Here is a 144,179-nt window from a genome sequence, read left to right as displayed (position 1 = left end):
AATGTATTCCCATTTCCCACAGCTTAGTCTGGGCTCCCAGCTTATATTGCTGCAGGGGAAGGACAGGGACTGTGCAGTGCTGGCAGCCCAGTACCTCAAAGCCTGATAGAATGCCAGAGATGCACAAAAGCAGAAACCAGAACTACAGCAAAAGCACCAGCAATAATACGTATATGCAAATTCTGTAGAAAAATACACAGCAAATAACTTCCCAAAACAAAAATTTACCGTAAAGTACCTTTTATAATTCTTGGAAATACACTTTAAAACTGACAATTTGTCAGTCCTAATATAAATGTTATGCCAGTAAAACTAAACTAAAATGTGTACTGATATGAATGTCATATAAAACATTTTCAAAAATATTCTTTACACTTTATAAATTAAGTAACAAATGCATCATAACTAAGCATGTAAAATCACATGTAGGGTTCTGTGGTGAAAATGGTAGTTGTCATTTTATGAAATGCACTTTTAGTGACATTCTGCATTTTAATATGAAAGATACCATCTTTGTTTTACACTTCAATGCTTCAAATTTCAAGAAGATTGTTTTGCTTGCTGTAGCTTTTATAGGCCACTGCATTTCTGTAATCAGGAAGAAATTTTAATTGAGAAAATAAATTTAAAATAAATATAATAGTAGAAATAACTAATAAAACATATTATTATAGCTTATTTGTTATGTTTAGGCAAAAATGGTACAGGCAAAAAAAAAATCAATTTATAAAACAGGTGCTCGACTACTAACCAGTGAGAGGACTTTTTCAATATATAAAATTTCAAATACCAAATTAACATTTTTCAGATACTCCCAACATGTTTGACACACCAAGAAAAAGTACTGAATGCTAAAATACTGACAGACAGTATTTGTATTTTTATTTTAATGCATGTTTTGTTTGTCTCGTTTCACAAATGCAGGCAAACTAAATGTACACATTGTTTATAATTTAGCCAAGGAAATAGCAAGTTAAATTTCAACAACAAGAAATCAAAAATAAATGACATATGAGTCAATCTCTGCACTGAAAAAAATGTTTAATGATTCACACTTAATATTTTTAATCTGAACCAATATAATTCTTTTTAGCTTATTGATCCCACATTTTTTAAGTTGAGGCAAATCATTTAGAGTGATTGGGTGCAATTCACTTGTTTTTTTACTGAAGTAAATCTATTTTTTAAGTTGTTCTTCTTTTTTGGCAGTTGGAAAGCTATCAAACTGGAAAGTTCGACCGAAACAATATACAAACGGCCCCTCAAACACAGCACATGAACAACCTAAAATATTAAGTTAAATGAAATAGGATTTTTACGTTTATTCCCTCCACCATCACTTAATTTGGTACAAACAAATTTTTTTACTTTGATTGAGATCTGAAACCAAATATTTCAAGCTGCAACACTAAATGACTAATCTTAAGTTGCTTGAAAGAGAAAATTTACGTTGAATGAACAACATCAATGTTATATTTTTTTCAGTGTGAAAATATAGCAAATATAAATGATATGCAGTAATGCCACCCTGTTTTGCTACCTACTTATATTCTTATATTCTAATTAAATAAGATATATGCAACATGAAGGTAATTCTTCTTTTTAAACTATTCATTTTCTGAAAATAGCTTTTCCATTACAGGGTTTTGTGAAGCTGGAGTTCCTCTCATCCATGAATGGGACACGACTCAGTTTTAAAACATAACAACAACAACAACAACAACATTTATTTATATAGCACATTTTCATACAAACAGTAGCTCAAAGTGCTTTACATATTAAAGAATAGAAAAATGAAAGACATAATTATAAAAAATAAATCAACATTAACATCGAATAAGAGTAAGGTTCAATGGCCAGGGGGGACAGAAAAAACAAAAAAAACTCCAGATGGCTGGAGAAAAAATAAAATCTGTAGGGATTCCAGACCATGATACCGCCCAGTCCCCTCTGGGCATTCTACCTAACATAAATGAAACAGTCCTCTTTGGATTTAGGATTCTCACGGAAGGGCTTAATGATGATGATGGTCACGTAGACTTCTTCCTTTTAATCCGTCCATTATTGTTGGAACATCATGAAGCTTTGAGTAGGTGGAGGTGGCGCAGGCCACCACCACAAAGAAACCGGAAAAAGAAACAGAAAAGAGAGTAGGGGTCAGTATCGATTTTAGAGCCACCATGAATAGTTGTTATGATGAATTGAACATACAGAGTATCAGGATTAAGTTAAATTATGATTAAAATGAAAACATATACCTTCACTTGCATCAGGCACGTTTATATACCCTAAATAACCTAACATACACATCTCTAGGATAGTAAAGGAAACCAGAGCAGCTTTAAATTCCACCATAAACACAAGATCCATTTGGAATCCGTCTGCTGGGACCTGAGACAACAACAGTAGGTGCTTTTTGCATTATGTATGAGCACACCTAAAAAGAACTTCATATTATTTGGATTCCATTTAAAAAGTCAATAGCTCTCCTTCAGCTTTGCAACTCTGTCTTTTGTCTTTGCAAAACTACTCAGCTCTGCCAGGCTTCATGATGATTGTAAGTGAACATCCATCCATCCATTCATTATCCAACCCGCTATATCCTAACTACAGGGTCATGGGGTCCCCTGGAGCCAATCCCAGCCAACACAGGGCGTAAGGCAGAAAACAAACCCCGGGCAGGGCGCCAGCCCACTGCAGTGTAAGTGAACATCCATCCATCCATTATCCAACCCGCTATCAGCCTTTTTCAATCAAAGTTATAAATTCTCAGTTTGACTGAGATCTGGGATTTATTCTTGAAAGAAGGGTCAGCGTGCAATTCAGGTAAAAGTAATTCAGACTTCAAGGAAATCTGGCTAATTCTGCCCCAGAAAACCTGGATTAGCCAAACCAGCAGTTCTGGAACAGATTATGTCAGAATTATGTGATCCATGTGGCTATAAAATGAAAATAAATCACTAATCCTGCTTTTCATAATGGGATCAAGGTTTCCCTGTTCCAGAAATGAAAGATTTAATGAAATCCTGCCCAGTTACTTGGGCAACCAATGCTGTGCAACTGACCTGCAAATGGCAGGTTTAACATGAAGGAATAACACTTTGAGAACAAAGCCGTACAAACTGTTTAATGTCCAAAAAATCCCATTTAAAAGCATTGGTAATTTTTTTAAATGACCCATCTTAAAACAGAACAACATTTCTGTGCAAATTAATTTATTGAATAATTTACTGTTTCACATTTACATTAAGATTTTAAGGATATGTTCCTTTTTTACATGTCTGATACTCACTCTTGGCAGAAAAAAAGGTCCCCAGTACAGGTTATTAAAATACCAAAAGAATTGTGTGTATGGTTGCATTTTACTACCGCATTAGTTAGCAGCTTGCATGAAACTCTGCTAAAGAAACTAATTTCTCCTTTTGATTAAAGTTGTACCAGGTCATTAATACGATCTCTGTAACTGTAAAAATAAATAATGCATAAAGAATAAACTTATAGTTGGTATTTACATGACACTAAAACAACTTTACGGCTGAATATATGCAAATTATAATGATTCAGTATTTCCCTGAAATACTGAATAGTAATTAAATTAAATAGTAAAAATAGTGAAATAGTATTTGAAATGAAAGTGAAATAGTATTTTCCCTTAACAAAACAAGTGCTAAGCCAAAAATATAACCTACAGAGATATTCACTCAGCAAATCACAAAACTGCTTGAGAGCTTGTCAACAAAAACTTTTTTGTGAGACATGTTTTGTTGTGTTTCCATTAATAACTGATTGTTTTTGCAACCAGTGAGGACGTCTCCTAAATCATGATGCATATAGATGTCTTTACATTTATCTGAGATGTTGAAGAGTATTGTTGTGCTAAAAAATATGAAAAGTTTAATATAAAGTTTAGTAAGATGCTGAATTCAAATTAATTGAGAATCAGTTTCTACTCTTCTTTGTAAACCTATACCTAGTCACCCTAACAGACAGATAGGAAGATCAGCCTGCTGCTGGAATATGTGCCACTAATAAAATCATTTAAAATTCTCTCTGGTCACACAGCCTCCAGGCAAGATGCAAGCCAGTACAAACGTAACAGAACACCAAGCTAGCCTTGTGCATGCCAAGGTAAGTCGATACGTTATTATTTAAAGGGGGGGAAAAAAACTCCAATCAGAAATTAATATTTTGCATGTGCCTTTTACAAGCTGCTACGCATATGCACCACAACGCCGCTAGTAATTCAATTGAAAACTCAGGCTTAATAAACCACGATGCATCTATATCCCTGATGCATACAAGTTCTTTTCTTCTTTTCTGACTGCATGCACTTTTTTTTGAGAACTTCTTCTTCTTTTGGCTGCTCCCATTAGGGGTTGCCACAGTGGATCATCATTTTCCATATCATCCTGTCTTATGCATCTTCCTCTGTTATACCCACCATCTGCATGACCTTTCTCACCACCTCCATAAACCTTCTTTAAGGCCTTCCTCTTTTCCTCTTGCTTGGCAGCTCTGTTGATAATAAATCATAATAGTAAAATGATAATATATACTGTATAGTATTTCTGTCTACTGTATAAAATTATATATACAATTATGCATAGCTAATTTATTTTTAACAATTTTCTCAGAGGTTCATCTGTGCTCTTTCAGACCAATCCCAAAACAACATGAACAAAGTGTAACTACCCATGTCCACTCACAATTTTTACATTTAGTCCTGTGCCACAAAACCTTGTACTGATTCCTACCATGAGATGTCCACAGGTGTGCAGACCTGTAATATAGTGTTATACTGTATGTGTGTAATGTGTGCATATTGCAGTTGTGCACAAGACTCCTTATTGATCCTGGTGCCATTGGTACTCTGATTTCTCACAACCACTGTATCATTTTCTAATTAACTTAGTCCAATATCCCAAATAAACAATTTAAAAAGCAATTTAAATGTGATAACATAGAATTTTTATTTTACCGAAAAGGACACCAAAATGCTGGTTACAGAGTAAAGAATAATACAAAATCATTTGGATGTATGTCTTCATACACAGGTTTAACACATTTGCTGTTTTTTCTTGCTTAAAGTTGGCAGTGTCAACAACTTGGTTTCCTGGGAAACATAATTTGGTTTGTCCAGCGAGCATTAAAACAAGGCTTAAGATAGTTCAGCTACTTTTCTTCTAAATTCAGTGAAAGTCTACTCTAAATGTCTGACATTTGTACACCCTTTTTTGATTGTCCTTTGCACATCTGTTTGCTGTATTTTATCAATATGTTTTGAATATCTTACACTCAGAAATATCATTGTTTGGATATACAAAACTAAAAAAAAAAACTAACAGCACTATGATTGAATTTTTTTTTTTTATTAATTTTATTACAATCCATACATACCAATCAAGCTTTTACAAAAAAAAAAGAATTATGTTAAGAACAGATCGATCCCCACCCCTGTGAATTTTTAATAAATAAAAAGACGTTTTCTAATGTGCTCACAGCAATGAAATTTTATTGGATTTTTATTGTACTGTACATTGCAGACTATTCAATATCCCTCATATTTCAATGCTGACCACCAGTCCTTAACCAAATTAGATTCAAAAGGTCAGGTCCCGAAAATCACCTCTAGAGCACATCTTCACTCACTAGCTTCTTCATTCACTGAACATTATGTGAAATCAGTGTCTTGATTTACAATACTGTAAGTGAATAATTACCAACTGATAAGAAATAGAATGTAGCCATAGTTAGAAACCTGGTGTACACTAAAGCCGCTTTTCCACTGCATAGTACGGCACGACACGGTTCAGTACAGCTCACTTTTGCGGGGCTTTCCACTGGGAACAGTACCTGGTACCTGGTCCTTTTTTTAGTACCACCTCAGCCGAGGTTCCAAGCGTGCCGAACCGTTACCAAAATGTGACGTGTAAACTCTGCTGGTCACTGATTGGCCGGAGAAAATCGTCATTACTGCGTCACTGGCTATTCTTTTCTTTAAAGGTACAGACACGCGGAAGTTTCGAAAGTTCTCCAGCCACTGAGTGTTTGTAAAACCGGGAACAATCACATCCCACCACCCTGAAGCACGGTTAAATGTCCAAACAGATGGTCTGTTGCGGCGACTTTTTGCAAAATGTGGAAGATCTGTAATATACAGAATCAGCATTTTAATGTTACACTGGCAGTTAAGTTCATTTTATGCTTTGCAACAGTGATAAAAGTTAGCTAGTGATGTGCTTTTTTTAGATGCTTAACCTTGCGCGTCGTCGAGCTAAAGTGTTGTCGTTGTCTGCGTGTTGTTGTAAAAGTTCCACGGTGTCACGGCAGTAGAGGCGGCGCAACTATAACGACACGTGAATAATCCCGCCCACTCTAAAGCGGTAATAAACTGCAGTCGAAACGCAAACCGAGCCGAACTGAGCCGAACCAAGGTGAGCTGTACTGAACCGTGCTGTGCCGTACTATGCAGTGGAAAAGCGCCTAAAGGCAGGAGTCAGAGTCATACTTTATAAAGTTTCTAGAGTCACAATTTGGAACTTTTTTTGATCATTACACATCTCTGCTTTTTAAATGTGATGGGGAAAATTTCCAAAACTACTAAAAACATTTTGGGGTGAAACAGAGCACCCTTGGCTAAATCCTTCATTCACACTGAAGCTTCTAATTTTACCATAAGAAAATCTAATAGAACAGGTGTCATTTTTATAGATTTTTAATCACCATTGTGAAACCATATTCAAAGGAAAACAATTCTTATATATCGTCATGGTCTACAGTACTATGGAAAAGTCAAGGAAAATGATAAAGCACTGCTCCTAACAAAACTGAACAATCTTGAAATATCTAAAAGTAGTTTTATAATTTCTCTTGACTGGGCCTCAAAAAAAAACAAAACAAAATCAGTTAATTGTGTTAGGAAGGAATTAGACATATGTGTGTTGTTTCCTTCAGTCTTGTCTATTAACCTTACCAATTTTAATTTTTTTTTTTCAAAAATACTCTCATTCTGCTCTGTGGTGGGCTAGCGCCCTGCCTGGGGTTTGTTCCTGCCTTGCGCCCTGTGTTGGCTGGGATTGGCTACAGCAGACCCCCGTGACCCTGTGTTAGGATTTAGTGGGTTGAAGAATCACTGACTGACTGACTACTTTTATTCTGTGGCCATGGATGTAGAGTTAAGTGTCCAGCCATTGCGAAGAAATTCAGGTGTTCACGTGCAAAGGATGTAAAATAATCTTGTCAGTGAACTTTTGGCTTTGAATCTCACTTTGACAGTTTGTATTTTGGCTTAAATGAAAGGCTGCTTGAACTTCACAAATAACAGAGCTTGTTTCATGATCATTCACTTGGCAATTCCTTCATGGAAAACTTTTCCTAACCATTGCTAATCTACAGAAGCTTATTCATTCCACATCTTTAAAAAATGATTATTGCAAAACAAGGCAATGTGTGAGTTATTTTGCAAACACATTGCTAGCTGCTGTTGGTAATAACATTGTGCACATGCATGCTCTAACTGTACGTTGACATCTAGTCAGGACAAGCTTGTAGGTAGAAGTTTAATCCTGTATGCATTGAGGGGTAAATATAATTTGCCCAGTTTAAGATCACAGGGTGTTAGTATTTATCTCAGCAGCACTGGGTATAAAGCAAGAAGCAAACATGGTGGATGGTATGCTGGGGCCTCATGTATAACGTCGTGCATAGAATTCGCACTATAACGTGGCGTAAGCACAAAAGCCAAAATGTGGTTACGCACAGAAAAATCCAGATGCAGGAATCTGTGCGTACTCCAACTTCCACGTTCTTCTGCTATATAAATCCCGGTCAGTGTGAAAAGTAACGCTCGTGCACGCGCTTTATGTAAACCATTAACTCCTCCCAGAATTACACCTCTTTGAATATGCAAATCAAAATAAATCGCCCTTAAGCTCAGCCTTCTGTGAAAAGACAATGGGAAAGCACAGGGGAAAATATAAGAATTTCAACGAATACCAAATGGAGGCAAAGGAAAAACATAATATTTGTTTAATTAAACCGTGATATAATCAACAAAAGGAAGTTGATCGAGTGACATAGCGTGTTGGAGAAACTTGAAAGCTCACGTTCACAAAGTCGCACAGTGCCGGAAATAAAAAAGAAGTCACGTATCAAAGTTGCCGTAAAAAGGCGAGTTGTAGCCCACTGTCTGAGTGTCATGTGAAAGCTTATTACGGTACAGAGAAAAAAAAGGCACACCTCTTTAATCATGTAGTTTATTTTGTCATTAAAGTAGAACATCATAAACTTCATCTTAAAATTGTTTAATTAACCAGTTTCTCAAGTCACATCGTAATTAAAGTAGGATGTTAAATACTGTTTTATATTATTATATATATTATTATATATTATTTTGTATGTGATCTTCTATGTGCTCTATGTGTATGAATCACTACTTGCTTCTTAAACCAGTTCTCTTCCTCTGACTGGACACAGAATCCATTACATTCGTGATATTACAGCTCTCTGAATAACTAAAATACTGAGATGTATACGTGATATCATTTTCATGATGATAGGAGTTAAAGCACGTTATTAAAAATGGGTTTCATGGTGCAGTGATTGTGTGCGACCTTCGATGAAATAATTTATTGCAGCAGTACTCAGGGGCGGCTCTAGGCTTGTGGCAGCCCTGGGCAGAGGAAGAATCGGTGGCTCCTTCGCCCGTCAATGTCAATATGGTATCTTATGCACGCCAAATGGCCACGTCCGTTGCGGACACTGCATAGCCGCCTCGTGCTCATGACACAAGTGTTTAACTTTTTCCAAAATTTGTTGCTGCGTTTTTAGCTGTGTTATTTTCTCTTTCTGTGTTATATTCAATATATATTGGTGTAGCCGCCCCTGCAGTCCTTGCTTTTCTTTCTCCAAGTAACCGATTACCACACAATCAGCTCTGTAATAGATATTAAGCCATCTGTAAGCTTAGAGCGCCAATTCTTCAAAACGTTTAAGGAACATTAAAATATCTTCGTAGTACATGTTTAATTATTCTATCGTTCATGCCAGTCCCAGTGAAGAATGTAGATTATTTAAATTAAGTTAAAGTTTTATCTGTATAATATAATAAACATATTTTGCTGCATTTCATCTTAAAAATGATATCGTCATCATATGTAAATACGCGCTTTATAAAGTGGCTCAGGTTGTGCAATATTATAACTATAGTGCAAGTTTACAGTGGGGTGATTGTGCTTATATGTACAAACAGTTCTACAAGGAGCAATTGATTAAATGCGTTTAAAGTTATTGGGATGAAACTGTTTCTGAACCGCGAGGTCCGTACAGGAAAGGCTTTGAAACATTTTGCCGTGGCTGAGGAAGCGTGCGCTTGAAGCTGTTTACCGATAATTCTCTTTCCGATCAGCTGCTGCTGTGATTCACACTCAGATACAGTGATATAAATACTCCGAGTGGTGCATTGAGAATAATATGGAAAAAGATGATCCGCTGTGGCAACTCGTAACGGGAGCAGCTGAAAGAAGAAGAAGAAGAAGAAGGTGCAGTGACAGTAACAACGCTAAAGCAGTTATGGTATTTGGAAAACTATGGCTATTCCCTGGACCATTAAATTGTTACAAGTTAATTACAATCAGATGCATTACACTAATTAACAATATGCGGTTAGTTTCAGTGTATTTATAAAGCTGCGTCAGGAAAATAAGGTGTAACCACACAGGAACAGTAGCATTGCTTTGACGCTGGGTGCCGCCAGTATGCAAAACCGAGCGGAGAACTTGCGTACGACAAGGTATGAGGTAGCATGGAAAAGTGCGTGGCTTTACGCCAAGTGTAGGTTTTAAACATCGCAATTTATACGTGGAAAAGTTCTTACGCAACATTTCTGTGCGTACGCACCATTTATACATGAGGCCCCAGCCTACCACAAAAGAGACTGCTGCATGCAACGCACTAACGCAAACCTTTAAATAAAGTATCTGTTTAGTTTTAAATAAGGTATTTGCAAATAGATATTTTAAAACAGTGTGATCTGTTAGCACACTAATAATTGTTCATACTTTAAATCTTCAGGGTCTCAGGTTGGGGAAGAAAAAAGGTGATGGATGCTATCTACTTCATAATGTATGAAGGATTAACAAGTTAATTAGAAATGATTACTGACACTTTTCCAGTATTCAGAATTAAAACAGGTCATCTTAGGTAGTTAAGCAGACTCATGCAAACCCTTTGCAGATCCTGGGGCTGTGAGGCAGGAATGACAGCTCTGTGCTACAACTAGTTTATGTTAAAACATCTGCACTGATATTACTAAACTTTAACCTGATTAAAACTAAATATATGCCTACAGCTTTTGTTTGGTTCTTAACACTTTATTGCAGGCTACACACTGCTTAATATCCCAATGAGCAGCTGTCACTGACTGAAGCATGCACATTCATAATGATAATGGCAGCAGCAGACAAGATCTTTGCAAAATAATGCAATATGTATTGCGAAATAATGCAATACTTTTGTGAAATAAGACCTTTTTTTCTTTGAGTGGCACAAATAAGCTTCCTTACTAATCTCTCATTCACTAAAAATAGATTATTCACCAACTGGACAAATCCATTCATCCAGTTCAAACTCAAATTCCCAATAGTATTTTATTTCATGTTGCAGATTCCAGAATTTTGAAAGAATTTTGATCAATGTTTACTGAGATTCATTTTTGTCTCCCTTTTTGTGGAGTGGAATCACATTTGCAACTTTCCAATCAGGAAATTCCTTTAACTGAAATCAACACCATCACTAGTCAAACCTGATACGTAAATATATAAATGACATGAGTTAATCAGCAGTGGTCACCAGAAAGACTATTAAATTCCCAAAATTGAGAAGACAAGGCTAAATTATGAGAATGTTATGAATTAGACCATAACTAATTAACTTTTCCTTCCCTTTAAAAAACCTTGTGCATTGTGTAGTATTTTGTTATTTTCCTGTACAGTACCAATCCAGTCAATTTTTGATCCAAGAAATTTTTGTCCTGCAGAGTGTAATAATCCTGCACAGCAGGGTGAAGAAATCCTAAGAGATAATTTCAGTAATGAGCGCTCAATGAGCTGCTTATTTGCAGTAGGCAGAACATTCATGCATATATATTTTTTAAGTTATAAATAAATATATTTTATATTTTGCATATTTTTTTTACAAGTTTGTCAAAAATTACACTTTAAGTACAAAATAGTACATGATACATATGCGTCCTATAAAAACCAAACTGTTTCAAGTTGCTAGACAGCCTCAGAAACTCAAATCATCTAGGTGAAGCACTAGACTGATACATGTATTACACATTAATGTTTAATCTCCGTAAGGGGAACAGGGGTGGTATTGTTGTTTTCTTATTTCATTTGTTTTCATTACATTCTTTATTTGCTGTTTGATTACCAGTTTGCTTTGTTTTTGTCTCTGTTTGTGAGTGAGCACGGGTCAGGTCAAGGCTGGGTGCGTCACTGAAATCTCCACCATAAAAATAAATAAATCACCATCTTCTCGACGGTGTGAATCTTAGCGGCAGCCCCTTGTGAGCAGGGGGGCTGAACACACCCCTAGAAGACACAGACGCTCCTCAAAAAACCCCTCTTAAAAAACACTGATAGATTACCTTCACATTGCTCCCTTACTTGCTGGGCTTACTTGCCTGAACAGTACCTGTCCTTTTTGGCAGATTGCTTTGTTTGTCTCTCCTCTCCCAGACATTCTCTGCTCCTGTTGGGGGTTGTGCTCCCCTATGATATTTGTCTATTCTTTAATCGATAACTAACTGCATACTGAGCTCCTTTTACTTCTGAAAGAGACATGTTTGATTGAAGTGTTTGAATAAAGTTCCTGTCTCTACAATCCCCTGTGTTTCTGTGCAATTCTGTGACCCAAGCATGATACCCTGCAGCATTGCAGCCTTACTGTCCCTGGGATTGAGCCACTGCATTAAGACAAGCCTGCAAGCATCAGCATTTACCTCTGTGTGCTTGCGTGCAGCCAGTTTAAGCGCAGTTGGCCTAGTGATTTACTGAGTTTTATCCATGGCATCAGTTGAACTTTGTATATATTGTTCCAGTAGTTTTTTTAAATAGTTTTTACAATTCATTAACAGTGTGTAAAATGATCAGTGTTATAGTAAATTGATCCTCTTTGCATGAAAAAAATGTTTTACACTAAAATGTAACTTTTTCTTTGTTAATTGTGACGTTTACTTAAAGTGCAGCAAAAAAGTATTTGGTGTCCAGGGATGCATTAACCCCCAAATATGTGGCAGTTTAAGGGTTAAAGCCCCAAAAATACCCTACACCTTCTAAGGCTTCTGACAATGAAAATGCACTTGTATGAATTACATTACATATAGCGGTAACATCTGTATTTTACATTCTACCACTGTGGGAGACATAGCAGTACAGTATACAGGTTTACCTTTACATTCTTTATTTTTAGGTAATGTATTAAGCTGAGTTTGAAATTAAATTAAAGTGTTTTGGGGGCATATTTAGGGTTTAAACTGAAAATAAGCATTTCCATACCGGATCGGTTCGAGCTCCGGGTTAACAATGACTGCCACCAGTACTGTTAGCCAACAGGGTGCTGGGTGAAATTGAGCTACTGCTGGCCGAAGAAGAAGAAATAGAAGAAGAGGGTGGAGACGTGTCCAGAGGCAGGAGGAGAGGCGGAAGGCAAAGAGAGTGGAACTGAGTGTAGGAACTTTGAATGTTGGCAATATGACTTTTAAGGGGAGAGAAATAGCAGATATGATGGGAGAGAAGGAAGGTTGATATATTGTGCATGCAATAGATTAAATGGAAGGGGAGTAACGCCATGTGGATCAGAAGTGGATTCAAATTGTTCTATCATGGTGTAGATGGAAGGAGAAATGGGGTAGGGGTTATTCTGAAGGAACAGTATGTCAAGAGTGTTTTGGAGGTGAAAAGAGTGTCAGACAGAGTAATTATTATGAAGCTGGAAATTGGAGGTGTGATGATGAATGTTGTTAGTGCATAGTGGAGGAAGATGCACACAGATAGATTACACCCTATGCAGAAGAGTTAATCTGAAGGAGATTGAAGACTGTAAAGTGGTGGTAGGGGAAAGTGTAGTTAAGCAGCATAGGATGGTGGTCTGTAGGATGATGTTGGAGATCAAGAAGAGGGGGAGAGTGAGGGCAGAGCCAAGGATCAAATAGTGGAACTTGAAAAAGGAAGACTGCGGGGTTGAGTTTAGGGAGAAGGTGAGACAGGCACTGGTTGGTAGTGAAGAGTTACAAGACTACAGCAGATGTAGTAAGGGAGACAGCAAGAAGGGTGCTTGGCGTGACATCTGGACTGAGGATGGAGGAAAAAGAAACCTGGTGGTGGAATGTGTTAGTACAGGAGAGTATACAGAGGAAAAGGATGGCAACAAAGAAGTGGGATAGGCAGAGAGATGCAGTAAGTAGGCAAGAGTACAAGGAGATAAGGCGCAAGGTGAGAGAAGTGGTGAAGGCTAAAGAAAAAGGCATATGATAAGTTGTATGAGAGGTTGGACATTAAGGAGGGAGAAAATGACCTGTAGAGAGTGGCTAGACAGAGGGACCGAGCAGGGAAAGATATGCAGCAGGTTAAGGTGATAAAGGATAAAGATGGAAACATACTGACAAGCGAGGAGAGTGTGTTGAGCAAATGGAAAGAGTATTTTGAGAGGCTGATGAATGAAGAGAACGAGAGAGAGAAAAGGTTGGATGATGTGGAGATAGTGAATCAGGAAGTGCAACGGATTAGCAAGGAGGAAGTAAGGACAGCTATGAAGAGGATGAAAAATGGAAAGGCCGTTGTTCCAGATGACATACCTGTGGAAACTTGAAGGTGTTTAGGAGAGATGGCAGTGGAGTTTTTAACCAGATTGTTTAATGGAATCTTGGAAAGTGAGAGGATGCCTGAGGAGTGGAGAAGGAGTGTACTGGTGCCGATATTTAAGAGTAAGGGGGATTTGCAGGACTGTAGTAACTACAGAGGGATAAAACTGATGAGCCACAGCATGGTTATGGGAAAAAGTAGTGGAAGATAGGTTAAGAAGTGAGGTGATAATTGGTGAGCAGCAGTATGATTTCATGCCAAGAAAGAGAGAAAGTATAGAGAAGGCCAGAAGGAGTTGCATTGTGTCTTTCTGGACCTGGAGAAAGCTTATGACAGGGTGTCTCGAGAGGAGCTGTGGTATTGTATGAAGAAGTCAGGAGTGGCAGAGTTGTACAGGATATGTACGAGGGAAGCGTGACAGTGGTGAGGTCTGCGGTAGGAGTGAAGGATGCATTCAAGTTGGAGGTGGGATTACATCAGGGATTGGCTCTGAGCCCTTTCTTATTTGCAATGGTGATGGACAGGTTGACAGACGAGATTAGACAGGAGTCCCTGTGGACAATGATGTTTGTTGATGACATTGTGATCTGTAGTGATAGTAGGGAGCAGGTTGAGGAGACCCTGGAGAGGTGGAGATATGCTCTAGAGAGGAGTGGAATGAAGGTCAGTAGAAACAAGACAGAATACATGTGTGTAAATGAGAGGGAAGTCAGTGGAATGGTGAGGATGCAAAGAGTAGAGTTGGCGAAGGTGGATGAATTTAAATACTTGGGATCAACAGTACAGAGTAATGGTGATTGTGGAAGAGAGGTGAAAAAGAGAGTGCAGGCAGGGTGGAATGGGTAGAAAAGAGTGTCAGGAGTCATTTGTGACAGATTGGTATCAGCAAGAGTGAAAGGGAAGGTCTAAAGGACATTAGTGAGACCAGATCTGTTATATGAGTTGGAGACGGTGGCACTGACCAGAAAGCAGGAGACAGAGCTGGAGGTAGCAGAGTTAAAGATACTAAGATTTGCACTGGGTGTGACAAGGATGGATAGGATTAGAAATGAGTACATTACAGGGTCAGCTCAAGTTGGACGGTTGGGAGACAAAGTCAGAGAGGCGAGATTGTGTTGGTTTAGACATATGCAAAGGAGAAAAGCTGAGTACATTGGGAGAAGGATGCTAAGGATAGAGGGAGGAAAATGGAAAATAAGGATTGTCTTGGAGTGAGTGTGCTAAGTTTAATTTACAAGCATAGTGTCCATTGTTTCCCACAACTCTGAGTTGTCATAAAATAAATAAAATGTACTAAAATATAAATATAAGTGACTATAACAAAAAATCTAAATCTACTGAGTGAAATAAAACAGGAAAAAACAACTTCCACAAATGTCTAAAAAGCATAATCATAAATAATTGTAAGACAGCTCCTGCCCTTGTTGAAGCATATTTCTTTCTGATGTTCTAAACATAATTTCATTTTCCCATATCAATTCAAAATAGTTTAAGTCAGACTGCTGCTGTTTGCCTCTATATGCACACACATACAGCAATATGTACAAGAAATTTCATGACTAATAAGGTTGTGTACCTATTTTATCTAGTGTGGGATTCTAGAGAAACAGAGGTGCTAAATTTATGAAATGAACATTATGGAGTCTAAATAAATATTTATACATATAATAACATATATAAAAATGCAAATAATTACATTTATGAAGTGAAAAAAATGTTAAATGTCAACAGGATTCATTATCTAATATGTTTGAAATAACTAACTGCTCAACAGCCAGCTTATAATGGTAAGCCAGCAATACATTTTCCATGCTAACATTCTGCATAAAATCCATAACACACAATTTATTTCTCAGAAAAAATGGTAAATGTGAAGTTATTTTCTGTATTTCTAGATTGAAATGGCTTAAGGGTTTTCACTTTCATTGCAAGATTGTTTTGGAAAATGACTAGAGGCAAGTGCATACCGGCCTAAAAAAAAATGAGATATCATCAGGCTTTGTCACATGTAAAGAAAGTCTGTTAACCTTTCTTAGATGGACGTGTCTTCATTAAAGCTCAATACATTCTAGATTAAATACAACACTGTGCCCAGAGGGAGAAATTATATTATAAGAGCTGCATTCTACTAACATTATAAAGTACTTTTATCCGGAGGTGCCAGATAGAAGAAAAATGAATAGCAGGAATAAGCAGTGAATAATAGGTGACAATGCACGTTAGCATATGTATGTTGGACAAAATATCCCTATAGGTATCAGTAAAGTGCTATATATCTATTCAGAAACTATTATTTAAAAGATTATTTAAATCTACCAGTTTTCTTGTAACATCCTTGAAATAGTATTTACCTAATTATTTTTATTTTTTATTTATTTTTTTAAACACTGTATGCCAAAGTGGCCTTTTCACTAGGCTTTAGTGGCACACCAGGCCTGTTAAGAAAGCAGATTTAGCAGGAATGCAGGCATCCAGCTGCACCTTTCCTAACTTGCATTTCAAACTAAGTGTCTGATATCCAGCTTGTTCTAGGATCTTCATAGACTTAAGCAGATAACAAAGGTTCAGAGTTGCACTGTCATCTCTCCAGAGGCCTCTCTGCAGAATTCTTGAGCCAGAAAGTCCGAAAGGGCCTCAAGCAAGAACACAGGAATGATAACTGATGAACAGAAGAACTCGTCTATGAGGACACAGTTGATTTTGCAACTGGAAGTGACTTTAATTCAATCAGGAGAAGTTATACATTCCTTTAAATCTAGTTACATTTATCCCATCTGGAGAATATGGGGACACTTTCTGTCTTTCTCTGGGAACTCTTCTCTCTGAAACTAAAGCTGATGAGCTGTTCTCTGTTTGGGGAGCAGAGAACCAAAAATGTCTTCCTCTTTTGGGATCAGGAATTGACCATCACCCTGCCAAGTCAAGCTGTGGGCCAGTGGGAAGCAGCCATTACTTCAAGAAGGACATTCCAGAATTTAAAAAAAAGAGTTACAGACAACACAGAAAAAAACTAGCTTGGCTGATAGAAGTACTGCATACCACAAGTAAAGGATCATGTAGCAAAGAGAAAGAGTGCAGTCCAATGTAACAAGAATTCTTCACTTGAACCTGGAGCAGCAACTAAGGACATTGGATGTCAAGACTTGGGATCATAAAACTATCTGTGCTGAGATAAATTAGAACTCTAAATAACCAGTAAACAGCCAACCTCTCTCTATTTGGCTGTCAAGTTTGTCCGTGTCCTGTCTTATATGTCAATATACAGCATAAATGCAGTCATCATGTTTCTATAATAATTGTGGTTTTCAATAAATTGTATTAATCTGTTTCTTAAAACAAGTGATACCTTGATACAAGTCTAAAGGCTGGAGACTCCTGTACAGCAGCATCTGGCACACTGAAAGATGGGGAATATCTGTTTTCACTCCTCCATATGAAAACCCCATGGCAGCACTGGGGACGTTGTATGAGGTTATAAATGCACAAGAAAACACTGATGCAGTGTTTTTAGTGGCTGGTGACTTTAACCACTGTAAATTACGGACCGTGATTCCTACATGAGAAATAAACACACTGGATTATGTGTAAAGTAATGTGAAAGGGTGTATAAGGCTGTAGCTTTCCTTCACTTTGGACAGTCAGATCATATTTCTGTATTCTTCTATCTGGCATACACACAGCTCCTCAAATACAGTCCCGCTGTAAGGAAAACCGTTGAAGTGTTGACAGAAGAATCTGAGCAGGATCTTCAACACTGCTTTCAGTGTACTCAGTGGGATGTTTTTAAGACAGCTGCTATGAATGATGATGCCACTGTTAACCTGGAGGAATACAGTATAATACAGTAAATAACCATAACTACTTGCACTGATTTCATTTTGCTCCTCAAACACATCTGGTCATATCCAAACAATAAACCACAGATTAATTAAGAGGTCCGCTTGACTCCTCGTATTTACCCCAAGGCATATATACCTCAGGCAACACCAATCAGTACAAACAATCCAGATACGATCTATGCAGAGCTATTATGAAAGCCAGGAAGAAATACAGACTTAAACTGGAACGTCACTATACTATCACTGACACTAGGAGTATGTGGCAGGGATTGGGAAACATCACAGACTACAGAGACAGAAGTCTCAGGGTTGACTACTGACAGCCATGGGCAGTGATGGGGCTAGTGAGGGTTCATTATCCCCATTTAAAGTATCATCTGCAGATGTAGAAAAGTTTCTGAGGAGGATAAACCCAGGAATGCAGCTGGTCCCAATAACATTGTTGAACATGCACTCAAAGCTTGCTTTTCCACCCTTGATAATGTTCTGGTTGACATATTTAACCTCTCACTTATACAAGCCACAATCCCCACCTGCTATACAAAACAACCACCATTATTTCACTGCTAAAAAGTCAAAGCTAAGTGTCTGAAAGACACGTGCCTGTCATGAGAATCATTATAAGCCACATTCAAATATTCATACCTGTCACACTGGACCCCCAACAGTTTGCATATAGACCAAACAGGTCGACAAAGGATGCAGTAAGCACAACATTGCATACAGTTCTTACACACCTAGAGAACAAGTACTGCTATACCCAATTGCTGTTTATTGATTATAGCTTGGCTTTTAATACCCTAAGCTCACCAACAAGCTCCCCACTCTAGGTGTGCCACCTACTCTCTGCATCTGGGTCCTGGCCTTTTTAACAATTAGACCCCAGTCAGTCAGGCTGGGGAACAACATTTCTAAAACAATAACCATAAATACAGGAACCCCGCAAGGATGTGTTTTGAGTCCCATGCTGACTGTGTCGTTTCCCAACATAACACCAGCATTATTAGTTAACGATGCCACCGTCATTGGACTGATTTCTGGGGGTGACAAGTCAGCATACAGGATGGAGGTGGTTGACCTTGTGAAGTGGTGTCATGAAAGTAATCTCTTTCTTAACACCAGCAAAATGAAGATGATTATTGGCACTCGAAGGAAGAGAAGACAGTCAAAGCATCCACCACTGTACATTGGAGAGACTGAGATGGAGAGAGTGGCCACATTTACATTTCTTGGCATTAACATCTCCAAGGATCTCACTTGGACCTACAAAATTACAGATCTGGTGGGGAAACTCCAGCAACATTTGTATTTTCTATGAAGAATGAGGAAGTTTGACATGCCGGCACTATCCTCCGCAACTTCTACAGATGTACAATTGAGACTATCCTCACCTACTCTATCACAGTCTGTTTTGGGAACAGTACAACATGGGGCCGCAAGGCTCTACAATTGGTGGTAAAACTAGTGCAAAATATGATTGGAATAGCGCTCCCTGTATTAGATGGCATCTATAGCACCAGAGTTCTCAGGAGGACCCATAATATTATTAAGGACTCAACCACCCACAACATGAACTGTTCATACTGCTACCCTCAGTGAGATGCTACAAGTGCACAGCAGCTAGAACAACAAGGCTGAAAGACAGTTTTCTCCAGTATGCCATCAGGCTTGTAAATAAAACCTGTCCACTGCCCCTCCCTTCAGCACTGCAGGCTAGCTTGTGTCTGGAGGATGGAAGGCCATCTTAAGACCATATACCTGCAGAGCTTACACTGAGTCATTCATTTATTTGCATGTGCACTCTTACTTCTGTTTGTTTTTTGCATTTTTTTTCCACCTGGGGTAATTTTGTTTATTGTTGTGTACTCTCGTCTGTTGCTGTGTATTATTTCTTATTGCTGGAGGACTCACAGAATAAGTACATATGACAATAAAGTTGAACTTATGAAATTATTTGACTTTTGCACATCTATATTAATCTTATAATTCTCTATTCTCCAATTGCTTTTCTTGGTGAACTTAGGGGTTTCATTAAACTCAGAGATCTGTTTTCATCAAATTTATTACATAAAGACAGGCTACCCACAGAATGCAAATTTATAACTCTTTAGGGGGTTCAGTTTAAATTCATATCATTCAGTTTCCATTATTCTTTTCAGCTAAATCATTAATTACCAAAATGTTACCTGCTTGTCTTTTTCTTGTGAAAAAAGGTTTTGTGTATATTTATGCTTTGTTTTTCTTTTCTTTTTTTTTGGAGTTTATATGTTTTCTGTTTTTCTTATTTGCTACATTATGTGTTGAAGGCATTATTGATATGTTCCACATACATTTAGTAAAGTCTGAATTTTTGCTGCAGTTTGGTACAAAGTTTTCTACAAAATGAAGTGAAAATAGTATACGACTCAAAGTATCCTAAATCAGACTAGTACTCCCCAGGTCGGTAACCAAAAAGAAGGCTTTGGCCTACACAAGACCAAAGTAAGAGTAAGTGTTTTAAAGTTGCGACTTCACCCCTCCTTGCTTGTTTTTGACTGTGTCCTCTAATGGCCCTCAGTCAACCAATGGCTGCTACATCCTGTTTTTCTTGGTCTTAGACTGATGTTTTTTGAGATGGCCATCTGCTTCTTTTGGTATGTGGTGGTGTGTATGTGCAGTTGAGTTGTAAATATAGGGTTGCCTGTTTGTTGCTCAATGTCTTACTTGTTTAGGAATTTCCATTTTTGTCCTGGACTATTCCTGATTGCACTTATGTTTAAAGCTCTGATTAACCATTCTAAATTTCTCGTTCAAATTCTGGTAAGTTTCATGGTTATGTGTTGCTTTGCTTTCAGTCAATGTGACTAGTTACATCTATGTTTTCCTTGTTTTAGTTTTTCTTTTAAGAATAGAATGAAAAATGTACTGTTTGCATATCTTGCCTTTTTCACAATAATTATTTACATAACCTCTGCTATTCAAGACAATATCATCAACAATTTAGCAAGCATCAAGGAGACGTTAATGTATTTGATTGTTTTCAAAACTCCCATATAGACTGTGACAATTTTGTATTTGTGTGGCATTCACTATGCCAAAAATATGGTTTGGTTGTCATGTGATCTAAAGAATTTGCACTCATTAAATTTTAATTTTCCATCAATTACATAATACATTTTAGCAAGCAGAACAGTAAATACATTATGAAAGATACACAGAGAAAGTGTCACTGCATTTTTCAGAAAGCATTTGTTATGTAAATTATGTGATTACGACCTTCTTGCTAAGGTTTAAACTTAATCTTATATTTCCCAATTCTCCTGTTTTTTTCTTTTCTCTTGCAACACGTAGGGGTTTCATTTAACATATAATACATAATGTATATTCTGTGCTGCAGTCTCCTGGGGAAGCAACCTAAGCTCAAGAGAAGCACAATGCCTGAACAACTTATTGGGAAAGTCTGCCCCATCACAGGGTGAACCCTGGACAATCTGGAAGCTGCTGTGGAAAACAGCATGATGGCAAAATTAAATGCCATCATAAAAAATCCCCTCCAGGAGGCTCCGTCTTGGAGCACTTTCAGAAAAAGGCTTAGTCCTCCGGGGTCCTTTAATAATAATAATAATACATTATTATTTATATAGTGCCTTTCCTACTGCCAACTGCTCTCAGGCAATTCAATTCATCCACGCAATGTATTCATTAAGTTTATTTTTATCTATTTATTTATCAATTGACTGATTGATTGGCTGTATTATTTGATCTGTGAGCCTGCATCCTTGCTTTTTTTTTATGTTTCTGCTGCTGTATTCATGCTGAATTTCCCCATGGGATTAATAAAGTTTATTTAATCTAATCCATTTTTTCACAAGTGACACACAATTATTTGACCCCAAAACAAATAGAACAGAAAACAGAAATTCTGCTTTTAAACAGATGAGTAGAAATCATAAATATATTTTATAGACACACAGATGAACTGAAGGCTACAACATAACCCTTCTTTTTAAATTTTAGTATAAAGGTATAAGATCTTGATAATCCTTCTCTGTAGACATAAAAAGCACAAGTACAGTTAACCTTGCACAAAGAAGTCTTTTGTCCAACATATCTCTTCTAAGCTGGGTTTTATATAAATATTTTGGTGCCTTGTTGGATTTAACTTTCATTGTTAATGACAGATATGTTCTGAGGTATTTTAGGTTAAGAAAAACAGATGTTTTCAGGTTAAGGTTATTATACTCATGTATCATGGTGCCAGAGGGTTGCAATATTTTGCACATTTATTAGCAAATGCAAGTAAGATTTATACTGTACTATGTACACACAGCAATAATGACCCTATAGGCTTATAAATGCTAAAAAATTGACTTGAATAAGAATCAGGTGGGATGACTGCACAGTTGTTGCATTCTCACTGTCCTTGCACCCCAGTTTTCCTGTTGTGTGGAATTTGTATGTTGCCTACATATAAAGTTATCTTTCAGTCCATGATTTTCGTTTAACTGGAAACACTTAATAATAATAATAATTCATTACATTTATATAGCTCTTTTCTCAGTACTCAAAGCGCTATCCGCACAGGGAGGAACCGGCAAAGCAGCAACACTACCACTGCGCCACCTGTGAGGACTTCACTGGCCTGATATGACTGACCACAGACATAGACATCCATAAACATGTCCAGCAATGTCTGGTATGGTATGTGCAAGATTAGAAAAAAACACACATTTTATCTTCTAGTTCAGGTGAACATTTCCAGATAAATACTTGAATTACATTAAACTGAAATTAAATACTTGCTCTTTATTACTAAATAGATCTGCTCTCTGAGTGATATAATTCTTTCTGTTACTGCACTCCAAACCCAACTGCAACCAACAATGTTCTTAGTACAGCTAGTTGTTTTATTGAAATACTAGCTGTCCCCAGTGTCTCCGCCCGGGTAGTAGTGAAACAGGACAAACTTTATCGCTAGCTAAGTGTGAAAAGAGAACAGACATACAGATAGAAAGACAAACAGAAAGATGTTGGATTTTATATATACAGAGATAAAAGCTAGTTTACACTTCTAGCTGCAACATCAAATTTTTTTATGTTTTTTAAAATCATGTTTTAAGCATTTATTTATTATTTCTTGATCAGTTCCAATGTTTTTTTCCCTTAGTCTTTATACTTTTATTACATATTCTAAGGGTTATCTAGGAAAAATATTGTGATGTAGATTTTAACTTTGAGTTATCCAAGGATTTAAATGTTTGACTTAGGATTGATGAATATGCAGTACCATCTCAGTAGGTTATAAATATTATAAAAAAGGAGACAACATTCACTGTTACTCATTTAGACCCAACTTAGCAATATGTACGGTGGGGATACTAGAATGTCACTTTCCGCTAGTCAGTAGCCTTATGACTAAATTAAAACTGGACTCATCTGTTTGACTAATTTTATTACTTCAATGTATGTTATAAATTTGTGATTTTATTGGAGATGTGATCAAAACAGAAAGAAATGCAATGAAATCATATGTAGCTTGTTTTGTGTCTTAAAATTATACTTGCACTTCTATATTGATACTGAAAAATTCACTAAACTATTCAGTGTGGTACATTACATCCAGGTTAAGAATTCCAGATTTTAAATATACAAGTAAATGCTTTTCAGTAAGATCTGTACAATAAGATGTGGAATTCTATGTAATTGTGCGGTGTAATTAATGGCAACATATTATATGAGAATGTTCTACTATACTGAAAATCATTCAAAATTAAATTTTAAAAGAAAAGCTATGTATTAAACACAAAACAAATTGGAATCAGAAGAAAAAATATTTAATACACAGATTATTATCACTGGACTAATTTTCTGTCACATTGAACATTCAGTTTATAACCTTTTTGATGTGTAATTGCACATCAGATCCAATATATGATTAACACCAGGAATACTGGAATAAACCAAATAAAAATGGTGAAGTTAAACACAAAAACAGTAGGGCAATTATATTTCACAATACTTTACAGTTTCCTCAAAAGAAAATATTAAAATATGAGCAAAAAACATGCATTTATTGTTATCTTTAATCTTTACTTTGTGTCTTTTACTATTATTTTGAATCCTTTTCCACTTGTTGTTACTTTTAAATTAATTTTTATTGATTTTTTTTATCTCCTTGATGCTTTTTGCAGATGATGTTGTCCTGTTTGCTTCATCAGGCCGTGATCTTCAGCTCTCTCTGGATCGGTTCGCAGCTGAGTGTGAAGCGGCTGGGATGAGAATCAGCACCTCCAAATCTGAGAGCATGGTCCTCAGCCGGAAAAGGGTGGAGTGCCCTCTCAGGGTTGGGGGAGAGATCCTGCCCCAAGTGGAGGAGTTCAAGTATATCGGGGTCTTGTACACGAGTGAGGGAAGAATAGAGCGTGAGATCGACAGGCGGATCGGTGCGGCATCCGCAGTGATGCAGGCTCTGCATCGGTCTGTCGTGGTGAAAAAGGAGCTGAGCCGTAAGGCAAAGCTCTCAATTTACCAGTCGATCTACGCTCCTACCCTCACCTATGGTCATGAGCTATGGGTAGTGACCGAAAGAACGAGATCGCGAATACAAGCGGCTGAAATGAGTTTCCTCCGCAGGGTGTCTGGGCTTTCCCTTAAAGATAGGGTGAGAAGCTCAGTCATCCGGGAGAGGCTCAGAGTAGAGCCGCTGCTCCTCCGCATGGAGAGGAGTCAGATGAGGTGGCTCGGGCATCTGATCAGGATGCCTCCTGGACGCCTCCCTGGTGAGGTGTTCCGGGCACATCCAACCGGGAGGAGGCCCCGGGGAAGACCCAGGACACGCTGGAGGGACTATGTCTCCCGGCTGGCCTCGGAATGCCTTGGGATTCTCCCGGAAGAGCTGGAAGAAGTGGCCGGGGAGAGGGAAGTCTGGGCCTCTCTGCTTCAGCTGCTGCCCCCGCGACCCGACCTCGGATAAGCGGAAGAGGATGGATGGATGGATGGATGGATCTCCTTGATGACATTTTTCAGTGTAATCCTTGCACTGATTTTTAGAAACACTTTCTTTCTGCAAGCAAAGTAAACTTGTGATGTAGCAGACTACATCTTATTTAGAGGTGACTTGTTCCTTTTCTGAATTTGACACTTTTAAATCCCTGCCTGTTTAATGCTTCCAGTTTAGCAGTTTCAAACCTCTACCACTCAATTCTCTAACCTTTAAATATAGTTTATTTATTTTTGGAGTATTAATAGATCACAGAAGCACCGTCATGCCACTGTCACCCAGTTCTCTAGTCTGTGAACTTCATTTGCCTTGTTAGAAGTATTCATTGGTCAGTTAAGTTACATTTTTTTTTTTAATGTGAACATTGAAGTAAATGTCTTCTTTGTTATTTTAGCTATCTCTGTAATATTACAGCATAAAATTTAAATTACAATACAACAGTGTGAACTTTTCACTAAACAGTGCTTAGCTTTTAGTTAACACTTACTGATACCACGCCAATTTAAAGTCAGTAAGTAACGTAACATTTGCATTTTGGGATGTGAGCCTTGTAGCAGTGAATTTCGGGTCAGTGATATAGAAGTATTCTAGAAATGCAGGTACATCCTCAGGAAAATATTTAACATAGCTAAATGTTATCAAGAGGTGAAGCTGGAGTCTGATTATAGCAGCAGTTGTCATTCATGTAAAATGTGGCAAGGTTTACAGATGCTTGTATGATTAAAAAAAAGACATCTATTACTCTTTTCCATTCCAGATTAACTTAATGCTTTCAACACTTGAATTTATTGTTATTATAAATATGAGTATCATGTGATTGCCTCCAGCATGGTATGATTGACGCATTTGTGTTTTTGCAAATGAAGCTAGTGAGTTGGTCCAGATTGAAGAGTTTTAAAAATATGTTGCAACCGATCATCTGCCATTTTAATGGCCTCTTTAGTATTTTAAAGAAATTCTGTGGTCCCACCTGCTTCAAAATCAGAATTATTCCTGTGCCCAAGAAAACAAAAGTGGACTGTCTTAGAGACTGCAGGCCATTGACACTCATACCAATGGTGAGAAGTTGTTTTGAGAGACTGATGCTTGGACAAATCCACTAACTAGTGGTTCACTTTACTTGAGTTAGTATTGTGAATGGGATAGAAGAGGCCTTTAATAGGAACTAACGGAGGCAGTGCTGAATAAACAAATGAAGGTCTGTACATGGAGGATCGAACTTTGTGGTGTCAAGTTTAAAATAAAAATAAAAAATAAAGTTCAAAACCTGTTTAATCCAAAGCAACACTAACACAAGTTATTTTACAAACTGAACATAAACTACACAAAATGTTTATCCCAAATTTAGAATAACAGCACCTCATGTCACCAGCTTTTATAAGGCGATTAAATGACATCACAATTAATGACAACTACAGTTAGAAGATGGAAATGCCACAGTAACCAAAATAAACCTTTTTTTTTCACAACGGCCAATACCTTACAAAACAGCATGACTCACGAGGCAGAATAATAATACTAAATGATAACAATGACATTACACTTTTTATGAATAAAAATTCCAATCAGAATACTCCAAAATTTCTATGTAAGGCTTTTTTGCCATTGTCATTGCTAGAAACATACAAAGAAAAAAGACATTATGAATGTCACTTCTGACATTCTTTTCTGAGCAGCAAAACATTTAGCTAATACTGAATTATCAGTTTGTGCGCTTGTCATAATTTTTCTGTGTTTCCATGATGCCTTGTGCAAACCACCTCCCCTGTACCGATCTTACTGTGGGGCATTTTGTGGTTTATGACAGAGGATAAAAGAAAGTGAGACAGGTACAAACAGACAAAATGATAGATGGTAAAAAGACAATAACAGTTCTTTATTTAAAAAGGAATATAAAAATATTCAGAATTGAGGTTCTGAGCAAAACAGTCATTCAAGTCCATGAAATGATTTTCTGCAGTGAATTAAAAACAAATTATTAAAAAAAAAAGCACTAACTCAAATCCGTTTAACTTCTTCACTCAAAAGGATATTAAAGCAAACAAAAGGATTTCCAATTGAAAAATTACACAAACAAAAATAAGCCAACACCCAGCTGACCAGATTACCATGACAATTTACTGCTAGGAGATAACAGTTAATACTATGCACTCCCTTCTCTCTGTACAAGTGGTTCAGAAGATCTTCGAGATACTAGTCAGTGACAAAAGACTCCAGGCAAAAAGTCTACTTCAAATTTGATATTCTGCTTTTCAAAACCATGATTTTTTATCTCCAGTCCCTTCCAATAGGTGAGTGCAGTACCGCCGCTCCCTATACGCAGAGTACGCAGTCTGCGTAGGGCACTAACTCCCAGGGGGGCACCATCCCAGCTGCTCAAAAAAAATTTTTTTATATATTATAATAATAAATTAATATTAATAATATACATATACAAATAAACAAAAATATAAACGTATATATTGCATTTTACGGTGAACGCAGAGTAAGCTAAGCACTCGTGATGACGCGCGCGCCGCGCCCTCACCTCTGTTACGGCTGTCTATTTGGCCAAAAATGATAATAATTGAACAATATGCCTGGTCCTGGAAAGAGACATCAACAGCCCGGCGCCGAGAAACGAAAGAAAAAAAAAGCCCAAGATGAAGCCCGTGCATCACTTTCAGGTACGTTCATAATCCTGTGAAACTTTATTTTATTCTGTCAACGTTAATAATGCGTTTTAATGTCGGTAATAATTTCATGACTAACGCATCTTTCTTAATATGAATACAAGCAGATCTAAATAAACAAAATGACTTAAAATTGATTATATTAAAACACAGAGGCAATTATGATTATTGATTAATAATGACCATATGGTGTTATTAAGTAGGTGTTTTTTTATTATTTTATTTTTACTTCCGTAATATTTGGGGGAGGGGGCACAAAAGTAAATTTCTGCTTAGGGCACCCATTTGGCCAGCAGCGGCCCTGGGTGAGCGTGCCTTCAAGCAGGTTATGCTACATGCTTCAATCGGGAAGGTACTCTATACATCTTGCTTGAGCGTGCATGTATATCAACAATCACCCAAACTTTAATCCCTCTCTGGTAAGTATATCTACTATTGGTTAATGGCCCTCTATCACTCTCACTAACAGCTTAATCAACCTTTTCCTTCCTCTTTGCAGCTTATACCTAAAACCAAGATCCCTACCTCCTATTCATAGCTGCATTTACTTTACCGGAGCTCTTTGTACCACCTCAACCATTAACACTCTACTAACGAATATCAGAGTTTTGTGTTGTACTTTTTATAATTTCCTAATTAAGTTGCATTATTAGAGTTTTCCTGTGTCCCTGTTAAATGTTTAAATACAAATTTGCCAAAAAAACAAAATAACACACTTTCTGTTTGTGAACTGGAACTCTGGACTGAATACGAGCTTCAGAATGCATTAACTATAAAGCTATTTGTTGCTGTTGTTGGTGTTCTTGTCCAGCTGGCAACATCTTGCCAAGCACTAATTTCTGTATGTTAAATCCACAATCTCACCTAGCAGCAGCTGTTTTTTGTGTTTTGGAAGGTCATAATTACATCATAAATGGATGTTGCCTTTGCCTGTTAAGTTGGGTTTCCAGTGAGACATCATCATGTGTTCTTCAGGCTGGCTGACTCCCAAGCCGTTATGCTTCTATTTTTTTTGTGCAGCAGCCTAACATATAACCATATGACATTTGTCTGTCACACTCTGTTGATCAGTGCAACCAGTCCACTTCACCTTAGCATCAGTTTCTTTATTTCCTGTTTCCTTGACCTTAATACATCATGTAACAAAAAATACTTTAAAATATTTGCTTTTAACCTTACCATATCTACTTATAGTAATTCTGGCTTCTCCAATAAAAGGGCCTTGCTTTATTGTACACTTCTGTTTTTCAACCTTTGGTCAAACACTGTGAATTCTGTTAGTTTTGAATAAGAAAAGACTTTGGTTTACAACCTCTTGAATTATTTGTGGCTAGTTTAATATAAGGAAATACTTACCTGTGTGTTGCCTCCAACTAATGACAGTACACATATACACAAAAAGCCTTCATTCAATACAACTTAAATAGTATATATATATATATATATATATATATATATATATATATATATATATATATATATATATATACATATACATATACATATATATACGTATATATGTAGTGGGGAACAGCCCGGACACAGACAGGTAGGCATTGTTTTTAAGCACCACACACATTTATTTACAACTATTTACAATAATTGAAGCCTACACAACCCACTTCACCCCAAAGTCCTGGCCTTTTTTCACAATGCCTTTTCCTCAGGTCCGCCTCCACTCCTCTCCTCCGAGCTCTAGCCTTCACCACACCCGACTCCAGCCAACGAATGGAAGGAAGTGGCCTCTTTTATGCTCACCCTGACTTGCTCCAGGTGCCTCCTGATAACCTTCGGGTGTCCCTGGTCTTCTTCCCCCAAGCACTTCCGGGTGTGGCAGAAGAGCTGTGGACTAGGGCTCCTCAGGCATCTGGGCGCCCCTTGGCAGTGACCATGGGGCCCTATATGGTTGAGCTTCTAAGCTCTGTTTCCGTGGTCCCCAAAGCCACCAGGGGTCGCCCCTTAATGGTCAGGAGGCGACATAATCCCTCCTCCGGTCCTTCTGGGCGTCCCAGCTGGGTACTACCCCCAGCCACTTGCCACTATATATATATATATATATATATTATGTACAAATTATTTATATATCTAGTAATATATGTAAACAATTTACTGAAAGCAATGGAATAGGACTAGGAAATTAAACTTTTTTATTTCTAGTTATATGGGCTGAGAAAAAGTTAAGGCAGAAAGCTGGTCAAGGTCAAAATTGAAAGTCAAAAATACAGAATATTAAAACCATAAGAAATATTCAAAAGCTGAAGTTGGAAAAGAAACAAAATAAAGGTCATTAACAACTGGTTTGCTAGTTATGAAGTCCAAAATCTAGTTGCAGACAGTGATGTTAATCTTAAATTTAAGAGTTTGGTGAACAGCATTGATGGTACGACAGTGTAAAATGCTGATGTATAATCTATAAATAGGACTCTGACATAGCAGTTTTTATCATCCAGATATTAAAGGATGGTAGTATGAAGTACTGTTCTATATGGACTAGTTGTGAAAAACTGGATTGTGCAAACTGAGGGCAGTCCAGACTATGTGGAAAATTCTGTTTAGTGTATCTCGGCATCCATCTCTTAAACCCCTTCATCAAAAAATGAGTGAGTGTCACTGGTATGTAGTCATTCAGACAGTACAGTAAAGTTTGCATGAATCATTGATGCTGCTATGCTAACTTTATTTTCATTCTGACATTTAATCACTTCAATGGATTTTCTGAGCTTGTCCCTGCATATCTTGTAATGTTTCCATATTGCTATCCCAAAATGTATTGCTGCATGCCTGAAGTAAATTTCTGATGTCAGTGGTGGAAATATGCAATTTTTTTTTTCATAAGCTCTCTGCTATCCAAACATTTTTTGATGAATCCCCTAACAATATTTGCATACACACCAACATCTAAGAGGAAATCCCAAAATTTGCTCCGTTCTGTAGAATCAAAGCAGTCCTTGAATTTTTCCTTAGCCTCCAGCACTGAATGCCTTTCTTGTCAGCTCCTCAAATTTCAGTTTCTGATAGTAAATGCAGAGCAGGAATACTGACAGCAGATTGGACTTTCCAAGAAGGTGATGTAGTAGTTGTCAGTATTTACACTTCTCATGAAGTAATAGCTACTCTGATGATATTTAAGTTAAGTATACCTTAAATAAAGCTTTTACAAAATTCCCAACTTAGAATGTGAACATGTGAATGTTGTATAATAATTTTTTTACAGATTCTTCAGTGTATTGTTGGTGTTATAGAAACTCCTTTAGAAGGTAAAATACATAACACTTAATCATTAAGTACTCTAGATCAGGTGAACAGTTCTTAGAGATGATTTTAACATTAAGATTCATGCAACATTCACTATAAAACACATACCACTTCCTTTGATTTTCCTAACAGTTAAGTTTAGTTTGTGTGAAAGGTAGAATAACAATCTGGTTGTATTGTAGTGTCTGGTGTCTTTGCACTTTCTAATTTCTCTTAAAGATGCCATTGTGACCTACTTTATTAACCAGTGACTGCACATTAGCAGGAAAAATGAAGTGGTTTATTCTCACAGGGACTCCTCCTCTTTTTTCTTGTTCCTTAGCTCTCCTAATATGGTTTTTGCTAGATACAGTAAGTGATGTAGTCCAGATTACAACAGGTTTATATTTACAAGAATAAACGTAAAATTCTGAATACTTACCCCAATGTTTAAAAAGCTTTGTCAATCATAAGAATTAAAAATGATAATGGACAGCGCAGACAATGGCAATGAAAAGATTATACAGTATATTAAAAAACACACACACACAGAAGTCTGTGAGGGAAAATGTAAAAACATGTCTCCACTCTCAAGTGCCATTATAGTACTTGACGGAACAGAATTTACTTGACCTCTGTTATTCAAACCCAACATCAATAGGTTGATTAATGGGCTTTAGTGGACCATCTCCAAGGAAAATAGGTTTTAATAAACAATTGGACAATTTTATTTACATTTTCAGTTTCTCTAAATTTATTCCCGTTGTTTTGAATATTCCTTAATTTTTATGGTATACTTTTTATTATGACAGGTATTAACCAAATTAGAGAATGTCTAGAAGTAGGTATACTCACTTAAAACACCTTAGTTACATACAGATGGATTTGATTCATGTGGCTTTATGGTATTTGAATTGTTTCTATTATATCCTGTTTACATGCGTAAGAGTAAATAAAGTCAATATAACTGGAATCTGTCATTTTTCTAGCATCTAATTTTTGATTTTATGTTGATGAATATGAAAAATACTTGAAGTGAAATACATTATGTATTAATATAATAAAACACTAAAAAATAAAGGGTAGTAGATAAGGCTGCTTTAAGAATTAAGTTGGAAATTTAAACAACAAAAACTCACTTCCCAGTTCAAGTAGGCTTTCCATCAAGAGATTTAAATTTTTCAAACATTCACAAAGGGGATAGGCAAAAGTCATCAGTGGTCATTATATTATTCTCTTGATGAGATCTTGAAGCTCTCGCTTTCATTTTTTGCTTTGGTGTTAAATTTAAAATCAGTTCAAGGATACTTTGATGTGTTAATACCATTGGAGAAGAGTAATATATCATATCTTTCCCTTGTAGCAGGCATATAGTTTGAAAAAAGGAACATAAAAGTGCGAATAACAAAGAAATTGTTTCGCTAAATTAAAAAAAGTAAATGTTTCTAAAATGTTCTCTTATGGTACATAAAATACACTGGCAGTGTATGTGGTCTTGTTTCTAGTAGTAGACACATAAAACAAGAAAACTGGTGCACTGTTATTTTACCTTAAATATTTTAACATATGATTAAATAAATTATTCAAAATGAAATGTGCAACAAAAAAAAACTATCTATAAATGATATAATGTAGAAAAGAGGAAGGTGGCTACATTGGATGCCATTATGAAAAATCCCCTCCATCTCCATCAGGTGGTGCCTCTTTGAGCATTTGTAGCCACAGGCTCATTGAGGCTATCAGGTAATTCAATGCTTGCTCCTGTCATCCCACAATAATGCTTATACTTTTTAAGTTCTTTTTGCAATTTCTGCACAACATTCTTTTATTTATTGAAGTATGTCATTATCTAACTATTGATTGATTGTATTATTTATACTGTGAGTCTGTATTTTTGTGTTTTATGTTTCTGCTGCTGTATGCATGTAAAATTTCCCCTTGGGATTAATAAATTTTATCTAATCAATTAGGCAATTTGGCTTTTAGCTAGCCAAATGAACTTGATGGAACCAATGATGTTTTTGCATTTGTCAAATTTCTTACATTCTTATGGTCAGTCAGTCATTATCCAACCCGCTATATCCTAACACCGGGTCACAGGGTTCTGCTGGAGCCAATCCCAGGCAACACAGGGCACAATGCAGGAATAAATCCCGGGCAGGGCGCCAGCCCACTGCAGGGCACACACACACCAAGCACACACTAGGGACAATTTAGGATCACCAATGCACCTAACCTGCATGTCTTTGGACTTTGGGAGGAAACCAGAAAACCCGGAGGAAACCCACGCACATACAGGGAGAACATGCTATCTCCACGCAGGGAGGGGATACCTGCCTTAAATTGCAGGCAATGCACTGGTACACTTAGTCCAGTAGTAAATACATAATTAATCCCCCATTCATTCAATTGTGAGAGATAACAAATACTAAACAAAAAAAAATATATATTTTTATTATTTTTCATTTAACCCATTAGGAAAATAATCTCTATTATAATATCTAATTTAGTGATCCATTCTAACTCCTGTTTTAATCGGTGTGTTTTATTCCAGTAGGGTTGATATTCTAATGGAAAAAAAATTGGGGAATGATCTGGTTCTCCAAGATGAGTATAAAGTTTAGTCTGCCTACTCTGGTTTTCCATTAGTTGGAGATATTGTGTACACCTTGCCTTTACTGTATTTTTAGTCTATCCAATGTACAACATTTTACAACTCCTACACTGGATCCCATAAATGCAGCTCACGGTATTAAGAGATAGGTTCTGGAAGATTGGACATTACACGGCTACTACAGGATTCTTAACCACTTTTCTGTTAATAAATGGAATTCGCCACACACATTTGTTCTTTTTCTTTTTGATTGTGCACAATGCCCTAACTAGCAGATCCCTCAAATTTTTATATTTCCTGTAAGCAGCCATCACCTTTCACTGTTTTAAGTCCTCATCCACTCCCTGTACCTGAAGAAAATTCCTGCTAAGAACTCTCACCACCTGCTGCGCTTGTGTAGAAAATGTAAATATCATTGGTATAATATTTTGTTTCTGTTCCTGTCCGTCTCCACCCTCCACCTCTTGTTCTCTCTGTATCTGTCCCTCCATTCCTTCCTTCCACTGTCCTATATAATCCAGTATGTCCTTTTCTGTTCTGTTTTTCTGACCCATATTGTTCTAAAAAATTAATATTTTGTATGTTGTCAAAAAACACAATAAATCAATCTTAATCCCCACTCCATAAATTGTTCCTGCAACAATTCCATCCTCTGACGTTTATCTGAGCTCTCAGAAATTATTACTGCCTCCTTATACCCTTCATAATCCATTTGAAATAACCCTGCATCCAAAAGAACGTTATTCACTTGGCCTAAGCCACCAGTACTCTCATCTATATTCAAGTTCTGGACCTTAATTTCAGGGCCTCTCTTAGAGTTTTTAGCCTCAGGGTTTGGGAAGGGGTTGTTTATATTTATATTAGACAAAAAATCTAAATCTGATTCTGAAATATTACCATTAAGGTGAGAAATATAGTCTGCCCCATCAGAATCCAAAGGAGTGTGATTGCTCCCAGGGTCTATTGACTTGTTGACCTCAGAGCTAGTCAAATACTGATTAACATTAGGGTTACGGTTATATTGATTAATATCAGGGTTTAAAAGATCATCATTAACATTAGGATTTGAGGGATACTGGTTAACATTAGGGTCCAAGGGGTATTGATTAACATCAGGGCTCCAGGAATAATGATTAACCTCAGGGTTGGAGGACAACTGATTAACCTCAGGGTTAAAATAAGTCTGATTAACATCAGGGTCCTTTAAATTCTTAACCTCAGGGATTAACAAATATTTGTGCCTCTGAGATATAATATTGTTCACTAGTGTTAACATCAGGGAACCAGTCCACTATAAAAATCCCTTTTCAAAATATTTTTAGAGGGTTCAAAAAGGCCCCTACCCGCTTTTTAAGGTTAGGATGTGTGGGGGCAGTCTGTCCATATCAAAACCCTGTTCACAGAATTTATAACATTTGTCTCTATAAGCCAGCATCAGTCGAACATCCCAGAGTGGCAAGGTAGACAGGAAAGAAACAGTAAAATAGGCAGAGTACGATTTTCTATTCCACGAAGAGATGCTATATTTAATTTTAGGCACACTAAACATCAACCATGAACTGTAAATTAAATTAAATATCTAAACAAACCACGCCACAACCAGTGTAAATTCTCATTATACCCATTTATTATTTCCCACAATAATACTTCCTCCATAGAATCTGACCATGTAAGCCAAAACAGATCACTTGTATCTAAGCCAACATCTCCCTCATCTGGAAGTTGAGGAACACCCATATATGTATTTAATGAAACATATTTATACGATAAATACGTTGTATAAGTCGCCGACACTTCATACTGTATTATTCTCAAGCACCTTCTTGAATAACCCCTTTTTCTTGAGGCCAAGAATAAAATATCGCCTCGTATGTGTTTGCCATATCAGAATTGATCCTGAAAAATCTAATCAATTGTAACTTTATTATCCATCGAAAAGTATGTTTTGGACGGAAACTACTTTTTTGCAAAAAAGTATGAGTATTAGTACTTTTAAAATATATCTTTGAATTAAGTTGCTTAAGATGTTCGAAATCTGCCTGAAATACAACTGTGTATCCAAGAAAGTGACCCAGTCATATCCTACTTCAGCTGTTAATTTGATTGTTGGATGGATATTATTTAGAGTCAAATTGAACTCCTCTCTCATATGAGTCTATACCCCAAAGATGTCATCTAGATAGTGTAAGTACAATACGGGAGCCTATAACATTTATCCATCCATCCATCCATTATCCAACCCGCTATATCCTATCTACAGGGTCACAGGGGTCTTCTGGAGCCAATCCCAGCCAACTCAGGGTGCAAGGCAGGAAACAAACCCGAGCAGGGCGCCAGCCCACCGCAGGGCATACACGCACCAAGCATACACTAGGGACAATTTAGAATTGCCAATGCACCCAACCTGCATGTCTTTGGACTGTGAGAGAAAACCAGAGTACCCGGAGGAAACCCATGCAGACACAGGGAGAACATGCAAACTTCACGTAGGGAGGACCCGGCAAGGGAACCCGGGTCTCCTAACTGCGAGGCAGCTGCGCTACCCACTGCACCACCGTGCTGCCCTCTATGCATTTAGAAAATGCAATTTGTTCCCATTCAGCCATATAAATATTGGCATACGCTGGGGCATATCTCTTACCCATGGCAGTCCCATGGGTCTCCAGATATAACTTGACATTGAATTCAAATTCATTCGTCTTTAGACTCAATTCTAGCAATCGAAGTAGGTGATTATCAGGCCTAGAAACATCCGGATACTTTTTAAAAATATTTCTCACAGATTTTAATTACAATTCAATATTAATATTTGTGTGCAGAGATTCCACGTCCATTGCAAACATGAACGCATGACTAGGAAACCTCTGCTTTTTAATTAATTGCAAAAAGTGGTAGGTATCTTTGACATAACTGTTATGGAGTTGTGAAAGAGGGTTTAAATAATCTATACTAATAAAAGGCAAAGGCCTCACTGACTGACTCACTCACTCACTCACTCACTCACTGACTCATCACTAATTCTCCAACTTCCCGTATAGGTAGAAGGCAGAAATTTGGCAGGCTTATTCCTTAGCTTACTTACAAAAGTTAAGCAGGTTTCGTTTTGAAATTCTACACGTAACGGTCATAACGGAAGACATCTGCCATGTTGAAATTTCTTATTTATGGCCCCATCTTCACGAAATTTGGTAGGCGACTTCCCTGCACTAACCAAAAACGATGTAGGTTCTTATTTTAGTGGTATGATGCCACTGTCGGCCGCCATATTGAACTTTCCAATGTCACTAATTCTCCAACTTCCCGTGTAGGTAGAAGGCTGAAATTTGGCAGGCTCATTCCTTACAGCTTACTTACAAAAGTTAAGCAGGTTTCATTTCGAAATTCTTCACGTAATGGTCATAACGGTCGACAACGTCCCCCATGTTGAACTTTCTTATTTATGGCCCCATCTTCATGAAATTTGGTAGGCGCTGCGCTAACCAAAACCAATGTACATACTTATTTCGGTGGTATGATGCCACTGTCGGCCGCCATATTGAACTTTTCAATAGTCTTTGTTACTTATCGGCCCATCTTCAAGAAATTTGGTATGCGGGTTCCCAACGCTAACTGAATCCTACTTACGTACATATATACGTCCATAGCCTGCAGCTCAGTCACCGTGTGAGGCGGCGTTGGGTCCCCCATCCCAACGCCTCCCACGTTGTTGGCTGCCTGCCTATATAAGGCCGTCCATCGCTCCGGTCTCTATAATCCCTTCCTTGCTTCACCACAGGATTCCCGTCTCCCTGCTGATAACTACAGCCTTTTTATTTAATCCACAGCTTTTTCGCTGTTTTGTTGTTCGTTTATTACGCTTATAGTTATTGTGTAGGTATTTTAGACTTACTTTACATTGTTCAGGTACCCATTTCCTTTATCGTTCCAACCGTGTACCATTAACATGTCTATCGAGGTGATCACCATCGATCAAAGAACTGTCACTTACCGAGTGGTTTCCATGCCCGGAGATGGCACCTGCCTTTTCAATTCTCTTTGTTACATATTGCACGGCCATATCAGGCTCACTCTTGATATCTGGAGAAACATTGTGTCTTATGTATTGAATGACTGGGACAGGTTTAAGGTGTGGACTGATGATGGTATAGGAAATAACTATACTACACAGGAGCACTGCTTAAGCCCTTCACTTATGGTTCTGCATGTGAGTTGATGGCTGCCGTTGAATTGTTCGGTTGCTGCTTTCAAGTGTACCGAAATGGCCAAATATTTTACACCTTTCGATAACCGCCAATGCCTTTTAAACATCTTAGATTCACAGGTGACAATTTCAGTAGTGGACACTTTGATGTTTATGAATGTTTAAACTCTCAAAAGCTGGATGTAAAGTTATCGATGAAACTGGTTGTATGCTTACAACGCTTGACAGATGCCAAATGCCACTTCAACACAAGTCCTGCAAATACTGTCGTAATTGAAACAAACTATGAAACTCATACCAATTATGACAGCAGCAATCCAAGCTGTGAGATTTGAAACAAGATTACTTTTCACATTGCCAACTGTACGTTGCATGCTCAAGAGTAAGCTCAGCGCACAGCTTGGTCATATTACAACCGGAGGGCCGAACTGACAATGTGGTATACAAAGAGATCCTTAACAAATAATTACTGGTATATTTTCCCTCAGTTTAAAAAGGTTTAATTTTCTTCTTAATAAAAATTGTAAGGCAGTACTTCGCCACTGTGCAACGTGGGTATTTTGCCAGTGTTCAATATACTGTACTCTGAAATCCCACACAACTCAGATGAACTGTCCGAAACAATAGGCCTCTCTGCTGGTACCTGAAAGAGAATCGACCACTTCTTTGGAGGTTTTTTTACTTTTGGCAGTAAATAAAATTTCTCACTGCTGGAGCAGACGGTCCTGCCAAATAATGCTTCTGTTTCGCACTAATAAATCCTTCTGCCTGTAGACTATTCAAAATATTTACTATGTTATGTTTAGTCTTAGGTTGTAATAATTTTTTTAAAGGACGGTAGTGCAATTGGTTATTGAGTTGTCTCTGGCCCTCAGAAATATATTGGGACCTATCCATGATTACAGTCATAGACCCTTTATCCACAGGTTTAATAATAATATTTCTATTATTTCTAAGGTATTTTAAAGATGTTCTCTCTGCAGACGTTAAATTATTGGGTGTCAAGACAGTACTAATTTGTGCAAAATCCTGTTGATCTTTTTTAATCAGTTCCAATATATTCTTATCAGTAGTATCCTCTTTAGGCACTCAGTGAGAAGGATCTACAAACAATCTAGGCACATCATCTGATTCATAGTCAAAAAAGTTCAACAACTTTAACCTCCTGTGATATTTATAAATATCTTGTCTGATCTCTTCAGTGTCTGTCTCTAAAGGGGTAGGTACAAATGTAAGGCCCTTTTGTAACAAGGTCATATCCGATTCTGTAAGTCGAAAACCATCGCTGAGATTCATAGTATTTGCCTCGTGGGAGAATACAAACCTGGTTGACCCTTCTAGGAGTTTCCAACCAGTAATCAACAATTAAATAAGCCTGCTGCTCCTCCCAATGGACCAAATCTTTTTCTAAGTCCACATCTCCCATATCTGCACTCTCCATCACCATAAAATCAGGGTGTTCATCCAAAATCTGATTAAGTAAACGAATCGTATCACACAAATCCTCCTGCTGTTTCTCTAAAGAATAAGCAATTTCTGCAAACCATATTTTCGCACCAGGAAACGTTTTTCTAGCCATCTTATTCAACTCGAACAAATACTTTTTTAATCGTGATTCTCTAGACCTCGGGACCTTCAGACAATCATTTAGACCAATACAAAAAATCACATTCACTAACCCAGTAAAATGTCCCTTACTTTTATCCAAAACCTCTTTTAAATCTGGAATAGTTGCTCCCAGGAAACTATGTGCTTCTAACTCTTGTTGCCTATAATGGGGAATTCTGGAAATACTTGAGTCACCCTCCACTGCGCCACTGTGCTGCCCACATTCTTATGGTATTCAAGAAAAGTGAAAGAGTCAATAAACTTGAAAACAAAATATTAATTTCAACATGTTTTATTTAAAAGTTTTTATCAACTTCATTTGAGTCACTTCTTGCACAGCAGCTGCACACTGACAAATGTGTTTGCTGAATGTTGTTAGACAGTAAAAAAAAAAAAAAAGCTTGATTAATCTGAAAAGGTGCCTGTGCTGAGTAATTTCCTGATCTTCTTGTTGCGTTATATCACTTACTATCAACAGTGTCAAGAGTGTGCCACAAAAAAGTTATTTATCAGAGTTAAATCAAGGTCATTATAGAATAATCTTTCTTTACCAGTATGTTGATGTGAATGGAATGTGCACTGTTTTAAAGGAACAGGATAGGATTGAAACCCAACAGTCAACACCAAAATTAAAGCTCATGTCTAGCTAATGTATACCTTCCCAAATACAAGATTTAAGCTGCATTCTTATTTTTGCTGTTGTTTCAGATATTTATCTTGCTAGATTTTCTTAGTATTTAACACACCCAAACCTTTATTTGCTGCATGCGGTCATCAGATGCGAAAATGTTCCTTTTCTTAAGTAGTAATACTACGTATGCTACAATACACAGGCATCAACATCAACATACAGCATTGTGCTCCTGTGTTTAGCACCAGAGTGCAATTAAGACAGCTTAACTGAACAGAGAGTGTCCACAGAAAATGCTTCTGAATTTCATACAGAATGCTTTGTAAAGGAAGTAAAATAAGGAGAATGGCCTACTCTCACTTAAGCCCCAGTCATATAAACCGGGCTAAATATTCTTTATATTAATTACCATTTTCTTCCTATTGATTGGGCTGAAAGACTTGCCTGCTGTCAGAATCTTGAAGAGGCAGCTTTGGTATGTATTCACATAGGGTCCGATATCATTTCTGGAAGATTTCTTTTTTAAATTTCATACTTAAGTCTGGGTCTTTTATTTTATGTGATGGAATTTGCAGCATTGTGCATCTAACATTACTTGTACATTCCATAAGATCTCCCTTGCTCTAACATTATACCAGTGCCAATTAAGCCCAATATTTGGCTTAAAATGCTTTAAATAAATAAATAAAGGACCAGCAAGGGGAATGTGTAGGTTCCAAAGAAAAAAAATATATTACAGGAGATATCTGTTTTATTTTTATGTTCTTGTCCAATGAAGCTGGCCATTCTGTTCTTTCTCCACTGCTGAGAACTGTTTGTGCTTTACTTCTAGGATGGTGTGCAAATTTTGTTTTCAGCCTCATCTCTACTTTCCCAGATACCATCTGTGGCTTCAAATGGTCCAATTAGCCCTTTTCATACATCTGTATTTTCTCTTTCTGATGTAAACTCTCTTCCAAAACAAATGGTAGAATTGCAAATCAAGAGTGTTCACAGTCTTTCCTCGTGTTCAAATTTCAAGCAGAAACATTTTTACCTGATTTAGCACAGGTTTCCCATTAGTAAATCACACAGAAGAAAAAGGATCCAAGCCATCAAAAGAGATGAAGGACCAAATTTTAATGCCGTCTTTTTGCAAGATCAGCTTCTACTGTGCATCTTAACGCCCAAAAAAAAAATTAGTTTAGATAACCGACCAGCCGAAACATCTGACTTTTCTTCTATTTCTCCTTATCTATTGACCATTTTATTAATAAGCCTCAATCCTTCTATTGCTTTCATTTAAAATTATTTCTAAAATCATCTGATGTTTGTAATTAAGAGGGTGCCTGCATTGCAATGGTGGTTCAAACCTTTGTTTGTAAGGAGAAAAAGTATTTCAGTAATGTCTATTCTTGTTTTATCACTCATAGTTACACTGCATGTATGCCTTTCTCTTTCTAAATACATAGCATTTTAAAAGATTATGTACTTACCTATTTGGTATGCACTCAGTTTTAACAATGACTAGATGTACCCAGTAACCTTTAGTCATCAGTCAGTTTTTAATGACATGGAGATGGTTGAGTATTGCTAATGCTGCCACTCAAATGTGTCATTTGTCCCTCTCTCAATCATCATACCTTGTTCCCTTAAATTGTTTTATTATTTGCTGTGTCACCATCTTCAACACATTTCATGTGAGAAAAATTATAGAGAGCAACACTTGGCTTTTCACAGTCAGCTTTAATTTGCATACATTAAAAGCTAAAATAAAACAAGTTTGACACCTGTTTAGTTGAATAGTTTATGTTTGTCCATTTAGCTTGAAACTGACTGTGCTCAGTTTTTTATTGCTTTGAACCGATTTAAAGAAATACAAATCCTGAACATATAGGAACTGATATGCTTGTTCGCTGTGGATCCGGCTTCTGTATATCCAGCATCATATAGATACTAAATATATAGTTACAATATAAAACAGTTTTCTAACCATTATGCTCAGTTCCTAAATAGACAGAAACAATGAAATTCAATAATCACTTGTTATTTCATGGTTCTCTTGCATGCAGTTTTCCTCATGGTTCACATAATGAAAATTAATCTTCCAGTGATCTGTAGCCCATTGAACTTCAATATGTGTATCATTTTTCAATTTTGATCATTATATTTGTTCTTCCCACACTTTGTTTCTTCTGTGCAGACTTTCCATAACAATATATTTCATCACTTCATCATTAGAGCTGAAACGCAACTGTAGCAAAATGTAAAATGTAGTAAAATTTAGTTTCAGTCTTTAGAAAATATGCCAAAATGAATTTCAGATGAATCACATCATCACTTCATTTTGCATCCACTCTCCAATTTCGAATAAAGAATTGAGGTTGTAAAAATATCTTGAATTACAATTTCACTTCTTTTTTGGAAACTTGATGCTTGGGGCCCAGACCTTCATTTGAAGATATCAAGTTAAAGGGTATTTATTCCAGTTGTTTCCCAGTTGTTATGTAGAAGCCGTATTTTATTTTATTTTCTTTTTTTCCTCCAGGCCGTCTGGAGTTTTATTTTTGTTTTTTCTGTCCACCCTGGCCATCGGACCTTACTCCTTTTCTATGTTAACTAATGTTGTCTTATTTTAATTTCTTATTTTGTCTTTTATTTTTCTTTTCTTCATTATGTAAAGCACTTTGAGCTACTTTTTGTATGAAAATGTGCTATTTAAATAAATGTTGTTGTTGTTGATAACAGTGTAATTACTTTATGTATGTACATGGTATGTCTTCAATACCAGATACTAGAAGACTCCCAATTGAAAAATGTGTCTTTTATAAATCACTCATATTTTCATGTCAACTAGTGGTTCATCATACATCATCCTTTTTTCTCAGCATGCTTTCAGTTAACTGAAGATGATTATATACTTCATTCCACGAAAAGAAAGCACATTGGAACTAAATGAATTTTCACCTTCTGTTTTATATTGTAGTGAAAATTGTGAAATTGTTGCATCTTACTGTTGCTGGTCTCTGTTGTATGTCATTAGACTCCAAATACAAAGAAAGTTAACAAAGTAAACACCAAAGAATTTGATCTGTAGTTCTTTTAATATGGCATTGCATTGCATTGACATGTTCTGTGTGAGTAAATGTTAACAGAAGCTTTTTAAGAATCAGGTTTGCTCTTTCAGTTCCTAGTTTTATCTCTCAATGTTTCTGCTTTGTTTCTGTCACCACCATTATAGCAAGTAGTCCAACTGAACCTCTACATTCAGATTACCAACAAGCAATGGGAGTCCACACTAGAAGTGCTCTGTATACTGTAAAGCAAGAACTTCACTATGACTTCTTCTTTCGACTACTCCTGTTAGGGTTGCCACAGTGGATTATCTTCTTCCATATCTTTCTGACTTCTGCATCTTGTTCTGTTACACCCATCACCTGCATGTCCTCTCTCACCACATACAAGAACTGCACTACGACAATAATACTTTACTAGCCAACCCGCGGCGTACCATACGCCTCATAATCAGGCCGGTTTTTTAATGATTTTTAAGCACAGGGAGAAAATTAACATTTGAAAAATCAGTAATGTAATAAATCAGCAAGAAAAGCAACATTGTAACAATGCACGTAACAAACCAACACACAATCGTCCGTGACTGAAAACTGGCGGACCGTCATCGCGCCTTCTCCTGCCAGACGAAGGAATGGGGTTCTGCGGCGCTCAGGCGCGGCGTGTGGAACGGGAGGAGAGGAGAAAGACTTCCATTCAGCTCCCTCCGTCATGCTATTCTGCTGATTTCTCGTTCAGTATGCACTGCCCGCTCATGTGCCCACCTCCAACTCGTCACTTGAGTCGTTGTCGTCTTTACAGAGTCCAGATGCACCTGTGACTCACGTAGACGTTTCATTGCTCTGTGTGGTTTTGGCTGCTTTTCTATATATAATCCAACAAGACAACCGACCACGGTAGTAGCGAGGTGGGAGGGGGGTGGGCACAAAGGGTAGGGACACAACCAGTGGGAGCGTATTAGTCGCACTTAGTGTGAATTCCACTGTTTGCAGCCTGAATGGGGTTCAACGGCTTATCCACGCCTCTCTGTGCCAGGTAGACACACGCTTAATCTCATGCATAATTATTTATTGAATGCTAAACACTTCTGGGAAGACACGGTTGTCTAAAACGGGTTGGAGTGAGAATACAACAGTAAGTGAATGAAAAGATGGAACTCTGGAGAGAGCAAAATACAACACAATAGTGAACCCGCGGCATAATAAACGCTGCATAATTATTTATTGATGGTTGAACACTTCTGGAAAGACACAATTGTCTAAAAGGGGAGGGTTTGAGGATACAACAGAAAGTGAATGGAAAAATGGAACTCTGGAGAGAGCAACATATAATTGTCCGTGAGTGAAGAAGACGTATGTTTGTCGTGGATGTGAATTGCTGTATGTAGCGTGTAAAACAGTTTGCTATGGTGCATGCGATCGTGCGTCGTAACCAAAAACTCGGTTTTTAAAGACTGCTTACTTCATTGTGTTTTATCCTTAGCTGTGAAGGATTGTTTTAAGGATCCCATGGGATACTGCATATGGCTACTCACCTCTGCGAGAAACATGCCTCTATGAACAGTCAAGGTGGCTCTGAGGTACATGAGGTCTCTACGACAGACGAATATAAATGACGCTGTTCTTTCTGTGTTGTCGCGTCTGAGTTGGTGGGTGTGGCTCTGTGAGTTGTCGTCGTATCCAATGGTCTTGGAGTTGGTGGGCGTGGCTTCTCCCTGCGTACGCCATAGGTGTCTTACTTGTCGGCGGCTTAGTGAATTCACGCCCCTTCCGGCGTGCTTTCCATGGGTGTCTTGCCTTTCCATGGGTGTCTTGCTTTAGTGAATTATATATATAGATTCCTGACATTTTTCAGAACATGTCATAGAGAGATGGAGTTCTGAATCAAACTAATCATTTACATTGCTCGGCAACAGAAGTATTCGAAGAGCCCTTGGCCCTATTTCCTTACTACAAATTTTCAGTAATTGTTTAGCTATGCAATTTCCACAAAAAACAAGGAGCTTTCCAGGTTTTGGGGATGATTGATGAGTTTTTGTTCAATTTTTTTATTATGGGCTTAAGATCTGTCTCAGTTTTATTTTCATCTGCAGTTTGTTCACCTTTTGTTATTTTGAACTTTTTGTTTGTTTAAAGCTGTGGCCTTTTTTGGCATTATGATGCCTTCTGTTTGCTCTTAAAGAAAAAATATGTGTATAAGGTCTTCACAGTTAGTTTCTATTCTGATGTTAGTGAATAACTTGTCAGGGCTTTTACACCATGTGCTGTTTACAGTATTTTCTTTCAACATCTAAATCTATGTAGCTCAACAGCATGTCTAAAGTGTCACTGCACCATCATTTCGTTTTTGGACTAAACTCAATATTAAGCAGTTATAATTGTAACTTTCTGACTGGTAGAACATAGGTTTATCAGGCTTGTATTAGCAGATGTCTACAAGTTTCACTGTGAACACCGGAGCACCTAAGCTTTTTGTGTTCAGCATATTGCTGTTCTTCACTCATAATTGTGTAATTGTACATAACACACACTGTATTTATTATCAAGATTAATAATGAGACAAAGGAGCTCAATCCTGACCTCAGGAGACTTGGAGGGGCCATGCTCCCACTAACATTAATTAGGTTGCAGCAGAAATAAGATTTAAAATCTTAGGGGTCCACATCACTGAATATTGGGCACTGAACAATGTAGGAAATTGAGCGATTTCTGTTTTGCCCACACAGACACCAAATAAACATAGGAAATGGTGTATGGATGTGAGAAAAAAGATTAATTGATGTTAATCAGTTCATAATCAATTTGCCTTTGCAAATGAGTATAATTAAATAATTTGGTAACATCCATTCCGTTCCTGCTTATAGACATATTATGTTGTACATCACATAAATAAGCTGGATGTACAGTATATGTACTAGTAGCTGTCTTAAATGGACAATTTTTAGAAAGTTTTGCCTATGAATTTAGATCTACTTTGGAATTCACTGAAGAAGAGCTCATAAGCAATCAGCAATTGTGGGGCACAAAAAAGACTGGTTGCCTAATTAATGAATAAACAAAGGAATAAAGGACATTTTCAGCAGAAACAGACTTTAATGAAGTAGGCATTATCGAATGCCAGTACAAGGCTACTGGAACAGCACTGAGATGACACTTTGACATTTTGGAGGCATTACAGGAAAATCATTCAATGAAGTCTGGAAGGAGTGCCTAGCCAAAATCTAAAACCTGGACCAGAGGCCATATGGCCCCAGGAAATATGCTTCTACTGACATGCAAACCATTTTCCTGTTTCAACTTTACATGTTCTTGCTATAAGAAAAACGTCAGCAGGTTTTTATAGAAGCAAAAAGATCCTGAGCAAGGTAATAGGCATTTTCTAAATTTGCTTTAAAGTTATTAAAAGGAGTACATTTCTGATCCTCTAGGCCTGCATATCTAGAGAAAAGAGGAAAGAAAAAATATGAGTAATCCCTCAATGATACTGACATATCTAAAATGTTAGCAGTGGTTCAGTATGTTGAATCAATTAATAAAAACAATGATAAATAGCTGAAAAATAAAACACTGGGACTATTACTAGTACAGTGAATTATTATTTTTTTCATTTTCAAGTTAAACAGAACATTCTTTTTTCACAGAGTACAATAAAATGAAATTCTAGCAGTGGACTGTTAACTTATCATATTACCCCAAAAATGAGATGTTTGAGGATTACATATGAATCAACATCCAAGACTGCCTGATAAATAGGTAAAAAGTTGATTTCAATAAGATATGATCCCAAGGCCTTTCTCATAAATATGACATGGAGTAGAAGACCCCTGATTAATTTGACTAGTGTCCCATTTTGCATAATCTAAGTTAATACTGCTTGGATTTCATGCCAGTATTCTACAGCTCTAAGTAAATATTTAGTTTTGCTGATGTTGTAAAAGAACCATGGATAATCACCCAAAAATCTGCTATTAAATTCAGACAAATTTACAGCTTTGTTATCAGTCTAAATTTTTAACATACTTAATCTTAGAGACTTGCTATTAGTTGTACATTTTGCTGGCATTTATGACCACCCTCTTAGATAGATAGATAGATAGATAGATAGTTAGTTTATTAATCCCAAGGTGAACTTCACATACTCCAGCAGCAGCATACTGATAATATCTCAACATCATGTCCATGGTGGCTTCTCCTTTGTCCAGCTACCTTAATTGCCTTAGGCTAATGCAAAAACATCTGACCTTGAAACTGGAGACCCACCAATACTTTCAGATATCTGATATCAATAGCAGTACAAATGATGTTCCATTTCCTGACACTTTAAAAGTGATTGTTACTTAATGTATAGAGTAGCAAATCTGAGCAAACTAAAAATAATTGTACACAAACATACTTTTTTTGCAACAATTTTAGAATTATGGGTTCAGATATGAGGCCAGGCATTGACTGTATGGAGTTAACAAAACAAGTTTTCATAGCTTCACATGGTTTTTCTTTTCCCTTCTTAAAGACGTACGCATTAGGGGTCACCAAAACATCCTGTGATGAGTGAGTGTACTGTACATAGTAGGTGTAATTTATACAGAAGCTCAGAGAAAAACATACACGATTAATTTAGTATTTCTTCTTCTTTGGCAACAAAGCAGATGCAAGTTCATGTCTGTCTTATCCCTCACCATAAGTATACTTGCAGTGGAGTAGTAGAACTGAAATTTACTTACTGCCATGTCCTAATGCTTTAGTTCTCAATATTGTTTTAATCCATTGCTCCTTATGCAGGAAATCAATTAAGACAAAATTACATTCAGTTTTAAAGACATATTTATTGTAATGTAGTTAATACATTTTAGAATGCGCTGGAAAGGATATACAAATTGTGGGAAGAGGTTCTTTTAATAATACTAATCCATCCAACTAATATGAAATACTGATATGATAGCTGCTAAAGTTTGAAAAGGTATTTAAAATGTTGTCTAATTAGTTTTTTAACTGTTAATTTTTGTGAGACATTTAAAGAAATCTTTAAATCTAAGCTATTGCATGCTTTAACTGTACAGGATGGCAGCAGAGTTTAGTTTGAAAAGGAATCGGGAGATGGTCATAACCAAAGTAGCAAGCAGAAAGCTATAACTAGGAAGTCAAAAAGAAAATAACTAAAGCTTAGTATAGAGAGCAAAAATTCCAAAACTAATAAACGTTAAGGCAATCAGAGCCAAAACATTAATTTAATTCAAAGCAAAAAGTAGACCCAGAAATCATTAACCAAACAAATTTCAAAAAACAGAACACAGGGTTTTAAGTCTGAGTTGAATCTAATCAAGGATGTCTACGCAGAGCCCTTTGTGACCTTTATATCCTTGACCTGGATGTTACACACTTCACACTTCCTGTTGACCTTGCCTAGCAACAGCATAGCAACTGCCAACAAAAACCTTTCAAAATTGCAGGATCCCCAGCCGTCCGTCACATAGCAAAAGTTATTGTAGCAGGAAACTGTAAACGTTTTAATATGAATGGCATATCAAGAATTCCTTTGGTGTCTAATGTTTTCCGTGGAAGATGTACTACATTACCTTTCTTGCCGCTTGTTAAAATTTTACATGTCAGAATTGTTTGACCAATTTTGAATACAACTAATCTTGTCCTATTCCATAGTGCATCACTCATACATAAATTATGCAATAACATTACGATACATCCTTCTTTCAAAAGTAATTCGGCCGTTGGAAGACCGGAATGTGTTAACGGTTGTTGATATTCTACGGGATATTGTAAGTTGATGTTTTCATCTTCTGCACAATCACCACCAACTGTTTCAGCATAGTCTACTGATACGCATTTAACCAATTTGCTGTGTAACCGATCGACAATTTTTACGTAAATTCGTTTGACTTCATCGTGTCTTGGTGCTAGGATTGCCTGTGTACTCATTTCTTCTGTTGACAACCCTTTGGGATGAAATTCTTCATTAAGATTTGAACATAATACGTATCCTTTTGTTGGGAACTTTAAGTAAGGAAAACAAAAAATTATAAAACCTGAAAGCGCAGGAACTGTGTCTGACAAAAGCATTCACACAAATGAGAGGTGAGAGGACCATGGGTGTGGGCCCTTAACCGTAAATGGTTCAGAGGAAGGTGGGACTTGATAAAATTTCTTTGAAATAGTCTCATCTCGTCTCAATATTTTTTTTTATAATAGAGAGACATATCAGACACAAAAATAACTGTGACCACAAGACTCCTTGCAATATAACACCTCTAAAACAAGGTCCAAATAATGTTTGAAGATGCCTTAAAATGAATTACAGATACCTAAAAGTATATATGTTATAACATACCTTAAATACATTTTAAGAAACCTCAAATAGATTTCAAAATATAAAATTGTATACTGTGGATTTTGAGATAGGGCAGCACGGTGGCGCAGTGATAGCGCTGCTGCCTCGCAATTAGGAGACCCGGGTTTGCTTCCCGGGTCCTCCCTGCGTGGAGTTTGCATGTTCTCCCCGTGTCTGCGTGGGTTTCCTCCGAGCGCTCCGGTTTCCTCCCACAGTCCAAAGACATAGGTGGATTGGCGATTCTAAATTGGCCCTAGTGTGTGCTTGGTATGTGGGTGTGTTTGTGTGTGTCCTGCGGTGGGTTGGCACCCTGCCCAGGATTGGCTCCTGCCTTGTGCCCTGTGTTAGCTGGGATTGGCTCCAGCAGACCCCCGTGACCCTGTGTTCAGATTCAGCAGGTTGGAAAATGGATGAATGGATGGATTTTGAGATAATTTTAATGCAGTCCACAATATCTTGAAAAATAATCATCATGAATTTTGATACATTTTAAATACATTTTAAGATATCTTAAAATGAATTTGCACACATTTTTACACACCTGAAATGCAATTCAATATATCTTAGTATGTTTTCTGTAAATTTGGTTATGCTTTCAGTTGGACTTCCTGTCATTTTATGATAGATGGAAAAAAAAGTGAGAATGTTGAATTGTACTGGAAGTTATTTCAAGATGGATATTGGATTCAATAAGTATGGAAATGCATTTGAGATATCTTTACATTGACTCACATTTCAGATGCAGTATCTTAAAATGGTGTCTTAAAATCAGACTTTGCTCCATTTCAGACAGATGAAGATGTACTTATCTTGTACATGTATCTAAGTATCTTTAAAATATTTGAAAAAAATAGTTATCACAAGGTTCCTTTGGGTTTTAACTTTTACTTTTGTTTAAAAAGCTATGGGTTTTGTTTTGCCCTTCAAATTGTAAATGATTTTATTTTTTGCCTTTCTTGTTTTTGACTGATGCTTGCTTGTTTTCGTTATCTCCTGGTCTTTTAAAATTTGTTACAATAACGTTTTAGAAAATACATTTTCTAATAATTTTTTTCAATAAATATTTAGAAATCATAGTCAAGCAAATATTCACAATGAACAACATTATTGGCAGCCGTATGTGCTCAGACTTCACAAGAAGTCTGTGATCCAGTTGACATGCCACACAACATGGTGCTAAGACAATATGAGTACATGGTCCCGACAGAGAGTTTTACCCACTGACCTCATCCAGCAAAGCTTTATTCATTTCAAAACAATGATATGGTCAAAGGCTCCTCAACATGTCAACAAAGAAAAGAACTGCATTGCTGGCTGTTGCTGTACTGTGCTCTGAAAGTACAAAGAAAAGAAAAAGCCATAACTGGTGACAATGGTGGTTGAGACATTGTTGATAAGGTCTGTCTCGTTTACAGAGAGAATTGGAGGTGCATAATCTATGTTTTTACTGTTTTGTGCTTCCAGTAAATATTTTCTAAGATGGTTTTGACATTGGCCATTTAGTTGCATGTGTGTTGCTATATGATTGTTAGCTTTTTGAAATCAAAACAGGTGAAAATGATGATGACAATGACAATACCTAATATACAATAAGGTATTTAAGGTTTTGCAAGGCTCTGCATGACTCCATGCTATCTCACTAAGCTACTTTGTCCAGCATCACCCTTCAAGGGCTTTAATGTCTTCAGGGCAATCACTTCTGACTTCTCCCTATTATTGTTTGAAATCAAAGGGAGACCATGCCTTTCCGGTAGTTGTCCTGCGGCTTTGGAACAGTCTGCCTATGTTTATTTGGACTGCCTTCTTCTGTTAGTGAATTCAAGACCCAGCTAATGACCAATTTATATAGACAGAAATTCTTTTGATCATACAGCAGCCCAATCGTAAGATGCAATCAAGTATTGCAACGACAAACAATAACAAATTAAGATAAAATCAATTGGTGACTGCAAATCATGTTTAAAATTGTGTCAAAATCAACAGCGTGAGCCCAGCATAACGGGAACATTGGCTTCACTTAAATACATTCATATTTATTAGTTTAAATTTACACAGTTTAAAGACACACAGACTTTATGTATTGTCATGAAGGGAACATACACAGAAATAAAAACATCACTTGAGCAGGGGTTAAATTAAATGGTTATTGGATCACCCCTCCATTTTAGTGTTGTAAAAAAGAAGAAAAGTGAGTGAACCAATCACTATCTATCTATAAAGATTGTGTACTGTACTACTGTAGAAGAAATAAGTAAGCACGTGGTCCCCACACTGATACCTAGTGGTGGTAAAATTAATGTGCAATAAGGCTTAACAGAGGAAAATAGATTTGTATTTACTTAAAATTAACAAAAATCTAGCCTTCTATTAAAAATCCAAACACCCCAGATCATTGTCATGTAACTATGATATTTGCATTTCTTTTTAAGAATACTTAAGCAATAAATATTGTATGATTTTCATTGATTTAAAGAACACATGAAAAACACTAAATAGATATTCACTAGATACATTTTCAAGCAAGGAATCATTTGCTTACCTAATTGCTACATACCCGCTATTCTACAAAATTACTGGAAACGACTGTGGTGTCACAAAGTATACTGGATGATGTTACTGGAGCCTGATACAATGAGAACAAAAGTATAAACAAAACAAAGTGATAAAGCACATGCTATTTCTCTATTTTTGATCTTTTGATAATGGTATAAGAAAGAATACCTTCATGGTTTTTTTTACCATTGAGAATAAGCAAGAAGTAAAAAGTATTGATGCATTTCTAGACCACAAAGCTAGACAAATAACCATTTCAATACACAATTAATTTGCTCACCTAGTTGATTATAGTACATTTCATCAATGAGATACAGATATACAAGGTATGACTTTTTTAACTATATATTACACTATGACATGCAAGAAGTAATAGCACAGTTGTTTTGGACAAGAACAAAAATCAGTTTACTTAAAGTAAGTAGACTAAATTTAAAACTAAGGGGTTGCAATGCAAAAATGTAGCTAGAACTAACTTGATATTATCCAGAAGCATTTTTCTTCTCATAGCCTTATCTTGCCCAATCTCCTCATTGTTCTATTGATATTTTTAATCTGCAACTCGCATTGCAATCACAATTACCAAATTGCATCATTATTCTTCTTCTCTGGCAGCCCTTTTTTACAAACTGGGATACAAAACACACCTATAGCCAGAGCAAATCCAACTGGTATGGTCAAATTAATCTGCTAAATCTTTGATTATATGATGCTGGTTGCTTCAGTGTGCAACATACTGTGAATGGAATGCTGGAAAATTAGTTTTAGAGTAATGTTGTAGATGATAAATGACTTAGGTCTGGTGAAAAATAAGAATCTCAAAAGCAACGAAATAGTATTGCGTAACAAATTGGTGCAATACATACTGTAGTAGAATCTATAAGAAAAGCAAGGGCAGTTTCACATTAGTTTTATTTAAAAAAAATGTTGCAAAGGAAGATTATAAAAATTTATTTTACATGAAAGTAAATTGAATCTGCCTCAGATCCTAGTACAGCATTTTATGTCAAAGTCAGTTATTACAATTTGCTTGACAATATAGGATAAGGCCATGCAATAAACCTGTCCATCTGGGTGTTCCCAGTGCATTGAAAAATCAGTGCAAACCTCATCACAAAACTTGTAAGAGTAAGGAAGACACTCTGTATGCTGCAGTCAAGTAGATGACATAAAAATATTTTGCTTCAATTGCTCTAAGTCAAAATGATCTCTCATCTCATTTTTTTCTCGTTCTTTCTTCCTGAAGAGAGTCATGGTCGTTGAAAGAGATATTTACCACTTATATAACAACTCTTGAAACATCAGTACAATATCAACACTTCAGCATCACTAACTCTGTGAGCTGAAAATAACAAATGACAACATAAATTGTATGTCCCCCAGCACATTTCCATTCTAACTCGAGCTGAAACATGCGTTTTTTCAGACTTGGTACAGTACCTAGTTATTGACCAACATACGATATAATTTTTGAAAATATGACCAAGGTTGGTTGTTCTGCTTCACAAGGAATGTGATTTGATTTTAAAATACTTACTGAAATAAACCCTAAAGATGCTTAAGGTAGAATACTGGTTTATGAACGGATAGTTTAGTACACTCAAAGGTTATTATTGGAGTATCTTGAAAAGGTTTTGTGTTGTATGACTCCAGTAGACGTTAACTCATTAACTGAATGCAAAACTTTACTATAAAGCATAAATATACAACCTATGGCATATATGTGTGCATTCAAAGTAGGTTCCTGAGGTACTGAGGTCCTCCAACTTGTATACGTGTTATCTCTACAAAGTGGGTTAGAGTGCTAGTGTAAGAGTGCCATATGGTGTTTGTTTGCTTGACATTAACTTAGATCTCCTTGGATCCAGGGAAAAGAAACATGATTGATGTGTCTATCCTTTTTCTGCAGCATAAACCAAATTCTATTACTCCCATGTATTTGCTGCTTGATAAGTCAGAGAATGGCCAGTGATTGGTTGGGTTTTGGTCAGTTTCAGTAATGTTGTGGAGAGATGCTGGAGTTTTCACAACATTAAAACATTTATACCCTTGTGCTATTGGTTGGCATTGTCTTAGTCATAGGCTTGAGCTGTCTGTTGGGAATGCTTCTAAAGACCTACTCTAAAATTAATCATTTCACTACTTTCATAGACAAATTATATTCTGGTTGTAACCAGTTGCCCAAAATTAACAAGAACTGGATTCACTAACCTCGCAACTAGACATTCAGTTGAAAATGTCTGGACAAGTCCTAGATGTTAGGTAGGTGGCATCATTATAAAGAACAGTTGCATGGACAATGCATGGCGCTCTATTTAGCCATCTCCCTAATGCAAACAATGATGCAACACAATGCAAAACAAGAAATACTGTACATGCCAGAAGGATTTGCAGGCAAACTTGTTCTTGTAAAGATTATGGGCCTTATACTAGAATCTCTGGAGGAACAAAAAGATTTGTCAGAGACCTTATATCTAAGTGATGGAACATCATCTTCTCATGCAGTACCTCTATTAAAGACTTGCATTTGTTAAGACAACAGCATGTTGGAAAATGTTATAGCAGTGATGAGTCGATGAAAAAAACATATTTTGACAGGAGTAATGTCCATCATTCAAGTTCATGGCTACCTCCCTAAATAGAAAAGAAGAAACTAATGAGCTTTGTGATCTTTTTGGTTTAAGCTTTTCTGCAGTCAAACAAGACAACGGAGATTTCAAAGAGGACCAAGAATTCCCTGTTAAGGACTGATGACTAAAACTGTAACACGCTTGCTGTTAGAAATAAAGAATGTTATTACATTTAATCAAACTGCTTATATATGAGAATGTGTCTATATTTATGTTCATTTCTTTGGTTGAATCACCATCTAAACAATGGGACTGAACACAATCTGCTAATCGTTTAGCAAGCAGTGAAAGGAGTTCCTTTGTACAAGGACCTTAAGAACAGTAGAGCTTAGAATGTAGGCTGTATATCATGGTCATGTTCAGGAGTTCCTCCACCTTCAATTTTTTATGTTACATAAACAGTAAACAGGTAACCTGAGACAAGAGAAAGCTTACCATCTTTTATTTGTATGAAATGGGAAAGAACAGAAGATCAGTCATGAAGATAAACAAATTAAATATACTACTCCACAGGAATAAATACTATAATTCAAAAATTTGTTTGAGCTTGCTATTTTTATTAGAATATATAATTTGAGTAGAGAATATTTACAAGGTCCATTCCCAGGCAATTTGTCAGTTAGCCAACAGGTCTGGAATGGTTCTAGATTCCAGTGGGCAGTATCATCTCCATAACAGCAAAGGCACACCTCATTGTCTCTGGACTGCATGAAAAAAATTCAACAAAATTACGTGCGTCAGCATGCATTATGTAGAAGATGAATGCTTTAATCCCAAAATCAGTTGTCAGTGCTATCATTAGTTGTCTCCAGTTTAAAAAATGAAAGGTAGGTTATTCAACAAGAGCAGACAGAGCTGCTTTAAGTGATCAAAGCAGCTGGCAAAAGATACAGATAGCAGAAGTCGAAAACACAGACAACGAAGAGAGAGGTTTAAAGAAAGGCAGTGAAATGTATTACAATTTTTATTTGCATGTTTATTGCTGATTTTAAAAAAATGTCCTTTTTACACGCTTTAATTTGAAATTTTCTCCTTAACGTAGTCAAGACAACAAAAAAAAATCCTGTTTTTATTTTGTTTTTTTTTTAGTTATTTCACTAATACAATTTTTACTCCATTCCGTAAGATCATTTTTTCACAAGTTTCATTACTTTGTGTATTTATTTGCGTAGGTGTTAACTGCTTTGTCATTCTGCCTTTTATGGGTGCCACCATTTTGTGCATCTTGTATCTGATGTCATATGCTTGCAAGACATGTGATGCATGTGCCATGTGACTTCTGACATCATAGCAGTATTAAAGATGGTCACTTGCATACAGTGGAGCCCAGACCTGTTAGAATTAAAAAGACTTCACAAAGAAATGCTTATGGCTAGTTTTTTAGATAGGAAAATTCTGGTCTCAGTATTTTCCTTCAGACTATGAATGTAGTGCTGCCCTTAACTTACCAATCATTCTCTTGTCTTATCATATTTTACTTTCTTATATTCTTCTTTCTTCTTTATCTACCATAAGGCAGGTCTTTCAATAGCCATTTTCTCCATTGTAGTCTATCTTCTGATCTTCTTTTCATTTCATTTTCATTTCTGACTAACTTCCCTTCATTAACAAACACCAACTGTGTTGTACTGGATTAAATAAAGTGGTTTATAAGGACTTGTATGGAAAATACCAACAACATGGGTGTATTTCAAAAGGACTTTGCGTACACTATGGAGCTGCCTGGAGCTTAAGGAGAAATATTCCAACCCAATTGCAATGGAAGAACAGGGTGGTTTAGCAGGAGTTTCTCTGCAAGTTCTGTCTGTAAAACTACATAGTTTTATTTTGAAAGTCAAACCTAAATTTCCACTTCAGTTTCTCAGGTGATGTGAAATTATATTTGGTAAAATGACAAATGAAGCAGAGTTAAGGTTCTTTAAATAGCAAAAGAAGCAGAGTTGATTTTCTTTAGATAGCAAATGATGGCTTTCTGCCCAAGGATTATTTTTTTTAGTGGATAGCCTATTCACTCTTCACCTGTGTACTAACGCTTGAAGTGAATCTACAACACACTGTTCTACTCTACATTCCTCTTCAATTTTTGCATCTGGAGAACATCTCTAAGATCTGGGCTTGAAATCCTTGATCTAGGATTTGATATCACGGAAGATTAACTGTTTTTGTGGAATGTACTGATGGACTGATTTTTTCGGGTGTAATATGCCTAGTCTACTTTATTTCTCCAGTATTTCTTATATTGAAAGTGTTGCTCTAATACTTTTTCTTTTTTGTTAAAGCTTGTTCCTTACAGCATTACATGCTACAGAGATTTACATATACCGTACCTACATACTCGCTAAATCATTGCTTCTTGATCTAAAAAAACTTACTATAATAGTGTTAAGATGGTAGTCATTACAGCAATTGCAAATTTCATAACAAATGCTTATCCAAATATGTTTCATTATTGATATTCAGAAAATGTAATTACTGGCTCATGATGAAATGTTTGTGATTATTATGTTCTGCTGAGGCTCTCTGCAAGATAATTTCATTGGAACATTGCAGCCAATGCTTTCATCGTCTTTGGATATTTAGGCCTTTCTATTCTGTTTAGTAATGAATTCAATTGAAAGCATTTGGCACTCAATTCTCATCCATTTATGCAGTCACAATATAAATGCTATTTACTAAGAGCAGTAACTCAATGTGCTTAATGAAGTCACTTCATCTTCTGCCTCATTAACACTTTACTCAAAGGTTCAGAATTTACAGCATCTAGTTGCAGCTGCCGGGAATTAATTTTGAAGAAACAGAGGTACAGTAGAGTAGATATAATATTCAACTATAATACTAGGAGAATAAATAAAGTGAAAATATTCCCTGATTGCCGGTAAAAGAATAGATTAATGCAGCAAAATAAACAGCATCCTGTAACCATGACTAGATCTCTTTCTTCATTTTTACAATGTTATTGCTTGTTGCTTCCTGCCTGGATTCACTTAATTTGTCAACAAATCGCTATAAAAGTTGACAATGTTAGAGAGAAGAGGACCGAGTGAGAGAGACTATGGCAGGTAAGCTTGAAAAATGAATAAAAAGGAGAGAAAACCAGTGGCCTGGAAGCAATAAACCAAAAAAAAAGTTAAGATCAACATGAAAAAAAAACTATAATCACTAATAAAACTGGATAAAGGCACATGGATTGTTAAATGTCTCATCTTCAAGACCCTTATTCACACTTGTGTTTTAGTTTGGCTTTGGTCTATTAATGTTTGCAAAATCAAAAACTTTCAAAACAAGAATGAAGCTTAGGGGACACACCAATTTTGGCAACCTTTTAGATGTACCCCTATTTAACACTAGAATTACCAAAGCCTATGAAAAATCTCGTAATCCCAGCCCACCTTAAATCCGTTAGCATCTCTCCATCAGCATCTTTTGTGTTGTAAATGTGTCAATCAACACAAGCAGCAAGCAGCCTTCTATTCCTTCCCCCCACCAATGCAGAAAGGGCATAAAGTTCTCTCAGCTCATCTATTTACCTGCGTCTGAGTTGCCAGGGGTTGTACAGGGTAAATAATATATCGTCATTTGGAATACATGCATTTCATGTGTGTTCCGTGTCTACAATAATGTAAACGCATCGTTAAAACAGAAACGTTTTTCATGTTTTAGTTTTAACTGACAAAATGTAGACATGAAGTGTATAATGTGTGAAGTCTGAAGTCCAAATATTAAATAAACACTTTCACAAAAGGTACAAGTATAACAAAACAAGTGCGCTTTTATTCAAGAATATAACTGCAGAAAAAGAACTTGTGTTAGGGTGCGACATTGACACGCCCAAAATATATCCCTTATATCCACATATGGCTCACAGATAGCTCTTTAGATTTCACAAATTTGAATCTTGCATGTATTGTTTCAACCAGCATATAGCAGAAAGCTATGAAAAGTGCAAAACTGAATCCAGTGAATATGTAGATAGTAATAAACAAAAACTTCAATTTCAATAACTAATGTAAAGAATACAGATTATAGGGCTGATGCAGATGTGTGTGTACTGTCATATTCTTGCATTCACTTTCATACTACATTCTGGCATGCAAGCGAAAGCCATTTCCGCTAGAAGCATGTAAGTATACGAGGTATTTATCCATTTTCACATCCATCTTTTGCACTTTCAGGCATACGCAGTGTGTGCCTATCCAATATTACAGATTTCTTCCGATGACAGCATGTGCTGTTACTGCTACCATATTAATGCATTCGCTTTCATAATACATTTCTGTGTGCAAGCAAGTGCACCATTTCGTATGTCTTCATCACTTGGCAGACTTTATATGGTTTTGTTTTTAACATTTGTTACTTGGTACAGAAGAAACCTCAAGAGCAAAAGTAAACGTTCTTAATGCAGAAAACCACAAAAAAAAAAAAAAAATACATAGTAATTGTATAAACAAGTATCTTCTGCTTAAAAATGGTATTTAATTCAATAACATGTTATATAAATATACTGTATATACAACAAATATTTAAGCATTCAAGTTACAAATATACATAGAAGTATGTAAGCGTATAAGTTATTTACCCATTTTCTCATCATTGTTTGGCACTTACAGTCGTAAGCAATCTGCACCCATCAAATATTACAGCCTTCTTACTTTGGATGGCAGGAAGTGCTATTACAGTTAGCTATTTTTAAGAAATCATCTTCTAAAGATGTATGGAAAAGAGAGCATACAGAATTCCAGGAAAATACAAGAAACAGAAAGGTTTGGAGATATTGCAGAATTGTTCATGTCAAATCATATTAAACGAAATATTGCTTGTCTTAATTAAGATTAAAACTATTTGCTTGTGCTAATATCTAAAATTAGGTTTAGTAAAGTTGTGATTTGTAAGATTAATGTTTTTCTGTGATGCAGGTGAAAATGGTCATTGAGTAATACATTCAGCTTGTACCCTTCTGCTTTAGATTTTTTTCTTTTCTTAACACCACATTCTCTGTAAGTGTCCTTGAAGACCTGCTGTGTGCGTTGTTGTACTGAATAGCAACTAAACAAAGCTGCTCCAATGAACACTTTCTCCTAGAGTAACAGTTGTCATCCTTTTTAATTGCTTGTCCAATCTCGGTCACTTCAAAAGGAAATTGCAATCCACTACACTGGCCATCTTAGAATTGCTTCATGCCTCGTTGACAATTTTATTTAGTCTCATTCATCATAGTCGTTATTTAGAGGCCTTGACTAGAGAATTTGTTTCTCTTGTAATGATATGTCTTTTTCTGAAGTATTAGGGAGGCAAAAGGGGGCAACCTGAGGACATGTGTCAAGGTGAAGACACAAAATAGGTCATATATAACTTTGATGCCACTTTATGGAGTAATAACAATTGCCTTTTTACTTCCATTTAATTGTAGATTACTACACAGTGTTCGTCCTATCATACTTTGAGAGGTTACCAAACACATATACTGTACATACATATATATATTATTTGGCAGGCGGCTGGCGTCCATGCCCAGACGGGACGCCCCTGCACACTATATTCAGGGAGAGCAGCCTTGGACACCGGGTTACCTCCCTCTGGATGCTAGATGGCCACCCCCCGGGGTGGAGCAGTGCCTTGGTTTCCCAAAGGCCTCCCTGGGAATTGGAGTTGGGTGCAGCCCTGTTGGGTCCCGCAGACACCGCCAGGGGGTGCTATGTTTGGGACTCCTGAGCCCATGTGGGGAGCATATGCATTACACCTGGAAGGCAGCTGGAACTTGGTGATCAAACACATGGAGCACTTCCGGGTGACCTATAAAAAGAGCCAGCAAACACCACTCAGGGGACAGAGTTGGGTGGAGGAGGACAAGGTTGCCTGGGAGGAGTGGTGGTGCCAGAGAGTTGTGATTGTTCTTTTGTGCTTAATACTTGGGACTGTGTTGTGTCTGTTTGGTACGAGTAAGGCACAGTTTATTTATTTTACACGTGCATCCCGTGTCCAATCTGTGTCGGGTCAGGCACTATATAGCGTCTTTCTTACAACACATATATATATTCATGGCATTCGTAGTCTGAATCACAATCTGATTGTATGGGTGGTTACCTACCATGTAACGCTTGTGGTCTGTCAGCAAGTCAGCTAACGAAGGTCTGTGATGAAAATGAGTCATGTATCTTAAAATAGTTTTTATTCCTAAGCTTTCAGCAACCTACAGGTGTCATCATTAGAGGAAAATCATTAGACATTGTGGAAGCTAGAGGCGCTGTTGCCCCGTTGAACCCACCAGACAGATGTCCCAGACACACTTGTCAAACGCCAAGAAGATTCTTTAATAGTTTTCTTCAATAATAGTGCACAAAGCATCGCACAATCCACAATTCTTCAATAAATAAAATAACAATAATCAATAACCACTAACACAATCCTCCACTTCCAGCAGCTCCGTCCTTTACCACCCAACTCCGGCCCTCTCTGCTGGGGTTTCCCACTGAATCACCGACCATCCATCACAGTACTCCTCCCCCAGCCGAACATTATAATGTGAGGCAGCCAGCCCCGCTAGGGTAGTCCTGTCCCGGGAGGGACTGTCTACTCTGACCGGACCATGGCTTCTCCCTGCAACAAAACAAGAACAGGAGAACAACAGGGAGACATGCCATTTCTGTTTTCCTTTAACAACCTCTCCGGTTCTTCCTGGACAGTTTTGCCATAAGTGGCCTGGCCTATGGTATTCATAACATAGCCTCCTCCTGTTTAGTAGTGTCCTGCAGGACTGGAAGCAGGCCAGCAACTCCTGCGTAGCCTTTTGCCCAGCTGGGGGTGGACTATCTCCCCACCCACGCAGAGAGCGTCCCCTCCACACACACTTTATGTTAGGAACTCCCTGCCTTTCCTGCGGGTTCTCCTTTTCTTATAACCTGCTCCGACAGCCCCACCCCTTTTATCGGACACTCGGTCATCACGCCTAGATCAACTGTGGGACGTGAGATCACTTGGCAGCCAATACTGGAAACACGCGCTGCCCTTGTGAACTGTGTCCCGACTTCATGTATGGTACCCAGATACGCTTACCTGTATCGCCGAATAAGTCATCTGAGGAAGCTTCCGTCCGTAGCTGTGTAAATATTCTTCCACACGCCTTAGGGGTGCTCCGGCCGTCGCTCCCAATTCCTCAATTACTTTTCTAATGGAGGTTATGATCTGTAAAACGCTTTGCACAGGCTGTATTATTTTTTCGAGATCCCGTACATTAAAGTCCTTTTCCTGATCGGCTGGAGGCACGCTCAGGCTTTCAAAAACCCCGCCCCCCAGATGCAAGCCGACAGGCTTCTCCTGCACCTGCATTATTGGGTCTCATACAGCCTTTTGGGATTTGGAGTTCCGGAGATTAGCTTTGAGCTGACGGTGATCTGCCTGACTCAATTTTACGGCGGATCGATTGATCTCTCCCCGAAACTTCTGTAATCGTGGAGTGCGAAGCTTCATCCACCTTCCCCTCCCTTTTCGAATAAACTACATCTGTAAAGGGGTCTTGACTACAACCTACGGACCGTGGTTGACCTTCTACTTCCCGTGATGCATCGGGGCTGGTAACGTGTCCTAGGCTGTCCGACCTCATGCGGAAGTCTTCCGTGTTCCCTTTGGATAGTGCACAACCGTCTTTGGGAGGACTTGCCATTTAAATTACGACCTCCGGGTGCACGCCGTCTACGAGGTATGAGCAGGGGACAAAATGGGTTATGTTAAATATGTTTTCAATCCCTCCCCTGGCACATACCTCGTCTTTGGTATCGGCACCTGGAAAATTTCTTCCCGTATGATAGCTTCGCTCCGTTGCTCCTTATGATTGCAGGGGCTGTCTGGCATCAGACTTCTCGCCTCACTATCGTTGGCTTTGTCGTCTTCTTTTTCCCCATGATGAACTGTCAAAACGGGTTTGGCGGTTTCGTGTGTCACTGCCTGGGGGTTCTGTCCACGTTAAATTTAAAAGGTTTTCTGACCAGTCGGCCAGAATCATGCTGACTACGCCAATTGAGGATGCTAGAGACGCTGTTGCCCCGTTGAACCCACCAGACAGACATTCCAGGCACACTTGTAAAACACGAAGAAGATTCTTTAATAATTTTCTTCAATAATAGTGCACAAAGCACCATACAATCCACAATTCTTCAATAAATACAATAACAATAATCAATAATCACTAACACAATCCTCCACTCCCAGCAGCTCCGTCCTCTACCACCCAACTCTGGCTCTCTCTGCTGGGGTTTCCCACAATCCTTTATAGTCCATGACCCGGAAGTATTTTGTCTCCGGGTCAAACGCCTTCTTCAGTTGCCCCGGAAGTACTGCGGGTTTCCGTCCTCGTGACTCCTACCTACTTCCGGGTTAACGTCGTGATAATGTCCCCCTGGTTCTTGGTGAGCTTCCCCTGCCAGCACCCATGGCACCCAACAGGGCTGAAGAATCAGACTCCATGTCTGAAGCTGCCCTGTGGGAATCCGTGGAACCATTTCCGTCCAGGGGAGCTGCCATTTAGCGTCCCGGGGGATGTAGTGCCCTAAAAAGACTCTTTCTCCCAGTTGAGGGATGTCCCAGCCATACTGAAACACCGGCCGTCCATCACAACATACAGGAATCAAAGATAATATATAACAAGTGAAGGTTGGGGATGGGGAGAAGTTGTAAGGGGGGGGGTGGATTAATAAGATGGGGTTCTGAAGGCGTTGGTCATAAAGTCTTTTTTGTAATTTGGATGTTCTTCTCTTTAAGCCTGCATATGCTGGGTTCAAGTCTAAGTGTCTGTTAATGGCGTTTTCATTAGAGAGACAAGCATGTAAATCAGAGAGCATGGGTTTTTCCTTCTGATGGCATTATGATGTTCCTGTATACGTGTTGAAAATGTTTTAGATGTTTGTCCCACATATACCACTGGGCATGTATTGCATGGAATGCTGTAAACTGCAATTCTTGCCTCTGTGGGCAATTTTTTGCTCTTGGCATTTAAAAGGACAGTCTGTAAAGTGTTTGTCACTTAATCTTGATCTACATTCAGCAAACAAGCGGATGCATCAAAATTACCTTGACATTTCCTTTGAAAATGGTAACCATGCCAGTTTAATTACGAGTGTTTATTGCAAGGAATTTTATGCAGACAAAATACTACTCTTCTCCAGCAACCACCCTTCATTGCAAAAATGGAGCTGTGTTAGGACTTTGTTCAAAAGGATTAACACCCACTGTAACTCAATGGACATAAAAAAGAATGAAAGACATTATCTTTTTTGTCTGTTCACATCAAATGGCTACCTCAAGACCGTGACAATGCGTTAGGATATAGCGGGTTGGATAATGACTGACTGACTGCCTGCCTATATAGGAGATACCCCAGACTTCAGCAAACAGTTGACGCCAACGTGGTCCCTCACCACACTTACCACACCCTCCCTTATCATTGTGGCATGTCAGAAAGTAAAGCATGCGGTTCATTGTGTGGATCAGTGGGCTGTTACACTCTTTTCTCATTTAGTCTCATTCTTTCTTCACAGGAGGACCCAATAAGGACATCCAGAAACAAAATAATAATTATCCCACTGACGTAAAACTGAAATAGGCAGTTAGGACTGCATTGTGGTAATTACAAAATAAGGTGATGTGTGTAATAATGATGATACAAAGCCTTAGAAGTTCTTCATGTCACTGGGTTAATCCACACTATTTGAGGTAACAGAAACCATCCATTCATCCATATTCCACCACTTGTCCAAGGCCAGGTCATGGAGACAACAGTCTTAGCAGTGAGGCACAAACATCCTTTTCCCCAGCCACACCTGCCAACTCATCCTGTGGTATCAAAAGGGATTCCCAGGCCATTTGGGAGATATAATGCTCCCAGCTGGCTGTGGGTCTTCACTGGGGTAGCCCAGCTGGTCATGCACATAAAACTTCCACAGGGAGTGGTCTTGGAGGCATCCATATCAGATCCCTGAACCACCTCAATTGGCTCCACTCAATCCATATAATGAAGCCATATAAATATAACAGAGATCAACAAAGATTTGATAAAATAAAGGTCCAATGCAATAGATATTTTCAGAGACTGAAAGGAAAAAAGAACCTGGATGTCTGTGTGAATATAACTTTCAGCAAATAGTTGGTTGTTTCACTTAACACAGTGAAACTAAACCATGTTTAATCAAATTTGAAGGGACAGTTTGCATGTAAGATAATTATGTTTTATCATTGCAGTCAAAAAACATTTTGAAGATTCAAAGGAAGTGGAAGATGAAATACAGATGACAATCTAGCATCCATGACAGTGGGTGAACAAAAAAATGTATAAACAACCTAAGACATGGGCACCCATGCTGTAAATGGTAACAGTGGTGGTTCTATTAGATATAAGTGCTGCATTTAACATCGCAGATCAAGGTATCATTAATTAAATAATTGAGTATCTCTTACAAGTACAGCTCTAAATAAGTTCTTATCTTATTCCTTAGAGAAACAAATATTACTATAACTAGATATACCTATATATGTGTGTGTATCTGTAAATATGGGGAAGGCATTGTGATGGGGTGTGAGACCAGCAGCCCTTGAAGCCGTGCAACAGGGAGCATCCCAGGATTTAAAGGATGAGTTTGGTATTTTCAAGTTATTTCTTCAAAAACATGTTATACATGCATTTGTTTCATGAAATTGATATTCCAAAGTTTATCAGTTTCTATATATTTTTAAAAATACCTTGCCCACACCGACACTTTATAATGAAGGGTATGAGGCACAGAGGAAAAGCTTAAAAACTTTAAAAAAATATGCCCATTTTTCAAGCCAAGGCAATTGTTGAGTATCGATCTACACCTTCTATGTTTCTGATGCATGTCTGTGACAACAATAGAGATCTTGAAATTATCTATCACAATTTCTTGGTACTATTTTTATCTGCTAAGGATACATATCCTGTTCCCTTGTTGGAATTCTCACGTAAATGCAGAAGTAAATCAAAACAAAATCAAGCAAGAGGCACACCCCCATTTGAGTGAAAGGTTGTTGTGCAGAGCACAACTGGTCATCTTTTAAAATTCCAAAATCTCATAATATTGCTTTTTTTTTGTTCAAAAATGACATATATAAACTACTTTACAATGTGTATGTAATCACAAGATGTGAATCACTGGTGGATTGTTCTTGGCTTGAAAAATTGACATACTGTATTTGGTATGAATTTTTTGTATGTTTGTGAAGAATTAACTTTGACATTAAAAATACCAAACTTATCCTTTAAGGACACTTTGACAGGCTCTGAGAATTAAGCCTGTTCAGTCTCGAGCAGAGAAAACTGCACAGGGACCTAATCCAGGTTTTCAAAATTCTAAAAGACATTGATAAAGTAGACCCAGCAGAATTCTTTCAGCTTAAAGTTGAATCACATACTTGAGGACACCAGTGAAAACTAAAGGCAAATGCATTTAGGACTGAAGCCTGGAAACACTTCTTTATGCAAAGAATTGTGGGAATCTGGAAACAAACTACCAAGACATGTAGTTGAAGTAGAAATCTTGAGAAACCTAGAAAGAATCTGCCCGAGAAACTGGGACAGCTTAGCTATTAGCTAAACAAATGGGCTTAATGGGGTTTGAATGGTCTCCTTTCATTTTTAAATTTTTTATGTTGTTATGTGAGGTTGTTTACACAATATTTATAAATATGTAAGAAATCTTCAAATTCTGTGCAAAAATACTCCAATTGATTTTGCTCTATATGAATGACTACAATACTGTATATTAGAATTTAAACTTGGAATTAAACATTTTAGGCATCCTATAACATGAACTGACCACTTCTGTCTCCGAGTCTCTGGACATGACAACTCATAAATGAATCACTCAATCTAATGGCAGATGTATTAGTTTGTAAAATCTGAAAGATCTATTCATTTTGAGTCAGTTCAAGCTTTTGTTTTTTTTCTACAGAAATAATGATTTTATGTTTTTTTGCTTACATTTGGACCTCAAAATAAGTAAAGTCGGCAAAACAGAATATATATTATTTTCAACAAGTTATGGTTCTTCTGCTTTATTAAACACAATAAAATATTAACTTGAAATTTCCTACTGCTAAAATCAAAGCTTTATTAAAGCCAAGTCATGTGCAGAGCATATCAGATTTTCTAATATATTGTTGCCAATTGTGCATGTTTTATACAGCAACCCTCAGAATTAATTCTTAGACCAATTATGTTCAATATTCATATGCTACTGCTTTATTATACACAAACATTTATGCACACTTTAAAAGTTTTAAACTATTTTGGAATTGCAAATGATATACTCAGGAAAAAAAATATCCATCCATCCAATGTCAGTCCTTGTAGCAGGGTGAATGTAAACCCTGGATGGGCTACTAACCCATAGCAAGAACAGTCACCAATACACATACACAAACACACACTTGTTAAAGAAAAAAATAGTTGTTCTTTACCAGGTACCAAATCAAAAAGTGAAATATGCTGCTTACATAAATATTTAAACACCTCTGATCTGAAAGCTGTAAATTTGTACATGTAAAAAACCAATGCATCTATATCACATTTTATGAGTGACACTTCTAATCTGCTGGAATCACTCGTCACATAGGAATTCTTAAAGAAAGTTATCAAAATAGAGAATAAACAGAATTTTTAAGGAAGTCTAAGAAAAAGTGATGAAATCCATACTTCACAAGGGAAAATGGTTCAAAAATCTCTGCACACATTTGACTTCATAATTAAGAAATGAATGCTGCATTACACTTCCTGAGAAAGTGTCAAGAAGTAAGAAACAGTAGACACAGGGAACAATTTGGCCAAAGCCAAAAATACATTGAAAAACCTAGAGTGTTTAGTGGCTGAAATTAAAATGTGTTTCAACTACATCAAAACCTCTGATTGACACTGGACTGTGTGGAAGGGAGGCAACAAAGAAACCAATACTCAGAAGGAATCAACTTTTGTTGTTTCTGAAATTTGCCAGGAAAGTATTCAGCTATGTTTTCGGAAGAGAGACGAACATTGACATTTCTGGTCAAAACTGAAAGTTCTATGTCTGGGCCCAGATCTAATGCTGAACCTGCTCTAAGAAAAAATAAACCATGTCACACATGTGTGTCTGAGGATCTCCCACCGGGACTGAAGAGGGCGCTACTGCTAAAGGTATTCTCTTCTTTATACTCTGGAGCAGATCAAAGCTGTCCAACAAGGGCACTTGCCCAGACCTGTTCTGGTACATCGCCTTTAAAAGATCAAGACATCTGAAGGAGAATGTCACATAGCTGATGGACAACCTGTGAGACAGAGCTCCTGAAGCGCAGACAACCCTCCACTTGTTTTGAGATTATTTAACACTCATTCCTCTTGTTTACTTTATTAAGCCCCAACACGGGCATAATACACCAAGAAGGGAGTCAGTTTCTTTTGTGTTGGCTTCTAATTAAATGGGACAACCTGGTTGACACCCCAACTATTGATCAACTTGCTTGTCATTCCTGCACTTGGCCCCAATCCTTATAATGAAGAATGGTGGCAGCAACATAATGTAATACCAGAAAATACTGAGTAAAAGAAATGAAGTACAATGTTTCCTATCACAGAGCCAAAGCAACATTGGATAGCTCTAGAGTAAAAATGCACTCTTAACCAGCTGGTAATTCTAAAAACCCTAATAATGCCATTGTGGTAAAACTGGGCCAGTCATATACTAGTATAATCATTAATTAAAATTATACATGTGCAATTTGAATGATAGTTTTGTGCCTAAAAGACCTGAGATGTAAACAAAAAGGTCAGTGAAACATGAAAAAAAAAACTTTCACCGAGTCTGGGAGCTGGAAATGGTCTTGACAGATTGTATCAAAATTCTGTCTTATAAAATCTCCTGAGAGATTTAGGATCACAACTTCCAGGTCCAAGTCAGTTACCAGCCAACTTCTGTTACATATGAATGTAGCAAAACTCTTTTACTTAATGAGCAGTTTTCGGGCTTGCTATAAAAGTCTAAATTGATGGAACAGCTATGAAAGGTTTGACAGGACTACCAATCTGTGATTACTGGCAGCATCTACTGTATATCCCTGAAATCTCAGCACAAAGTAAAAATCTACACAGGCTGTTTGACCTATTGAGCAAAGATTCATAACAGACATTTCAAAAGTATAGAGCACCACACTAACAATAAAATATAATCTGATTTGCTGAAATATAACATTAAATGGTTCCACTTATTATATGCGACAATTGAATGAGCACTATTCATATGACAAGAAGCCAGAATTGAAAGTTGGCTGAGGATATTGAACAGTCACTACCTATTTTGCAGTTTCAAAATTTCCATTCATCCACGGCCCCTCAAAATAAACTTTGTCAATTTTAGATTTACTGTATAGGCTCTTTTTGTGATAATAACTACATCACTTATACAATATTTTATTTTTCCCTTATTTGGTTAACCCAATCACTGTCTTTCCAACAATAAATGATACGTTAGGAAGCCAAGGACAGGACAGAAAGCTTTAAAATTAAGATTGCTCTATAGCAATGGTTCTGAATACTTTTTTTTATATTGGGGCCCAGTTTTATGTACTTTTGTTCAGTAATGATTCCTTTATTACCTTAATATTAACTTTTCAACAGTTCCCCTCTGAATGGCAGACATTAGCAAATGACAGTAAATAAAGTACATATTATGTTAATAAGAATTACTTATGAACACTTTGAAATCACTTGTCCAGTGCTTTCTGAACTCACTGGTACAAAAAACCCCCAACGTATACATAAAATTTTACTACTCTTTATGTCTAGCTATGTAAGATGTTAAACTTTTGAGGACAACTCACTGTTTTTGGCCATTTAGACCCCCAAAAAATTAATTTTAAAACAATTGTTGGACCATATTTTGTGCAGGATATTACACTCTTATGATAAAGGGTAGACCAATATATGTCTTCAGCAAAAATGATCAGAAGGACTTCAAGTTATTCATGTCACATCACCCCCATTTTGGAATATGAGGGGTCATGTTAAAATTACTCCTTTTCACAAAATTTTGAAGAAATGGGGATCGGTAATATAGGCATGTGGTGTGTCATTTTATGCTATCTCGTGACTGCTGTTCACAAATGATAATACTTTTGATGCTTGGTTCTTTACTGGTGGTCCTAGCCCTCTAATAACCACTCCCAGAAAGTTAAAAATAACAAATTTCAAATATTAAGTATATGGGGTGTCAATTTAGAAAGTCAGTGATTACGAATATATGATGTCTTTGATTTTTTGTTTGTTATAATCAAGAATATTTAGACTTTAAAAAGCATATATTTTAATATTTCAAATATCTGACAGAACTATTCTTAATAATAATACTAGTAAATAATAATAATACATTTTATTTGTATACCATCTTTCCCATGTGCAAGGCACTTCAGAGAGTCTCATAAAGAAACAGCAGGGATGTGTAACATTGGCTACAGATGTTTCCTAAATAGAACATTAAAACAGATAGATACAGGATATACAAGAATAAAAGACAATAAACCAGAGTAAAATACTAAATTCAAAACTAAAAGAAAGCTTAGCAAATAACATCATTATACTGAGCATCTGGAGAGAGAGGAAGACTGAAAGAGGAGTCAGCTGATCTACTTAATTTCAGGAGGTAATTCCAAAGTTTGGGTGCTATACAGCTGAAGTGCCTTGTCACCCATAAGGTGCATGTTAGTGTGGGGCACAACAAGAATGCCAGAATCAGAGGACCTCAGTGGACGAAGGGGAGCATAGTGATGGAGAAAGTCACTTCTGTAGTCCAGTGCAAGGCCATTTAAAGATTTGTAGGTTAATAATAGCATTTTATATTCAATTCTGTAAGACACAGGGAGCCAGTGGAGGTGAAGGTGAAGCAAGATGGGTGTGATGTGCTCACTGTTGCTAGTTCATGTAGGAACTCTTGCAGCAGAGTTTTGAATCAGCTGGAGCTGTGATATAAGATTAGATGCAGCACCTACCAGTACAGTTACAATAATTGATGAGGGATGTGATAAAAGCATGGACAAGTTTCTCAGCATTAGAAAAGGAGAGAAATGAGTGAACATGGGATAAGTTGTAGAGATGAAAATAGGAAAGTTTCTTAATGCGGGTTTATGTGGGTGGATTAAAAAAGAGAGGAATCAAAAATCATACCAAGATTCCTTACATTAGGTGAAGGTCTGATGAGATCAATGTCAAGAGTCATTGGAAAGGAGATCATTTTTTTAAGTTGCGCTTTAGTGCCAATTTGCAATAGTTCTGTTTTGTTGCAATTTAATTTTAAACATTTCTGCTCCATCCAGGTTTTAGTTTCACTTTGGCACGTTGTGAGCTAAGAACCCCCTGATGAAGTTTCACTTTTAATATTAAAATAGAGGGGAGTAACATCTGTATAAAATTTATAACCCAGTTCATAGCTACAAATGATATGGCCAAGGGGAAGCATATAGATATAGAACAGCAGAGGGCCGAGAACAGAGCCCTGAGGAACCCCTTGTGTGACCAGTGCTAAGCTGGATCTTTTGTTGCCAAGACTAACAAACTCTTGCATGTCATTCAGATAGGATTTAAACCACTGTAGGGCAGTGCCAGAGATACCTAGCATGTTCTCCATTCTGGACATTAGAATGACACTTCTGAAAGTGTGAAATACTGCACTAAGATCTAACAAAATTAATATTAGTGACTCTGTTCAAAAGGGAGCTTAAGTGGGTTAATAATTCAGTCAGATCAGATAAAAAATACAGATTGTAATTTTGGGGACAATAGAGAACAATGAGTAAGACAGGACCTGATTTCATCATTAGTTTAACAGTAGAATCCCTGAAGCCTACAAAAAAAAGTCGTAATCCCGGGCCACCTTAAATTCCTTCTCACCTTCTCATCAGCATCTTTGTTTGGCAAATGTCTTGATCAGAACAAGCAGCAAGCAGTCTGCTATCCCATGCCGTTCTTTCTTATGTTCTGTAAGTGCCTTGAGCATGGGAAAGGCGCTATATAAATAAAATGTATTATTATTATTATTATTATCCCCACCAACGCGGCTGAACTTCTCTCAGCTCAAGTCTGTTTATCTGGGTGTGAAGTGCCTGGAGTTGTATAGGGTAAATAATATATCATTATTTGAAGTACATGCATTTCATATGTGTTCTGTATCTACAACAATCTAGGTAAATGTAGGATGACAGGAAATGCGAGGCAAGAAATGTTGGAACACGTAACTAAAACAGAATTTTTTTTCATGTTATAATAATGACAAAATGCAGATGTGAAATGTATAATGTGTGAAGACTGAAGTCTAAATATCAAATACTGTCACAAAAGGTATAAGAAAACAAGTGTGCCTTTATTTAAGAATATAACCAAAGAAAAAGAAATTATTAAATTTACTTGTTGCTGTCAATATTTAAAAACCGAAACCAATTTATTAATTGCATGGGTGGTTTAGTGGTAAGAGCAGCTGCCTCTAAATCAAGAGGTTGCGGATTCAATCGAGGGTCTTTCCCCATTTTTCATTTTGAATAGGAAGCTGCTATTATTATAACTATTATATAAAAAAACATACATTTGATTTGAATCTGTAACACCCTTTGTAAATTTTTGCTATTTGTAAAAGTTAGTGTTTTTTTGTATTCAGTTTTATTCTTTCGGTCACGTTCACGTGGTACAATAAACTTGCCTCTCCACTCTCTGAGTTGTTGCTGTTTACCTCCATTCTTTTCACAAGAGCAGCGATGACCACAGTTGGTTTTGTGATTGATGCCTGCTGAGAACTATTTGTTGTACCAGCAATCAAAGATACAGTGCCCCGTGACTACTATCACATTGTCATGCGGCATTTGCGCTTTGACAACAAAGACACCCATGCGAACGTGTGAAAAACAACAGATTTGCATGTGCATGTGCAATGCTACTCCATATTTAGGAAAAGATTCCAGTTGTCCCACGGGATAAAGACTTTCAGAGACTGTGGTCATAAAACCATTTCTGGAGAACGGCAGAACTATAACAACAGACAACTTTTTCATGTCAATTCGCTGGTTAATAAACTGCTGCACTGCAACACAACTCGGCACCATAAATAAAGGGAGACAGGAACTTCCACCTGCAGCTACACTCACTTCAGTATGTGTGTAACTCTCCACACTAGTGTTTAGATCTGGCAGTACCATGCTAATGGTGTATGCGCCCAAAAAAAAGAGGTCTACATTCCCAGTACCATGCACCATAACTTGGATGTTAGACAAGATTGAAAAAAACATGTTCAAATGACAACTCATATTCAAATGACATAGCATTTTCAAATAATTGCGTTTTCATGCATGGATGTGTATGTGCATGCATGAGAGAGGCAGAGACAGGTTTGATATCATTTAAGTGGTTACTGGAATGTAAAATAAACACTTTTGCAAAGGTATAATGAAACAAGTGTGCTTTTATTCAAGAATAAAATTGAATTAAAAAAAATAAAGTAACAGCAAGATACCAAGAAGACATGATTCACCAGCGTTTATGTGTCTGCTTATACCCCTTCAGTGATATCTTTTATAAGTAGCAAAACTTTACACTGGCTGTTACAGACTCAAAGCAAATGTGTGTTTTTAATTATATAATAGTAATAACAGCAGAAGCTCACTATTCAAAACAGAAAATGAGAGGAAGACCCGGGATTGAACCCCACGTTTTGATTCAGACGCAGCCATTCTTACCTCTGCACCAGCAATGCAATTGGTATTTAGGCTTCGGTTTTTATATATTGGCAGCAAAATGTAATTTGAATAATTTCTTTTTCTTCGGTTATATTTTTGAATAAAGGCACACTTGTTTCGTTATAACTTTTGTAAAAGTGTTTATTTAATATTTGGACTTCACTCTTTTACACATTATACATTTAATGTCTGTATGTCATTATTATAACATGAAAAAAGTTTCTGTTTTAGTTATGTGTTCAACATTTTTTGCCTCATATTTCCTGTCATCCTACATTTACCCAGTTCGCTGTAAACACGGGACACACATGAAATGCATGTGTTCCAAATAACAATATATTATTTACCCTATACAAGCCCAGGCACCTCACACCCAGATAAACAGATTTGAGCTGGGAGAACTTCAGCCCCATCGGTGGGGGGATGGGATAGCAGGCTGCTTGTGCTGATTGATGCATTTGCAAAACAAAGACGTTGATGAGGAGGTGAGAAAGAATTTAAGGTGGCCCAGGATTATGACTTTTTTCGTTTGCTTCAGGGGTTCTATTGATAAGAGCCATACACTCGAAAGACAATGTGCAGTCAATTGGGATTCTTTTTATGTTTAGTTGAGTTCTAACAATTCGTGCGATTCCTCCTCCTTGTCTTGAGTTGCAAGGCTCTATGAAGTAAATGTATGCAGATGGTGTCATAAAATCGTTTGGTTTTTGCCAGGTTTCTGTAAGGCCAAGCATGTCAAATTTGGAGTCTGTAATGAATTCTAAAAACACCAGCTCTTTACCATTAAGAGATCTTGAGTTAAACAATGCAGTATTAGCTGATGAGGGTTCATTGTGGACAGATCCATGATCACAGTTCATTTTAACAAATTGCAGATTTCTCACACTGACACTATTTCCAAAAAACAAAATTTCTGGTTTATTATGTACTTCTACTTCATTAAGTAAATCATTACATTTCTTCTTAACACCCTGATTTATGTAAGATTACTCAAATTCAGACTTTTTCAACATTTGTACAAATATGCTAGATTGCTTTTAGTGAAGGATCAAGATTTTTATGTTTCTTTAAAAAATGACAAAAGATTTACTACTGTAAATAGCATGCTTTGTTTCTAAATGTCTTTATAGGTGAAGGACTCATGATTTCGTTTTTTTGATAACACACAATGGCCATTGTGTGCCACGCTTCATAATAAAATTAAATATACTCTTCAAAAAATCTGGGATGCATGTTGTTTTAACATTCCTGTTTCATTCAAGTTTTTGGAATAAATCTTTGAAAATGATATAGAAATTGGAAGAGTTTGGAGTAGGTGATGCTATGAGAAATTTGTGGAACTTCCCATGTCCCTTGGCTTTCTCGATGAAACATGCAATGTTTTATTACAGGCAGTCATCTGCTAGTACCTGGACTTACAATGCAGTATGCAGGAGAAAAATGTCCCTTTGACTGGGGCAGACCTGAAATCTGCAATCAGTAGCACCATAACACATTAAAGCTATGGCTGATTTGATTACTTTTTTTTCAGCTTATGACCCAACTACGGCCTGCAGTGACCCACAGATTGAGAAGCACTACTCTATAGGTTGAAAAGCAAAAGTAGCCAAACTCCGTAGAATAGCTGAGTCAATGTCAATTAATTAAACTCGACATACCTCAATTTGAATAGTAGTGCACATTTTGAAAATGAAGATGGTATTATTTGGAATGTTCAGGGTGCTGTGTGTATTTTAAAGCTATTTTAAACTATTTTCTCCATTTTGGGAGAGTTGGTTGTTCTTGATTGTCATTTCCTTTGCATTTTGGTTTTTATGGCATTTTGGACTGGGCTGGGTTTAAGGAAAAAAGTTTACAATGCATTTTTGACTTTTTTACATTAACATGATGAAAGGAACCCTGGAATGTGTAAAGACAAAATAGGTAATTGTTGTGAATTTTTTTGCAACTGTGGTTGAGTGAGCCATACTATCTTTTATGGAAGTCAGCTCATGTTCTTTGTTTTCCATACTTACATGACTATCTTGATTTACTGGATATGTGTCTGCATCTGGTAATTGACCTGTTTGTCCTGTCATGATATTTTGTTCTTTGTACCTTGTATGTCAGAGGCATCAGCAAATAGATCTGAGTTAGTTTAGTGTACACGGTCAGGAAGCCAACAAGTAGTTGTTATGCCTTGTATTACTTTGCAGTTAATGGCCACTTAACAAGTCATCAGCTTTCATTATTTGGTATATACCGCTCACCCAATGAGTTTTGAAGCGACTGCTGTGCTTAGTAAAAATTTTATCTGGTGTTCAACCTGGTATATTGCTAATTTAGTCTCTGATTCTCTCTTGATTATGGCATTCTGTTCTTGTGTGAATAACCAGCTTCATCTGTGTTACTTCCTGACACCGAGTTCTGCTTCTCCTCTTGGAAAATGTATTACTAAGTTTAAGATCTTCTGGTTCAGACCTGAGCTTCTGATAAGGATTCTGTCTAGCTCCTGAAGTTGGCATAAAATATATTTCTTTTTGTTATGTTATATTATTCTTTTGGATTGTGACACACAGAGGACATGGAGGTCTTCTTCAAACGGAAAGATCCAAAAAATATATGCATAACAGGATTAATATATTAAAGTACTTCTGGTAGATGTGGTGTTACCCAAATGATGTCTTTTTTGACGACTAAGAATTGCACAAAAGCACAAATTAGTTGGCATTTTTAGGAAAGTGTGAAATTCAACAAGGATTGTCAAGTTCTGTCAGTTCTGTTGCTGTAGTCAGGAAAAACTGCATTCTGCTTTGCTGAAGGCAACCAAGATTACTGCCAGGCACTGCAACATTGTGTTGTTCCATGAGGATCTTCTGACTCTTTTTTTGCTTGGTAGTACAAGTATTAAAACATTTTTTAGGTTTTCTTTCAGGTAAGACTATAATTCCAATAGAACACATTTCCCAAAAAGTTATGGAGTAGAGTCTGGTAATTAGTTACATCTCTCTTAGATAGGGTTTTTCTAGTAGATGGATATTGGCTGTATTTTAGAAACAAGGACCAAGAGATGAAATGTAGATGAAAACACATGTGCAGTAGTTACTAACCAGGAGAGTGGAGTGGTGTTGCCGCACCAACCACATGACAAGTCACCTAGATTAGGACCCAAGTGTAGCCGTGCAACAGGTGACAGCTCAGCACCACACTGGAACAGTGTGAGGTTTTTACAGTGGCAGCAGAGCCAATCCTACCACCAATCACTTATTTTTCCCTGCAATTTAGAGGACCTGCTTTCAGAGCTGGATGCAGATTAACTTCATACCCAGAACGAAGCAATTCCTAACCAGAAAGTCAAACAATAACCAAGATATCAGAAGCCAACAATATTCAGAATACTAAGATTCAAACAACAAAGAAACTGTGAAGCAACAGAATTGCAATTTTCCACAGTCTTTGTCAACCAGGTACAAATCGTAAGAAGTTTAAAACATTATTTTACCTTTAACCTAGTTGTTGTCTTTCTGTTTCTCCCTTAGCTTCCCAGCCCTTATAAGCGACAGCTCTTTTTCTTTGTAGTGCATCAATTTATTTTGCAGTGACACATTCTTTCCGTTTATTTTCTGGCTCTGGCCCTCAATAATAGTTTTTACTTTCCACTTACAGTACATAAGATATGATTCCTTCTGTATGATTTTGAGCTTTGCTTGCCATCAAAAGTGTATTCTGCTCCAAACAAAAATGCTGATATTTTTATGATGTGACTTTTGGATAATGCTATTGCCTAGTGTTTGTTTTCTTTTCTTTTGTCACCAAACGTTAGCTTCAACAATTCAAATGATATTGGTAATTTTAAAGAGACCACTGTTCAAACTGGATTATGACAAAAATTAATGAATTTCTAAATAAAGAAAAAAAATGTTTTTGCTTATAGCTATACCTCTCACAGAATTATTTGGAAGATCTGGAAATATCTTCTATTAACCAGCAGCTAATGAACCCAGTTGTGTGCTAATTTTCTTTTTTTTTTATTAACTGTAATGATTATAAGTAGTTACTTCACCCTATGGTGGGCTGGCGCCCTGCCCGGGGTTTGTTTCCTGCCTTGCGCCCTGTGTTGGCTGGGATTGGCTCCAGCAGACCCCCATGACCCTGTAGTTAGAATATAGCGGGTTGGATAATGTATAAATGGATAGTTCCTTCACAATACCAAGTACTTTATTTTGTATTAATCATGCTACAGAGAGCTATATGATTCATAATTTCTATATGATTTCTTCTTCATTTAGGTAGAAAAAGAATTAAACTTGTGCACAGGATAAGGGACTGACTTGCATTCTTTAATGAGAAAATGCTGACCTCTTGATACTAACAGAACACCCTGTGATATTATAAATCAGTGTGACAAGTTTCTGAATTCTTGCTTAAAATTATTTGAGCATATTTCTTAAAACTATTACCTCTTTATCTGAAATAAGCAATGTACACATTCCAATTTCATGGAGTCACAAGCTATTATAATTTATGTATAACCAAGATGAACTGCTACATTTCCTCTTTTTTTTCTTTTTTATTCTTGTCAACGAACTTGAGTATTAAAAGGAAGTCTCTCCTTCCTGCTAGCAGGCTGTCTGATCTGACTGTCAGTGAAAGGCTTGCTGCCTGTGGCAAATTGAGCTGGCAGGTGGAAGCAGCCTCTTTGACTCACCGAGAATAAAGAAATTGCTTTTTACTTTAAATTGGTGTTTGTCACCCGTTGTTTTCGACTTCAGCGTCCACACAACTGTATTGTTTTTCTAAGCAACTGTTCTGATTGATGTTCATGGAAATTGAAATTCCTTGGTTTATCTTTCAGATGTGATTTTATTTAACTCCTTCATAGATGCCCCAATTTTGATGATCAGTTATTGTTTCGGCTTATCTTTGCCTTTACCCTTGACCCTACAGGTTTGTTTTCTTCAGTATGTACCCAGTTGGAGTTTTTCTTTTCCTGTCCTCCATGACCATTTGACCATAGTATCATTATTATTAGATACTTAAAAAGTGAATTCAGCAATTGTATCTACATTTGAAGAGTCCACCTTTTTATTATCTTTGTTATGTAATTGTGTATTTATTTAATTAGTTTTATATTTAATTCAATTGTGTAAACGTTTTTTTTTTTACTTAATACCTTGTAAAGCACTTTGAGCTGCATTTCTAGTATGAAAAAATAATATAGAAATAAATGTTGTTGTTGAGTTCTGGTTGCTTCTATGAAGATTTTCTTGTGTGTGTGATTTAGAAAGCAACTCGTACTTTGGTGTCTGCTACTGGTTCTGATTTAATCATCAGCATCTCAGATATTTTTTATGTTTTTATTGACTCTTTTGACTCATTACAGTTGGGGAAAATGCTAACCCCTTTTCATAAATGAATTCCTTTGAAATCCTTATGCATAGTTAAATCCAGATCAACAGTACAAGAGGATGTTGAGGTGTAATGAATACTCACTTCACAAAATGTGTTTTTATCTTTCTTTCTGTTTTTCATTGTGGAATTGATTCTCATCTAAGCTACATCCTTTTACAGATACACACTTATGGTGCTGATGTCTGACTACTATATTTTTAAATGTCAAATAAAAAATGTATACATATATCTCATAATACAGTGTATTAGATATTTTTATGGTTTACAGGTATTAAAACATGCTTCAGTCATGATTCATTTAATCATTAAGAAATAAGAAATACAAGAAAGAAAAATAATGACTCAGAACTTTATTTACAGTATTTGCTCAGTACTTGCCATTATATCAGTTACTTGTAGTTCAGTTAACAGCAAAGGCACATTTTATCAAAATGAAAACATTTTCGAAAACATCTTATGTTTACTACAGTTCTATTATAGTCCATTCTGAGCTTGAAATGGTGTGTGAAGTATTGACCATAATGCAGGTACCATCATCAGTGATAGTCTGTGTGATTTTCTGGGCTGTGGTGTGCTGGGCTGGTAGCATCACTTCAAGTGAGGCCCACAGAATCAATAAGCTAATTAAAAGGGCAAGCTCAGTTATGAGACACAGTCTGGAACCCCAGGAGGACTTAGCAAAAGAGAGAACTAAAACAAAAATGAGTGCCATTATGAATATTATTTTACATCCTCTCTCTGACACACTAACACTGAGCACTTTCAGCCAACATAATATTCAGCAGAAGTGTGTCAAGAAACACTACTGGGGCTCCTTTATACCAACCCCTGCATAATGCCTCACTATGACTGTGACAGTCAAGTCAGAACATTTCTTTTTTTTTTTAATTTTCTTTCTTTTTAGTCATTCTGGTGTGTTTCAGACCATTGTGTGTTTGTATGTATATATGTACGTATGTATTGTCATGCACAAGTGCATGGGGAGCGGCTTAAGGACTCGACGGACGCCGTGATAAGCCGTTCCGGGGCACAGCGGTACAGTACTAACCTTTCTTCTTTTGTTTCCCTAGAAAGACCGAAATGCCGCTGCCATAAACACACCCGGAAGTCTACTACTACCACCTACTTCCGAGGTCCTTTCTAACCTCCGGTCCCCCAAAGATGACATCACTCTTCCCCTCATTCAACACGACTCTCCCCATCATTTCCTGTTCATCCTTATAAAATGTCCGATGTCCTTTGTTTTAGTTGTCTGTTGTACTCTGTAGAAAATACTGACTAACTTTTTGGAAAAACCTTTCTTTTACAGTATACGGGGCTTAAACCACCCCAAACCTTTATACTTGTTTTGTGCTTTATTACAGTATGTACTGTATGTATGTATCTATCTCTGAATGACATTACAGATCCACACTCTCTAGCCACTCAACGTAATATGCATGGATCTGGGGCATGGAAGGTAGCTGATGAAGTACAAGCAGGTATGGGGTACACCTGATACTATTGGTATTGAACTGCAAAGTTGCCTTTAAACAATTTAAAGTCACTTAAAGATCACAACATACATTATTCCCACAAAACGTGAAATAAGTCCAACTGCTCAAGTACTTGAAACAAGACACTTGCGTCAAGGCTCACTATGACACTCGTTGAGAGTTTCTACATCTTTTAAAACAAAAATAGCACTTTTTTTTTATTTAAAATGTGTCATAATTTTGTGCCATTTTAATGTATTTCAAAAATGAAAAGGAATTTAATAAAATGTAGAAGAATGAGAAGATTCAATGTGCATCTATTGCCTATACTGACCAATGTTTATGTAGGATTACATCACACACAAGACAAAGTAGTGGTGCTTGGAAGAACAGAAGATGCTTTGCAAGTGTTTTGGGCGGGAAAAGTGACGTCAGACATCCTAGCAACATGCATTTGCAATTAAATGGTCAGTTGTAAATCCCAAGAACCAAGAGAAGCGAAGCAGCAGAACTATCCTCCGTGTAAACTGGATGTTTCTGTGCAAGCATAAAAATGATTTGCTCAATAGTGTTTACGCACAAGCTAAATGTATGGAAATTTATAACATTTGTGTAAAATGAAATAAAAATGCCAGAAGTAATTTTGTATTTATCCATTTTAAAAATTCTTGGCAGAAATCTAAAGAAATTGCAAAGCTTTATGTCTGCTTGCATCTTTCTTCAATGGCATCAGAGAACTCTATAAGAAAATAAATAAATAAATGAGGAACAATGTTAACAATTCACTAGTCCATGTCTAGCTGGATGGGAAACCACGCTAAGTGCATTGAGATTTGCAAAGAATGATTAAGAGTTTGATACCATTTAACAGGGCCGTTGACTCCCCAGCTATTACTGAGAAGACGCATTAGTGATCATTACTCTGATGGATGAGGGGTATTAAGACAGTCGGGACAGATGCCTCTGTCGATATGGAGCCTTGGCACTCGCCTGGAAAGAAATGATACAAAAACTGTTACTGAAGAATGAATAAACATGCTTCACTAGAGATACACCAGATAACAAAAGCAAACTTGCTTAGAGGATTTTAACAGAATTAAAGGGATGATATTTGGAATTATTTTACAACTTTGTAAATGACAAAAAAAATAAAACAATAAAGAGCATTACTTATTTCTTTATTTTTATTACTTAAAAAGAAAAAAAATATTAAAAAAGAAAGCAGGAATTGTGTCAGTAAATGTGAAACAAGTTCACCAACCATACAGTAGAGTAGTTCTCAAGGGAATCAAATACTATGTTGTGTACTACATGGCAGAGCAAACTGCAGCCTGCAGAACTGAGATTTTCAGTCGGTTTTGCTTCATGTCTCTGGAACATAGAAAAGGTGTGGTCAGGAATCCAGAACTATATTACAAAAATGTTACTAAGCTTCTGCTTCACCTCTTTAACATACCTGAAAAATCTAAATTTAAAGGGTAAAGAACAGTTGTGACTAAAAGATTTTAAATGTTTCTAAGACATAATCCTTCTTTACTAAAAAGTAAATACATTTTATTTAAAAAAACGTTAAAGATGCTGTGTAAACAGTAGTTATCATAATTAATAACATATTATCACAAAAGAAACATTTAATATAAATTATATTGCTGGCTAGAACTATTATAAAGAAATTACATAGACAGTGGATTCAGAAAGTATTACGACCCCTTAATTTTCTCCACATTTTATTGTATTGTAGACAGGTAACAAGGACAGGTAACAAAATAATTAACAAGAATTTGCTATCTCCTGCCTTACATTTACCATCAGCCCCTGTATTTGTGTGTATGAATGTCTCTTCACCAGCACTTCTTCTCTTGAGCATGTTCCTATAAAGCCTGCTTCTCAAACTATTTTTATTTTTGAGGCACCTTTCTCATCTCCTGTACAGTTGTATATTTGCTGTCTTTGAAGGTGCCTCTCTCTGTGTGCCTCATTCACCTTTACTCCTCCTCTTGCATCTCACACTTGCACTTCCTCTTTTGTTGTGTCACGAAAGCCAAACTGGCCAATCAGATTGCTCAGAGGGACTGGACACACAGACCTTAGTGTTTTATTATATAGTAGATTGTTAAATTTGCCATTTTTACTCATCAACATACACTAAGTAACCCATAATGAAAAAGTGAAAAACATTTTTTCAGAAGGATCTGCAAATTTATTAAAATCAAAACCTGAAATCTCACATTTATGTAAGCATTCATACTCTTTGCTGTGACACTCGAAATTGTGGTCAGATGCGTCCTGTTTGCTTTAATTATCCTTGGAACATGTGTACAACTTAATTGAAGTCCACCTGTGGCAAAGTTAACTGATTGGACATTGTTTTGAAAGGCACACACCTGTGTATATAAAGACAAAAAATTCACACTGCAAGTTAGGACAAATACCAGGCCATAAAATCAAAGAAACACTCTAAAGACCACTATGATGAAACAGTGGTGAGCCATAGATCAGGACAAGGATATAAAACCATTTCTAAAGCTTTGAGTGTCCCCAGGAGTACAGTGGCCTCAATAATTGTGAAATGGAAGAGGTTTGGAACAAACTAAACCCTTCCTACAGATTTATGTCCAACCAAGCGGAGTAACCAGTCAGGTAGGGCCTTGGTCAACAAGATCTCCAAGAGTCCAGCTGTCATTCTAAAAGATTTTCACAAGTCATCTGCTGTGATGGAATATGACCATCTCAGCACTCCATCAATCAGACATTTATGGTATATATTTACTAAATGGAGACCACATTTGAATATAAGGCATATGACAGCCCGTTTGGATTCTAAGACCATGAGGGAAAAGATTCTCTGATCTGAAGAGACACAAATTGAATTCTATGGGTGGAACACCTAGCACTTTCCCTGGTGAAGACCAGGCCCTGCTCATCACTTGCCTAATATCTTAATTACTACAGTGAAACATGGTGATGGCAGCATTGTGCAATGGGAGTGCATTTCCATGGCAGACACATGGAGACTGGTCAGAATTGAGGGAATAATTAATGTAACCAAATACAATAATGATTACCCGAACAATAGAGCCAAGACAACACTGGGGTGGCACTGTGACATGTCTCTGGCTGTACTTGAGTGGCCCAGCCTTAAACCCCTTAAAAGAACTATGGAGAAACCTGACGATGGCACTTTACAAACACTTCCCATCCTATCTAACAGTGCCTAAGGGGATCTAACAGGAAGAATGGTATAAATTGCCCAAATCAGGGTATGCTGAAAGGGAATTACACAAGCATACTTGAAGGTATAATTGCTGCCAAAGGGGCTTTGACAAAGTATTGAGTATTGAATTAAAGAGCTACATAGGTATGTGAATGAGAGATTTCAGTTTGGAAACTTTTCTGAAAACATGTTTTTGCTTTGCCACCAGGGGCCTCATGTATAATGCTCTGTGTAGAATTCACACTAAAACATGGCGTACAGACAAATGCGGAAATGTGCGTATACACAAAAAAATCCAGATGCATAAATCTGTGCGTATGCCAACTTCGACATTCTTCTGCTACATAAATCCCGGTCAGCATGAAAAGTAACGCATGTGCATATGCCTGCTGCCACTCCCCAACTCCTTCCATAATTATACTTTTTGAATATGCAAATCAATATAAACAGCCCCTTAAGCTCAGCGTTCTGTGAAAAGACAATGCAAAAGCACAGGGGAAATAGAAGAATTTTTTATTGAATCCCAAGTGGAGGCAAGAAAAAACGTACTATTTGTTGGTTTAAAAAGTGATATAAACAACAAAAGGAAGTTGATCGAGTAACAGAGTGGCGGAGAAACTTGAAAGTTTAAGCTCAGAAAGTCGCAAAGTGTCTGAAATAAATAAGAAGTGGTCAGATATCAAAGTCGCCATGAGAAGGAGAGTCGTGGCCCACTGAATGTCATATGGAAGTGTATTAAGGTACAGAGAAAAGAAAAACAAAATAGGGACATAGTTGAAAAAAAATGTCCAAATGTCAACTTTAATCTCAAAATTTCCACTTTAATCATGTACTTTATTTTGTCATCAAAGTAGAACGTCAGAAACTTCATCTTAAAATCGTTTACTAGTTTCTCAGATCCCATCGTAACTAAAGTAGCACATTAAATGCTTCTTTCTATGTGTTCTTATATGTGCTCTATATGTGTGAATCTCTGCATGCTTCTTAAATGGGTTTTCTTTTCCACCAACATTACACAGAATACATTACACTCATGATATTACAGCTCTCTGAACAATTTGAATATTAAGATGTATACTTGATATCATTTTCATAATGACAGGAATTAAAGCATGTAATAAACATGGGGACACGGTGGCGCAGTATTAGTGATGAGCTGGCGCCCTGTTTAGAGATTGTTCCTGCATCCCCCAAGATCCTTGCTGCGCTGTGCACGACCTTCAATGAAATAATTTACTGCAGCAGTACTGTCTCTCTCAAACGTACTAACCTCCTATTCCCTTTCCTTCCTTTTCTTTCTCCAAGTAACCAATTGCCACACGATCAGCTCTGCAATAGATGCCAAGCCATCTGTAAGCTTAGAACGCCGATTCTTCAAAACTTTTATGAACATTAGAAATATCTTCATAGTACATGTTTAATTAATCCATCCATCTATCCATCCAAGGTGATGCCAGTCCCAGAAAGCATACAACGTGAGGCAGGAACAATCCCTGAACAGGGCGCCAGCTCATCGCTAGTGCTGCACCACTGTGTCCACATATGTTTAATTATTAATAACAGCAAATGTAATTGTTTTGTGACTGTTATGAGTGTTGCTGTCATCAAGAATTTGATTATCATTATTTCTTTCAATCAGGTTCGTATTTGGAGGATGTGTTGTGTTCAAGTTACATTCCATGTTTGTCAACCGTTGTAAAGATAACAGGTTTCATTCATTGAAGTGATCACTACCCAAATCGGTACTTGTGAATCTAAGATGTTTAACAGGCATTCCCGGTATTAAGTTGTGGATTTGCCTGCGAATATTTAAAGGCAGCGTGTCTGTGAACTTAATTTAAACTTAAGCTTTACACCTTGCTTTCCTATTGCTATGTCTAAAAAGGCTTGTTCAGCTTCAAAGGGTTGTTCCTTTCTTACTGCATCAATAAACAGGTCATCTCCCTCTTTATCTGAGACATCCCCTGCATGCAAACTTTAGCGAAATGGTTCAATTTACCACATTTTTTACACTGTCTTCCTTTAGCTGGACATTGACTTTTTCCACCGTGTGCTTTGTTTCCACAGTAGCTGCACTTATGAATATGCTTGTATGCGTCACTCACTTCATATTCTTTTGCTGCCTTCTCAATTGTGTAATGCGTTTTTTGTTCAGCGCTCTTTGGAGCTCTTGCTTGTTCTTTGTGTACTGTGTTTGCAGTCAGTTCACGTGAGCCGCTCGGAGTACATGCATCGAATGTTCTCAGCTGTGCTTGTGCTATCTCGTGCAATCTTGCGATGTCCCTGGCTTTATTTAATGTTGGCTAAGACCCGGCACTTAAAAGTTTCTCTCGCACTTTCGCTGAGTTTGTGCCAAACACTAGTCTATCCCTGACCATCTCATCTTCGTTTGCATAACCACAGTCCTTCACCAGCAATTTTAACTCCGTTACAAAGTGATCAAAAGTCTCGTTTATACCCTGCATCTTCTCATTAAACTTGTATCTCGCGAATATCGTATTCGTCTTAGGCATGACAAACGCCTCAAAACGGTCATAATAAGTTTTCAGTACCTTGGCTTCCTTCCTTTTTCCCCAGGTGCATAGGAGCAGGTAGCTGCATTTCTCATTCTCGCCTTTGCCTTTTAGCAGGCCAGAAAACATCAGCTCCACATGCAGTCAGAACTTTTTCCATTCTCCCGGCAGGTTGAGAATCCCAGTCAATTTGTGGTGAGGGAACTCCAACAAAATCCATGACTGTCCTCTATTCTGACACCATGTCTTGTTTTCACAAATTGTGAAAAATGAAATGATGGCGAGACTTTCTTTTAAAGTATTCAGGGGAACTTTATTTATTACAGCTCTTACATTCACAGCATCTGTGCTCTAAATTAACTTCCATAATAGTAACCTTGAGGTCCCTTTTTCTGGTGCCTTCCTGATGACATAGGTGCCTAAACCATGCCTGATAAGAATACATTTCAAAAACATATAAATATTACAGTGATCACCTTGATAGACATCCCACCACCCAAATCGCTGCTCGTGAATTTAAGATGTTTAACAGGCATTCCCGGTATTAACTTTTTGATTTGCCTACGAATATTTAGCGGCAGCGTGTCTATTGGATTGCTGGATGGACGGCCTTATATGGGCAGGCGCTCAATTACATGGGAGGCGTGGATATGGGGGACGCAATAAGGGCAGGCAGCCAACTATGTGGGAGACGTGGTGATGGAGGACACAACTCCACCTCACACGGCGACCGAGCTGCAGGCTATGGCCGTATATATGTACGTAAGTAGGATTCAGTTATGATTGTTACACGTAGAATTTCGAAATGAAACCTGCTTAACTTTTGTAAGTAAGCTGTAAGGAATGAGCCTGCCAAATTTCAGCCTTCTACCTACACGGGAAGTTGGAGAATTAGTGATGAGTGAGTCAGTGGGTCAGTCAGTCAGTGAGGGTTTTGCCTTTTATTAGTATAGATATGCATTATTTTAAAACTTATCTGTATAATGTAATAAGCATGCTTTACTGCATTTCATCTTAAAAATGATATCAAGATCTCCAAGAAGATAGTGCTTGGAAATCTAAATCGACTTAGATGCCAGTCGTCATCATATGTAAATACACGCTTTATGAGGTGACTCAGTTTGTGCAATATTATAACTGTAGTGCAAGTTTACAGTGAGGTGATTGTACTTATAAGTACAAACAGTCCTACCAGGAGCAATTGATGGACTGATTGAATGTGTTTAGAACACTTGGGATGAAACTGTTTCTGAACTGTGAAGTCCCTACAGGAAAGGCTCTGAAGCGTTTGCCGTATGGGAACAGTTCAAATAGATTGTTTGCATGGCTGAGACAGCGTGCGCAAAATGCTGTATACCGATAATCCAATCAGCTGCCTTATAGCTGTGATTCCACACTCAGATGCAGTGGGTTAAATACTCAATGGTGCACTGGGAATAACAACACTAAAGCAGTAATGGTATTTAGAATGGTTTGGCCATTCGGTGCACCATTATATGGTTACGGGTTGATTACAATGAGATGCCTTAAACTAATAAACGATATGTGGTTAATTTCAATGCATTTGATAAAGCCGCATCAGGGATGTAAATCTAAAAACTAAAGGGAAACCACACAGCAACAGTAGCACTGCTTTGATGCTGGGTGCTGCCAGTTTACAAAACCGAGCAGAGAACTTGCGTACGCAAGGGATTGAGGTAGCGTGAAAATGTGCGTGGCTTTATGCCAAGTTTAGTTTTTATACATCACAATGTGAGAGTGGAAATAGGAGTACACAATTTTTGTGCGTACGCACCATTTATACATGAGGCCCCAGGACTTTTGAATGTAGATTGATAGGCAAAAATGGCAAATGTATCCATTAAAATAAAATATTTAATATAATAAAGTGTGCAGATAATATATAGATAATAATCTTATATTTATTGTACAGTATATATATATTTTTTAAATTTTATTTGTTTGCAAATTGATATATACAAACTTGGCCTATTAGGACCTTATCTCAATTTTTTGCAGATTAGGTAACAAAATAATAGCAAAGTTAAGATACTGTATAGGATACCATAGGAGAGCTCTTTTAATCTTTGATTTGTTGGCCATTAGTTCCATACAAATGTGGATGTTTGGGACCTTATATTAAAAATAAAATTCTGAAAAATTTTTTGATTAAATTTGTTAGGAGAATTTACTGTTCCTTAAGTTATGTTTTAATTTTAATTTTAATATTTCACCAAAACCCCATCAATCTGTCTATTTTAATTTTGGCTCTCCTGTACAAGCTTTTAGCATAGACACAAATATGTGAATTACTATTTCATTCTTTTTTGGTTTTGATGATTTGCATGATTTGTTTTCTCATAACAACCAATTTTAAAATTGTCAACAAGTACTACTGAGTTGATTTTGCAGAAGACTTACTATGCTTTAAAGGTACTGTAGGTTTTGGGTGCAATTCAATTTTAAGGTTAATTAGTAACAAAAGCAGCAGAACAGCTCAATAGGCTCTTTTTTCTCATAATAACATATCCTTTAAGCGAACTGTACTGAACTGGAATAAAGTCGACATTTTTCTTTTACAAACTGAAACATAATGGTTGGTAACAAGTAAAATCCACATGTTCAAAAAAGGCATATTTCAATGAAAGGAATGTGAAAGTCAAAGTTGATGAATACACATTTATGGAGCAGTGCTTTATCTGAGCAAAGAAGGCTGGAGATTACTGTTTTTGAGAAACATGAATCCCGTGTTTCCCATGAGTACCTGAAATGGATAGCAAAGAAGCAGAAGCTTTGGGCAAGTAAGCTGATTTTCACAAACACCAAATAAACTAAACCTCAAAAAAAAAATTAATGTTGAAAAAAACTCTATCATGCTTCTGCCAAAGCTTGCTTGTAAAAGTAGCATCTGCTGTTTTCCCTGATATAACTTAATTAGAACAAAAGCTGTTTTAAATTATTGTACTGAGAATCACACTTGGATAGCAGGTCACTTTAAATGAGACCCTCACTATTATTTTTAACAGCTTCTCTTACTACACTGAGCATACGATGAATTAATGCATGTTCCTGGGAAGCATCAAAAAGGATTCAAGAAACACATGCAGCAAAAGTGCTTGGAGCCACTAAGGACCAATGGTACTGTCAGAAATGGAAATACCATTCAAGATCGGAAAAATACAAAGAATTTTTCAACAAGAAAAGAGCCTTTTGTGTTGCAGGATGTGAAAGTTTATAGTAAGCATATCTAGTCCACACAACCCAACCCATTGACCACTGGTAGCCTTTTCCTTGTCTGCATATTACAAAAATATTAGAAAACTAAAATATAATAACTGCAATTTTTGTATTAATTTGTTAATTTAAATATTTATACATTCACAGTAGTCCTAATTTTTTGAGCTTTTGCAGTGAATATGCCGTGTTCGCTTACATATTTACCTGGAAATTCGCCATGAGGTCAGGTCAGAGAAATATGTTTTTCCTAGCACCCCACAATGCTTTGCAAAGCCAGTGTGACATCATAGTAGAGGGACAGCCCCTAAGTATTCATGTCTTAAAGGGTAATTTCTTTTGGACTTGTATGTGACACGTGTGTAACATGTCAGTCTACCCCTTTAGTAGTATTACCCAGAATGCTGAGCAGTTGGTGCAGATAGGAGTGAAGAATGAACATGCTTTATTGTTGTGCTTATTTGGTAGCAGCGATAATAAACAAACAAAAACATCAGGGAAAAATATATATTTTTTTCAATTTTAGAGAGATAAGTATCTGTTATTGAATCAGTGGAGGCAAGCTTTCGTAGCTTTATTCTTCCTGTCTGCAAAAAAATGACTGTTGTAATATTTAATTCTATAAAATGTATCTTTTATGTGGTGTAGGGGTTAGCACTGCAATTAACAGCTCAGGTAACATTTTTAGCGTCAATCATTGGTTCAGCATATTTGGCAGATGTTTCCCTAGCCATCAGCAACACCAAACAGACCATTGCACCATTGTAATCTACCATTATAATCCACTAAAATCTAGTTCCATTTCTCCTTGCATTTTGTTGAGTTCTACAAAGTTCCCTAACATTTTCACAATTTTGCTGAACTCAAGACAAAGTGAGTTTAGCAGAGGTTTGCTCATCACTAATTTTAAATTAAATTCATATATTTTATAAAACAACTGCTCAGAATTAACCATATTAAGATGATTTTTTTTTTAAATCTGTAGTTTCAAATATATGAGGGGTGACCCAAAAATTCCTGGAATTGTTAAAAAAATATTGTTAAACTTACAACAATTCCATTTTAATCACCTTCTAAATACTCTCTATGAGATGTAATCCGCTTGTTGTTGTGCTCTATTCCTTCCTGTTAAATTTTCCTGTACTCATCTTTTGTCACCATGGCTAGAGCCACTGACATTTTTTCTGATATTTCTAACATGGTAGCAAATATATTTCCCTTTAGTTTAAGTTTTAATTTCTAATGTTCTTATCAAGTTTTATCAAAGTCTATGGCTATAACATTAAGTTCAGGTGGAAAAAGGTGTTGGTACATGATTTTATTACTTCATTTTAATAACATAAAAAATTGGAAACAATCATCAAATGAATAGTATGGGACTTGTACCTGTCAGATTACAATAAATGTATACCATAAGGCCATTTAGCATTTTTAAAAGTTTTAAACCTAAAAAGACAGCTCCAGCAGTGCTGAGTGTCTGAAAATGAACGGGTCCATTGTGAGAACAGAAGTCAAAATGAACTTACCAGCAAGGCATCAAGCTGTATGGTATAATTTAGTTTCAGCTTATTAAAAATTGAGAGAGAAAAGGCCATTTACAAAGAGGCCATGCTTCTTAGACTGCATGAAACATTTCAGCATAGGATAATGAGTTAGACAAGTTTAATAGTTCTGCATGATTCACTGCTGCCAGTCTAGCGTACTTGTCTCCAGATGGAGTAACTATAAATAATACACTGTTCTGGTTTCATTTCAATAACTTTTTTCACACCTGCTTAATGCTACACCTTTTTCAATGAACCACATTTGAACAAAACTTTTTGCCTTGCTAGTTTTGTTCAGAGTAAGAACAATTCTGTGCCTCAGAGACCACAATAAAATAAAATAAAAACTTAGTTATTATGCATTTGGAGATGAATAGTGCTTTTGAATAGAATGTAGGTTGGCATGTCAATGTTGTATAATAGAGAAATTTAGAGCACTTGTCACTTCCAAGTTTAAAAGTAGGGTTGTTTATTCTTTTAAAAAGGAAACACTAGTATTTTTTACACATTTAGCTAAATTAGCTTGTTAGTTGGTAACAGATACTCATATTTTAATTCTACTTATTAAAGTTCTTCAAAATGTATTATTGTTACTAGAGTAACAATAGCTTTCTGATGATAATGTTACGTTTGTAATAGTCTAGCTGCATTTGTCATTCAAAACTTAAGCTTTTAACATCCATTTCAGGAAGTACAAAAGCTGTTAGTGTGACTCTAATAGGATAAGATCACAAAAGTACAAGAAAGATGTTCCATTGGGACTCCTTGCAGTCAATATTAATGTAGCCAGTTAATCCCGATAAGAATGCTCTGATCAACACCTCCACTCACAAGAGGCATACGTCTTGCGACTCAGTGGCCAAAGCTCTTTGTTTACCTTTCATTCTGCTTCTCACCTGCATCACTTATTCATTCAACTTGAAATAGAATATCATAAGAGACTTTTAATAGAAGGTCACTTAACAGCTCTTCAAATGTTCGGAAATATTGCCACCATTCATATACATGCATTACTATAATTCTTTTTTTAACAGCGCTCCAAGCACGGACTGAGGTTTCTAGTTTCATCAGACAAAACTGGATGGATTACCAGTCAGAATCAGAAAAAGGGTGCAAAAGAGCAGGAGACAAGGCTGTCAGACCAATGAAGCATAAGTGACGGCATTAGGCAGTATCACCAGAAGTTCATCAATTAGAAATATCTCACATCTGCAGAACTACTTCTAAAACAAATGAAATTTAATTTTGTGTAACTGTTTTCCCCTTATCATGAAAGGAATACAGTATGATATTACTTGAGCCCTACAAAGCATCATCTAAATCATGCAAGCAAACATTATTATTTTAGGCTAATGATTTATTATATATTTTATTTACAATGTAAGGCTCACATCCCATTATTTTATTTATTGTGCTATATTTTTTGAACGTATTATTGTCATGCTTGGGACTTTCACTTAAACAGAGTTTTTTGTTTGAGATATAAAGTTCTCTTCGGGGTGTTTTTATTTATGTATCTGTTTTATCTGTTTGCCTTCCTTTATTTGTTTTAGTCAAACCTTAATAAATGCTAAGCTGGAACATTCAATGGAGTTATTGAAGGAGGGTGTCAGCTTGAATCTGCAAATTAAAAAGGAAAGGTAAAGTTTATTCCCAAACTGTAAAGAAACGATAAAAGACATACAGTTTTGGCTCTGTAGCTTTCATCAGGTGTATAACTGAAAGGAAAAAGCAGGTTACATTCAATATATGGGGATGCAGGAGCAAAGAAAGCCAGGGGACATAAAACAAATTAAAGACAAGTGAAGGTATGAAAAGCTGTCATTTGAAAAGATAAAAGGAGAGATTAAAAGGTTCTGGAGAACTACGTGATCCAAGTGTGAAAGAATACAAGCCAAAAAATCAGTGGGGCTCTGATGAATGAATGTTAAAATGTCCTGCAGTTAAAATATTTTTTTATCCTAACAACTCGAAAATGCCCCCCTTAAAACAATCTACAAGCTGTCTCACTGTTTACTTGTGTCAATGGCTGGACACTTTTTGTAGGAAATGCGAAAATAAAACTGTTTTTCCAGGTATACAAGACACAATTATTAGTGACACATTTGCAAGTGCCACAGCGGCTCCTGTTATAACTAAAAATACCTAGAATTTGGCCCTGGACAACATATTTACTTAAATTATGATGTCAAAGGAAGGACATCAACAGCTTAAAACAGGACTCTTGACCAACAAATGAGGGGGAGAGATATGTATTCAGTTCGAAAGTGACTCCCATAAAACTTTCATTTCCTGAATATGATGTGTGGTGATGATTCCACAAGAATATATTTAACAATATTTTACCAAAAAATGTGGCATTTTGCATGTTTTATGCATATAACTAGGTAAGTGTCATATAAAGTATGCTATACAAGTAATATGAGATTATTTTATTCTTTCTAAGGTAATTTTTGACATCATTTTGCATTGTACAGCATTGGTCACTATTTGCTTCTATTTCTCCATGAAAATATGAGATTAAAAACATTACCACTGCAAAGTATCTGGTGTAAGTAATGTATAAAAATATATATATTTTGGAAAAAGTATTTAGTGATGCAGCATGTATGTCTTTAGTGCTGTGCGAAAATCCCAGTATAGGCCAGCAGGCGGGAAAAGGTATCCCGTGGTTCATTGAATCAAGCATTGTACACTTCCTTTAGAGAAGCAACAGTCCAGAATATAGGTGAAATTGACTTAAACTGGCAACTTGGAATATCCCACATATTCTCTGTTAAAGATAGGCAATGGAGTTGATGTTACATACGTCTTTTCTGGTCTACAGGTGAATTGTACCAGAGTGGCTTGCCATTAATGCTACAGTAGGTGATGGTGCACATTATGATATCCTTGTTTCAGTGGTCTGTACTGTCCGCTGTCAATGTTGCATCACTCAACTATCTTAAAAGGAGAAGACAAACCAGTCACTGATGATGACTTGGTTCAAGTCTGTGCAAATTCAAAAAGCTTAAGCCTTATACTATCTACTCATTTGCTTAATAGAAGATACTGTAATAAACACAATGACAGGGACACTTACTTTTTAATTAGTTGGTCCATGTTCAAAGGAGTTATCTAGTGACCCAAGGAGGGCCCTGCATTGCTAGAGATAGTAGACAGTATTGTAAAAGGTGATTTTATGGTTTGCCTCATGAGCCAACATACTGTAGTTAATCATGTTTTCAGTTTGTAACTTACTCCACCTTAAGCATAGCTTTTGGAGGTAAGGGTGATAAATATGTTAAATCAGCGAACAATAACCAAGACGCGTGGGCTATTTGCTGATGTTTTTTTTCTAAGAGGCACAAACATGAATACCTAATGTGGTAATGAAAACAATTAACCAAAAACCATTGAGTCCTCCTCCAAACTATAAACTTTTAAAACGTCAAATACCTCTAAAAATAACTATAATTAATAATTATTATTATAGTTTTCTCCAGCTGTTAAATCATAATAAACTCAGCTCTTAATAATATTATGTTTGTCTTCAATAAAAATAGGCTGTATTATCATGTGATCTAGTCTTCAATGAGGCATCTCAGAACTGCCCATTAAATGCACCTCTAAGTCTTTTAATGAACACTGCCTTTTTCCTCAACTTTATGTGACCTTGATTCCAATAATATAAGAAAATATTAAATGCCTCAGTGTTTCTGGAATTGAGATCCAAATTTTGACAATCAGCGGTGACATGACTCTAAGAGAAAATATAAAATACATTGACCAACTGAGGTGAAGCACATGACAGCTTCTTTTCCTGGTATAGCTTTTGTCTTTCCTAGCCCCAGCCAACCGTCTCCAACTCCATCTCCATTAACAATTACCTCCAGTGTGTAATGTGTCTGCATAAGCTCTCCTCCTAAAAGTTTGTCACTTCTGTGATAACCACTCAAACAGCATCCTCACTATATGTTCATACTTCCTTAATTGGCTCTTAACTGGTCTGAAGATGACACAGCTTTACTCAAAACTTCAAAAAGACTATGCATTGCTGAACAGCCAATATGCTCGCAATGACAGGGAGAGTTTATACAGTAATAATTTAAGGTTTTGTTCAATTGTACCTTGACTCTCATTCTTTAGGTTTCTACTCAACGTTCATCACTATAGCTGAGAAGACTCCCAGAATAATTTGCAAAGAAGTTTGAAAAAAAATGTCAGGGAGGATGGGTTCTGTTTAACAACTGTTCAGTTGTTAGATAAAATTATTTATTTGAATTTGTAAGAGTTTCTGACTGCGCCTGTCCTGTGCAACTGAATTTGTGAGTATTTCCGACATTCTCTGTCCTTTACAACTAAGTAAATAGATTACAACTGCAAGCTTTCGAGGCAGCTGAGGTCTCTTCATCAGGCAAGGTGTAACAAAGAAACTGAAAAATACTCTAGCTTGTATTGAGACAGAAAAGTGACTTTTTTCTTTCATCATAACAACCTTTTTGTTCAAATGTTAGCAAAATTAATAAACCATTCTCAAGGACAAAACTCATCCTGGAAATTCTTTGTTTGAGCTCCTCCCGTCAGGCAGACGCTTTAGGTCAATCCATGTATGCACAAACAGAGTAAAAAATAGCTTTTTCCCATCTGCCATAAACTTTCTGAACTCTGAATCTCCTCCGTCTGAGATCATTTTAATTGAACATGTGCAATAAGCTATATTGGTAATGTGCAATATAGTAATGTAATACAATATACAATATGTAATGTACTATTCATTAACAGGTGCAATAACAATTTATGCTGCTGTACTTTGAACAATAATAATTTGCTCTGATTACTTGATCACTTAACACTGTATACGATATATTTGGAATTGACTTTTCTTTAAATGCACCTTGGGGCTGTCACAAAATGTAATTTCATTGTGTTACACAATGACAATAAAATGCTTGAACTTAAATGAATTAACCCTGAAAGAAGAGAACAATGAACTAATAAAATGTAGAGATAAGATAACCATCACTTGAGAAAGTGGGTTTTTTTTTGAAGTGCATTGTCTGTAAGATAGGCCTCTGATGTAGCCAGCTGGTCAATCAGTCTGTTAGTCCACATGTCTGGTCATAAAACTCTTTTCTCTATTCAGATCATTTTGTAGAGTATTGAATTTAAGCATACGTTTGTATTCCTATTCTCTCCACTCCTGTTGGGTCTTGAAATTACCCTTAAGCACAGTGACCCTCAGATCCTTTATGCTGTGGCCATTACTGTTAAAGTGTGCTGCCACCAGAAGATCAACACTGTTCTGATTAATATGAAATCTATGTAGGAAACTGGTCAGACAGTGCACCAGTGAATGATTTCAAGACCCAACAGGAGCGGAGAGAAAGTCATGAGATGCTGCTGGCAACTTACTACCAAAATACAAGCAGAAACTGTAACAAAAAACCTCAGCCATGCATAAAATTCAGAACTACAGCAGTGAGAGAGCAGCCGAAGTTACAGGAGCATTTCTCCTGTGTTAACTAGGACATGCTACCTTCACGTCAAGAAGTATAAATAATTATATTACCATTGATCAATGATCATTAAGGATAAAACCATAAAAGTGTATCCAAGTACTAAATCATTTTAACCAAAGACAGCATTTCTTTTGGAAAATCTTCACTCCTTCTGGGAAATGAAAAAGAAGAATAAAGCAACTCTTCATCAAAGGATAAATAAGTCTGTTACACAAAGTAAAAATCAAGGGGTGTGTAATTATAACAATCCAAAACAGGACTGGAAAGGCCTAAAAACTACTGCATGGGTGGGTTAAAAAACAAAGTGATCGTTCCAACTGAACCCCAAGCTCTTTGGTAATGAACTAAATTACTTTTTATTTTTTACAAGATATACAACCAAAAGATTTCAGTGTGTAAAATTGACCAGTAATTGCAAAGGTTTTTAAAAATGGCAGCAATGTTACTGAGAAGAAGTGAAGGACTCATTACACTATGTAAAAAAAAAAAACATATCAGGGCACCCACTCACATTCTGTTTCAGACAGCTCTCTAGCTCTTCAGTTGCTTTGTAACTGCTGTGGCCATTGTGCTGGAATTGTGAAAACAGCTAATCCCTATCCTGGTTCCCACAATTTCCAACTAAAGTAGTTTGAATGAGCATAGACTACCACAAATGCTTGGAAGATTTTTTGAAAAATATTTCAATACTACAGAATATGTTCTTTATTGATAGCCACCAATTTGCTCAGTGGGCAGAAGTAAGTGTAAGGGAAACACCACTTGTCATCTTACATAATAATAAGCCTGGTTGCTACTCCTGCGTCAGACAAAATGTCTGCAGTTTTTATTTAACAGTTAGTACAATCTAGCCTCATTAATTTATTGAAAAACTGAACAATATGAACACAAATCCATATACTTCCATTATAGATTCAAGACTTTCTTTTAAGCTGTCCACAGACAGTCTAATTACAGCACACTTTTTCAAGGCTGTGTTCTTTTCCCATTTCTCTCCTTTACCCTCTACACTAGTGACCTGAGACATAACAATGATTTTAGGTCAGTTATCAGACATGTCTCTGACGCTATGGTCACAGAACACATATCTGGAGTGGATGACAGCGATTACCTCAATCAAAGTGGACTACTTAGAGAGTTGGTGCAATAACAACTAAACTTATCTGTATGGTAAGAAAAGTAAAGAAGTAGTATTTGAGTTTAGGAGATGAAATTTGCTATTTTTGTCTCCAGGAACAATGACTGATTATAAATTGTAGGTACTCGCATTGAAAATGATTTGAATTGAGATATTGTTATAAAAAATATCAGTAATAAATGCAATCAGCACTTGTTTCTCCTCCATAAACTCAGACTATTCAAAGTGGACAAGGACCTAATGCTGTCCTTTTATCACAGTGTCACCCTGTCTATCATCACTTTCAGCTCCATTGCCTTGTGTAGTAGTTTTAGAAACCACAATTTAAAAAGAAAAGGCTCCAACAGGTTAGTGAACATGCATCCAAAATCATTGGATCTGCTATGGAGGACTCCTTAAACATTTGCCAGACAGCAATCATGAAGAAACTGGAAATTGTCTCATGTGATGACAGACACTCATTATATGCAGCACCTAACCTCAGGAAATGAGAGAGGATAATCATTTTAAAGACACACTTCACTCCAGAAATTCCTTTCCCTCTAATACGATATGTCTTTATAACAAAGAATAACAGAAGTAATACAATTTCACAGCTGAAGTAGCAAATTAAAATTTTATTTATATAGCACATTTAAAGCAACAGAAGTTGATGAAAGTACTGTACAGAATAAAACAAAACAGACTAGGAATAGCACACATAAGAATAAATAAGCAATATAAAGTAATTGTATTTAACAAAATAAAAACTCACCACCAGAGGCACAAGCAATAACATTAAAGAACAGATGAAAGAAAAGAGTTAAGTTTAGCTTTAAAAACCTCAACAGATTAAGCCAATCTAATGTTCAACAGCAATGAGTTCCATAACTGAGAATGCATGATCACCTTCTGATTTCAATCTGAACTATCCCATCACAAACAGTTGTAACAATTGTCAAGTGTCGGCGTTATCATTGTTAGGTTGTCCATTCTTCATTATTGCAGAAGGACACAAAACAACACAGATTTATTAGGAAAAAAGGTATTATCTGACAATAACCACCTGACTCAGAGGGCCAATAGAATCTAACAGGGGAGGGGCTGACCATATAAAAAGGGTTGACGGTGCAGTGACAAAGCGGGAAGAAAGGAAACAGTCAAGGAACAGCACCAGAGGAATGTTGCAAAGTTTGCTGGGGAAACTATGACCTCTACAGGAGAAATCAGGAGAACCCAAGTTCAGTGTGGGGGGTGCACTGCAGCTCTCATTTTGTATAAGAAAATAAATTTACAATAGTAATTTTATTTCAGTTATCACCTTGTATCAATTGGTGTGTTCTGTACTTGTGGGGATGGTAGGAAGTAGTGTTGGTTACTTGCACTCCGGATTATTTAGTTTTTTTCTCTTTAGTTTCCATTCTAGGAATTGGCATCATATTTTTATAATCGTGCCATCTCGGGGCAAGGAAGGTTTCCTGAGGAGCGGTACAGATTATTGATGGCCCGTAAGGGAACAAATTGACCGGTTTATATCCACTGTGTTTCATTTACCAAACACAAGTACAGACAGAAATGTTGACGGAGAGCCTTGACTCTCTAAGAAGACAAGGAAAAACTCCCAAAAAAAACCCAGTAGGGAAAAAAAAAATGGAAGAAACCTCAGAAAAGGCAGTTCAAAGAGAGACCCCTTTCCAGGTAGGTTGGGCATGCAGTGGGTGTCAAAAAGAAGGGGTTCAGTACAATACAATACAATACAATACACAGAACAGAACAAATCCTCAATACAGTATAAAAATAAAAATTTTAGAAGTACGTAGCAGAATTTAACAGTGGATGACATCACATAATATGATTTGGATTTGTTTTGAGTCCTGGAGACCTCGTCCATCAAGCTGCCTCCCCCATTTGCCCATTCCACAGCTGAAACAGTGGTGGGCCAGCCAATCCGATGAAAGGACCTCTCTTTCCCATGATTCCAGCGATCCTCCATCAGGGATTACTTTACCATAGGCAGGCACAACAACTTGGCAGGTGGGCCATGGCACCAAGTGCCACATTTGAGTACCGAGAAGAGAAACAGAATAGGTGAGGGTTAGTATCAAATTATAATTATCATGTTACTTATGTTTTAGTGCTAATGACTGACAACAGAGATGCAGTATGTACAGTTAATCAGCAGCTCTAGTCAGGATATGCTAAACTGAAGTAGTGAGTTTTCAGCTGGGATTTAAAAGCTGAGACAGAAGGAACATCTCTTATAGTAGCAGGGAGACCATTCCACAGTTTAACGGCCCTGTAACTAAAAGCTCGACCTCCCACTGTTATTTTATTAATCCTTGGAATCATAAGCAGACTGGCATCTTGAGATCTTAATGTGCCCTCTGGTTTGTAAGTCATGATAAGTTCAGACAAGTAAGCCGGACCTTGGCCATTTAATGCTTTATATGTTAAGTGGAGGATTTTGAAATCTGCCCTAAACTTAACCAGGAGCCAGTGTAAGGATTTAAGAACTGGAGTTGTGTTCATATTTTCTTGTTCTTGTGATAATTCTTCCAGCAGCATTTTGGATTAGCTGCAGGCTATATAAAGAACAGTTTGAACATCCACTAAACACCGCATTGCAGTAGTCAATCCTAATAGAAATAAATGCATGAATTAATTTCTCAGAATCCTTTTTATTTACAAAGCGCCTTCATTTCCTAACATTTTTAAAATGCAAGAAACATGATTTGGACAACTTTGTAATGTGCGCTTTAAATGACATACTAGAGTCAAAGAGAACTCCGAGATTTCAGGCTGATTCAGTAAAATTAATTGTGATTCCAACTGAGTTAAAGGATGACAGAATATTGTTGTGATCAACATCATTCCCTTGAACAATTAACATCTCTGTTTTATCTGTGTTTAAAGACAAGTAGTTCTCATCCATCCGCTCCTTTAATTCACTAATACAACTAATTAAAAGACAACATTGGAGAAACTTCATTTGATCTAAAGAAAAGGATCAAGAAAAGGAACTTATGGATATCCAATAAATTTGCCACCACGATGGGCAGAAATGTCGGAGGGTATGGTATCACAGGAAGAAGCTCTACACCGGATATGTGAATGCGATGGTAACTTTAGTACGTAAATGCGGGATTGTCCGAGAAGTCTGGAGCAGAAACTGGTAGACTGTTTACAGAGAAGCGATCAGCTGTGGGAGGAGGAGATTCAGGACACAATGAGGCGAAATATCACTGCATATTTTCAAACATCACGTTTGAGTGACATCATTAACTTTTACTGTCCTTCACCTCAACCCTTGCGGATGCCGTACAGCTGGAGTTTTCAAAACTGGAAGCCTCCTGTAAATTGGCGGAAGTTCTTCAGTTTATTGAGCAGGGAGACACGTTTCTAGAGCTACATCCATTGACATTAGCCGAGTTAATGGGCTTTTGGAACAAATCTCTTCAGGGACCAATCTGCTACTAATGGCAGGAGCAGAAAAGTAATATTCTTGTTGTATGTAACCCTCGCCTTGCAGTGGTACTTAGGGCTACGGTGAGTTCAGTACAATCTCTAATAAAGATAGAGTCCTTATTAGAGACAGACTGAGCTGCTATGAGGGGTAAGAAGGAGCAACCCTTTGGAGCCTCCAGCTAAGAAGTACCCAGGTCCAACCCTCAGACAGACAAGGACCAGTCGTCTGGGGCTGAGCTCACCATTTTACACACACAATTAAGTTCAGTAATGGAGGGCTTCATGAAGAACTGGGGATTAACCCATATGAAGACTATGGCATATCATCCGGAGTCTAACCTCATCGAGCGAGTAAATTGCACTCTGAAGATGATAGCTTCTTATGTGGGAACCCACTAAAATCCACTCAGTTTCCCCCACTTTTTAGGTTCCTTTTTCTTATAAATGAGGCAGTGTAGTATATGGTACACTTCCAGAGGCAGCAGGAGTAAGCTCAGAAACAAATTATATTGTCCAAGGTTATGAGGTATAGTTTCTGTGGATAGAATCCTTAAATGTAGAAGATTTTCATGGTTATAAGTTACTAGCAAAATACCCGCGCTTCGCAGCGGAGAAGTAGTGTGTTAAAGAAGTTATGAAAAAGAAAAGGAAACATTTTAAAAATAACATAACATGATTGTCAATCTAATTGTTTTGTGAATGTTATGAGTGTTGCTGTCATCTAGGATTTGATTATCATTATTTCTCTCAATCAGGTTCGTATTTGGAGGATGTGTTGTGTTCAAGTTACATTCTGTGTTTGTCTAGTCCATCCCTGACCATCTCATCTTCATTGTCAACCGTTGTAAAGAAAAAAGGTTTTATTCATCAAAGTGATCACTACCCAAATCGGTAGTCGTGAATCTAGGATGTTTAACAGGCTTCCTGGTATTAAGTTGTGGATTTGCCTGCGAATATTTAGCGGCAGCGTGTCTATGAACGTAATTTAAACTTAAGCTTTACACCTTGCTTTCCTGTTGATATGTCTAAAAAGGCCTGTTCAGCGTCAGAGGGTTGTTCCTTTCCTACTGCATCAATAAGCACCTCGTCTTCCTTTTTATCTGAGACATCACACACTGCATGCAAGGGTTTACCTTTCCCAGTCCTGCAAAGTCAGCTCACGTGAGCCGCTCAGAGTACATGCATCGAAGGTTCTCAACTGTGCTTGTGCTATCTCGTGCAATCTTGTGATGTCCACGGCTTTATTTAATGTTAGCTCAGACCCGGCGCTTAAAAGTTTCTCTCGCACTTTTGCGGAGTTTGTGCCAAACACTATTCTATCCCTGACCATCTCTTCTTCGTTTGCAAGACGTGGAGATCGCAAGATCGCACGAGATAGCACAAGCACAGCTGAGAACCTTCGATGCATGTACTCCGAGCGGTACTGTGAATGCAGTACGCAGATAACAAGCAAGAGCTCCAAACAGCGGTGAACAAAAAACGAATTACACAATTGAGAAGGCAGCAAAAGAATATAAAGCGAGTGATGCATACAAGCATATTCATAAGTGCAGCTACTGCAGAAACAAAGCACATGGTGGAAAAAGTCAATGTCCAGCTAAAGGAAGACAGTGTAAAAAAAACCTGTGCATGCAGTGTGTGATGTCTCAAAGAGGAAGACGAGCTGTTTATTGATGCAGTAAGAAAGAAATCGATGAATAAAACCTGTTATCTTTACAACGGTTGACAAACACGGAATGTAACTTGAACACGACACATCCTCCAAATACGAACCTGACAGCCTTGATGACAGCAACACTCATAACAGTCACAAAACGATTACATTAACAATCATGTTATGTTATTTTTAAAATGTTCCCTTTTCTTTTTCATAACTTCTTTAACACACTACTTCAGCTACGCAGGTCCGAGGTTCGATTCCTGAGAGGGGGTGCAGTGAGTGTGTACACCTGACTAGCCCAGGATTAGGGCGAAACACGTGTCATGTACTCTTTGCATTATTTGACAGTCAAACTATTTCAACAATTCTATGATCTGCTTCTCGCAACTGAAAGAGGGCACCGTGGTGGATGTTAGCCGACTTGCTGACCAACCACAAGCGTTACCTGGTAGGTAACCACCCATACAGTCAGATTGTGATTCAGAATACGAATGCCTTGAAAGTAATTACCCCGATCTACATACCGTCAAATAAACGAACCAAACACCGTGGCGCAACGCAAGAGGCTTCGCCACTAGCGCTGACGTCTGAGGTTCGATTTCAGAGAGGGGGTGCAGTGAGTGTATACGCCTGATGAACCCAGAATTAGGGTGAAACACGTGTCACGTACTCTTTGCATTATTTGACAGTAAAACTATTTCAATATATATACACACACACACACACATATATACAGGGTGGGCCATTTATGAAATTCCCAATAAGTTTGATGTGTCACATGACCCTCTTCCTATTGAAAAAACAAAAGTTGGATCCAAAATGGCCGACTTCCAAATGGCCACCATGGTCACCACCCATCTTGAAAAGCTTTTCCCCTCACATATACTAATGTGCCACAAACAGGAAGTTAATATCACTAACCATTCCCATTTTATTAAGGTGTATCCATATAAATGGCCCACCCTGTATATACACACATACAGTACACATATGTGTGTATATAAGTAGATATGTATATATATGTGGATGTATGTATATATATATATATATATATATATATATATGTGTGTGTGTGTGTATTTATATACACTGCTCACATAAATTAAAGGAACACTTTAAAGAAACACGTTAGATACATCAGATCTCAATATGAAGTTGGATATCTATACAAATAACGACAGGGCAATGTCTTAGGAACAAAAGGATGCCATTTTTTAATGGAAATAAAAGTTTTCTGCCTACAGAGGGCTCAATTATGTAGACACCCTAAAATCAGAGTGAAATGAAGATGTGGCAGGCTAGTCCATTTTTCAAAAACTTAATTTCTGCTACTCAAAATGCTTTTCAGTATCTTGTGTGGCCCCACGAGCTTGTATGCATGCTTGACAACGCCGGGCATGCTCCTAATGAGACGACGGATGGTGTCTTGTGGCATTTCCTCCCAGATCTGTATGAGGGCATCCCTGAGCTGTTGTACAGTCTGAGGAGCAACCTGGCGGCACCTAATGGACCGAAACATAATGTCCCACAGATGTTCTATTGGGTTTAAGTCAGGGGATCGTGAAGGCCATTCAATTGTTTCAATTCCTTCATCCTCCAGGTACTGCCTGCATACTCTTGCCACATGAGGCCGGGCATTGTCGGCATTAGGAGGAAACCAGGACCTACTGCACCAGCGTAGGGTCTGACAATGGGTTCAAGGATTTCATCTCGATACCTTATGGCAGTCAGAGCACCATTTCCTACGCAGTAGATGTCTGTGCGTCCCTCCATGGATATGCCTCCCCAGACCATCACTGACCCACCACCAAACCTGTCATGTTGAACAACGTTGCAGGCAGCATATCGTTCTCCTTGTCTTCTCCAGACTCTTTCACGTCTATCACAGCTGCTCAGGGTGAACCTGCTCTCGTCTGTAAAAAGTACAGGGCCCAGTGGCTGACTTGCCAATTCTGGTGTTCTTGAGCAAATGCCAGTCGAGCTCCACGGTGCTGGGCAGTGAGCACAGGGCCCACTACAGGACGTCGGGCCCTCAGGCCATCTTCATGAAGTCTGTTCCTGATTGTTTGGGTAGAGACATTCACACCAGTGGCCCTCTGGAGGTCATTCTGTAGGGCACGAGCAGTGCTCAGCCTGTTCCGCCTTGCACAAAGGAGCAGGTATCGGTCCTGCTGATGGGTTGAGGACCTTCTACGGCCCTGTCCAGCTCTCCGAGAATAACAGCCAGTCTCCTGAAATCTCCTCCATGTTCTGGAGATTGTGCTGGGAGACACATTAAACCTTCTTGCTGCAGCACGTGTGGATGTGCCATCCTGGAGAAGTTGGACAACCTGTGCAACTTCTGTAGGGTTAAGGAATCGCCTCATACTGCCAGTAGAGATAATTACTCAAGCCAAAACTAGCACGAGTGGAAAACCAGCCAAAAAAGATCAAGAGGGAGAAACTTGAAATGACCTCCACATGTAAAACCAGTCCTGTTTTGAGGGTTTTCTAATTGTTGCCACTTTAGTGCACCTGTCATTAAGTCCATGAACACCAATACAGCTGAAAGTGATTAACAATTACCTCAGCTGCTTAACCAACCAGAAAATTATCAGACAGGTTTAATTGATTTCATGCCAGGCCCAATAAAAAAAGTGTTCCTTTAATTTTTGTGAGCAGTGTATATATGTATGTGTGGGTATACATAAAGTATGTGTGTGTACAGTATGTATGTATGTGTGTATATATATACTGTATATGTATGTGTATGTATGACAAGCCTGCTCTGTACTGAACTGTAAACAAAATGAAATGGGAGATGCCAGGCCATTATGAAAGGACAGAAAACCTGGTCAAAGAGGCAGACACATGATAAATTGCTGAAGCAGTGCAGAACATTCACATAGCAAAATAAAAGTTAGTACAGCCACTCAAACTGAAAAAATTATTCCAAACCTGTGATGTGGACAGTATTAAACTCAGTCCGCTCTGCCTGCCATTTCCCCACACAGAAATATCTAAATAATATTGAAATTTTCTATGCTATTTACTGTGTATAGAAAAATATTGCTTGGGCTTAATACAATATTTTGGAAGAGTTCAAGTATCTCAAAATCGTATTCATAGGTGATGAAGAAAGGAGCGTGAGATCAACCAGTGCAGTAGAGTGGGGGCAGCTGTTTTATGGGTGCTGTACTAGTCCATGGTGTTGAAGTGGGAGCAGAGCCTAAAGACAAAGCTCTTAGTTTACTGGTCGATCTACAGTTCACGCCTTACCTCACCTATGGTCATAAGCTGTGTGTAATGACCAAAAGAATGAGATTTTGAATACAAGCAGCAGAAATAAGGTTTCTCTGCAGGGATTCTGGGCTAACTCTCTTTAACAGCCTGAGAAGCATAGCAATTTAAAGGAGCCTCAGAGTAGTGTTGCTGCTCTCCAGATCAAGCCAAAGCAGCTAAGATGGTTTAGGCATGTTATATGTTAGACCCCCGGGAAACTCCCTATGGAGCTGCTCTGGACATGTACCACTAGGCCGAGATCCTGTGGCAGACCCAGGACATGCTGGAGGGAATTCCCCAGGAACAGCTGGAATCTGTAACTTGCGCCAGGGAAGCCTTTCCTGACCTACTTGGCCTGCTGCTGCCATGACCTTCACTAGGAGAAGTATCAGATTCAGATGAAGAGGCGAGATGAGATGCTACTTAATTGTACTGTATAACATAGCTGTATAACATAGCAATGTGTACTTTTCTAGAGTTATTTCAACTCCTTGAAACTGTACTCATTGACGAACACAGATCTCATGCTGACTGCTATTTCCTTTCTTCTCTGCCCTACAATGCTGCTGTGTACAGCTACCAATGGCTCCTTCTATGCAGTTATACACATTCTCAACTAAAGTCAGGCAACTGGTTCCAACTTCACTTTCGCTCAGAGACAATACCATATTCTTCATATTGCCTAAATCTTTCAGGCAATCTGAGCCAAGATCAATAAGGAAATTCACTAGCAGCCACACAGCCTCAGCTGTATGTAAACTCACGGGGGGCCATGCTCGAGCACATTAACACCTTCAAATACTATTGTTTTTAGTTTCATCTTGAAATGGGATACCTTTTATTTCTGACATGTCTGCAATTAAACTAAATGCTCCAAACCTCTTTCTCCACAGCATTGGGTGGCCACAGAGATACCAGTGTCTGGCCTGGACAACAAGCAAAACTGTACAGGTCTCTGCCACCTTTCCCCTTATGTCTGGTCATCTCATAGTGGGGCCCTGACAAAAAAGAGCTAAAACGATAGCGGATGCGCTTCCTTATACTTCAAATATATAAAAAGTTAAGTGCTCTTACTTTACTTATTTTTCACACATGTACATGTACATGTACTGTACTTCAAGGTTATTTTCTTTGCCCAGGTAATGCCTAGCTATGTGCATTACCACACAGCCACAACATTAAAATTTCAAGTTGTTCTGTAATCCAATGAATGGTTTCTTTTTCCCGACACATGGCATACCTGGAACCTAACTGGCCATAGTGCTAAACACCAACGTGCCACTTGTGCATTGGGATGCCAGGTTCTTTGCATTGACTGCAATGCCCTGTGGATGCTCTCTATGACAAACACATTAGATAGAGGAGGTAATATATGAAACTGTCTACTGCCCATTTAATTATGAGCCTTTCATTCTCTAAAGTGGTGTGTTTTTTCTCTCTGTCACAATTTCCTGTTAATAAACAAAATTGCCCCCTTAACTTCACCTTCCCCATACATCATAGCTGCTCCCAAACCATTCTCCGTGGTGCCAACCTATAAGGTAAAAGGTTTAGTAAAATTAGGACAGCAAAATTACACCTTTTTACAGAATGAATCTTTCAATGCATTAAAGAGGTGCTGCAATACATGAAAAATTGGGGATGAACCTATGGCACCAATCCACCAAACCAAAAAATTGAGTTAAAAAACATGCGTTTATTGGAGGAACAGTTGTGTGAAGTGTCACTCCCTCACCAACACAATCCAATATTAACCACACACAGCAATAGGCAAATCTCAGACCCTGGGCGAAATTGAAAGTTTGTTCAGACAGAAATGGAAACATCTGTGAGGTCAATAAATAAAGGCAAAGAAAAAGCATTTGGGAAAATGCCGGGAGATTCTGCAGTGTTGCACAATGCTGTGGACCAAATGCTTGAACTTTAAACAGACCAGGGCGTGCATCCTCTGTGCATGACTGCATCTGCAACTTCCTGTGCCCAAATATAAACAGGCCCTATCTCTCAAAAAATCTTAGATCTTTTGAAAACTGGCATGTCACTTGCTGAAGTGGACCACACGGTAGGTAAAAAAAGAATCAAGCATTAGCACAATAAAGCAGAAAGTAGCTGAAATTCATGCCCACTGGTGCTATAAGTAATCTATGGATGATTTAGAGTATACGGGAGGATGTGCATAGGTTATATGCTAATACTGCTCCATTTTATGTAAGGGACTTTAGTATCCACGGATTTTGTATCCTCAACTTATTGTACATTTCTTTATTTTTAAACTATTAAGCAATGTTATGTGCTCTGCTGAATCACAATATATTTGTAGGATTTTAAGCAACATTGCTTCTTGCATCTTCTAGTTTAATTAAAGGGGAACAGTCATGTTTTTTTCTATGTTTTATTAGCAAAAAAATATTATGTTATCTTGGAACATGATGCACCATTTTTTGTATAAATCACCAGAGAAGAGTAGACCACTGATATCACTGATCTAGTATTACGCTGACTGAAGAACTGAAGATCCCAAAGAATTAATACAGCGATTAGAGTATATGCTGGCCATGGCACAGTTCAAAAAAAGATTATGTTCTTTCATTCCCAAGTGAAAGAGTACTTTTTGCCATTAAAGACTATTTCCCCTTTAATGCTGATGTTTCTAGCCAATTATTTGTCAGTATGAAAAGAAAAATGTAAAATTACTGTTTGTATTACATCCATCCATCATCCAACCCGCTATATCCTACCTACAGGGTCACGGGGGTCTGCTGGAGCCAAACCCAGCCAACACAGGGCACAAGACAGGACACAAACCCCAGGCAGGGCACTAGCCTACCGCAGTGTTTGTATTACATGCATTAGTTAAACTTCATTTCATTAACATGAAAACCAACACAAAACATTAAAATGAACTTTTGATGTGACCAAATAATAAAAAAGCTTCTTTAGTTCTTAAAAGCATACTCAATTATTTTATTTCTAGTAGCACGATGAGAACTGATTAAAAAAAGGTAGTTGAAAACACATGGCTGCCTCTAACTGCTATCCAAACTTTTTATAAAACGTTAAAAAGTCATTATTTTAGAATGGCTAAATCATGCTTGTACTCATGTTTACTCAAATAGCTTGTTCACTAACATCTGCAAGGGCATGACTCATCAATTCAGTATCTATCAAGTGATGCTAGCTTGTAAATAGCTGCCGGAGCCAAACATTGACTCTGGCAGCAAGCGTCATTATGAAGCTTGAATTGACTTGAATTTCAAAATACTTTTACCAGTTTAAATATTGTAGAATGTGAATTGTGTTTCACTTTTTCATTTTCAATTTTGTACAATTCCAGAAATAAAAAACAAAGACACATTAACAGTTCAAAGTCCAATGAATTTCAAAGTGTACTAATTTTCACCTTTACTGATAATATATTTAGGGTTAATCCTCCACCAATGTGAAATACTATGGTGTTCTGTTTCAAAAAAGATTTTGTATTTGCAATGAATATATGCAGTGTTTATAAAAATTCACACATTTCCAATGTTTACTCTATAGATGGAGGAGTGCTTTAAGATGAGGAAGATACAAGCAATTCAGTCATAAAACAAGACAGAAGTTCTTCATGGAGTGCTTTATCGTAGGAGGAAATGTACTATAGCAGCAATACCTAATAAGCATAATGAAGTTATGCTTACTGTATGTCTAGCTTCTGTGACAGTGATAATGGGCGATAGTTGCTAATGATTAAGTAAAAGTCTGAAGAAACTAACACTACGATTACACTGTTAAGTAAGAATGATGACATTAGCGATTACTTAGCATCGTGGGTTTGAATCCTATTCGCAGTTTTCATATAGAGTTTGCACTTTCTTCCTTTGTCTGTATGGGGTTTCCTCGAGGCATCAATTTTTTCTCCCACAGGTGCTGGTTAGGTTAACTAGCTATATCAAAATTGTCCTGTTTGAATATGTGTGTTTTAGTGTGTGTAAGTAGGCCTTGTATTGGATTGCCACCCAGTCTATTTCTATTGGTGATTGTTTTTGCACAGTACTGCCAAGACAGGCTTCAGGCCCTCATGATCCTGAATTGGATTAAATAGGTCCAAGAATTTTGTATCGTTTCTTGTTACCAGTCTTATTACATGACTAGCATATATAACAAATATGCCTACATTAAAAGCATACTTCATAAAATCAGTATTTTTTGTACCATATATTGACTGTAGTGATGTAGAGTTTAATTAGACAGGAAGAATACAGTACTTTTTATAAAGAATATTAATGTTAAAATGGATTTAAGTATTTGCAAGATATTGGCAAAAAATATTCCAATCATTCAACTACCTGTTTTTGGGTGCAAGAAGGACCTACTACGATAACCACGTCTGTCTGTTGGTCCATCCGCATGAAACATCTCAGCCCCCCATGGAACAAGGTTGTTGAAATTTGGCACACTTATTCTTCAAAGAAGTTTGTTGATACAGTTCAGTTTTTGTTGAGATATCTCAGAAAACTTGTATGTTTTGTATATTTTCTTTGTTAACTAATCAAATAGCTGCTTGGAGGCCCAATGCAAGCAAGTCAAATTTCCACTTTAATCTCGTAGTTTTTCCATCATTAAAGTCCTAAAATCAATGTTTACTTACTAGTTTCTGAAATACCATTGTAATTAAAGTAGCACGTTAACTGCTTCGTATTCTATGTGTTTAATGTGTGTGAATCATTATGTGCTTAAATGGGCTTTCTCTTTTGTAGACAGAAGCGCACATTCACTATATTCTGCACAGAATACTTTATATTCATGATATTACAGCTCCCTGAACATTTTAGAACACTAAGATGTATACTTGATATTCTTTTCATGATGAAATGCATTAAAGCATGAATTAAACATTGGGAGATGGTGGTTGCAATGAGCTGGCGCCCCATCCAGGGACTGTTCCTGCCCCGTAAGTTGCTTCCTGTGTTACGCGCAACCCTCGATGAAATAATTTATTGCAGCAGTACCGTCTCTGTTAATTGTACCAACCCCCAATTCTGGTCCTTCCGTTTTCCTTCTGCATGTAACCAATCGCCACAATATATGCTCTGTAATAAATGTCAAACCAAATATAAGCTTAGAATGCAGATTCTCCAAAATTTTTAAAAAGCATTGAAAAATCTTTGTAATATGTGTTTAATTATTAATTATTCCATCCATCTATCCATCCAGGGTCGCGGCAGTCCCAGCAAGCATACAGCATGAGGCAGGAACAATCCCGGGGTGGGGCACCAGCTCATCACTTCTGCTGCACCATCATGCCTCCACATGTTTAATTATTAACAATATACATTATTTAAATTAAGTTAATTTATCTCTATAATGTAATATGCATACTTTAATGCATTCCATCTTAAAAATGGTATCAAGTATACTATATCCTAGTATTCTAACAACACACAGTTCCAAAAGGATAGCTCTGGGAAATCTAAATCGAGTTAGAAGCCAGACATCATCATCTGTAAACACATGTCCTCTTCTATTAAATTGAATTGAATTCCTTTATTGTCATTGTATAGTACAATGACAATCAATATGCAAATCCTCCATAAGCTTATTTTCCTATAAAATGATAAAATAACACTAATAATACAATAAAAAACAATGAAAATATACAGTAGGAAAGCATAAGTACAATATACATGTAAATATCGTGCAGATAGTGCAAATGGTTTATAAAGTGGCTCAGGTTGTGCAATATCACAGCTGTAGTGCAAGTTTACAGTGAGGTAACTGTAATTATAAGTATAAACAGTTCTTCTGGGAGCACTTGATAGGACTGATTGAGTGCATTTGTAGCTCTTGAGATAACGCTGTTTCTGAGTCTTGAGATCTGTGCAGGAAAGGCTGTGAAGCATTTGCCGGATAGGAGGTTCAAATAGACTGCGGCATAGCTGAGTGGAATCCATGCAGATGCTGGTGGTTTTCCTTATGGAGTTGTATCCTAATAATCCTCTACACTTTCGACACAACCCGCTGTAGAGCTTTCCAATCAGCAGCTGTAGAGCTGTGATTCCCCACTCAGATACAGTGAGTTAAAATACTCTTGAGTGGTGCACTGAGAGTAACAACCCTAAAGTAGCTGTGGTATTTGGGATAGCTTGGCCATTCTGTGTACCATTATATTTTTACAGGTTTATTATAATCAAATTCCTTAAATTTAAAAATAATATATGGTTAATTTCGGTGTATTTGATAAAGTACATTGAACAGTAGTACTGCTTTGACGCTAGATGCTGCCAGTTTGCAAAACCAAGCAGAAAAATGCATATGCAATGGATTGTGCGGCCGTGAGAATTTGTGTGTTTTACACCAAGTTTAGTTTTTATACATCGCGATGTGAATGTGAAAACAGGCATATGCAACATGTTTGTGCACACTCACCATTCATACACAAGGCCCCAGGTCTTCATATCAAGTTCAAATCATACAGAAGTAAAAATGTTTTTATTTTTTTGTTTTGCAATGATAATAATATTAATTATAATACATTTTATTTGTATCTGTTGAACTGGATCATGACAATGCTATCGGAAAAGATTTTGAGATCAAACAGTTGTAAAATAGACAAAGGAAACAAAAAGTAGAGTTGTGGTACCACAAGGTAACCGCATTTAACACCCGGGTAGTGAAAAGCAAGGAAAATATTAAAACTGAAGAAATGCATTTTGTTGTATTTAAAAGAAGTATGGTGTCGTGTGACGTGTCACACGATGGTCCAATGAAGAATAATGGGATCTGCTTGTCAGAGGGTTAATTTATAGTGGAGCAGAAGCGGAAGAGGTGGGGCATCGGGTGGAAGTGACCTCCATCAGTCCTCTGTATGGTTCTCCTCCATTCAAAAAGAAACAAAATGGATTAGTCATGGTGTGACACTTAAATCTCTCCCCATAATAACATTTAACCTGACATCTGTGAGACATTCCCTAGGCTCTTGTGCTTGATGAATTGTAAATTTTGGTTAATTTAAAAGGGACTTTGGCATTATTAAGCAGACAGCAGTTTGTAAGCTGTGTTGTTTTAGCTTTGCCAACAAATTGCAATGTTACTGGGAAGAACTGTAGGGCAGATATCAAAAGGTACCACTGAAAAACTCAAACAATGCAGAAAGATTCTTGGAAGACATTACACACACCAGGAAGAATCTTAAAACTCACAGAAAAAACAACATTAGGGGACTACCATATTAAGCAACAATCTATTACAGCACCAACATCTCCACTGTGATGTATTACACTACATGGGCTGGCAAACAGTGTTCAGTTCATGGGCTTATGTGTGATATGATGTCTGCCATGGACTGCTTCCCATTGTTTATTGCTTAGGGTTTTTTATGATTGTGTGGCCGGGATTGACATGAATTGGTATAGGATCATGTTTAACAAAGGACATTGCACTTGAATATATAAGCACAAAGGTACAATCTGGACAATTACCTGTCTGGACTTTTGGAGGCTCTGAGCGTGGGTACATTTCGTACAGTTTTTCAGTCATTTATTCCATGTGTATCTGGATGATTTTGTGTTTTCTCTGTTTGCCTCCTAGTTTTTCTGATGTTAGACTGTGGCTAAGGCAAACATGTCGCTGGTATACAATGGGTGTAGTATATGCATCAGTGTATAGTGTTGACAGCATATTTTGGATTAAAGCTACAATGAAGATAGAGAACCTTATAGTAGATGCCTCATTGTTTATGACAACAAGAGAAGATCATTTTCCTCAAAATGATTATTTGAAAAAAAAAGAGTTCTGTATTCTCTTATGCTTTAGTTCAGGTAAAGGAATAAAAAGACCTTTGTTTTATTTTAAGCAGGAGTTTTAAAATCTCCTCCCAGACCTCAAACAGATGAACCTGGTGTTAGGATCTTCACTGGACCATCTGCATACATTTTAAAAGCATTAATATTTTAGTTACAGTTTTAATTTGAAGTGAATTATTCTCACACTATTATTATGTTAAACTATAATGCAATTTTGTAGTGATTTTTACAATATTTGGTGTGCAGTTCTGCATATGTGGTACTATGTTGTTTATGACAACAAATCCCATTGCCGGTCCCATGGTTCAGATATTTTGATGACACAAGACATTTTTAATCAACTAAGGTTAACATATGTAATGTGTAAGAATGCAATAGCAATGATATAATTGATACTGACTTTTGAAATCCTAAAAAATAAAGAATATATTTTGTCACATACACAGCAAATTTACCTGGGTAAAATTAACTCTTTCAATATTAAAGTAACCCTTAGGAGTGTATATACAGTATATAAAGATTGTTTCAATTCATACATTCTATTCATTTCACAATGGTGATTTTGCATTTTATAGAATAAAATATTATATACAGCATATTTGTTAAAATTACTTATGTTTGGTATTCCTTTACCTGTATTTTAAAGATGTGTACATTGTGATACACTGCACTATGTTTTACATAAAGATAAACCATAAAGGTCTAAATGCAACAATATTTGAGTTATTACTTTTAGTTCTAACTTTAGACTAATATTACTGTTTTATAAGGTTAACAAAACTGTTTTCACCCTCATATTCTTTTGTTCCACATCAGAAACCTCAATTTTCAATCCATATAGATATTTCATTGCCTTTTTTAACCGGCAGTAACTTTATAAAGACATCAGCATATCTAGTATTCCTTGAGCAAAAGAAAACCGAAATGGACATACAGATTTAATTGTATTTTCAGAGAAACACATAGACTTGTTATTTAAATGAATACATTAAATACTCATCATTCAGTCTATAAGTGTTGTCTCCATTAAAATCCATAACTGTCCCTGAACTAACCAGGAAAGCAAGGAATTATATACCACCCTCCCTAGAGTGAAATCAGAAATAACTGGAGAGCAGCGATGAGCAATACCCACTTAACCTTCTTTACCTCAACTTCAGCAAAAATGCAGAAATTTTCAGGGACTTCACTGCAGAAAGCGAATTGCATTGAAGTCAATGGGGATGGAGAAACTGAACTAGTTGTTGGTGTACATGTATTATAATGGTGAAATGTTCTTTTTTAATGCCCTTGAGGGCTAGAGAAGCATCTGCCAACTGTTCTGTGGTCAAGCATGTGACCTGAGTGCCATGGTGCCTCACAAAGATACAATTTTAATATGAGTTCACAATACTCCAAGTCCTTTATCTCTCTCTCTCTCTGCATCTCCCAAGCTATTGTCACTACAAGTAGCTAACACTCACAAAGCCTGTGATGCAAGGAATCAACGCTGTTTACTTGGGGAAGGCTACTCCTGTTACTAATCAATCTTTGCTACATAGTGAGGAGTATAACATGTTTAATCCAGCAGTGAAGACACAATGTTAAATGAATCTATGTAGAACAACAAAGTATTTTCATAATAATCTCATTATGGTACACCTTTAACAAAAAATCCTCCAACGGTCATGTGAAAAGACAATTTCTCTTTGAAGAATAATATAGTGTACCGAATACCAAATGTTGATTTTTTTTTTCTTTCAAAATGCATGTGGTGTGCCTATCTGACTGGAGTACCAATCAGGAAGTAAATTATTTACACATGTGCAAAGCAAATCAGGCAATGGCGTAAAGTATGAGGAGTATGTATACAGTATGCATGCACAAAAATTCTGTGCATGCAAATCAGGCATTCCCAATACTGCTACTACAGCTCTGTGAAGTCATCTAAATCTAAAATGTTCTTAAAAACAGAAGAATTTATTTTGTCACATACGCAGCAAATTTATGTTCTTAAATCAGTCCTCTTAGTTTTCATGTTTCACATGATAGAATTCTGAAAAAACAAACAAACAAACAAGTCCCAAAACACTTATCCAGAGCCAGAGCAAATCTAGGAAACAAGGCAGTAAAAATTCAATACACACAAAATGAACCTTACAGTATTAAATGATCCATTCATTTCTCTGGCTGACTTAAATAGACAGAAGAAAGACTGAGCACCAGTGATGTAAGGGTGGCTCCGCCTCTTGGGGTTCTACCCTGGGTGCCCCATGCTAATCTATTTATGTTGTCACTTGTTGAGTTGTTGTGTAGGTAGGGGCCCCAGTGCACTGCTTTGCCCAGGAGCCTATAATGCTGTTAAGATGGCACTGGTTGTACCCACAGAACACAAGAAATGGGCACCTCTTCAATGAAACAATATGTAATTAACAAATGAATAACAACAGAAGTAATGTAAAAACAAGAAAAATAATGAATTCAAAATGAACAAAAACAACCAAAGAACATATGTTAAATACAAGTCAGATAAAATCCCTGGTTGTATGACATTATCCTGAAGTGATTTTCTACAAAACTTCGGAAACAACAGATTAAATGAGTGTGTTTTCAGAATTTTACATATTGTACAGTAAATTTCAAAATAAAACAATGTATAACCATTGTTTCTTAAATTTATTATACTCTTTTTCAGTTTTTTAAAATCTACCAAGAGCAACAGCTTTTCTTGGAAGCAAGTCCAGAACCGACCCTGGATAGAAACAAGGACCATGAACACCCACAGTCATTTCTGCTGCGCCAGTTGAGAGTTGCTATTTAATCCTATATATGGCATATACACTTGAGTACCTATGGAAAAACCCAATCAGATACAAGAAAACCTTCTACAATGACCATGAAGACAAGACAATCTTCCAGAGGTATGAGACAGCAGCACTAACTAATGTATCACCACGCTGTCTTTTTAAAAGAATACCTAAGAAAAATCTCTGCTGATGACCACTCACTAATGGTCACTGAGTTCTCGTAATGATGACGTCCCCTGAGCCATACCAAGTCAGTGTGCTCTGTTTTTGACTGTAAAGAGTCTGGAATTGTCTGGAATTCAGACAAGGCAGATGGGCCAGAAGGCCAAACTGAGGGACAAGGTTGACGAGCAACGTTAAAACTCGGAATAGGCCTGTCAGCGGGCTCCAAACTAGCCTTGCATGAATGCATTCCAACACATGAAATTTTGGGAGAATGCAGTGTATTTAGAAAAGCTGCCTATTTATAGACAATCAAAGTGTATATAGCCTATCTTCCTGCTACAAAGATCCAACATAGCACCTTCAGAATTTCAGGCTATGCATAACATATACATGTTCTGTGTCGCACCAGTTATATCTGTTCCTTCTGGATGTTTTAGAATCAGATAGCAGGAGTAATGTCTTAAAAAGAATTTTTAGAATATTTTACATAAAGTGTCCTATACTTTACATATGTGAAACAAGGAGACAGGCTGTCCGTGCTTTCTGGATTATCAACTTCTCTGAACCTACTGGAGAACATTACCCTTCTGTTGATCTCTGCCACAAGGAATAAAAAGGGAACAATTTAAGCTTATTTACAGTGTAAACTCAATTCACACATTCCCTCTACACTTAATAACTGACTGACTAACCTTTAACCTCATCCTTTATCTTTTTAGATGGATGCTTTTCAAAACCACAATGGCCTTTTACCTTTCAAATATCTTGTAGCTTTGTTCCTTTACTTTTCCATCCCTCATTCTCCATTCTATCTTAGCTGCTTACTCCACTTCATGCACACAAATAATAAAGGCTCAACAGCCTGAACATTTTGCTTTTACTTTTTGCTTTTCAGCTTTAGTATCGATGCAATACACCTATAACAGCTACACAATCATATAAGCACTGCCTAGTGCATGGTTAACATAATGTGTGAATTATTGCACATTAATAGTATAGTATATTATTTTATTTTTTTATTGAGAAATGAGTGGCACAGTAATTAGAACAGCTTTGTAAGACTTTCAGAAGGCTGGATTCAAATTCCAGCCTGGCCACTCTGTGTGGCATTCTCACACACTGCCTAATGTAAGTGTTTTTTCTCCAGCTATCCTGCCTTATAAAACACCCAAAGACATGCAGGTTTAGTGGCAACTCTGCAGGGGCCTGGTGGAAATGCCTTCAGATCTTGCAGGAAAATATATTTTGTGATAGACTAGCATCCAGGCCAAGGTTGTTTCCCACCTTGAATTCAATTCTGCTAAGATAAACACTAACCAGTTCTTACCCTGAAGTGGATAAGTATGTTAGACAATGGATGGATGAATGGACAGATGGATGAAGTAGAACTTTAGTTGTAACCAATAATTTGTAGCAGTGCTACAGTGGAAGGAATTCCATTTCCCAGCAGCCCAAGGGGGATTACCCATATAGGCTGACAGAAAGAGAAGTAAGGTCTGTTGGGGACGAAAGAGGCCAGCGAGAAAGTTGAAAGGGTGGCCTGATGGAGCAACAGGAGGTCGGTGTTATTGTGTATCCTGTCCAAGGTGTCATCTAAAAAGTCAATTGTGCCCGGGATTCCTGCAAGGATGAATGGACTGCTTGTGTCTGCCTGTCGTGTGTATAGTGGTGGATTGTGTATCTTTAAAAGGAATGCTCCTGGAAATCTCAATCCTCACCGCACAGGACTATCAGTAGGACTGATTCATTCATTTTTACAGAAGCTGTTCTCGGGATTCTAAATTTCACACCATACTATTTCAACTGCTTTTACTGTATTAGACAGTATAAGGACGTTGTCGTGAGTATTCATTGTTGTTGTTCATTGTTATGTTACAATTGTATCACCATAGGGGAAAGGGGAGGTTTGTCTGATTGTTGTTGTTTTGTATTGGGCTTTAATTTAATATATTATTTATTTATTTGTTGATTTTGTGTCTATGCTTGTGAGTGTGTGCAGGTTGGGCCAAGGCTGGGTGTGTCCCTGGAATCTCCAACAAAAAAAATAAATAAATCACTGTCTTATCGACGATGTGATTCTTTTCTAATATGGTATCCTCCTGCATTCAATGGCATTCAATGTATTTTACATATGACACTCTTAATTTAGCTGTAATAACAAAAGTAAGTATACTTTTGTACAGAACTGTACCAAAGTCAAAATAATAAGTGGGGTTTTGAGCCCATTCATACACCATATGGTGATCATTAAATCAAAACTATCTTCAAAAAATATTTACTTGGCCTTAATCCATCTGGCTTTTAATAAACACAAATATGGTTAATGAATCTATTTTGTGTACTAGCAACAGTTGTCGTTTAGAGTCCTTTGCCTTTTTCTTTTTTTTAATGTTCCCTTATTGGATCTCTACAGCAATTCACCGTTATATTTCAATGCTTCCTTGTTTGCAGTCTATGAAACTGTTGCTCTTGCTTTCTTAATTGCTTTAGTCATAAAGCTGTTTCTTTCACTCTTTCTCTGAATAAGTATGTTTTATGAGCAAAGCAATAATCACAAGTCAACAACTTTACAATAACACTTTGATTTTCAAATTTCTTTTGCAGGTACTTTGTGTTCACATATATATTTAATGTTACCACTTTTTTAAAACACCTTGAGATTATTTACATAAAGCTTCACATTTGTGAAAAGCAGATAGATACACAAGGTGCAGGATTTAGAAAAAAATGAATTGATACCTAACTAAAAATATAGAAAATACGCAGATAGCTTTTTATATTTTCCATTTTTTTTTTCAGCAGTTGCATTATTTATTTTTAATTCAGTAGAGGAAATATTTTCAGTTAATCCAAGCTGGGAACATTTTATTTTAGTCTGTAGAAAATGTACACCAACAACTCCTAAAATTGTTCTGCATGGTTATACTGTCCTAAACACATGCAGAAGCCTGACACTAATATTTGATCACAAAGCGTGACTGACATTTTTTATGGTAAATTTAAATGTACAGCATATACTTGTCTTATGTTTGGATGTCTTGATTAATGTCTCTCAGCTATATAAAAACTAAATAGCACCCTTCTCATTGACTTTAATCATTTGTAACAAATACATTCCAAAACTGTGTCCTTTACCCACACAGATTTTTATTTTATCGAGTTTTAATGTATAGATATAGATATGCTAATGATTAACATACTGTACAAGCTTCAAAGTAATTTTGAAAAATATCTGTATTTTATTTGTTGACTATTCCCATATTGTTCTCAGAAATTAAGTATTTTTAGTTGTTATTTCTGTGCCATTCAAAGTAATTACCAGCCTGTTATATGACTGTTAGGTAATCCGAATTTAAGAAAATTCCTGTTTCTAATTTTCTCAACAACTTGTTTTGGGTTTTTTTTCTAGTCCTGTTATCTGATTCTGCAGTCAGGTTGTTGAAATTAATCCTACTTTAATAGTTGTAATATTTTTGGGCTGTTTTCACCACCATTTTGGTTCTTTACAGGTGCCGAGTAATGACGTAATGGATTAAAAATTTGTCTTTCAGAACACACCCTTATTTAAATTTGTAGATAACAAAACCATTTTGATCTTGTCAAAAATCTGTTTCATTATTGTTTACTGGCTTTGAACTCAGCTTAGCTTTTGACTTTCATTGTTGTGTTGATTGGTTTTGACTTCTATTTTGGCTTTTGACTATATCTTTTTCTCAGTCACCATCATAAAATGTTCCATGGTGGCTTGCCTAGCATAACAATGCTATTCTAAGGTTGTCCAAAAAGAAAACGTTTGTGAAGTATTGGTAAGGTCCTACCAGTTAATACAATCACTGATTTTATTAAGTAGCATAGATTTTTTATGAAAACTAAACCCAATTGAATACAGAAACCAACTGGGTTTTGGTTTCAAATTATTAAAATAACATAATCATCGATTCAAAGGTCAAAACCAAGTGTTTTAATCTTACTTCTAAAACATTAAAAAACATTTAAATGTAACATTCCTGTATGATCTATCACTTAATTACTATACTGTAAATCAGCCCTCTTGTTTGTTCAAACCACATTTTACACAAAGTAAATGTAAGGCACATGTGCTTCCATACTAAACGGCTACCATTTTATCTAATTGTGAGATGTGCACACACATAATTTTGTCAGCACTTCTTAAGGTAGTACAGCATATCTGTTACAATATCACAGTACACAACAGCTGAATGAACACAGAATTTAAATGAAAATAGTATTTACATAGCATAACATAACACACTTCAACCAGCTTACTCCAATTCAGGACTACAGAGGACTAAAATCTATCCTGGCAGCGCTAGGCACAAGGGCCAAGTTGGATGGGAATGCCTGTCCATCACTGAGCCCACTTATACAAACATCCCCACTAGCACACGCACATAGCCAATTAACATAACCTGTATATATTTTATGGATGTGGGATAAAAACCCTGGGACCGTGGAAGTAGCAAATAGAGTTCTCTAGAGCACAACATAAAAAAGCAGACAAGATAGTAAAGTTAAAAGCTGCAATAAAATAAAACAATAATAATATGATAATCTTTTAATGAGACTAACAGCTTTCTTTAAACTTGTGTCCAAAGTCATAAACAGCAGACTCTAATATGGAATGTATTGCATTATGCTTAATAATGATGGTAAACATTTTATACAGTTAAGAAAACTCACTTATGACTTCACTGTTGATGTTCCTCAGCATTTACATTACAGTATGTTCTCATTAGTTATAACATTATATATTATTGTTAAAAAAATCAATTATTAAGTCCCTTGTAACTCTGAACAATGTTTTTCATTTAATACAGGCTTGGTAAATGATCCATAAAAACAAAATCTTCCTGTTAGTTCCATTTGCTAAAAAAGACAACTAAAGTAACATTTAAATTCAAAACAATCTTTCATCTTATAAAAACAAAACAAAAAAGGAAAAAAATATATGAAACTTACATTAATACTTGATTGCTTATATTTTCAGAATATTTGAAACAAAAACACAGGAAATTAGTGAAAAAGTCAGGTTTACATTTTTTTAAAACATTAATGTGAGTTGAGATTCAGCAACCTAAAAATAAATTAAAGCCAGAATAGGACTTTGCTAGATGTCAGCCTCAGAAGCAGGCCTCACCTCAGGCAGCCTATCCTCAAACTAAAATTCAGGGTTTCTGGAGGGCACAAGCCCAAAATGAGGCTCAGGCTTTTGAAGCTCAAAAATATTGTACTTAATAATGCCCTTCAGAGTAGAGGATGACTATAAACCTCTGGCTTAAAGGAAAAAAAATCAAAAAAGCTCCCAGATAAGTAAAGACTTTATTATGTAATTACCAAAAGCAGAAAAAAGTAAGGAAGGGAAAAAAGTGCAAAAATAAAGTAGAAAGGGTTTGCCTAAAAATGGCAACCCAAAGCAAACACGATCAAACTGAAATCTAAAGACGGAATGCAAAAAACAGGATCAAAAAAACAGTGTACTCGAACAATATTTACAAAATGTTACACCACAACACTTAATGACTCTCTACAGGACCCATGTCATTCAGCAATGGTGTCATGGCAGACCCGCCTCTTGGGGTTCCACCCACAGAACACGAGAGATATAGCAAAGTCACACATGTGTATCTATATATATATATATATATATATATATATATATATATATATATAGTAATAAATAATTTGAGTAACAACTCTGAAGTGTTGGGGAATTGCCCCGTATATTGCTTGACAGCAAAGAAATGGTCCAGTTAAATGAAAAAAGTAATCCAAATAACAGACAACAGATAATGAAAACGGGTGGCTTTTAAAGGGAAGACAAAATGGCTGAAGGAAATGATGAAAGAGGAAGTGACGTCATCAGAGGGGGGCCGGAAGTGTCGTCATTGTCATGAGCCGGAAGTGACGTCATTATTGCAGGACCGGAAAGTGATGTCATCTCCAGGAGCCGGAAGTGAATTGAATGATGAAGTGGTAGGTGGTTAGTTTTCCGGATTATTGTTTGTCTTGAGAATGGGTTTAATTGTCTTCTTTAGGTCTACAAGGCATTAGTATAATGAAACAAACCCTTATCATGTTTTGATTCGCTCATCTGAGGACTTGTTGACTGCTTCCTAATCGCGCGTGTGTGACTATATATATATATATATATATATATATATATATATATATACACACACACAACACCCACACATACAATACATAAATAATAACTAATATTTAAGCAAAACAATATTAAATGCAAAAATTACTGTGACACCCCGTGTAGTGGGAATTAGGATCACCAGCCTACACTCTAGGTGTCTAGTATGTGAGACCGAGCGTGACCAGGATGATGGTGTAAGACAGGGAGACACGGACACAAAAAGGGTTGGGTTTTTTGAAAAATAAAGTGAGGTTTTATTTACAGGTGCACTTAAAGAAAACAAAAATAATGTCCTGCGGAATTTATATATTGATACACAGTCCAATACCGCAAAGGACATACAAAAACAGTAATCAAATGGAGCCCAAAAATGTCTATATACAGTATTTAGTAAGAAAAGTAAAATATACACAAACTAGTGAAAACCATATATACACAAACCAAAAATAAAGCTGTCTTCAAAGCTCCACAGTGCTCCAAGTTAGAAAGCTGCTCCTTCAAACAGTAAATACAGGATTCACCAAAACAAAAATATTCAAAATACAGAAAAATTGTATATACAAAATAAACAGTGCACCAATAACTACAACCCTATGTATACAAGAAAAAAAATATTTACAACAAGCAAGGCACACGCCGTAACTCCTTTTTGTATTCAGCGCCCCTGCGCCGACCAATTAAACTGTTCAACTAACGCCATCCCTTCACTGGCACGCGATGACATCAACGCGACTGTGAAAGGTGGCGTCTACTGTCCAACACAAGTACTATAAAAGTTCGAGCAGCCGGCGCGCGCGCATAGCTATGCTGGCTTTTGAGACGCTAATTGTGCTTCTCCCAAAAGTGAAAGTAAGCATTTTTTAATGTATTCCTCCTTCCCTGAGCTATAGTTCAGACAACTACAAACACCGGTCCCTTTTCTAAACCGCGGTAAACAAACACTGCGACGCTTCACACTTTCTTTTACTCCTTTAGTGTTATGAGGTCGCGGGAGACACGGGAAGGAGTGTAAGACCAACAACGCCATCCCGGCTGGTTAATGGCAAGGCTGTCTCTCAAGTCTACACGAGACCCACTGCGACATTCCCCAAAAGGCACTAATATGGTCAGTGAAGACATCTGTCTGCATTATTTAAAAATGAAAAAGGCAAGTTTCCTTTCTTTATACTTTTTAACCTTTTTTTTTCTCAAACAAATGCCTCACTTAACATTTTATTTAATTACTGGTAATGCCAGTAAGGCACATTACCACAATTACATAACAAAAAACACATTAAAAGTAATAACTTAAAAACAACACAAATTACCAAAAAAGATTAACACATACTTAAGCCAGTGATCAAAAATTGGATAAAATATAACAATGTAGTTATGGTCTAACTTATGCAGTGTTCAGTACATTATCAGACATGGTAATGATAATGTAAGTTTTATTTGAATTTTTTTTAAGATTTCTATTGTTTAATGTTGTTTGTATGAGTTGAACGAGGCTATGTTTATTCACATGTGATATCATTTTGAACATTTCCTTTTGTGAAAGAAGGCATTGGAAATGGGCGAAACTGTTAGCTCTGATCTTGCAGAAAAGCAGATGCTGTTCAGCTGATATTTAACATAAATAATTTAAGCTTTTGTTTTTGTCATTTTTAAAGCAGTTTTAAAACATCTTGTGGTTAACTTTTTAATTATTATGATTGTTGTTTGTTTATTCTCATTATACTGTATAGACTCAGCTCTTTTCACCAGAGGCTGCTAGCTGTTTTGTAAACAAAACATGCTCTTGTATGTCTCCCTGTCACTACTAAACCTCAACAAACAAACACAACTCTCATCCCCTAAATGAAGAAAAGGGTTCTGTGCCATAGGCAAGAGTAAGATGGATCCAAGCTTGTAAGACCTTGACAATGGAAACTGACTCCTGGGATGTGGCAGATGGTCTCAAGCAGATGATCAGCCTAAGCTTGTGTAGGATGAGGAAAAATATCAGAATCCTTGATCAAGTGTGGTCTCTCTACTAATGTGGAGTTGCCCCTTGTCAAAGGTTCTTAGTGGGTGTGGTAATACTCAGAAGCCCTCAGCTGGGAGATTGTTCCATTAATAAATTGGTTCAGATAGCCTAATTTTTATTAATTAAGTACAGAGAATCATCACTTTTGCAGGGCTTGAAAAAATGTATTAGACATGCTGAAAAAAAAAACACTATTGTCTATGCAGCATGTTATTTTATTGTATGATAAATAAAACTCTTAACTTTTCAAAGCTGTCCCATAATAAAAACATACTGTATACTGCAATGGTTTCACACTTAAATTCAGTCATGTTTCAGCCACCATTTGGGGTTCAAAGTTTCCTGTTCATTTTGTCCAGTTTTATGCTATTTATTTATGTTAATGCTACTTTTGTTTATTCTGTACATTACATTTTGTAGAATAATTATTTGAAGTAAACATTAAACACAATCAATAAATTTCACTATAAAGAACCATAGACACATGAAATAAATTACCAAGCAGTGTGTTGGATAGTAGGACTTTGCGTAGCATCAGATCTTGACTTTACATTATTTTGTACAATTTAGGTTAATAGGATGGATGATATGTTAAAATAATTAATTTTCTATGCAAAGACTTGTATTTCTACCTAGGGTAACATATCTCACTTGATGAGCTGGGGCCTCATTTATAAACGGTGTGTATACACGCAAGTTCTCTGCTCGGTATTGCAAACTGGCGGCACCCAGCATCAAAGCAGTGTTTTTATTCCAGTGTGGTTTCCCTTTCTTTTTTAGGTCCACATCCCTGATGCGGCTTTAGCATATACGCTGGAATTAACCGCATATTGTTTATTACTTTAAGGTATCTGATTGCAATTATCCTGTAACAATATAATGGTCCATGGAATGGCCAACCTGTCCCAAGTACCATAGCTGCTTTAACATTGTTACTCTCACTGTACCTTCTTTCAGCTGCTCCCATTAGGGGTTGCCACAGCTGATCATCTTTTTCTATATTACTCTCACTGCACCACTCAGTGTATTTATATCACTGTATCTGAGTGTGGAATAACAACTCTACAGCAGCTAATCAGAAAGAGAATTCACGGTATACAGCATCTAGCACATGCTGCCTCAGCCAACTTCTCCCATGCGGCAAATGCTTTAGAGCCTTTCCTGTACGGACCTCGCGGTTCAGAAACAGTTTCATCCTAAGAACTATAAACGCAATCAATTGGTCCATCAAGTGCTCCATCAAGTGCTCCTGGTAGAATTGTTTGTACTTACAAGTACAATTACATCACTGTAAACTTGCACTACAGTTATAATATTGCACAACCTGAGCCACTTTATAAAGCACATATTTACATGTGATGATGATATCATTTTTAAGATGAAATGCAGCAAAATAGGTTTATTACATTATACAGATAAAATGTTAACTTCATTTAAATAATCTATATTGTTAATAATTAAACATGTGAGGACACAGTGTCGCAGCGCTAGCCATAGAACTGGCGCCCCATTTAGGGATTGTTTCTGGAAGGATTGATGGATAAAATAATTAAACATGTACTATAAAGATATTTCAACGTTCCTTAAAAGTTTTGAAGAGTCAGCGCTCTAAGTTTTCAGATGGCTTTAAATCTATTACAGAGCTGATTGTGTGGCAATTGGTTACTTGGAGAAAGAAAAGGAAGGACAGACATTGTACGTTTTTGAAGAGACAGTACTGCTGCAATCAATTATTACATCGAAGCTCGTGCACGGCACAGCATCTTGCTTTTATGTAGGAACAATCTCTGGACGGGGCGCCAGTTCGTCACTATCACTGTGCCACCATGTTCCCATGTTTAACAAGATACTTTAACTCCTATCAACGTGAAAATGACATCAAGTATGCATTTCAGTATTTAAATTATTCAGAGAGCTGTAATATCACGAATGTAATGTATTCTGTGTCCTGTCGGAGGAAGAGAAAGCCTGTTTAAGAAAGATGTACTGATTCACACACATACAGCACATAGAAGAACACATACAATAATACAAAGCATTACACATACTACTTTAGTTACGATGGTATTTGAGAAACTAGCAAATTAAACGATTTTAAGATTAAGTTTATTATGTTCTACTTTAATGACAAATTAAACTACGTGATTAAAGTGGAAATTTTGAGATTAAAGTTGACATTTCGAGCTTTTTTCCTCCACCGTGTCCCTATTTTTTTTTTTCTGTGTACCCTCAGATGGTGGGCTGTGACTCGCCTTTTCACGGCGACTTTGATACCTGACAACTTCCTTTTTATTTTGGGCACTGTGCGACATTGTGAACTTGAGCTTTCAAGTTTCTCCGACACCCTATATCACTTGACCAACTTCCTTTTGTTGTTTAAACCAACAAATAGTAAGTTTTTCCTTGCCTCCACTTGGAATTCACTAAAATTCTTTTATTTTCTCCCATGCTTTTGCTATTGCCTTTTCACAGAATGCTGAGCTTAAGGGCTATTTATATTGATTTGCATATTCAAAGAGGCATAATTCTGGGAGGAGTTGGGGAGTGGCAGCAGGCGTGTGCACATACGTTAATTTTCACGTTGACCGGGATTTATGTAGCTGAAGAGCGTGGAAGTTGGCGTACGCACAGATTTATGCATCTGCATTTTTTTTGTGCATAAACACATTTCTGTTTTTGTCCGTAGCCATATTTTAGTGTGAATTCTACGCATGGAGTTATGCATGATGCCCCTGGACACATGCCCGGCCACAGCACTGTCAATAATAAATAAGATGGCTGTGCTACGTTTCTAGAAACAAAACAGCAATGGCCACAAAAAAGTGACGATGCAATGACAACACTATAATAACAATAAAATAAATCAAATGTAAATCAAATGCATCAAAAACGTAAATGGCAAATATTTAAATTGGGGAAAAATAAATTCCACATGGCATAAAAAACACTATGATAGTCATATACTGTATGAGAAACTTTTTTTTTATTTTTCACATGTAAATTGCATTTTTTGTGGATTGACTACTTTTTTATTGTAATAGTTTCCAACCCTTCATTGAGCTCTTAAATGATATTGATATGTCAAATCATTATGCTACAAGTACAACTCTTAAATCTATTTTTGGATTTAGACAGTTTTGGTGACACAATCCATTAGAGCTATTTGATCATTTTTGTCACATATTTGATCTTAAGAGATACACGTTTCTATAGGTATCTGTAGGAAACCTTTCAGAGACACTCAATGTATTTTTAAGCAGATGCCATCAAAATAAATGAAGTTGAAGCATGTCAAGATTTTAGTATAGCAAATACATAAAATGTAAGGTCAGAGTTTGATAGTAAAGATTAACCATCTCATTGGAAGTAAAAGTGAATATAGAAAAATAAACCCTATAAAATCACTGCAAAGTAAGAAGGTCACCATGCCCAGATGGGTATCCAAAATATTTCTGTACAAGGTATTCTGTTAAATTAGCACTATTAATGATTTTGGTTCTGGTAGCTAGAGAATATATTTCAAAACCACTATGTCAGGTGTCAAGGAAAAATCAAGATCATCTTCAGTGTGTATACTACAGACCAATTTCTCTTCCCAACAATGATGTGAAGATCCTAACATGTTTTTGCTAGAAGAGTTGAGAAAGTGCTGCCATCTACAATATCAAACTGAATTTAGAAAAGGAAATCATTTAGTTATTGGATATTCTGGTTTCTGAATGTTTTTTGTCACACTGGACATGGATTTCATTCATATTTGTTTGCTCTGGCTTGCCTCTAAAGGCATACCACTTTTATACTGATTATTTTTCTATGCCTTACCAGATTTTAAAAAAATAATTACTAAAATTCTACTAAATTGTTGAAAAATTAAGGAAGTATTGTTTTTGTCCAGAACACTTGGGGTTTAAGTTAATGCAATCCTTGAAGGGCAATTTTAAATAAATTTGTGAGTTCTTTAAACTTTTAAAGCTGAAGCCCCATTTGGGTCTGTGCACGCCAAAGCCTGACTTTTGAGTTGGTGGTATTGTGCATGGGGTAAGACCAGGGGCCTCATGTATAACGCCGTGCGTAGAACTCACACTATAACATGGCGTAAGCACAAAAGCCGAAATGTGCTTACGCACAGAAAAATCCAGATGCAGGAATCTGTGCGTACTCCAACTTCCACGTTCTTCCGCTACATAAATCCCGATCAGCGTGAAAACTAACGCTCGTGCACGCGCATTATGTAACGCCCCAAATCCTCCCAGAATTACGCCTATTTGAATATGCAAATCAATATAAATCGCCCTTAAGCGCAGCCTTCTGTGAAAAGACAATGGGAAAAGCACGGGGAAAATATAAGAATTTCAGCGAATACCAAGTGGAGGCAAAGGAAAAACATACTCTTTGTTCAAGTAAACCATGGGATAATCAACAAAAGGAAGTTGATCGAGTGGCATAGCGTGTTGGAGAACCTTGAAAGCTCACATTCACAAAATCGCACAGTGCCGGAAATAAAAAAGAAGTCACATATTAAAGTTGCCGTGAAAAGAACAGTTGTAAGCCCGCTGTCTGAGTGTCATATGAAAGTTTATTAGGGTACAGAGAAAAAAGGCACACGGTGGGGAAAAAGCACGAAATGTCAACTTCAATCTCGACATTTCCACTTTAATCACGTACTTTATTTTGTCATTTAGTAGAACATTATAAACTTAATCTTAAAATCGTTTAATCAACCAGTTTCTCAAATCACGTCGTAATTAAAGTATAGCACGTTAATGTGTTGTTTTGTACTTGATCTTCTACTCGTATGTGATCTATGTGTGTGAATCACTACTTGCTTCTTAAACCGGCTCTCTTCCTTCAACTGGACACAGAATCAATTACATTTGTGATATTACATCTCTCTGAATAACTAAAATACTGAGATGTATACGTGATGTCATTTTCATGATGATAGGAGTTAAAGCACATTATTAAACATGGGTTTCATGAGCCTTGTGCTCATGACAAGCATTTATCTTTTGTCGAAATTTGTCGCTGCGTTTTTAGCTGTGGTTATTTTCTCTTTCTGTTTTATATTCAATATATATTAGCGTGGCCACCCCAAGAGTCCTTGCTTTTCTTTCCCCAAGTAACCGATCGCCATACAATCAGCTCTGTAATAGACGTTAAGCCATCTGTAAGCTTAGCGCCGATTCTTCAAAACGTTTAAAGAACATTGAAATATCTTCGTAGTACATGTTTAATTATTTTATCCTTAAAGACACTCCCAGTGAAGAATATAGATTATTTAAATGAAGTTAAAGTTTTATGTGTATGATTTAACAAACATATTTTGCTGCATTTCACCTTAAAAATGATATCGTCATCATATGTATATACGCGCTTTATAAAGTGGCTCAGGTTGTGCGATATTATAACTATAGTGCAAGTTTACAGTGGGGTGATTGTACTTATAAGTACAAACAGTTCTACAAGGAGCAATTGATTGGCTGCATTTAAAGTTCTTGGGATTAAACTGTTTTGAACCGCGAGGTCCGTACAGGAAAGGCTTTGAAACGTTTTGCAGTGGCTGAGACAGCGTGTGCTTAATGCGGTATACCGATAATTCTCTTTCCGATCAGCTGCTGCTGTGATTCACACTCAGATACAGTGATATAAGTACTCCGAGTGGTGCAGTGAGAGAAATATGGAAAAAGATGATCCGCTGTGGCAACTCCTAACGGGAGGAGCTGAAAGAAGAAGAAGAAGTGAGAGTAACAACGCTAAAGCAGTTATGGAATTTGGAATACTATGGCTGTTCCCTGGACCATTATATTGATGCATTACACTAATAAACAATATGCGGTTAGTTTCTGTGTATTTATAAAGCCGCGTCATGAAAATAATGAGTAATCACACAAGAACAGTACCATTGCTTTGACGCTGGGTGCCGCCAGTTTGCAAAACCGAGCGGAGAACTTGCGTACGACAAGATATGAGGTACTGTGGAAAAGTGAGTGGCTTTACGCCAAGTGTAGGTTTTATACATCGCGATTTGAACGTGGAAAAGTTCTTACGCAACATTTCTGTGCATACGCACCGTTTATACATGAGGCCCCAGGGGGGTATTTTTCGTACGTGGATTACTCGTTTAGTCGGATGTAATAGTTAATGATTTTTTCTGATCCTGGATCTGTCGGTTTTTTAAAACTCTTGCTGGATGTGTTGTCATAGCAGCACATCCAAATCCTCAAACCTGCTTGGAGCAGGTCTGTTCTATGTAAACAAGGATTAGCTCACACACTTAATCAGTGTCTGTACATGGAATTCATTCAGTCATAGCTTCGCTGTTCGTGAATGAGCGACCAATTGCCATTGGTACGCAAATTGTAAGAAGAGAATTTCATATAGATAGGGTTTTGTGCGAACGGCAAGACCCTTTATTGTTCCCAGATGAAGTTATTTTTGAAACATACTGCTTAGGCCGGGTGGGAATATTGAACCTTAAAGATTTATTAGCACCTTATATTCAAAGTCAAACTCAGCGAAGTCGGGCTCTCACAACTACACAGACAGTATGAATTGCTTTGAGGTATTTTTGCATACGGCACTTTTTTTACATACTGTAGGCTATGCGGAAAATCTGTCTAAAAGTGCAGTTTGCCAGGCAATTTGTAAAGTCTGTTTGTCTCTGAAATATTTCATTCGGGTTTTCATAGTGTTTCCTGGACACTTGCGTGTGTAGACAATAAAAGAGGCCTTTCATGCCATTGCAGGTAGGTAATACACAAGCAAAAACACCCACAGTTTACGGAAAGAATCTCACAATCTGCTTAACATTCTCATTACCCAGGATTTCCAAATGTGATTGGGGCACATGGGACTGATCAGAGTGGAGTTTGATCAAACATTATTTGGAAAATGTATCTCTCCTCCTGATAATTAATCAGACACAGTGTCTTCATCAAATATTTGACCTCCATCAATATCGCGTTGGTCAGACACAAGTTCTAGGGATATGACATTCACTGCAACTGACCCAACAAAACAGAGGGCTATATGGAACCTACCTATAGCACACATTGAGGACAAATATATGCAATGACCATCCTTTACATGAAATGAAGTGACCACTGCATCCTGCCACTGGTTCTGAGGAGGAGCTTCCCACTGGAATGCCCTCAGAAACAGGGCAATGGGCATTTTGCTGGAGAGCCAACTCTTCCGCAGGGGTTAGGTCTGGACTGCGTGGACCTCCACCTGGTTTTTGCTTGTCTGCCTTCTTATTAGCTTTAAGATTAATGATTTTTATATTATATATGATTCTTTATGTCAACAATTCTTTAAATAGTTATATATCAATATTTACTAGTTTGAAGTATATGCCTATACTTCAGTTTAACTTGTCCCCATGTTCTCCTTGTGCTCATGTTTGATCTGGAATTATGACATATTAAATAGTAATTAATCTGACACATAGGACATGAAACTCTGCTTTCAGTAAATTCAATGCACACACATTTAATCTGTCGGCCAATTTTTGCCAGCCGTCTTTTCTGGTTTTGGCTGCTTTTGCAGTGTTACCCCTTGTGCATATTAAATCTTGAAATCCTTCAAGTAACAGACACGCACGCACAGCTTGTGTGAATAAAATGCGCCCATTCTTTCATCATTTTGTTGCAGCCTATCAAAGTCATGCTGATCATGTTTTCTAGACTCAATATATATGGGCTTTTCACTCAGCGCGGGCACGCGCATTCATCTCGGATGATTAGATCCAGCTAGACTAATCTACTACACAGCAGCGTTTGAAAAACTGACTTATACCGGATGAGTTTCGCTGGCATTAACACATCCAAGATAAAGCATCTGATCTCGGATGATTTAAGCGACGTACGGAAAATACCCCCCAGTTTTTGGGTTACAGAATAGGTGAATATTGGTTTGGCCTAGAATATTTTCAGGCCTGCACTCTTCCTGCTGTGCTTTGGAGGGTAACATCATAACATATTATATACTGTTATAAATAATGTTAATTCTGACCTTTTTAAATTGAAATGTAAAACCAGCTATCACAACATATCATCTTAAATAACTTTTCTTTGACTGTGTCAAAACAATTTAAATAGGATTAACTCTCACAGAAAACTTGGAGATGCGTTTACATCTAAATTTTGGCAATTTGATAGAAGCATCAAAAAGATGCCAATAGATGGTCATTCCATCATCTCACTCTAGATAGAATTACCATTATCAAAATCAATATCCCTCCAAAGCTTCTATATGCTGTTTTACACCATCCCTAGTTAAACTTTTGTAAGTTCATTAATTTGAAATTTAAAATGTATTAACACTACTTTACAGAGATTGTACGAAAAGGGGTGCCATATAACTTTGGAAGGGTGACGTATCTATATGTGCTAGGCTATCCACTGAAATGAATTTCTGTTTAAAAATCTTCTCTGAGTGTTTTGCTATGTTCGCCAGTCAATCCCAGTTTTGTGGTTCACCTGTCGCTCAAGATTTGGTACTACTATAAAAGATATTGAAACACAGGGATGCTTTACCAACTGCATCCACATGTAATAACTTTATATTTCAGTTTTCTTCATCCTGTTTAGTATTCAGCAACTGAAAATCATCAGTTACCCAATACTTCAGAGTTATGTGTACGTATATTGAGTATAATAGTATACCTCTTTTGAACTGCTCTATCATAAATATAAAATCCCAGTACTTCTTTTTTGATTAAGATACAAGTAGTATTTCTAGGACCTGTTCAACAAATTTTAATTAACCCACCATTAGATCTCGACAAATAATAGGAAAGGGACCTATTAGAATAAAAAAATGGAAGTGGAAGTCAGCTATTAACAAATTATGGTCTGTTTTTATTTATACAAAGCATACTATAATTAATCTAAATACAGTACATCAGACACATACAGCATGTCATTCAAAACTGTCCAAAGTATATCTACATTGGTGACACCAAGAATTATGTTGTTTAACTCGAAGAATCATTATTCACCTCTTACTCAGCGTGAAAGTGTTGCCCTGCCTTATTTTAAATTGGAAAAAATGTCTGCCCAAGGAATGGTTTAGGAGAATTTTAACATTTGACAACAATCTATTCATCTCTATATATAATCGTCATTTGGATCTTGATCTTTGTTTGTCTGCGAATGAATTAGAAGAAGAAGCACTAGATGGCAGTAGAGAAACAGCTAAAACATAGGCATTGCATTAAGAATCTCCTCCAGGCTTATACTACTTAAGACTGTAGTACTCCAGTCACACCTCAAAACATAGACATTCAAACTAAACAAATTGTTGTGCTTTAAATTAACTGAAGAGATCTTCATTTAGATCTTGATCTTTGTTTCTCCGCAAATTCCATGCATGCGTAGACCACCTTCCAGTTTAGCAAGTTTTTACTAACAGATGTCAACAATGTGCCGGAATAACGAAAGGGGTGGTGGACAGTGTTACACAGCTTAGCTCCTGAGGCAAGGTTAGAGAATGACATTGCCGAAAATAAAAGGTACCTGCCTACGTAACATATGAATGAAAGAAAGACAGTGGGTAAAATGAATGACAACGTAACAGCACATTCCGGAAATTATTATTGCTACGTTGTAGCCGGCGAGTGCTTCGCGTCTCACAGTTGTACCGTGCCTTGCTCACATGTCAGTGAAGTGATCCCTATTTATGCTTTAAAGAGCCTGGATACCTATGTGTCCCCCTTTTATAACCATTGCTCCGTGTATATTGCCTTACTCTTTGGATTGCCACAAAGCAACCTGCGAGATTGGAGAAAGGTTGAGAAGAGATCATGAGAGGAAACAACAGCGTCGTGGAAACGAGACGGATTGTGAATGGACAAAAGCAGAAATGCTCCTACACCACCACGTAATTACTATTCGGACAGTGATTCCGAGTAGGCCTTTCCTATCGAATCAATGTCCAAGGGTTTTCTTTTGTAATTTTGTTTCCCTTATAAAAAATCATAATGCTGTGCGACGAAGGGCCCAGTTCATGACTGGCAGCTGCGTTTAAACAGGGAGCCCTTCACAGACAATTTTAACACGCGTAACGTAGTTGGACGCACATGGCTAGTGTTATTATAAATAGCTTGCCAAAGTTTTACTGTTGCTTTGATATACAGTATATATAATGAAACACACAGGGATATATTTTTGACATACTGCTATTTAAAAGGAGTAGGTCAAGGAGATTTTACATTTTATTTCTAGTTGATATTTTTCTTTTCTTACATCTACTGTTCACATGAATGTGTCTTTTTTAGTTTGAGCTAACATGTTTTATTCTATTAATTAAAATAAGATAGTAATAATTTTAAAAAAAATCCTCTGTAATGACAAAGCCACAGTAGTTAATAAAATCCAACCCGAAATACTAGAAGTACTGGATTGTATGGGGTGTGAGGCAGGATTAATACCTTCAGATTTACTGCGTAGAACGATGGCCTCCATTTTTAAAAAGGGGAACTAAAAGGTTTATACCAATTACAGAGGAATCACAATCCTCATCTTTTCTACAAAAATCTACCGCCGAAGTATCGGAATAGAAAAAGTACAATAAGTGAACCTCAGATTTGTATTCCATCCTGGCTGTGGAAGAGTGGATAAATTTTCTTGTACATATATTTGAGTCCTGGAAACATGCCAATCCTGATTACATGTGTTTTGTGAGGCTTGTAGCATTAATATCGAGAAATGCTCCAACTGTGTGATGAAAGAGGTGGTTTATTTCGTTGAGCCTCAACGAGCACAGCTTGTGAATTTAGCTACTTAACTAAAATTTGTTTATTTGAGCTTCATATAATAATTACTAGGTTAAAATGGTCCATTTGTCTATTAGACCCCATTTCTATCAGCTTCTTTAAAGAGGTTTCTGATCTACTTATCAATAACACTCTTGACATAGTAAATTGTTCATTAGATTCTGGCATTTTCCCAGATTCTTTCAAAACTGCTATAATTAAAGCTTTGCTCAAGAAAAATAATCTTGATTGCTCTATCGTAGAAAATTATTGACCAATCTCCAATTTACTCTGCATTAATCCATTGTCTTTTTTTTTCTGTCTCCCACACTGTGTTGGTGTTATGCACCACCCACACTTGCTCAAAGTGTTCTATTCTGCAGTCACCTGGGGTACTGGAGGAAATGAGGAGGCCTTAGAAACCTTTATAGATGACTATATCAACTGTTCCCAGTGAAGGGCGAGCAGCCAGCTGGTCTAAGTCGGTCTAACTTCTGTCATGCAGAGTCTTATTACCATCAAATTTAACTGTTTGATTGCTCGCTTCTGTCTTCCGACTGCGACCCTCCAGAGATCTGTTTTTCTCCAACTGCACCAATCCTAGGTGTTGTTTGTTTTCCTCTCTTCTGTGTCAGCTGGTCAGCTAATCACATTCAGGAATCAAGAACTCCAAAGAATCAAGAACTCCATCTACATCCTTGACCAACTGAAGCTAATATGAACTTTTTTTTTTTATTTGCTTTTGTATCTGTTCACTGAATTTAATAACATGTCTCTACTTAATGTATTGTCATGTACACATGCCTGTATCAAATGTATATATACTGTATAAATGTAAATTAGTTCTGATTTTATTTAGCCATTGTTATGTATAAGGCTTTTAATTGGAAAACAATATGAGCCTCTTTTGCTCTGTAGTGTTTAAATTTTGTTTCACAATGCCCAAGTTGATTTTCTATTTAATATACTTACATCTATTAGAAATTATTGTAATATTAATCAATGATATTATCCAAGTAAATATGCTGTACTTTAATTATTTTTGCTGATCACTCTTTGGAAAGCACCTTGAATTGCAATACAGTATGATAAGGTGCTATATAAATAGTTATATTTTTGTCCACTTTACTATGTGGAGTAAACATTAAAGTTGGTTGGTAAAGATTAGCATATCTCTTGAAAAACCCAGGCTCTCATCATTTTGTGGAAAGGTCCAATAAAATGTGTGATTTAAAGTATATCATGTTTAGAGGTTGGAAAAGTGTACTTAAGGATAATTAACTATACTATTCAGCTGTTACATAGAGAAATTTTTTGAATTTTTAAGTTACCTATTCTGACTCAGGACTGAATGAGGTAAATTAACTATCCATAAATAGTTCTGTTGTACCACCATGGCTGTAAAATGTTTTTTATCATTTCTTGGTGGTTACAAGTTTTTAATTTTTGGAGCAGACCTTCAATTTGATACTATTTGTGAAGGTGTATGATTAAATTAAAAAGTTGAAAGGTAACATTATATATCTTAGTTATGTATTTTAACAGTATGTGTCATTGTCTTTTACAGTCTTTGCTTCATTTTATGTAGAGAGAGTTGTCTCCTTTTACATGTGCATCTATTTGTTCCATCTTGAAGATCGTCATTTTTTATGCTGATAATTGCAATGGCATGGCCCCTTTTTCATCCTTTATACAGGACTCGGAATAATTTGTGATGGAATGTTTCTTTTAAAATCACATAAACATTTAGTCTTGTTTGTAATATTTCAATGTTTATTTATTTAAAACGTATTCTATTAATCAAAATTCTTTTTGCCTTTCCTCTTAATAGAAATTTATGCTTGAGAGTATTGCCTGCTTTCCTTATTTTTTATGAATAAAGAAAATGAACACATAGGAGCCTATGTGCTGGTGTTACAGTTGTAGACCCAGCCTGGTTGTTCACAAGGCAGAAAGCCTTTAGTGAAAGCCTCCCACATTCAAACAAAAGGAAAACAATCATCTAAGTCTAAACCTCCAAAACCAGCCCTAACTGGTTGTAACATACCTCAGTAGCACTGCACAAAAGATTATACAAGAAGTGCTGCTAAAGTGAAAGCTGGGAGTGTTTATGAAAGAAATAATACAGCAAAATATTAAGTACAACGCCAATTCCAAAAAAGTTGGGACACTGTGTAAAATGTAAATAAAAACAGAATGCAATGATTGAATCTCATAAACCACTGTTTTAATCACAATAGAACATAGAAAATATATCAAATGTTGAAATCGAGACATGAAAAATTCATGAAAAATATTAGCTCATTTTGAATATGATGACAGCAGCTTGTCTCAGAAACATTGGAACATTGCAACAAACGGCTGGTAAGGTAAGTGGTCTTAAAAAGAAACAGCTGGAGGAACATTTTGAAACTAATTAGGTTAATCGGCAACATGATTGGCTATAAAAAGAGCATCTTAGAAAGGCAGAGTCTCTAAAAACGTAAAATTAGGTAGAAATTCACAAATCTGCAAAAAAAAAAAAACAGAATTTGAATATTTTATCATCTACAGTACATAATATATGAACTGAATTATTTTACAAGTCTAAAGTCAGGTGCATATTTGCAGTTACTTTTCCAAACAGCTTTACAGCTGTGATCAGTGGCAAGCATGATACTTTCTTACCACACTGATCTGTGATATTTAGCAGGCTCTGTAAAAGGCTTTAATCTCTTTAGGCCATCAGACATTTAGGGGTGTTATGATAATGAGCACCCCAATTTAACCCTAAATTCTTCCAGCTGCTTCAAAAAGATTGCTCTCAACATGACACTCAAAAGTGCTTGGGATCAGGTGATCGGTTTCTCCTTCAAACAACATTGTCCGTCCTACATTTCCTGATAAAGAACAAGCACAGCTGTTTAAAATCATCCACATTAGATGAAATAACTAAAAAGGTAGTAGAAAAAAAAACTTTCACTCTCACCAATATTCATTTTGAAAACAAACTGCACCTTTCCCAGCAGTGTGCTAAAAAAAGTGTCGGACCACACCCTCTCCAACAGCTGCATCTCCTAGATCAGAGGTTCCCAAACTTTTTTGCCCCATAGACCACTTACCGATTTTTTTGTTTTCCATAGACCCCCTAACTGCTCTATGTGAAGTACATTTAAATGTTGAACGTAGACCAAAAAGTCATCATCCTGGATGTTTATCATTGACAAGTTGGGGAACTGGGAAAATTTGCGCCTTCCAATGTTTTGCTTCATTAGATTCATTCTGGCAAGAAAAGCTGCTATGATGGACTGTTTTTATTAAATTCAGACTGTCACCCTGTAACTCTAAGTTAACCTCATTAAATTTAATAAACAAATCTGTTAAATAAGCAATGTCTGGTTTCCATTCGATTAAATTTTCTTTCAAAATGGGATCTGTAACATCCAAAAAATCTAAAATGGTCTCAAGAAGTGAAAAAAATCTTGTCAAACATAAGCCTTTCGAGAGCCAGCACACTTCAGTGTGAAGGAGTAATCGATGAAAGTCCTCGTCATTTTCTTCACACAACCAAATAACCTAGAATTTAATGCATTGCTACGAATCTTGTTTATTGCGTTTATGACGAATTGAAGACATTGATGTAATCTGGCACTCAGATTTTTAGCTACTAAATGTTGTTGATGAATGACGCAGTGAATTGCAAACACCCCGGGTACATTTTGTTTAAAATGGCTTATTAAACCAAAATAGCGCCCAAACATGGCTGGTGCTCCATCTGCTGCTGCTGATATTACATTTGATAAAGGGATCACTTTTTCAATGAAATAATCTTTCAAAACATTGAATATTGATTCGCCTTTAGTGTTCGTTGTCAAAGTTCTGGCAAAGTGCAGTTTTTCATGGATTTCTTGGTCCATAAGAAAACGAACATATGACAATAATAGTGCTTTATTACCAGGCAACGTTGACTCGTCCAGTTAAATTGAGAAATGGTTCGTTTGCAGATAAGTTCACAAGAAGCTTTCAACATCATGACTCATTTCATCAATACACCTTTGAACTGTATTGTTGCTCAAAGGAATTCTTTTGAGTATATCATATGCAGGCTTGTGTAGAACAGTTTTTAAAACCTCTTCAACAGCTGGCAAAATCAGCTGTTCCCCAATAGTATGAGGCTTTCCTGATTTTGCTATGAGTAGTGAGATATTGTAAAATGCCCACAAACCATCATCGTCTCTTTTCGAAATTGAAGTGAACATACTGTCCACCGTGGTTCTCTTCTTAAGTTTTTCTTTCAGTATTTTAAAGTATTGCAAATCTTTACTTGTTTTATCAGGGTGACATCTTCTCAGATGATCCTTCAGCTTGAATGGCTTCATAGCGTCATTGCTTAAAACTCTGTTGCACAAAATGCACATGGGCAGATGTTGGTCCGACAAGGATGGAATGAAGCCGAACTTCAAATAATCAATGCTATACTGTCTACATTTCTTTTTATCCTGGGATATGTTAGTAGAAGTTATCTGTCAATATAAAATATAAATATAAAGTCAATATAAAATATAAATTTATAAAAAAAATAGCTATTTAAACATGATAAGATAGAGGAATTTAAAATTTATTCCTGCCCAGGCAGCACACAAATATTTTAAAAATATTTTTAAAATGTTGAAATGTCCGCGTAAATAGCTTCCAGAAATGTTTCTGGAAAATATTTTTTAGGAATTTAGAAAAAATCAGCTTCGTCATGATCAACGTCTACGGCTCTACGCAATCGGAGCGATTACAAAAATATATATAAAATTTTGTACTTATTTTCTTGGGCATTCCTAAAGAAAATGATTTTGATTCACTTTGATTTGTACCTATTAATATTTTTGAACGTATTTTCAAAACACTTTTCTTCGCAAAACTCAGAAAACTAATGAACAGTGTTTGTCTCTAACACTCTTATTTATAATAGATGAATTAAACAAGTCCGAGCAAGTCCGTGCAAACCTATGGTACAGGTCTGGACAAGTGTTATTCACTGTGTGTACGCATGTGATGCGTTGCTGCTGATATGAAAACTTGTGTTCTCTCACGTGGACCACCATATACATGTCGTGCACCCCCAATTTTTTTTCTTGCTGACATACACCCCCTGCAAGTCGAAATTGACCCCTGGGGGTCCATATAGACCACATTGGGAATCAGTGTCCTAGATTATATATCATTCGCACAATATGATAGAAGAAAACTAGATGTCCTCTAAAATGTGTTCACTGTACAATGTACTGATTACCTTCCCGGGTACAGGTTAACTGGGGAGGCCCAATTTAGCTTTGTTTTATAAAATTAAAGATGAGATTTTTCACAATCTTCATTTTAAAATCCTTTGCTGCTTACTGTGGATCAAATAAACAGCATATGCTATTCTTTACATAAAACTTTATATAATGCATCTTATGACAAAAACTTTTCTAAAACTCAACCCAAGAACATATGCAGTCATTAGTTCCTGTGAAACTAACCTATTTTCTCCTTCAGATCATCTCCAGTGATGTCAATTTAAGGTTCTGCACTGCTTGCGGTACTTGCTGAGGAAGTTGGTCTGACTTCAGTTGCTGTGTAGGTCTGAGTTGGGAATGGTTGACTCTGCTACCACTTCCCGTACTTGCTTGATCTAAACTCCTAAACATCGAATTTTACATCACTAACATTACTTAATCTAGTTTCAAACAACTTTTTACCCCTTATAGGTTAATACATGGAAGCTGTGTATTAACACCATATATAAAATTGAGTATTAGCTGACATACTCTTTACAATTATGTCTGTGCTGTTTAATGAGGGTGAATGGGAATGCGTGTTGGCATGTTATACATGAGAGATGTCCTTTATTTAATATTTTCAAGTTATCTAAAAGTTTTCCAAGTCAAGAATCTGTGATTTCTTTTTCATTTTAAAAAGTGCTTCTCGAATTCTTGATTGCAAGAGGTCCGGAGTGCTAAAATTTAACTTACAGCATTAACAGATAGACATCTTTGCAGAGGATGAATATAAATTGTTGCTTGTCCAATTCTTGTCTCTGATGCTTTTAAATACTATATTGTGTATCCTTTATTTGGACATTTATTTTTAGGAACTCAAACTCTCCAGGATTTATAAACTTGGGGAAGACTTGGATTAGTATTTTGTTAAGGACCTCTGTGTCAGCTTAATTTCCTGTGCAACAAGCAAAATAATATGGACACATGCTAAATATCACAGGTTCTGGTCTAACACTGGTACTATCAAATGTGCTTTGTTGCTCAATCTTTAACCAACTGTACGAGATGCCACTCAATTTGATAACAGTTGAACAAAAATATAAAACATTACTTAGTTATTCCCTGTGCAGGCAGGGTAACAACTTGTTGAGACCTAAAAAGAGGTCCAGCAATGGGGTGCAGAGAAATGGAAGAATGCAAGAAGACTGAAATTCCAATTTGAATTACATATCACACATTTTACTTATTCATGCAATTTCACATTAGTGATCTTTTCACACTGCTGACAATATCCTGCAAAACCAAAATTATTTCTCTACTTCCATACTTTAATTTATGTTGATTGGGCTACTTATTTGTGCTCTAATAATATTACATGCCTGTGAAGGAGATCCTCTTTTCTCCAAGTCCTGAGACAGCAAGGCTCTCTTTGACGAATACATTTGGTATTTTGGTAGAGGCAAGATCACTTGGACAACAGAAATTATGTGTCTACATTATATGATGTACTAGGCTTGGAGAGGGCGTCCTTCTGGTAGACCTAAATTACTTCTTTGGGTTTCATTGAGCCCCCATATGGGGCAAATATCCGTGCTACCTCTGCTGTTAATTAAAAGAAGCATCATGTTTAATTTTTGACATTCAGCAATTTAGTTGTTTACAAGATAAAATGTAATGTGTTCGATAAATGTTCATCACAATATTTCTTTTACTGCAACAATACTGAAAGCACTGTTAAATGAATGAATCATCTTTTCTGGAATGTGGGCACCGTGTTTTGAGGATTGTTAAAGAAAGCTAAAAGTAGCAACATAATACAAATAACTACATTGTCATAATTATATTTTTTTACAAAAAGAGATGGACAAAGGATGAAAGGAAGTGAAGGGTAAAACTGCATCAGGATACCAGGGAACACTATGTAAAAAATATGCTCACTAAACAGCAAGGAACCACATAACTTAGAAAAACAGTGAGAGAGAAAGAGAAAAAAGCATAAATAAATGCTTAAAACTGAATTTACACAGTAATAATGGGGGACAGTGATAAACAAAGAAAGGTTCTGTTTAATTACTACAAAGGAAAAAAAACAGGTAAAACAACAAAAAAAAAAAACCCACAAACCAATGGTATTAAGAATTCACACTGCAATGAAAATGAATCAAACTTTTATACATAAAAAGTGGTAGAAAAAGGCAATGGTAGTTAACTAACAATTACATAGAATAAAAAATGAAAACGATAACATGAAAAATAGACAATGTGATATGAGAAAAAAGAAAACACAGCATATTGGTAAACAAAGACTAATAATTGAATACAGTCAAATATAGATAAGTCAAAGAAAAATATGCAGAGCAATGTAGGAAATCAGTAACATAAAGATATTTTATAACATGAAAAATTAACTCAAAATTGTTTCCACAGTGTTTCTACTGTAGGTTGTACTAAAACAAACATTTGCAACAATATATGTATATAACTAACAAGCCGTTAAGTAGGAAGAAAAAGAACTGTCCTTATTATAGTTTATTATCCTAAAAATGCACATAAATCTGTTTTGTTTAATCCATATGCTTTGCATCTAATTGATTTCTGCATTCTCAGTCTACCAAAACCATTCTACAGTAGGTGAAAACTGCTTAAGACAGGCACTATTCAATGATACTCATTGAAACAAAGTTAATGTAAAGAGGCGAGTATCTTTATAAAATGGTGGCTCGACCCAACTATTGTGCGACATTCACATGCTACTTCTGTTAGTCTTAATACCTCTTCAGTGTTCAGCAACTGATATTTTGTTTGTAATGTGGCTACCATCAGGGGCCTCATGCATAAACGGTGCATATGCACAGAAATGTTTCGTAAAAATGTTTTCACGTTCAAATCGCTAGGAATAAAACCTACACTTGGCGTAAAGCCATGCACTTTTCCACGGTACCTCATACCATGTCGTACGCAAGTTCGTTGCTCGGTTTTGCAGACTGGTGGCACCCAGCGTCAAAGCAGTGTGTGGAACAGTATCCTTTATTTTCCTGATGCGGCTTTACAAATACACAGAAATTAATCGCATATTGTTTATTAGTATAGTGCATCTGATTGTAATTAACCTGTAACAATATAATGGTCCAGGGAATAGCCATAGTATTCCAAATACCGTAACTGCTTTAGCAGTTGTTACTCTCACTGTACCTTTTTTTTCTTCTTTCAACTGCTTCCGTTAAGGGTTGCCACAGCGATTCATCTTTTTCCATATTATTCTCACTGCACCACTCGGAGTATTTATATCACTGTATCTGAGTGGGGAATCACAGCAGCAGCTGATTGGAAAGAGAAATATCGGTATACAGCATCAAGGCCACCCTGCCTTAGCCACGGCAAAACGTTTCAAAGCCTTTCCTGTACAAACCTTGCGGTTCAGAAACAGTTTCATCCCAAGAACTTTAAACAGTCAATCAGTCTATCAAGTGCTTATAAGTACAATTACCCCACTGTAAACTTGCACTACAGTTATAATATTGCACAACCTTGCCACTTTATAAAGCGCGTATTTACATATGATGATGACATCATTTTTAAGATGAAATGCACAAAATATGTTGATTATATTATATAGATAAAACTTTAACTTCATTTAAATAATCTGTATTGTTAATAATTAAACAGGAGGACACGGTTCAGCAGCGCTAGCTAGTTCACGGATTGATCCTACCTTGTGCTGTATTCTTTCTGGGGCTGACACAACACTGGAAGGATAGATGGATAGAATAATTAAACTTGTATCACAAAGATATTTCAGTGTTCCTTAAAAGTTTTCAAAAATCGTCGTTGTAAGCTTACAGATGGCTTAACGTCTATTACAGAGCTGATTGTGTGGCAATTGGGTATTTGGAGAAAGAAAAGTAAAGACAGGAATTGGGGGTTAGTACGTTTGAAAGAGACAGTACT

General features: G+C 36.8%; 1 pseudogene; it reads right to left on the bottom strand.

Annotated features, from left to right (window-relative positions):
* Positions 1 to 33,520: 33,520 nt before the first annotated feature.
* Positions 33,521 to 141,673, bottom strand: LOC120538580 (annotated as a pseudogene).
* Between the last annotated feature and the right edge of the window lie 2,506 nt (positions 141,674 to 144,179).

The sequence above is a fragment of the Polypterus senegalus genome, chromosome 11 (assembly GCF_016835505.1).
Source record: "Polypterus senegalus isolate Bchr_013 chromosome 11, ASM1683550v1, whole genome shotgun sequence".
NCBI classification, from domain to species: domain Eukaryota; kingdom Metazoa; phylum Chordata; class Cladistia; order Polypteriformes; family Polypteridae; genus Polypterus; species Polypterus senegalus.
Note: the sequence above shows the minus strand (reverse complement) of the source record. Positions and strands in the feature narration are given on the sequence as shown.